The sequence below is a fragment of the Haliotis rufescens genome, unplaced genomic scaffold (genome assembly GCF_023055435.1).
Source record: "Haliotis rufescens isolate VD_foot unplaced genomic scaffold, xgHalRufe1.0.p SCAF_8, whole genome shotgun sequence".
Classification (NCBI taxonomy): Eukaryota; Metazoa; Mollusca; class Gastropoda; order Lepetellida; family Haliotidae; genus Haliotis; species Haliotis rufescens.
In genome coordinates, this window is record NW_025964372.1 from 43,507,824 (window position 1) to 43,652,002 (window position 144,179).

The following is a 144,179-nucleotide window of genomic DNA, read 5'->3' on the forward strand; positions in this document are numbered from 1 at the left end:
TATTTCATTTCTAATCTGTACTAAATTTGGCTGACTTGAAAGGGGAGGTAACTCAATGCTGATAAAAATGCTCATCATAAATTCACAAAAAAATGACATCTAATCTGCATTAAAGTTGGCTGACTTGAAAGGGGAGGTAACTCAATGCTGATAACATGCTTATCACAGATTCACTTAAATATTTCACATATATTATAAATCTGTATTAAATTTGGCTGACTTGAAAGGGGAGGTAACTCAATACTGATAACATGCTTGTCACAGATTAACTGAAACATGATCTATTTAAAAAGAATAACATGTAAGGGGAAACAAACTCTAAAATCTGTAACTCGGTATACACATTTTAACTATGTCTACAGGATTCATATTGGATCTATTGAGCAGATGATGAGAACATTGTGGACAGACTATTCCCTATCCTTTAATGGGTGGCAGCACTGGACAGACTTATCAAGGGATTCACTATCATTTACTGGGTGTAAGGCAACACTGGACAGACGTATCAAGGGATTCACTATCTTTAAGTGGGTGTAAGGCAACACTGGACAGACTTATCAAGGGATTCACTATCATTTACTGGGTGTAAGGCAACGCTTGACAGACGTATCAAGGGATTCACTATCTTTAACTGGGTGTAAGGCTACACTGGACAGACTTATCAAGGGATTCACTATCATTTACTGGGTGTAAGGCAACACTGGACAGACTTATCAAGGGATTCACTATCATTTACTGGGTGTAAGGCAACACTGGACAGACTTATTAAGGGATTCACTATCATTTACTGGGTGTAAGGCAACACTGGACAGACTTATCAAGGGATTCACTATCATTTACTGGGTGTAAGGCAACACTGGACAGACTTATCAAGGGATTCACTATCATTTACTGGGTGTAAGGCAACACTGGACAGACCTATCAAGGGATTCACTATCATTTACTGGGTGTAAGGCAACACTGGACAGACTTATCAAGGGATTCACTATCATTTACTGGGTGTAAGGCAACACTGGACAGACTTATCAAGGGATTCACTATCATTTACTGGGTGTAAGGCAACACTGGACAGACGTATCAAGGGATTCACTGTCATTTACTGGGTGTAAGGCAACACTGGACAGACTTATCAAGGGATTCACTATCATTTACTGGGTGTAAGGCAGCACTGGACAGACTTATCAAGGGATTCACTATCATTTACTGGGTGTAAGGCAACACTGGACAGACTTATCAAGGGATTCACTATCATTTACAGGGTGTAAGGCGACACTGGACAGACTTATCAAGGGATTCACTATCATTTACTGGGTGTAAGGCAACACTGGACAGACTTATGAAGGGATTCACTATCATTTACTGGGTGTAAGGCAACACTGGACAGACTTATCAAGGGATTCACTATCATTTACAGGGTGTAAGGCGACACTGGACAGACTTATCAAGGGATTCACTATCATTTACTGGGTGTAAGGCAACACTGGACAGACTTATCAAGGGATTCACTATCATTTACTGGGTGTAAGGCAACACTGGACAGACTTATCAAGGGATTCACTATCATTTACTGGGTGTAAGGCAACACTGGACAGTCTTATCAAGGGATTCAATTTCATTTACTGGGTGTAAGGCAACACTGGACAGACTTATCAAATAGTGCCAAATGACTTTCAGCCAAGTTTGACGCCATGTTTCAGTGACACATTGGAAAACCCCTGTTTAAGCATATTGGGAATGTAGGTCAATAGTTTACTGAGACAAAAGGCATTGCATTGATACATGGAGGTTGAAAGTAGCGAAGTGATGCAGGTCTCAGACGTTTACTTCGGTGAAACCCACGAGCACGGGTATGATGCTGACAAACCTAGAAACATAATCGGAGCGAACCAGGATTCGAACCCACAATCATAGGTTTCTGGCGTGTCCAGGGGACACAACTCTGCACAGCAAATCGACGCGCCTTAGACGACTGGGCCACCCGTTCCCCCTAACAGAATAATGATTTTTCCCACCTAAATTATCAAACCCAAACAATTTTACATAACAAAAAATATAGAGAGAGAAAAATGCATAAAACAAAAGTGAAATCATTCCAAAGGTTGCCTTCCCATGCGGTTAATTAATTTTCACAATGATAGAACTAATTATAGCATCTCTTTCAATAAAGTACAAATCCAATTAACAACCATCATATCACTGACACACTTTGTGCCAGAAACCATTGCCGCCTTCAGATCTGTTGCCATGACAACAGTGAGACACTAACACAATGTACAGGTGGAACATGACACAAGGAATGAATGTTTAATACTGCTCAAAGTAGGCAGACTTTAATGGTGGTAGCACTACCACTAGAGCATTTACTTGATTAATTTATAACAGCCATGATAAACAATCCGCTAATCAATGAAATCACTAGCCATGAAATCCACCATCCATTCTATTCCTTCTTAATCTTAAACTTTTTTATCTGACAATTTTTCCTTTAAAACAGCTTTATAATTTTAAAACTTTAATTCATTATTTTAGGGTGTTAATATATTTGATATCAAAAGACACGAAGGTGAGATTTTATTTATCATCCAACATCATTCTTCCAACTTTTTCAGTTTGTACACAGTAATAAGCAGTGTCTTAAGCGTGAAAAGTACTGATAACAGCTTCAGTAGCAGAGCCATCAGTGATGTCATTTGATTGTGATGTCATGGTAACCAATGACATCACAATAGTCTGCAAAGCATTGTGATGCAATTTCAATGCAGCGATATCAACAATGTAGATATCCATTGATCTCACCCAAGCAATATCTCCTGTGGGAGCCAGTTTAGGGTGATAAATCTGTTTATGGTTTTCTACATAACACTGTTTCCTTTTCCATTGGAACAAATAATTCTTTAAAAGCAAACAATGAAAACATGGCAACCATTTTATCTTTTCCTGCATAAAATAGTTACGATTTCAAAAGTAAAAAAATATTTTACAATGACTATATCTTATCACATATGATCACATATACATATATATTTTTCAAAGTTCAGCAAATGCATAAAAGGCAACAACATAATGAACAATGAAATAAAACAAAGAAAACAAAATGCCTTTAAATTGCTTCAGTGATGTGAATGTTGGAGATATGATGCCATATACAAATGGAAATATTATGCATACAAAAGCATTGATTTAGTTCATATCAGTTTGTGAATTGCTCAAACACATGACAAATAGTTTTTGCAACATAAAACAGAAACATATATATATTCATATTGACATCCATAAATAAATGTGTATCACGTCTAAATGCCTTTCAAAGACCTATATATATATATATTCGTGTTCATATTTAACCCTAAATGTATGATGATTAAGACTCATTTACTTTACTATGCATGTTTGTTTTTGTTTGTTTGTTTGTTGATTAATGCTGCACTCAGCAATATTCCAGCTTTATGATGGCAGTCTGTAAATAATCGAGTCTGGACTAGACAATCCAGTTATTGACATCATGAGCATCGATCCACGCAATTGGAATACAATAACATGCATAACCAAGTCAGCGAGCCTGACCACCTGATCCCGTTAGTCGCCTCTTACGACAAGCATGTATCTTTATAGTAATTAAGATCATATACCTCAACACAGACTATCGAATATCATAAGTAAGGACTTAGCAAGGACTTCAATCATAAGTAAATTTCTTATTGAAAGAAATATTCTTCAAATGCTTTTACGAAGACATAACATCAATGACTCCTGTGACTTAACATACACAATTGATAATTCAGACTACATACACTTATGGGGCGGTCGGGTAGCCTAGTGGTTAAAGTGTTCGCTCGTCAAGTCGAAGACCCGGGTTCGATTCCCAACATGGGTACAATGTGTGAAGCCCATTTCTGGTGTCCCCCGCCGTGATATTGCTGGAATATTGCCAAAAACGGCGTAAAATCATACTCACTCACTCACTCACAAATACACATACTAAGATAGTGTTATCATAAGTCACATAACATGGTATCACTGCAGTCTTAGCACTAAGATGGCTGTTTGTTTCGAGTTTCAATCCTGGACTAGAGACAAACAGAGTGACCTCATAGATCAGACTCCAACACAAGGAGTCACAATAAAAATTAAATTAAAAAAAATTCACATAAACTGTAACCTGAGGCAGCCATGACAACTCACGACATTGGTTGTAGAACATAAGACATAAGCAAACAAAGGGATTCTTATCCAATCTGGAAACAATTATTTTTGCCTTATTATTAACGGTGACATGTTAATAATATTTGAAGCCATGAATATCATAAAAAAGTGTTTTGGGAATTGTAACAAAACACTGCGGGAAAAAAAGCCATAAAACAAAGTAATAAAACAAGGTAATAAAACGGACACAATTGTTACAATGCATAAAATGACTGATCTGCAACATGGATGGGTCTTTATGACTTCAATATAGAAAAAGAAAAATGCTTTAAAAAAGTTAGAAATATTTGTAAAATGCTGATTCAAATGCGTTCACAGACAAAGTTGTTTTTGATTCAAGTAAGAGACAAATCTGCACAGACAGACTATTGTGCAGTTTGTGAATACAAACATTAAATATACAAGACTGAGAAAGGCTGATAACTAGGAACTATATCCACTGACTTCATACATGCAATGGATACCAAATGCTGTTTTGAAGTCAAATACCTATGAATGCCAAAATGTTAATAATATCTGTGTGTCGACATGTCTAGGGTATGTAGTGTTAAGAAGGGACAGTCAACCACTCATTTCTACTTTGGACAACAAGGAGATCAAAATGTTTTGCCACACTTGCTTATGATATTGTGATCCACAATACAGTATTTGAATTTGAAATTGCCTTCCATTGGGTTTGTGAAAGTAATGCTATTAAATAAATATTTTCTTTCGCAAGTCATCAACAACAACACAGAAGTCATGGTCTAACATAAACTTGGTACTGCTGAGGGCCAATCAGGAGCAGGAAGCTAAAATGTCATGGTAGAAGTTCTAATTAATTAAGAGCTGCCTTATAGTTCTATAATTTGACTATAAGAGGCATTCCAGCCTAATTTCAGGGCTGACAGTTGTTGTAACACAACAACAGAATACAGGGGTTATAGTTGGCCAGGCGTGATACAAGGGAGACGACAATGGCAATTGTAATGACTTCAATATCCACACGATAATTCAGGACCAACCAGACATGTTCCCACAGAAATACTTCAGCTGAAGGAAATGTTCTGCTGAGTATATTATATTGTACAATACCAGATTATAAACAAACCCTTGCTTTCTTATATAAACTCGTACATGAAACACCTGTCCATTGTTCTAATTAAACACCTGTCCATTGTTCTAATTAAACACCTGCGCACTGTTCTCGTTAAACACCTGTGCATTGTTCTAATTAAACAGCCGGGGGCAAATAACAGGAAGTATTTGCTACAGCTAGTGTCCTGCATCACATGAAGCATGCATTTGTCAAAGTATGCATCCTCAATGTATCAGTTATTCAAACGTATGCATGACTGGAAGTTTGAATTGTTGAAAGCTTGTATTATTCAAAGTATTCACTATTCAAAGTATGCATTTGAAGGATGAAATATTCAAAGAATACATTATTTAAAGTATGAAATATTCCAAGTATGCATTATTCAATGTCTGCATTACTCAAAGGATACATTGTTCAACATCTGCATTACTCAAAGTATACATTGTTCAACATCTGCATTACTCAAAGTATACATTGTTCAACATATGCATTACTCAAAGTATACATTGTACAAAGTATACACTGTTCAACATCTGCATTACTCAAAGTATACATTGTTCAACATCTGCATTACTACAAGTATACACTGTTCAACATCTGCATTGCACAAAGTATACACTGTTCAACATCTGCATTACTCAAAGTAGACACTGTTCAACAACTGCATTACTCAAAGTATACATTGTTCAACATCTGCATTGCACAAAGTATACATTGTTCAACATCTGCATTACTCAAAGTATACATTGTTCAACATATGCATTACTCAAAGTATACATTGTAAAAAGTATACACTGTTCAACATCTGCATTACTCAAAGTAGACACTGTTCAACTGCATTTCTCAAAGTATACATTGTTCATCATCTGCATTGCACGATGTATACACTGTTCAACATCTGCATTACTCAAAGTATACACTGTTCAACATCTGCATTACTCAAAGCATACATTGTTCAACATCTGCATTGCACAAAGTATACACTGTTCAACATCTGCATTACTCAAAGTATACACTGTTCAACATCTGCATTACTCAAAGTATACATTGTTCAACATCTGCATTGCACAAAGTATACAATGTTCAACATCTGCATTACTCAAAGTATACATTGTTCAACATCTGCATTGCACAAAGTATACACTGTTCAACATCTGCATTACTCAAAGTATACATTGTTCAACATCTGCATTACTCAAAGTATACATTGTTCAACATCTGCATTGCACAAAGTATACAGTGTTCAAAATCTGCATTACTCAAAGTATACACCATTCAACATCTGCATTGCACAAAGTATGCATTATTTATGCTAACACTTAAAGTGTTATAAAGACTGGTGTAGGACAGGTGTCTTTCAAGGATTACAGGATATCAATGTTTCTAATTCATGAACCAAATCTTCCACAAAGAAGTTAAACAATATCAAAGTCCATTCAGAATAACACACAGATATTCTGATGAAATTAACCAATCAATTTTAAACAACAGTTATGTATAAAAATATTCCCACAAATGAACAATCCATGATAACCACTCACAGACAGTCAGCCCAGTTATGTATGTTATGCCTCAGTCACATTTGCTCTACGGCTAGGATATGGTGGCTGTAGCCCCCCGAAATTGAGAGATACCTGTGGTGGCCTCAGGGTCACCCTAGGGTCACCTTTTACAGGCCGTAGGGGTCGCCATGGGATTATAGTGTATACTTTTTTATTTTTTAGGTTTGCCGTAGCAATTAGACACTTAGACACGCTGTAGCCATGCCGTAGAGCGGTTCCACCGTGACCATACGTTGGGCGTACGGTGACCTTGCATTTGCTTGCAGCTGCCCCGTGTTGCGGTTACTAAGCCTCAGTCTGGCAGCACGGTCGCCGTATGGTCCCCCTGCGGGCGCCTTGTGGGCGCCTTGCACCTACCTCGCATTTGCCTTTGTATTTGTCAAAAAAATTATGGCCACCGCAGGGATGCCCTCAGACGACTGTGTGTCATCACTTCATAGGCCGTACGCAGCCGCAGGTTTTCTGTCTCCACAAATTCAAAATACGCCGTGCGGCTACCCTAACATATGTGACTGCTACAGTATGTGACTGTAGGAACGCTGCGGCGGCCCTGTAATTGCTATTGGACGTAGATATTTTAAACCCCACGGCCGCGGCGGCAAATGTGACTGAGGCATTAATGACTCAGGAAGTCAAGGGTACCCACTTGGTCCACACACTTTTTACACCCAGCGTTACACAGGCAACAGGTTATACAATGGGACATCCTACACAAAAAGCCATGAAGGCATGTTTAAGACTGTTTTACGACATTCCTTGTGTGGTTAATTTCAACAGGGCAATTCCTGGATTGTTCATATCAGAAGATATATGCTTCTTCAATTATATTTCGTCCCTAAATTTTAAAACTATTGGAACACACGTTCCCAGTAATGAAAATGGGTTCCAAGTAAATGTGTGTTTTACTCCTACATTGAACTCTAAAGCATATAAATACTATTTTGGTGAAAAAAAAAGAATACTGACTTATCTGCAGACTGAACTCCTTCATGAGGTAGTTGAACACATTCAAGCCTTAACGTGGGGATTGTATTGCAAACAATGGCAACATCTGACAAATATATCTAATCATCCCATGCAATTTATCCTAGTTGGCAAGTCTAGATTACTGATGTTTCTGACTGAAAATGAAGAGTCTCTGGGCTCTTTTTTATTCTATTTCATTGAAATAACTTAACAACTGTGTTTTCTGTAAAACATTTTCATTTCAGAGACAAGATGTTAGTCTAATAATGACACTAAACTCAGTGAGTGAACAGGATTTAACACTACTGTCAGACTTTCAGTAACTAGCAATAGTTCTCTGTGGTGTCTGAAATTAATGCCCAAAGTTCCACAGATCACTTCCTTGTTTCCTACAAATGTGGACTTCTCATATGAGTGAGTGAATATGGTTTTACGTTGCATTTATCAATATTCCAGCACATTGAGGTCATATACCAGTGTAACCATGTGGAGAATCGAACCCAGGGCTTTGGTATGACAGTTAACACTTTAATCACTCTTCATATGAAATAGCTTTTTTCATAATAATTTCATGATGTGTATCTGTTTAAATTCTATTTATAGCTGATACATGTACAGGGAATGCCCTTTTCCAACACAGCTTTGTGCAGAGCAGTGTAAATTCAAAATCCCATGCCAGAGAATAATCAGTCTTGATTATACACCAATACAGACTCCATTGGGAGCAAAAAGAAAACAGTGATATAATTATACGAATGGATCACTGAAATCATTGATGCCACAAAAAAAGTTGATGTTCTGATTAATTATATAAAAACCCTATGATTTTGCACCTTCAACAAGACAGGGTACAAACTATGGTGTACTGGGGACCAATTCTATACAGAGCCATAATACAGAACCAAACTTAACAATCGTAACGAAAACCAGCATTGAAAGTGTTAATGCAGGTGTACTATGACTTGATCATTTTCACACCGATGACCCAACCTCATTCAATGATATATAACATTAGTATTTACATGAGTCAATCAGATGCTATCTGGCTCCTTGCAGAGCCTCTTCCTGAGGCTTGAACGTCCATGATTGGCTGAGTAAGACGGAGTCGGGCTCACGGATGTGTCCTGATTGGTTGAGTCGGCGGTGGGAGGAGCCCTTTGATCTGGATACTCTGAAATATAGTTCATGTGACATCCTCTACTATCCATGGTATTATATCTCCATTTTATTTTGATTAGCACCCTGGATATATTTGCCATCATTGCTTTGTTTGGATTTTTGTTTGTTGTTTAACGGCGCACAATATTCCAGCTATAAGACAGCAGGCTGTAAAATAATGAAGTCTGGACTAGATAATCCAGTGATTGACATCATGAGCATCAATCCACACAATTGGTGAGTGTGAGTGAGTTGGGTTTAACGCCGCCTTTAACAGTATTCCAGTCATATCGCGGCGTCCACGCAATTGGGATTGATGACGTGCATCAACCAAGTCAGCGAGCCTGACCACCCGATCCCATTAGTCGCCTTTTACGACAAGCATAGTCGCCTTTTACAGCAAGCATGGGTTGCTGAAGACCTATTCTACCCCGGATCGTCACGGGTTCTATTTTTGTGAAAGTCACAAGTATGGTTATAGTGTTGACTATGAAACTACCAGCATTATCAGTGTGACTCTGGGATTCGAACCCAGGACAGTAGCTATCTGGCACAACTTAGGGACACATCTCTGCACATTGAACTGTGGTTCCTTCAAGAAGTGCACCATCTGTGTTTCTATTTCACCTGTATCGGAGTGTGCTAGCTTTATGTGTAAGCTTTAACTGGCTCACATCATAGATACTATACAAACCCCACTGACACAGGTCTTGGATACTTTGCTACTTTTGTGAAACCCACAGGCACAGGTCTTGGATACTTTGCTACTTTTGTGAAACCCACTGACACAGGTCTTGGATACTTTGCTACTTTTGTGAAACCCACTGACACAGGTCTTGGATACTTTGCTACTTTTGTGAAACCCACTGACACAGGTCTTGGATACTTTGCTACTTTTGTGAAACCCACTGACACAGGTCTTGGATACTTTGCTACTTTTGTGAAACCCACTGACACAGGTCTTGGATACTTTGCTACTTTTGTGAAACCCACTGACACAGGTCTTGGATACTTTGCTACTTTTGTGAAACCCACTGACACAGGTCTTGGATACTTTGCTACTTTTGTGAAACCCACTGACACAGGTCTTGGATACTATGCTACTTTTGTGAAACCCACAGGCACAGGTCTTGGATACTTTGCTACTTTTGTGAAACCCACTGACACAGGTCTTGGATACTATGCTACTTTTGTGAAACCCACTGACACAGGTCTTGGATACTTTGCTACTTTTGTGAAACCCACAGGCACAGGTCTTGGATACTTTGCTACTTTTGTGAAACCGACAGGCACAGGTCTGGATACTATGCTACTTTGTGAAACCCACAGGCACAGGTCTTGGATACTTTGCTACTTTTGTGAAACCCACTGACACAGGTCTTGGATACTATGCTACTTTTGTGAAACCCACTGACACAGGTCTTGGATACTTTGCTACTTTTGTGAAACCCACAGGCACAGGTCTTGGATACTTTGCTACTTTTGTGAAACCGACAGGCACAGGTCTGGATACTATGCTACTTTGTGAAACCCACAGGCACAGGTCTTGGATACTATGCTACTTTTGTGAAACCCACAGGCACAGGTCTTGGATACTATGCTACTTTTGTGAAACCCACAGGCACAGGTCTTAGATACCATGTTATGCATGGTCACTGTGCTGACAACCTAAATATCATAATCAAGGCAAATCTGGGATTCAAACACTTCTTCATCGGATCCTGGCATGGCTAAGGGACTTAATACTGCCTAGCAAATACGTAGTGGTGACTTAGATGGCTAACACCCCCTAGGCCCTTAGAATAGAATAAACAAATTGTTAAGTTTTAATTTTTCAAATAAGTGCCCATCTATTATTATCAAGTTACTATATGGATGAAATATTGCAGATGTGATGTTAAATATCAACTCACTTACTCATAAATTATTGTTCCCCTGGTATATGAGAAAACATTTTCAGGGTTTTTTTCAAACAAAGACAAATTATGTGCCCCTTATCAATGTATCTCTTCCCAAATAAAAGGTCATGAGTGTGCTCTCGGCTAAAACAAGTAGATAATGTCTATGCATATTTCACTGTGCAGACATTTCCTGCCAAGTAAATATAGATAATGGTGCACAGCACTGTAGCTCACCTGGATATGCAGCCAACAATGTCGACAAAGATGGCCAATAAAAGTTAGTGTCAGCATTGATATGTTTTCGGAACCTGGATGTTCATTTTGTAAAGGTTCTCTGATTGGACAATCAATATGTGCGATAGTCCTGCCATATTTAGCAAAAGTAGGCTTGAAATGTACATTGTACAGAAAAACTAAATTTGATAACATTTTTATAACAACAGGCCATGTAGTATCCAAATATTTAAAAAAAATTGGATTTGGACTGTGTTTTGAAACAAATTTAGTTGTCATCGTTTGTGGGAACTGGCCGAAAGTTTCAGCTTTATTGGTCTGGGGTTTCTGGGGAGAAGGTGTTTGCCAATGCCAATGCTGACGTCGGAAGTAAACCTCATCAATGAAATTGATCTCAACCGAACTTACTTTTCTTTGCTGTTGGAGTGATGGCCGCTCACTCCAGCAGTGTCCATCTCACTGGCACCGCCTATCCCATGATTCTTTCCTCTCTTCACAGACATAGAAGGACCCTTGGTTTCCGTGACAACTTGGGTGTGGCTACGGGGGAGGGATTCCAGGCGGCGGGTAGGAAATCCTCCGCTCACTGAAACAATCCAATATCTGATCAAAGCCAAACCACAGGCTTACTACCTTATAGCAGGGTATGAAACTCCCAAAAATTTCAGCCAGACCACAGGACTGGCTAGCTGAAATACTTGCCAGCCCTGACCAAAACCTGCCTGCCCACTATAATCATATGTTTCTCAGGATAAGCTAACGGGGTTTCTTTTTGGTTACATTTTATCATTCATCTTTACATGTGAATTAATGATTATCATCGGGAAATATTTAGAATATTGTCACATATGAAATATAACCCGACCGTCGGGCAGGGGGATTTGAAAATCTGGCAGCCCGAGTTGAAATCAACCCGTCTCGGACAGTTGGGCAGGCAGGTATTTCGAACACTGCTTATAGGATTCACAGCAGAGTCTGTATTATTGTCTACAGTATTTGTGTTATTGTGGAGTCTAATTATTGTTGACTTTAGTTATTTACAAGAACTGACGTATTGCGTTAATTAAGGTATAAACATACAAACCAGTGCGCCCAGTGTGTAAATCCACAGAATATCACTGGTCAGTTGGATTTACCATTTCAATTGTATTTCCCTGTTCCTTTTTGTTTGTTTGTTTGTTGTTTAATGCCACACTCAGCAATATTCCAGCTATATGACAGTGGTCTGTAAATAATCGAGTCTGGACCAGACAATCCAGTGATTAACAGCATGAGCATCGATCCACGCAATCCGGATAGGATGACATATATCAACCAAGTCAGCGAGCCTGACCACCTGATCTCATTAGTCGCCTTTTACACAAACTTAGTCACCTTTTACGGCAAGCATGGGTTGCTGAAGACCTATTCTACCCCGGAATCTTCATGGGTTTCACACTATTGGGACACAGCTTCTCTTGGCCACAATAAATTATCAGATTTCATCCCCGTCCACCTCACTTCCAAACACCCACCTCACATCAATATGATGACCCTGGTACCTGCAGACGATCACTTGGTCATGTTTGTTTGTACGTTGTTTAACGGTAAACTCAGCAATATTCCAGCTATATGACGGCGGTCTGTAAATAATCAAGTCTGGACCAGACAATCCAGTGATTGACATCATGAGCATCGATCCATGCAATAGAGATGACATGCTTCAACCAAGTCAACGAGCCTGACCACCTGATCCTGTTAGTCGCCTCTTACGACAAGCATAGACCGTGTAGATCTGGGATAGAATAGGTCTTCAGCAACCCATGCTTGCTATAAAAGGCGACTATGCTTGTTGTAAGAGGGAACTAACAGGATCAGGTGGTCAAGTTCGCTGACTTGGTTGATGTTTGTCATTGTTTCCGGATTGCATGGATCTGTGCACATGACATCAATCACGGGATTGTATGTAGGAGGCTTGTCATAGGACTAACGGGATCGGGTGGTCAGGCTCGCTGACTTGGTTGATGCATGTCATCGATACCAAATGGATATCAATCACTGGATTGTCTGGTCCAGACTCGATTATTTACAGGCCGCCGTCATATAGCTGGAATATTGCTGAGTGCAGTGTGAAACAACAAACCAACCAAACCTGACACACCTGACATGTAACTGAATTACTGTTCATAATGGTGTGGAGGCATGGGTGACCCAGTCTTCTTAGGCAAGACAAATTGTGGTGCACCTGAGTTGTGTCCCTTGGGCATGCTACAAACCAATGACCGTGGGTAAGTGGTAACAGTCTGACACCTGCTTCAATTAGGGTTTCCTTGTTTAAAGTGGCGTTTAACCTCACTGGCTCGCCTGCCCGCCCGCCCACCCACCCACCCACCCACTCGGTCACACACTCACTCACTCACTCACTCACTCACTACACACGAAGGGTACCTCTAGGTTCGGCCAGCGCGGTGCTGACTCGCTGAAGTTGAGCGGGGGGCAGGTTCCCTGGCTGCGTCCTCAGCTGCATAGGGACAAACTTGTTGTGAGATTTCGCCACCTTGTTCTCAGGAATCTCCGGGGAAAATGTCACAGGTCCCGCGGCCATGGCAACATTGATTGGAAAACTCATTTTGTTTGGAAGGCGATCTAACGTTTTCTTCAAACCTGGCCTGGATAAGAAATTAGGTAATAAATTTATAGACGTTAACCATCTTTCAATAAAAAAACATAAACAACACTCAAAGAATTATTACATAAACTAAAATGATAAACTATTTGCACTCAATGAACTTAGAAAAATACAGAATATGAACTGAGCAAAATATTTAAACAAAATAATATCTTAATCAATGAATGAAAAATCACATAGACAATTACTAGAGGAATATCTCATCACCTGTCACTTTGACCTTTGACCTTTAGGGTACACCATTTAACAAAAAACAAAACATGCAGTGACTAATGGACTAGTTACCTACATAAACATTAGTGATTAAAATATTGACAGAAAAATATATTTATCGATAACAGAATTAAAACAATCTATTTTTAAAAATATAAACATATGAAAGTGACGTAAAATGCTCTTTAATCATGGTACGTAAAGGTACAAAGAGGTACATGAGGGTGCGTAAAGGTACATACAGGAAATATGCTGAAAGACAAGATGATGAAGAAGACCCAGCCGAGAGTAGCGCATCACCACACGAGTGAGAGAAGCTGTCTAACTATCAGGCAAACCAGAAGCAGCAGAGACAGTAGGGATGATACAGAGATACAATACTGTACCATGATACACAGTCAGCAGTATCATAGACTCATCTACAAGGGATTATCAGGATCAATAGAACCTGGAACGAAATGCTCCCAAACTTGCACTTTCCCTGAAGTCTTGCTAATAGGGATGGGTATTGGATGTTTAAAGTATATCACAATATTTTACAATGCACAAGGCCGTATTGCGATACGTATCACAATATATTGTATCATTCAAAATTTTGAATTCAGAAGCAATTTGAAACATCATTGTAGGAATTGAAGTTCATAAATGGAACAAAACAAGATGCTGGAACAGCATAATGTTATATTTCAATAAATATGCATGGATGCACGTTCCGGGACAGTGATGACTTGGTGTTACACCACTGCCACAGAAGAACTCCAGAATACGAACTTGCATTTTGGAATCATGGAAACGTTGCAAAGGTATTGGCAAGTGTATAACATTAAACTCTTAACAGAAATAGCTATTTGAAATCACCCGATATACTGAGCAATAAAACAGGATATTGTGATACGTATCATGGAAAGAACCTACCTCAATTTACCCATATTCTGGTATCCTTACTTGCTAACCTCAAATCAATCTGTGTCAAGTGATATGCATTATAGGACAACAGTGTCAGAATATACAGTATCCGCACCCCAGGTGCTTAGAAAAGTGACAAATTATCACAGATCAAGCAGTATAAAGCAGTGAACAAAGATTTAGTTCAAACATTAATTTAAACTGAAACTCTTTGAATAGTCACAAGGCAATCATATAACCCTTCTTCTCTGTTTTCTATACAAAATCTGTAATATACACATGAAAATACAGACTGTTATGTAAATTATGCTACTCGGGGGCATTTATAAAGATTACTCACAAAGTTGTCAGGGACGCCTTTTTGGCCTCAATAAGGCAAATCACATATCACCTCTGTTACATCCCAACAGTTGTATATCACCCAGCATGTATCTGTGTAGCATAGCCAATCACAGCAGGAACAAGTAGTATATAGACTGTAGGGCTGGGATGGGTAGACCCTATAGACCCAGGTACGAGGAACAAAGCTTACATGGCTTACAGTTACTTCCCTTTGCAAAGATCAATCATGGCAACTGTAAGGCCCAAAATAAGGGTATGGCCATATTTCGACTTAAACAAGATGTGGCTAAAAAAACAAATGCACCCTATGCCGAATTGAGTCTGTGAGGTGGAGTTTGTTTGTTGTTTAACGTCGCATGCAGCAGTATTCCAGCCATATGACGGCAGTCTGTGAATAATCAAGTCTGGACTAGACAATCCAGTAATTGATATAATGAGCATCGATCTACACAATTGGGATACGATGACATGCATCAACCAAGTCAGCAAGTCTGACCTTCTGATCCCGTTAGTCACCTCTTACGGCAAGCATGGGTGGCTGAAGACCTATTCTACCCCGCATCTTCACAGGTCCATTCGACAGTCAACGGAGTAGCCAAAGGAGTGAAGGATCCGGAGTTGAAAGTTTTATCCACACTGTTTTGACAGCTGGTACATTATTTCCCAGTCGTTAGATCATGTGGCCATGGGTCCGGACAGTTAGTTGTATAGGATGCGGGTAGTCTTCAGTCCCAGCCCTAATAGTGAGTGAGTGAGTATGGTTTTACGCAATATTCCAGCAATATCACGGCGGGGGACACTAGAAATGGGCTTCACACATTGTACCCATGTCGGGAATCGAACCCGGGTCTTCGGCGTGACGAGCGAACGCTTAAACCACTAGGCTACCCGACCGCCCCCCCCAGCCCTAATAGCAAGACCAGAGCCACTTCAGGAATGTACATGGCGATGTACTACTCAGCTTATGATAAGGATAGTCCCAAATCTCATAATACATGATCCAACATACAGGTAAATAGTATGACACATCTCAGCATTCGTAGGGTGCAGTTTAAAAGTTGGATGTCAGTTTAAATGCTTAAAGATAGTCATTGAGTCATACTATATGGCTGGAAGACCTAAAGTACCATGTGGCCAAAATATGTCACAGTGGAATTCCCTTTCTGCACATACATGTATCTACATTTCCGCTCCCAAGTATTATTTGGTCTCATTTGAAACATTCACTCTCAAAAACACAGCATGACTGATCACCAGTTTATGGTAAATAGCATATCACTGTACTGACTTAACACCAGTTTATGGGAAATAGCATATCACTTTACTGACTTAACACCAGTTTATGGGAAATAGCATATCACTGTACTGACTTAACACCAGTTTATGGGAAATAGCATATCACTGTACTGACTGATCACCAGTTTACGGAAAATAGGGCATCATTGTACTGACTGATCACCAGTTTTAGGGAAATAGCATATCATTGTACTGACTGATCACCAGTCTTGGGAAATAGCTTATCATTGTACTGACTGATCACCAGTCTTGGGAAATAGCTTATCATTGTACTGACTGATCACCAGTTTTAGGGAAATAGCTTATCATTGTACTGACTGATCACCAGTTTACGGGAAAAAGGGCATCATTGTACTGACTGATCACCAGTTTTAGGGAAATAGCATATCATTGTACTGACTGATCACCAGTTTTAGGGAAATAGCACATCATTGTACTGACTGATCACCAGTTTTAGGGAAATAGCATATCATTCTACTGACTGATCACCAGGCTTGGGAAAATAGCAAATCATTGTACTGACTGATCACCTGTTTACGGCAAATACCAGTTTTAGGAAAATAGAACACCATTGTACTGCCCGATTACCAGTTAAAGGGAGATAGCACATTTTTGTACTGACTGACCAACAGTTTTAGGGAAAATAGCATATCATTATAGTCAAAGACAGTGCATAGTTTGACAGGGTCAGTAGGAATAAAGATCCTTCAAATACAGAGTCATCTTGTAAAAGACATTACCCAACAACAAATTAAAAAGGTAATTAATCAGTTAGTGAGTTAGTTGGCGATATATATGACTACAATAATTATATATGCATATAATAAGCATCTAGTGCATACAGCGTGTGTCTAGGCCTATAGGTCATTTCCATGGTTACCTGTGACAGCTAACAAAGGTGTTAGTCCTCTGTAAGAACTCGTGGTGTGATTCTATAAAGTATGGTGCGACTGTATAGCCACTAGAGGGCAGCACCGACCCTGCGCTACTATACGCAGAGTGGTGGCTTGCTGGTCTGCAATGTCAAGGTCATGTGCGATAGTGATGGGCAGATACATCATAACATCAATTGAATTTGTTGATATCTACAGGTTTATGAATTACAGAATTTATTTTTTTCAATGAAACTGAATATAAATATATATCAATTAAAATATTGTTATTTCTAACATGACATGTTCTAGTTAATGAAATACCGAACTTAATTTTGTATTTTACGGAGCTGAATACATTATACTGCACATGTGATTATGAACAATCATTACAATCTTGAGAGTATTCATTTTCATGTTCAAGCAATTTTATAAGATGAGTGAGAGAGTTGGGTTTAATGCCACTGTGAACAGTATTCCAGTTATAATCAGGGCATGTTAGCTTCATTTTGGAGTGAGTGAGTGAGTAAGTTGGGTTTAACGCCACATTTAACAGTATTCCAGTTATATCTAGGCGTGTCAGCTTAATGTGGGAGGAAAGCCCGAAGTGATGCAGGTCTCAGACGTTTACCACTTCGGTGAAACCCACGAGCACGGGTATGGTGCTGACTAACCTAGAAACATAATCGGGGCGAACCGGGATTTGAACCCACAATCATAGGTTTCTGGCGTGCCCAAGGGATGCAACTCTGCACAGCGAATCGCGGCGCCTTAGACAACTGGGCCACCCGTGCCCCCCAGCTTCATTTTGGAAGAAATCCTGAAGTGATGCAGGTGTTAGATGTTTACCATGTGGGTAAAAGCCATGAGCAAGGGTATGGTGCTGACAAGCCTAGAAACATAATCACAGTGAACCGGGATGCGATATATATATTCTCAAAAGGAGTACTGTTAGGTGATAAGCTAACATACACTACTTGAAGACAAAGTCACAAAGAGAGTGAGTGAGGAGTGAGTGAGTGAGTATGGTTTTACGCCGCTTTTAGCAATATTCCAGCAATATCACGGCGGGGGACACCAGAAATGGGCTTCACACATTGTACCCATGTCGGGAATCGAACCCGGGTCTTCGGCGTGACAAGCGAACGCTTTAACCACTTGGCTACCCGACCGCCCCGAGTGAGTGAGGATGGTTTTATGCTGCTTTTAGCAATATTCCAACAATATCACGGCGGGGGACACCAGAAATGGGCTTTACACATTGTACCCATGTCGGGAATCGAACCCGGGTCTTCAGCGCAATGAGTGAATGCTTTAACCACAAGGCTACCCGACCGCCCCTTGTCATAAAGAAGAATCTTCAAAATGTTGAATGAATATCATGTTGAAGTTAGGTATCTTTTCTATCTAGCTATTTGTTGTTTTTGCCGCTGTCAGCAATATTATAACTATACTGAACCAAATAGTTAGGGATCATGATTATTTGGGGGGATTTTTTATGAAATTGTGTGCTCAGTGATCACTACAAAAAAATATCTCCCAAATATTTCATGATGCCTGACGTTTTTTGCTCAGTATATGTCACAGAGGCCTGTTAATAATCGAGGCTGGAAAATGCAATCCAGTGATTGAAAGCGTGAACAACGATCAACACCACCGGGGTACGTTGACAAGCAATCATCCTGGTCACTCAGTCTGACCACCGACCCAGCTCAACAAGCAGGGCAGGATGGTGACCTACCCCAGTATTCTGAACCAGGGTTCACACAGGGGTCGAGCTGCTTCTGTAGGAGTTTGAATACGAAATGTTTGTTTGTTTGTTTGTTGTTTAATGCAGCACCCAGCAATATTCCACCTATATGGCGGTGGTCAGTAAATAATCAAGTCTGGACCAGACAATCCAGTGATTGATGTCAAGTGCTTAGATCCACGCAATTGGGATCGATGACATGCTTCAACCAAGTCAGCGAGCTTGACCACCCGATCCAGTCGCCTGGATAGTCGCCTCTTACGACAAGCATAGTCACCTCTTACGGCAAGCATGGGTTGCTTAAGACCTATTCCACCCTGGATCTTCACAAAGCGAATATGAAATGGATAAGTTCTATTCTCATTTTTCCTTTTAATCTTTTACTTCATAGCCCCTACCACATTTATAGGCCCATCTTCCCGAGGCAAGGGAGTTAACTGACTTTAAAAGTCCAGTATCCACCCTTGCCCAACTAGGCTAGAATTCCTGGGCTCAATCGTAGCGCCACCAGTGGGTATTACGAGTTCTAAGCCCTTCTAAGCCTCTCCTATGGACCAATCAGATTCCACCTCTCGTTTCACTTACATTTGTTTCAGACAAAATGGTGGCACCCAGTCAAGGCGATCTGATCGATAATCAAGATCTGTATTATGATAAAACGGGTCTTACACCGCGAAGTGCATCAAATCACGTGAGCACCTTGATAAAAAACATGAAAAGACTTGGAAAATATCTGTTGACAACGAGTTGGCAGTGCACATGCTTTTCAAATCATGCAATCGACCAAAATCTGCACAATAGTTTACTAACCGGATTTCATTGTCGTTGCGCGATTTTGATTGGACTATGCATAGACTTGTTAGTCCAGCCAAAATGTAACTCCATAATACCAGCCTGGTTCGGCAAGGGTGGAAACTGGACTTTTATAGTCAGTGAACTCACTTGCCTTGGGAAGATGTTATAGGCCATGACCCCAGCTGACTGACGATGAAGAACAGTAATCACAATGGATCACAATGGATTACGATGGATCGTTCAGGGGATTGTTACATCCCAAAGATTCACTACAAGCATGATTTAAAAAAAAGCAAATATTTTGTTGATTTAACTTAGGTGTCAAGATTGAGAAAAAAGCACTACATGTAAGAAAACTATCTGTTATTATGGACCATGTAACAGATGTGTCTATGGATTATCAGCTACGGAGGTAATCACTCTTCATCTTGGACTGAAAGATGGGCTAAAGATATAACTGTTGTTTCAGCTATGCACTGTCCGCTTTTACTAGCGGACATCTACTGGTCGCTGACATGTAGCTACGACTCCTTCCACAGTACTACTGATACAGAGTTAATGTCACTGAAATCAGATCTTCACTCCGATGCTATACGTCCCTGGTCGAGATCTGATGATACTTCATAGCAAAATGAAGGATGTGTTGGTTCCTGAGCCAATCAGCTGTCAGCTTTCTAAAACCATTTTGCTTCATTTTGTAGCCACTTCAATTCAGGCATCAGACCTTTACACACCATAACCTACATAGAACAAATATTTCCTCAACGATACACCCTAAAGAGTGTAGATGACATGGCAAACAAGAACATTCACAAAACATCCACAACAAAACAATGCGATTATATTTGTTTTTGAGAAATAGAAATCAGACATGCTTGTATGGATGCTTTGCTCCTTGTATTGAGAATTAAGAAGCCTTGACATTGATTGGCTAATTAGAAAGTTCCCGCGACGATGAGGTGGCCAAGTCTGGAGAAGTCCTCAGGGCCCCGTTCCTCAAAGCGATCTTAGCGCTAAGGTGATCATAAGTCCCATACTTTAACATAGGTTTACGATCATCTTAGCGCTAAGATTGCTTTGAGGAACGGGGCCCAGGTCTTCATGCAGAGGTATTGTATCGGAGTGAAAGAGGTGATTTTAATGAGATTGCTAATAGAGTCCGATTCTGTTTTGCACCAGCCAATGCAATGCAAGCTATGTCAGAGTGAACATGAAGGACTATCGTACCTGACATGTAAAATACTTGAATTAATATATTTCCATGTATCCTGCTACAGCGGTGTACGACTGGAAAACGTGTCTGCAACAGTCATGGGTCTCTGTAATCACTACAATTCCAGCTCCCCTTATCGAAACAGTGTCGTGGTATATTGACATTGACTTAAGATATATGTAATGCACAGAGCCTTATATTAAAAAAGTTCTTGTCTGGACATATGGTGTCATTTTAATTGAAAATCAGTCACTGTTACTATGTTTAAAATTAAGCGACAATGAGAAAATTTGAAATTAAATTTTCTGGTTAGTAACTTTTAACAAGATGAATTTTCAATCATTTTGTGCAGGTCAAGCTAAAGGATTACAGTACACTACGTTTATAACGAACTGATAGATATAACGAACTGATTTTTGGTCGTTTGCATTTGGTGTATATATGCTGTAAATATGCTTTTAACTAACTAGGACCGCCTCCATGGTCTTGTGGTAGAGCGTCCGCCCGGAGAGCGGAAGGTCCGGTGTTCGATGCCTGGCCGCGTCATACCAAACCTCACCTTACCTTTAACGAACTACGGTTATAATGAACTAAAATTAGTGGTCCCCTTGAGTTCGTTATAAATGTCGTTTTCTGTATCATGGTTACGGAAGATTTTCATGATATTCTTTAATGTGCACTCTGACGGATCTTGTGAAGGCCGGTGTAAAAACATCATCAGACTCACGCGTAACTATAGGAAGAGTCGCAGCTATGTATCAACAACCAGTACATACCCAACAGTAACAGTGGAGCAGTACATAGCTACGATGTCACAGCTGGACACAATGCTACAAGATACAGCAACCGCCGTCTTGAACTACGTACTTACAGCACAGGGTATTTGGACAGTGAATAGCTCCCCCTAGAGTATCAGCACAAATACACATAAACCAGTTTTCACTTCTCATTGCAACATTATGTCCACATAGCCTTGAAAACATGCATTTTAACTGGGTGCAGAGAGTTTTCATCACTCATAACACACATTGGTACCAGTCACATGATACACGTGTATTAGGCCACAACAAATTTATGATTTGTTTTCTGTAATTAATTTTAAACATATCTAAGTACACAGGTAAAAGGGCTAAAAATGTTTGTCAAAGAGTGCATGTTGTTTAACACAGCAATATTCCAGCTAACAGCGTGCACGTAGTCAAGTCTTCAAACCAGTGTTTGATAGCGAGAACAACATGCAGTTGGGGCATGGTGTCACACACTCAACATGTGAGTGAGTATGGTTTTACGCCGCTTTTAGCAATATTCCAGCAATATCACGGGAGGGGACACCAGAAATGGGCTTCACACATTGAACCCATGCCAGGATTCGAAACCCAGGTCTACAGCATGAGTACAAACGCTTTTACCACAAGGCTACCCAACCGCCCGAATCACCATTGTGACCATCCAATCATCTTTACAGTCGACTTTTATGACAAGCATTGGGAACTAGCGGCCTGTTCTGACCCGGAATGCGACAGACACTAGGAGGTGTAAGAAATGTATGCGGCCAAATTAAACTGTCATAGCCTCATTGGTTGTGTAAAGCTTGAAATCTAAACTTTCGGATATCTTTTTAAAAAGAAAGATAGAAGCGTGGGTATCCATGCTAAATATATACAGGGTGGGAAAACAGGTGAATAGTGGTCTCAACACAACACAACAAAACAACATGCATCTGTAACCATGGCGATATAAAAACACAACATGCAGTTCTGGGACCCTCAAAAAGTCAATACCAGAAAGTATTCACACAAATCAAGACAGAACCTAACAGCCTACCTCTTCGCTTTCAGAACTTCCTGATCCAACTGGTCCATATCTATCACTTCCCGTGATACCTCATGACCTCCACGTGGACTTTGCATTGACCTTGACCCTCGATTATTCTCTGCACAGAATGTGACTGACCTCCCACCGTCCAAATACTGCTGACTTGGCACAGAAGGCTTCGGCAGTGACGATTTTCCTCCGCGGTCAACAGCCGAAGTTTTTGAACCACTATTTATAACATCCAGGGGCTCTTCAGAGAGGTCAAGGTCAGTTAATAATCCTTTATGTTTGCTTGGGTGTTTAGGTCCAATGTACGAAGTTCGAGATCGTTCCAATTTCAACCCAGAACTTTCTATTGGACCACCACGTTTCTTAATATAAAACTCAGGTGACCTATTTGGGTCAAAGGTCATATCGAAGTCATCCCCTCCGTGAATGGAAACATAACTTATCGCCACAGGGAACATTGTTTTTGGCACTGTTGGTGATTTATCAACTTTGATTGCTCGATGAGAGGACTCCCTAGCAGCGGAGGAGGATGTTGATGAGATTCTGGAAGTCCTGTCTTTCTTCAGCGACAATGGCCTAGGCTCCTTCCTAGGCTCAGTCGGAACAGGTTTAGGCACTGGTGCTGCTTTCTGAAAGGAATATGTGTGTTATAGTGGTTAAGGCTGTTCGTTTGTTGTTTAACGCCACACTCTGCAATGTTCTAGCTACATGACAGCGGCATGTAAATTATCAAGTCTAGACCAGACAATCCAGTGATTGACATCATGAGCATTGATCTATTCAATGGGGATACGATGACAAGCATCAACCAAGTCAGTGACTCTGACCACCTGATCCTGTTAGCCGCCTGTTGTGACAACCATGGGATGCTAAAGCGAAATTCTAACCCTCATGGGGGGGGGGAGGGGGGGGAGTCATGTAGTCATTATCAGAATGACACAATACTTTCAAGAGGAGCTGATGAGAAGATGAGCCGATAGTTGAATTTTACGTCATGAACAAATATTGGACCATCGAAGATATTCACATCAAACATAATACAGGCTACTTGGTCTGGTTGTTCTTGAGAAGATGGCCTCACAATATTTCTACAAACATGACCGACTGATATATACGTTTGATGTCATTTTATACACTTAAGCTTTGGTCCTGTGCTAAAATTTAAGCACTGTAAAATAAACTGTAAGTGATTTCATGGCATCTGTTAGTACAGACCAAAGAAAATTTAGGTCATGCCAGTAGCGGACTGCTGTTCCCTGATTGGCTGATAATTGGGTGGGTGGGGCTTGGGTTGCATTATTGTGCTGAACGATTTCACACTGAATTCGTATTGTTGCTTTTTGTGTTTAAGATTAAAAAAGTGAAGCTATTGTTGTTGACTTATAGATGTGTAAGAATTGACTTCAATGATTTCGCATTTATGGCAGTATAAACATTAAAAACCGGTGTCCACACTATGTAAATATGCTAAAGTAGACTACGTTTATGACAAACATGCTTAAAACAGCTGGTGCTGCTTGTTGTTTAACGCCGCACTCAGCAATATTCAAGCTAAATGATGGTGGTCTGTAAATAATCAAGTCTGGAACACACAATCCAGTGATTGACGGCATGAGCATCGTTCCACACAACTGGGATATAATGACATGCATCAACCAAGTCAGCGAGCCTGACCACCCGATCCTGTTAGCCGCCTGTTGTGACAAGCATAGTCACCTTTTACGGCAAGCAAGGGTTGCTAAAGACGTATTCTACCCCGGATCTTCACGGGTCTGCTTTAATAAAACAAACTGACCGATATAACGAACTGTTTTGTGGCCATGGCCATTTGCTGTATATATGCTGTAAATATACTATTAATGAACTACAGTTATAACAAACTAACAATTCTGGTCCCTTTGAGTTCCTTGTAACCGAAGTCTACTGTTTATGGATTTACACGTTCGTACATCGGTTTCTTATCTTTACACCTCCATAAATGCAAAGAATAATGAAGTCAATTCTGAACACAATTACCAACAATCATGAGCAGATACTGGTAGCTTTTGTTGAAATCAGATATACACAGAGAATACAATCAGCCCTATAACATCAACTTGTAACTTCTACAAATTAGACACTATCAAAACAAATCAAGTCAGAGAGTCACTTACAGTTGTGATCGGTGAGTCTTCTGTCTGGCTGGACGAGTCGGACAACACCTGGCTGCCATGACGCGGGGACATGCTGCCTGCTGAAACACAACAGCATGGTCAGATTAAAGAACACACTCGTGTACCGGTGTTGTGGCATCATGAGCATAATGTACACAACTGGGATACGATGACCATCAACCCAAGACAATCCAGTGACATTATAAGCATTGACCTTTGTGATAGGGATACGAAGACATGCATCAACCAAGTCAGTGAGTCAGACCCCCGATCCTATTCTAACACAGGAGACTCATGAACACAGAATTCATTGAACTTGGTGATACACACCTGGACCACTTTCTGTTTTTAATATCATGGACACAGGTGACACCACAATTTGCTGTGTAGAGTTGCTTCCCTTAGGTGTGCCAGAAACCTATGATCGTGGCTTCGAATTCTTTTTTTTTTAGGTTTGTCAGCACCATATCCGTGCTCGTGGGTTTCACCAAAGTGGTTTATGACTTAAACTTGCATCACTGTTTTAAAGCGGTGTCAAAGGAAACTTATTCAGTCAATATGAAGTATCAGTAAGTCTTCAAACCTGAACTTGGTCTTGGAGGTATATTCTCTGTGTTGGTTGGGGTCTTTGACCGATTCTGCAATAAACAGATCCTCATCCTTGGAAGAATACATATAAAGTCTTTTTTAACCTAAAAACAAAACAACTCTGACATTGTTTCATGAAAAACAAAAGCAGGCCCATGCACACAGCCACTTCTACTCAATGAGGGGCGGTCGGGTAGCCTAGTGGGTAAAGCTTTCACTCGTCACGCCAAAGACCCGGGTTCGATTCCCGACATCGGTACAATGTGTGAAGCTCATTTCTGGTGTCCCCCGCTGTGATATTGCTGGAATATTGCTAAAAGTGGCGTAAAACCATACTCACTCACTCACTCACTCCTACTCAATGGTTAGCTCAAACTCGGCCTTCCTCCAGTGATTACTTGGATCACACACATATTTACTTAGACCATACAGTTGTGGACAAATAGACACGGAAACATGGTAGCTACATGGTCAACAAGGCAGCAGATATGTTTCACCTAAAACCAAGAAATGATAAAAAAAATCACCTAAAAACATTCCCAGAGGTGTCATCACCCAAAGGAGTGAGACGTAACTTAGGCTAGACATGGAGGTCATACGTCTGTGCCAGTCACACACAGATTCCTGGCCTCTGACCCTAGTGTTTTCCTACAAATGACTACCGTATATCGCTGTGTATAAGGCGACCCCATGTATAAGACGACCCCCCTGTACACGCCTTCGAAATTGGAACAGTTATTTAGGACGAAATGCGAAGTTTTATTGTTAAATGCTGGGCTGGCTATCGGACGCTGGTTGACATCGCCAGTGGAAGCTGAAAGTAAAACACCTGGAAAAAAACATGAGATCTTCGACTCTGTGTATAAGACGACCCCCCTTCTTCTTAACCCCCTCATTTTAGGTACGAAAAACACAGCGATATATGGTAAATGCAACAGAAAACCTCCTGCTAAGATGTTTCTGGATAAAGGGGGGGGGGCTAGGAGTGAATTCCTTCAGTAATTTTCTCTCACTAATTAAAAATCCATGAACTGTTTGACAGGCATTTTTTAAAGTTGTTGAGTAACAGTAAAGACAAGAAATTTAATGGATGACAACTTCTTTATTCTATAAAGATGTGGAGGCGGTCGGGTAGCCTAGTGGTTAAAGCTTTCACTTGTCATAGGTACAATGTGTGAAGCCCATTTCTGGTGTCCCCCACCATGATATTGCTGGAATATTGCTAAAAGGGGCATAAAACCATATTCACTCACTACAGTGATGTGATATTTCGGAATAGATCCTAATACCATTGTCAAGCAAGAGAGTGGATATAATACAATAAAGAAGTTGTCAACAATAAAATATCTTGTCTTTACTGCAAAAATCCATGTCATAAAAGAAGGTGAAGCCTTAAAACTGGAACAAGTTCCCGTTCCAGTCAGAATTTTTTTTTTTTATTGTTAATGGAAATACAAGAGGACCTAAGTCTATTTCTAATTTTGTACAACTCATCCAAAACCCACGGCATGAAGAGTTTGACCCTTAACACCAGTTCCCATGTATCTCCTACCTTGGCACTCGGCACTCGCGTCAACTTCCCCTCCGTCAGCGACTTCCTCTTCTTCTGCAGTGATATCACTTTGGGCATCGTCTCCTCGGTAACAGATTCTCGTTTTGGTGGCTGATATAACGGAGGTCGATTTGTATCGTCTGGAAATTATGCAAAGTTTGAAACATTTTGAAATGAGCACTCCACAATGTGACATTTTCAGTTTGACATGGATTGATGCAAAAGCAGGACACAATATACAAATAATTACGAATGATTACTCTTGATGAGGTCAATATGCAAAAACACGGACCCGACCCCAAGGAGGTCAGACCGCCGAGGGAGTTTGATCGGAGTCCTTGTTTTTGCATATTTAGCTCATCAAGAGTAATCATTCGTTTTGTTATTCCGAAATTAACTTTAAAGTATTTGAAGCCTTTAAACCATCCTCTGTTTCATTATAGTAACTTAGCTGTGAACTGTGAAATGTTAGTGTACCAGACGCCATCTTGTTTTCTTGCAGACGAGTTAATATTCATCACGTGACAGGTCACTTCTGATCATGTGACAAGTCAATATTCAAGGTCAGTGTCAGTCACATGATTTTGGTCAAGTGAGTGAGTGAGTTGGGCTTAACGCCGCTTTTAACATTATTCCAGTTATATCACGGCATGTCAGCTTAATGTGGGAGGAAAGCCCGAAGTGATGCAGGTCTCAGACGTTTACCACTTCGGTGAAACCCACAAGCACGGGTATGGTGCTGACAAACCTAGGAACATAATCGGGATTCGAACCCACGATCATAGGTTTCTGGCGTGCCCAAGGGACGCAACTCTGCACAGCGAATTGCGGCGCCTTAGACGACTGGGCCACCCGTGCTCCCTGATTTTGGTCTACATTGAAATGTATTGTTTCGTCAGGTGTACAGATTAACCAATGGAATTGCAAGATTCTTAACAGAGGTATTACAATGTCACTTGGCACATGGTGTGATGTACCCCATGCTGAGAGGCTCACACACCATATACCTAAAGGCAACCTTTCACTACAAATATATCTTACCAGCATAATTTTTAATGAAAATGTTTTCAGAGGTATGGCTAGCGAACAATTTCATGGACATCTTGACAGCTAACAAATGACATAAACACATGCAGAGTTATTGCCCTTGCATTACAATAGGATATGGTGTAGTGCAGGCTACATCACACCATACATCCCGGGGGAAATTTATCTACCAGTATAATTTTTGCCCATCTATCTATAATGTCTTCATTGGTATGGCCAGCGAACTGTTTCACAGATATATTGGCAGCTAGCAGATGACGTGAACACATCAAGAGTTATCACCTTTGTTATAACAAACTCAAAGGCACCACTAATATTTGTTCGTTATAACCGTAGTTTGTAAAAGCATACCGTATTCGATGTAATAAGCGCCCAGGGCGCTCTCAAAATTAGAAATAGGGGACTCTTATTGGAATATTATTTTGGTGGAAAAAAACAGAGTTGAAAAGTACATTCCGTGGTTTATGCTGACGGCCTGAACTGTTTATATACGACAGATATATTTTTCTTGAATTTAATTGCCTATAATTAAGGGTGCATATGACACACGAGTGCGTATTATACACGAATAAATAAGTCTTGTGTACATTGATCAATTGGAAGGAGTGCTTATTGGGATCGGTCCGTCAGTTCATTATAATGGCGTTCATCATAACCATAGCTTACTGTATTTATATTGGTAAGACGTTCAGCATTTATAGGCCATGAATAAGTTGTTCACTATAGTGGCAATCGTGACCTTATTGAAAATCAGATTCAATTCTTGAACGAATTGGGCTGTCATTTTTAGTATGAAAAGCTTCAGCTAAAATGGTCTTGTTGAATCCGAAATGGCAATTACAATGCATGACGATTACAGACAACGCATGACTGATGCTGGACACTGGACAAACAGTCCATGCCATGAGATCACATGACTTTCAGCCAGGTGAGCTTATAAGGAATGTTATCCGGTTTTCCTTGTTATCTCCACAAGATTGCAGGAGATACTGCAACAACGAAATTGCATCACAATGCTTTGTAGACCATTGTGATACCACACAACGTCTCTATTGTCTCTGCCACTGAACTGGTTAGCTGTACTTTTTACACATAAAGACACAGGTTATTACTGTTTATAAATTGAAAAAAGTTTGGCATAATAATTTTGCAGATAAACAGAATCTCACCCTCATGTCTTTTATATCAAATATAACACTCGTTGATAAAGTTTTTAAAACTTTTAGCGACTAGTGTTGATATATTTGAAACCAAAAGTCTCTATTCCCTAGTTATCCAGCTTCCACTAACAAGACTGCATTGTTAAAATTGATATGTCTTGAAAGTACCGGTATACAGGGTAATGAAATGGCTACAAGGGTGAATAAAGTTGTGTTTGGAGTAGGGCTGGGACGGGTAACTCGGGTACCCGGGTCGGGTGGGTACTGAGTAGGACCCGGGTACCCACAGGACTACCCGGACCCGTGGTTGGTCATGTGATATATTGTTTAATGACAAAAATTATCTAGAACTCTATGGTTACACTACAAGTCACTTATTTCTTTCTGACTATGCACCCATTCCTTCAGATTTTTCATATGGATGAATAAAGATATAACTTAATTCAACATCAGTGTGTGAATGACCAGATAGTTTAATACACGTATCTAAATACGTTTTGCCAGGGCTATACTAAAAATGTTCCCAATCAGACATTTTGAGACATCTGAGACCTACAGTGGGTACCTGGGTAGGGTCGGGTAATAGGGGGTGGGTACCCGGGTAGTAAATTTGGACTCGTCCCAGCCCTAGTTTGGAGTATGGGGTCCTGGCTACCCTCTGGCCATGGGTTAAGTAACTATACCAACACTTACATTCATCCTTGGATGTTCTTTTCTTTGTGGCTTTACTTTCAAACTTCCCTTCATTTGTGAGTGCCACAACCTACAACATACAGTAGTCATTATTACATGAGACCCATGAAGATCTGGGGTAGAATAGGTCTTCAGCAACCCGTAAAAAGCGACTATGCTTGTCGTAAAAGGCGACTAACGGGATCGGGTGGTCAGGCTCACTGACTTGGTTGATGCATGTCATCGATCCGAATTGCGTGGATCGATGCTCATGATGTCAATCACTGGATTGTCTGGTCCAGACTCGATTATTTACAGACCGCCGTCATATAGCTGGAATATTGCTGAGTGCGGCGTTAAACAACAAACAAACAAACAAACAAATCATTGTTACATGGACAGACATGGGTCCTGTCTAGTACATACAGTAGTCATTGTTACATGGACAGACATGAGTCCTGTCTACAACATACAGTAGTCATTGTTACATGGACAGACATGAGTCCTGTCTACAACATACAGTCGTCATTGTTACATGGACAGACATGGGTCCTGTCTACAACATACAGTCGTCATTGTTACATGGACAGACAGGGGTCCTGTCTACAACATACAGTCGTCATTGTTACATGGACAGACATGGGTCCTGTCTAGTACATACAGTAGTCATTGTTACATGGACAGACATGGTCCTGTCTACAACATACAGTAGTCATTGTTACATGGACAGACATGGGTCCTGTCTACAACATACAGTAGTCATTGTTACATGGACAGACATGGGTCCTGTCTACAACATACAGTAGTCATTGTTACATGGACAGACATGGTCCTGTCTACAACATACAGTAGTCTATGTTACATGGACGGACATGGGTCCTGTCTACAACATACAGTAGTCTATGTTACATGGACGGACATGGGTTCTGTCTACAACATACAGTAGTCATTGTTACATGGACAGACATGGGTCCTGTCTACAACATACAGTAGTCATTGTTACATGGACAGACATGGTCCTGTCTACAACATACAGTAGTCATTGTTACATGGACAGACATGGGTCCTGTCTACAACATACAGTTGTCATTGTTACATGGACAGACAGGGATCCTGTCTACAACATACAGTCGTCATTGTTACATGGACAGACAGGGATCCTGTCTACAACATACAGTTGTCATTGTTACATGGACAGACATGGGTCCTGTCTACAACATACAGTTGTCATTGTTACATGGACAGACAGGGATCCTGTCTACAACATACAGTCGTCATTGTTACATGGACAGACATGAGTCTTGTCTACAACATACAGTAGTCATTGTTACATGGACAGACATGGGTCCTGTCTACAACATACAGTCGTCTATGTTACATGAACAGACATGGGTCCTGTCTACAACATACAGTAGTCATTGTTACATGGACAGACATGGGTCCTGTCTACAACATACAGTAGTCATTGTTACATGAACAGACATGAGTCTTGTCTACAACATACAGTAGTCATTGTTACATGGACAGACATGGGTCCTGTCTACAACATACAGTAGTCATTGTTACATGGACAGACATGGGTCCTGTCTACAACATACAGTCGTCATTGTTACATGGACAGACATGGTCCTGTCTACAACATACAGTTGTCATTGTTACATGGACAGACATGGGTCCTGTCTACAACATACAGTAGTCATTGTTACATGGACAGACATGGTCCTGTCTACAACATACAGTCGTCATTGTTACATGGACAGACATGGGTCCTGTCTACAACATACAGTAGTCATTGTTACATGGACAGACATGGGTCCTGTCTAGTACATACAGTAGTCATTGTTACATGGACAGACATGGGTCCTGTCTACAACATACAGTAGTCTATGTTACATGGACGGACATGGGTTCTGTCTACAACATACAGTAGTCATTGTTACATGGACAGACATGGTCCTGTCTACAACATACAGTAGTCATTGTTACATGGACAGACATGGTCCTGTCTACAACATACAGTCGTCATTGTTACATGGACAGACATGGTCCTGTCTACAACATACAGTAGTCATTGTTACATGGACAGACATGGTCCTGTCTACAACATACAGTCGTCATTGTTACATGGACAGACATGGGTCCTGTCTACAACATACAGTAGTCATTGTTACATGGACAGACATGGGTCCTGTCTACAACATACAGTAGTCATTGTTACATGGACAGACATGGGTCCTGTCTACAACATACAGTAGTCATTGTTACATGGACAGACATGGTCCTGTCTACAACATACAGTAGTCATTGTTACATGGACAGACATGGGTCCTGTCTACAACATACAGTAGTCATTGTTACATGGACAGACATGGGTCCTGTCTAGTACATACAGTAGTCATTGTTACATGGACAGACATGGGTCCTGTCTACAACATACAGTCGTCATTGTTACATGGACAGACATGGTCCTGTCTACAACATACAGTCGTCATTGTTACATGGACAGACAGGGGTCCTGTCTACAACATACAGTAGTCATTGTTACATGGACAGACATGAGTCCTGTCTACAACATACAGTCGTCATTGTTACATGGACAGACATGGGTCCTGTCTACAACATACAGTAGTCATTGTTACATGGACAGACATGGTCCTGTCTACAACATACAGTAGTCATTGTTACATGGACAGACATGGGTCCTGTCTACAACATACAGTAGTCATTGTTACATGGACAGACATGGGTCCTGTCTAGTACATACAGTAGTCATTGTTACATGGACAGACATGGGTCCTGTCTACAACATACAGTCGTCATTGTTACATGGACAGACATGGTCCTGTCTACAACATACAGTCGTCATTGTTACATGGACAGACAGGGGTCCTGTCTACAACATACAGTAGTCATTGTTACATGGACAGACATGAGTCCTGTCTACAACATACAGTCGTCATTGTTACATGGACAGACAGGGGTCCTGTCTACAACATACAGTAGTCATTGTTACATGGACAGACATGAGTCCTGTCTACAACATACAGTAGTCATTGTTACATGGACAGACATGAGTCCTGTCTACAACATACAGTAGTCATTGTTACATGGACAGACATGAGTCCTGTCTACAACATACAGTAGTCATTGTTACATGAACAGACATGGTCCTGTCTACAACATACAGTTGTCATTGTTACATGGACAGACATGGGTCCTGTCTACAACATACAGTAGTCATTGTTACATGAACAGACATGGTCCTGTCTACAACATACAGTAGTCATTGTTACATGAACAGACATGGTCCTGTCTACAACATACAGTTGTCATTGTTACATGGACAGACATGAGTCCTGTCTACAACATACAGTAGTCATTGTTACATGAACAGACATGGTCCTGTCTACAACATACAGTAGTCATTGTTACATGAACAGACATGGTCCTGTCTACAACATACAGTAGTCATTGTTACATGAACAGACATGGTCCTGTCTACAACATACAGTCGTCATTGTTACATGGACAGACATGAGTCCTGTCTACAACATACAGTAGTCATTGTTACATGAACAGACATGGTCCTGTCTACAACATACAGTTGTCATTGTTACATGGACAGACATGGGTCCTGTCTACAACATACAGTCGTCATTGTTACATGGACAGACATGGTCCTGTCTACAACATACAGTAGTCATTGTTACATGAACAGACATGGTCCTGTCTACAACATACAGTCGTCATTGTTACATGGACAGACATGAGTCCTGTCTACAACATACAGTAGTCATTGTTACATGAACAGACATGGTCCTGTCTACAACATACAGTTGTCATTGTTACATGGACAGACATGGGTCCTGTCTACAACATACAGTCGTCATTGTTACATGGACAGACATGGTCCTGTCTACAACATACAGTTGTCATTGTTACATGGACAGACATGGGTCCTGTCTACAACATACAGTAGTCATTGTTAAATGGACAGACATGGTCCTGTCTACAACATACAGTAGTCATTGTTAAATGGACAGACATGGTCCTGTCTACAACATACAGTCGTCATTGTTACATGGACAGACAGGGGTCCTGTCTACAACATACAGTCGTCATTGTTACATGGACAGACATGGTCCTGTCTACAACATACAGTAGTCATTGTTACATGGACAGACATGGTCCTGTCTACAACATACAGTCGTCATTGTTACATGGACAGACATGGTCCTGTCTACAACATACAGTAGTCATTGTTACATGGACAGACAGGGGTCCTGTCTACAACATACAGTAGTCATTGTTACATGGACAGACATGGGTCCTGTCTACAACATACAGTAGTCATTGTTACATGGACAGACATGAGCCTTGTCTACAACATACAGTTGTCATTGTTACATGGACAGACAGGGATCCTGTCTACAACATACAGTAGTCATTGTTACATGGACAGACATGGGTTCTGTCTACAACATACAGGAGTCATTGTTACATGGAGAGACATGGGTCCTGTCTACAACATACAGTAGTCATTGTTACATGGACAGACATGGGTTCTGTCTACAACATACAGTAGTCATTGTTACATGGAGAGACATGGGTCCTGTCTACAACATACAGTAGTCATTGTTACATGGACAGACATGAGTCCTGTCTACAACATACAGTAGTCATTGTTACATGGACAGACATGAGTCCTGTCTACAACATACAGTCGTCATTGTTACATGAACAGACATGGGTCCTGTCTAGTACATACAGTAGTCATTGTTACATGAACAGACATGGGTCCTGTCTACAACATACAGTCGTCATTGTTACATGGACAGACATGGTCCTGTCTACAACATACAGTAGTCATTGTTACATGGACAGACATGGGTCCTGTCTAGTACATACAGTAGTCATTGTTACATGAACAGACATGGGTCCTGTCTAGTACATACAGTAGTCATTGTTACATGGACAGACATGGGTCCTGTCTACAACATACAGTCGTCATTGTTACATGGACAGACATGGGTCCTGTCTACAACATACAGTCGTCATTGTTACATGGACAGACATGGGTCCTGTCTAGTACATACAGTAGTCATTGTTACATGGACAGACATGGTCCTGTCTACAACATACAGTGGTCATTGTTACATGGACAGACATGGGTCCTGTCTACAACATACAGCAGTCATTGTTACATGGACGGACATGGGTCTTGTCTACAACATACAGTAGTCATTGTTACATGGACAGACATGGGTCCTGTCTACAACATACAGTCGTCATTGTTACATGGACAGACATGGTCCTGTCTACAACATACAGCAGTCATTGTTACATGGACAGACATGGGTCCTGTCTACAACATACAGTAGTCATTGTTACATGGACAGACATGGGTCCTGTCTACAACATACAGTTGTCATTGTTACATGAACAGACATGGTCCTGTCTACAACATACAGTTGTCATTGTTACATGGACAGACATGGGTCCTGTCTACAACATACAGTTGTCATTGTTACATGAACAGACATGGTCCTGTCTACAACATACAGTAGTCATTGTTACATGGACAGACATGGTCCTGTCTACAACATACAGTAGTCTTTGTTACATGGACAGACATGGTCCTGTCTACAACATACAGCAGTCATTGTTACATGGACAGACATGGGTCCTGTCTACAACATACAGTAGTCATTGTTACATGGACAGACAGGGTCCTGTCTACAACATACAGTCGTCATTGTTACATGGACAGACATAGGTCCTGTCTACAACATACAGTCGTCATTGTTACATGGACAGACATGGGTCCTGTCTACAACATACAGTAGTCATTGTTACATGGACAGACATGAGTCTTGTCTACAACATACAGTAGTCATTGTTACATGGACAGACATGGGTTCTGTCTACAACATACAGTAGTCATTGTTACATGGACAGACATGGTCCTGTCTAGTACATACAGTAGTCATTGTTACATGGACAGACATGAGTCCTGTCTACAACATACAGTAGTCATTGTTACATGGACAGACATGGGTTCTGTCTACAACATACAGTAGTCATTGTTACATGGACAGACATGGTCCTGTCTAGTACATACAGTAGTCATTGTTACATGGACAGACATGAGTCCTGTCTACAACATACAGTAGTCTATGTTACATGAACAGACATGGGTCCTGTCTACAACATACAGTCGTCATTGTTACATGGACAGACATGGGTCCTGTCTACAACATACAGTAGTCTATGTTACATGGACAGACATGGTCCTGTCTAGTACATACAGTAGTCATTGTTACATGGACAGACATGGTCCTGTCTACAACATACAGCAGTCATTGTTACATGGACAGACATGGGTCCTGTCTACAACATACAGTCGTCATTGTTACATGGACAGACATGGTCCTGTCTACAACATACAGTCGTCATTGTTACATGGACAGACATGGGTCCTGTCTACAACATACAGTAGTCATTGTTACATGGACAGACATGGTCCTGTCTACAACATACAGTAGTCATTGTTACATGGACAGACATGGTCCTGTCTACAACATACAGTCGTCATTGTTACATGGACAGACATGGGTCCTGTCTACAACATACAGTAGTCATTGTTACATGGACAGACAGGGGTCCTGTCTACAACATACAGTTGTCATTGTTACATGGACAGACATGGGTCCTGTCTACAACATACAGTAGTCATTGTTACATGGACAGACACGGGTCCTGTCTACAACATACAGTAGTCATTGTTACATGGACAGACATGGGTCCTGTCTACAACATACAGTAGTCATTGTTACATGGACAGACATGAGTCTTGTCTACAACATACAGTAGTCATTGTTACATGGACAGACATGGGTCCTGTCTACAACATACAGTAGTCATTGTTACATGGACAGACATGAGTCTTGTCTACAACATACAGTAGTCATTGTTACATGGACAGAAATGAGTCTTGTCTACAACATACAGTAGTCATTGTTACATGGACAGACATGGGTCCTGTCTACAACATACAGTAGTCATTGTTACATGGACAGACATGAGTCTTGTCTACAACATACAGTCGTCATTGTTACATGGACAGACATGAGTCCTGTCTACAACATACAGTCGTCATTGTTACATGGACAGACATGGGTCCTGTCTACAACATACAGTCGTCATTGTTACATGAACAGACATGGTCCTGTCTACAACATACAGTAGTCATTGTTACATGGACAGACATGAGTCTTGTCTACAACATACAGTAGTCATTGTTACATGGACAGACATGGGTACTGTCTACAACATACAGTAGTCATTGTTACATGGACAGACATGGGTCCTGTCTACAACATACAGTAGTCATTGTTACATGGACAGACATGAGTCTTGTCTACAACATACAGTCGTCATTGTTACATGGACAGACATGAGTCCTGTCTACAACATACAGTCGTCATTGTTACATGGACAGACATGGGTTCTGTCTACAACATACAGTCGTCATTGTTACATGGACAGACATGAGTCTTGTCTACAACATACAGTCGTCATTGTTACATGGACAGACATGGGTCCTGTCTACAACAAAGATTCAACACAGTAAAGTTCAAAATCAACACAACGGGCTTTTGTAAAACTGGTTAACGATTCATCATTTTAACTCAATGTTGAGGTGGATAGTTGCAACAATCATAAAGTCATAAAGATGTGACATTTTCATCAGCAGTAGCTGAAAGTGTCATTTATGGTAGCTGTAAGTCAACGTTGAGCCATGAACCTTATGATGAGTCATAAGCCTAAAGTTTACACATATATTACTGTCCATAAAGACAATTGGATTGGGCACAAGTTGAAGTGTTGAAATGCTAGAGGTTAGAGGCATGACAGGCATCATGTGTCAGATGTTGGATAAAATAGAAGTGTATGTTGAAGTGTGATGGACATGATATAACACTTACAATATGTTACACATAAAATAGGTAACACATACAATGTGTAACACATACAATATATAACACATACAATACGTAACACATACCATACGTAACACATACAATATGTAACACATACCATACGTAACACATACTATATGTATCACATACAATACGTAACACATACAATATGTAACACATACCATACGTAACACATACTATATGTATCACATACAATATGTAACACATACAATACATTACACATACAATACGTAACACATACAATATGTAACACATACCATACGTAACACATACTATATGTATCACATACAATATGTAACACATACAATACATTACACATACAATCAAAACACATACTATACATAACATTCTATATGTATCACATACAATACGTTACACGTACAATACCTATCACATACAATACATAACACATCATACGTAACACGTACCATACATTACACATACAATACGTAAAACATACAATACGTAACACATACCATACATAACACATACCATACGTAACACATACAATATATAACACATACAATATGTAACACATACAATACATTACACATACAATCAAAACACATACTATACATAACATACTATATGTATCACATACAATATGTAACACATACAATACATTACACATACAATACGTTACACATACTATACATAACATACTATATGTATCACATACAATACGTTACACGTACAATACCTATCACATACAATACATAACACATCATACGTAACACGTACCATACATTACACATACAATACGTAAAACATACAATACGTAACACATACCATACATAACACATACCATACGTAACACATACCATACGTAACACATACCATACGTAACACATACCATACGTAACACATACCATACATAACACATACAATACGTAACACATACCATACATAACACATACCATACGTAACACATACCATACGTAACACATACCATACGTAACACATACAATATATAACACATACAATATATAACACATACAATACATTACACATACAATCAAAACACATACTATACATAACATACTATATGTATCACATACAATATGTAACACATACAATACATTACACATGCAATCAAAACACATACTATACATAACATACTATATGTATCACATACAACATGTAACACATACAATACATTACACATACAATCAAAACACATACTATACATAACATACTATATGTATCACATACAATATGTAACACATACAATACATAACATACTATATGTATCACATACAATACATAACATACTATATGTATCACATACAATACATAACATACTATATGTATCACATACAATATGTAACACATACAATACATAACACATACAATACGTTACACATACTATACATAACATACTATATGTATCACATACAATACATAACATACTATATGTATCACATACAATATGTAACACATACAATACATAACACATACAAGACGTTACACATACTATACATAACATACTATATGTATCACATACAATACGTTACACGTACAATACATAACACATACAATACGTTACACATACTATACATAACATACTATATGTAACACATACAATACGTATCACATACAATATGTATCACATACTATACATAACATACTATATGTATCACATACAATATGTAACACATACAATACATAACACATACAATACGTTACACATACTATACATAACATACTATATGTATCACATACAATACGTTACACGTACAATACCTATCACATACAATACATAACACATCATACGTAACACGTACCATACATTACACATACAATACGTAAAACATACAATACGTAACACATACCATACATAACACATACCATACGTAACACATACCATACGTAACACATACCATACATAACACATACTATATGTATCACATACAATATGTAACACATACAATACATTACACATACAATCAAAACACATACTATACATAACATACTATATGTATCACATACAATATGTAACACATACAATACATTACACATACAATCAAAACACATACTATACATAACATACTATATGTATCACATACAATATGTAACACATACAATACGTTACACATACTATACATAACATACTATATGTATCACATACAATACGTTACACGTACAATACCTATCACATACAATACATAACACATACCATTACATTACACATACCATATGTTACACTTACAATACGTAACACACATCATACGTAACACGTACCATACATTACACATACAATACGTAAGACATACAATACGTAACACATACCATACATAACACATACCATACGTAACACATACGATACATAACACATACAATACGTAACACATACCATACATTACACATACCATACGTAAAACATACAATACGTAACACATACCATACATAACACATACCATACGTAACACATACAATACGTAAAACATACAATACGTAACACATACCATACATAACACATACAATACGTAACACATACAATACGTAAAACATACAATACGTAACACATACCATACGTAACACATACCATACATAACACATACAATACGTAACACATACGATACATAACACATACCATACATAACACATACAATACGTAAAACATACAATACGTAACACATACCATACGTAACACATACCATACATAACACATACAATACGTAACACATACAATACGTAAAACATACAATACGTAACACATACCATACATAACACATCATACGTAACACATACGATACATAACACATACAATACGTAACACATACAATACGTAAAACATACAATACGTAACACATACCATACGTAACACATACCATACATAACACATACAATACGTAACACATACAATACGTAAAACATACAATACGTAACACATACCATACATAACACATACCATACATAACACATACGATACGTAACACATACCATACATAACACATACCATACGTAACACATACCATACATTACACATACCATATGTTACACTTACAATACGTAAAACATACAATACGTAACACGTACCATACATAACACATACCATACATAACACATACGATACGTAACACATACCATACATAACACATACGATACATACCACAAATGTGTACTCTGTATCAGGTGTCAGCCTGCGGGCGTTGTAGCAGAGATCAGTGCCGGAGTACACTGTCTTGCCGTTCATGATGACGTCGTAGCGGGTTATCCTGCCAAGTGGTACCTCTGGTGGACCCCAGGTCAAGTTGACCTCATTACGACCCAACACATGGACTTGAGGCCGGGACGGTGCGTGGGCTCCTGGATAAAACAGAATGAGTGAGTGAGTGAGTGTGGATTTACACCACATTAAGCAATATTCCAGCACAATCATGGCAGGGGACACCAGAAATGGGATTCATACCCATGTGAAAAGAACAGAATAGCATATGGTGTATGAACATTGATTTAGAGATCTACTACCAAGGTAATTCATTTTGGGGGTCGAGATAACACAAAGCCTGTGATTGTAGGGGTCCCCGGTCAACAAATGGGGATCCCAACCTACAAAATTGAGGTTCCGGAGAAGTGTAAAAAATTGAATAGAGTAAATGAAGGATACTGCATGCTCAGAGGTTGTTAGTTAAAAATAAATATGGACTTCCGCAACTGAAACACATCTATAGGTGCCAGCACTAGAAGATCATGATGCCAAATGGCAAAAGGCACCATTGAAGCTGATGGACAATGCATATCCCAAGTTTCGTTGAAATATGTTGAATGGTTTTCTAGTCATGGCACGGAAACAAACCCTACCCTGGCCTGAGACAAGTCAAAATTGTTTCTATGGCAACATAGGAAAATAAAAATTAGAACAATTTCAAAATAGCAAAAGGCACCATTGACGCTGATGAGCAATGCATATCCCAAGTTTCATTGATGTGTGCTGGATGGTTTTCAAGATATGATCCAGAAACGAACCCTCCCCTTGTTTGAGACTAAGTTGAAATTGTTTCCATGGAAGCATTAAAAAAAATATATTAGAAAAATTTCAATATAGCAAAAGGCACCAGTTAAGCTGATGAGCAATACATATGCCAAGTATTACCTAGCTCATGGAATACTGATTGTCTGTAGTGCTTGTATTACCAAGCTCACAGAATATTGATTGCCTGTTGTGCTTGTATGACCTCGCTCATGGAATATTGATTGTCTGTAGCGCTTATATTACCTAACTAATGGAATATTGATTGTCTGTAGTGCTTGTATTACCTCGCTCATGGAATATTGATTGTTACCAGTGCTTGTATTACCTAGCTCATCAAATATTGATTGTCAGCAGTGCTTGTATTACCTAATTCTGCCGTAGTTCCGATGACAGATGACCTTTCACCTTTGCCTTTACAAGTCGCTGCACAAACCTGAAGTGAGACATTATACAATCATAAAATCTGAAGAAGTGAGAAATTATACAATCATACGATCTGAAGAAGTGAGACTTTATACAATCATACAATCTGGAGAAATGAGACATTATACGAAATATACAATCGAAACAGGTCAGCCACTTTACGTTTCGTTTTACTTATACAATCTGAACAAGTGGGGTATCAGTAAAATGATACCATCTCACGTGATAACCGAAAGAGCTTGGTGGAATGTTGTCCTACACAGTATGCAGTGGTAGTACTTTTACAGAGGTTTATCAAGGCATTGTCAGAGGCCATTATTTGGTGCCAAGTCTGCAGCAACTGTTGGTAAAAATTCCCAAATTTGAAATAAAGACATCCCAATTCAGGGGGTGTATCTTCACTTCCTATATTGCAGCTTTGCACTTTGAACGACATGACTGCATTGAAAAAAATGTTGGAATATATCTGAAAGTCAGACCACAGGAATATTACGCCAGATTTCCAATTTAGCCCAGCAAATAATTAGTTTTCACAATGTGCCCACCACTGGCACTTCCCTTCTTGGCTATACCACAGGTCATCTTAAAGTGGGATGAGAGCCTGAATAGAAGGACATTTACAACATTTACAAACAGGGTCATTATCAGGGAGATTCTTGGATTCAAACCAGCAATCAGCGGATCCTGACACACCTCTGGGATACAACTCTGTACAGCAGCTGTGGCACTTACACCACTGCTCTTTCTTTGACCTAGTTCAACCCTTGCTGACAAGGGAAGCAATAAGTAGTTGGCTTTCACATGAAGAGATCCAGCAGCTCTAATCACATTCGGGGGACGGGTGGCCCAGTCGTTTAAAGTGCTGCAAATCTCTGTGCAGAGTTACGTCCCTTGGGCATGCCAGAAACCTATGATTGTAGGTTCAAATCCCTGTTTGCCCCAATAATGTTTCGAGGTATGTCAGAACTATACCCACCCAAAGTGGTAAACGACTTCAGGCTTTCCTCCTACATTAAGTTGACACGCCGCAATATAACTGGAATACCATTCAAATACTGGTACTATCCAAAGCTGATTAAACCCAACTCACTGTGTATAACACAATTCATACTGTTTCATCAATACTTTTTCAAGTTGATCTGTTTGGGTCTCACCTGGACTTCATAGGCGGTGTTGGCTGTGAGGCTTGTCAGGATGATGGAGACGTCTGCTGTGTGCTCCACTACGTTTCTACCTGCAAACAAACACATTTGGGCCCTGGGAGTTCATTTTTTCATGTACCACCCTGAACAAAATATATACAGTAAACTATGGTTATAACAAACTCAAAGAAACCAGTAATTATAAATCGTTATAACCCTAGTTCAATATAAACACATATACAGCAATTGGAGGGACCCCAAAACAGTTTGTTATATCCGTCAGTTCGTTATAAGGGTGTTCGTTGTAAACGTGGTTTACTGTATGGATTTTGAAACTTGAAGCTGGCTGACAACCTACTTTTAAGATCACAAATGTTTGCAAAATGTTTTCTTAGTATAAATAAGTTTGATATTATATCATTCCTTGAAAGCAGAAAGTAATCGTTTCGTGTAGTACTGAATGGGGGAGGGGTTGGAGGGGGCTTGAAAACACGGAACAGTCTCATCCAACTTGTTATTCAGATTAAAACACTGACTCACCATAAAATACGTAGTAACCCTTTAGGACCCCGTTAGGGTGCTCCGGAGGATCCCAGCCCACCTTCAGCTGCGTGATGGTGGACCCGAGGATCTTCAGGTCGACCGGAGCAGAAGGCTCTACAAACCGCAGCACACGAGAAAATTAATGTGTGGCAAATGAGAAATATGTGCCTCTTCACAAACATTACACAAATATTACAAGACAATATAATACAAACATTCACAAATATCTAAAGATAGTGAGCTTGTGTAAAGCTGTTTTCGACAGTATTCCAGTTATATAACAGCGTGTCAGCTCCATGTAAAAGGATAGATTCAGTAATGCAGGTCTTAGAACTTTAGTGAAAACGACGAGCATGGGTAGGGTGCTGACAAACGTGCTGATGGTCTCTAAATAGTCAAGTCTGGACCAAGTAAACCAGTGAGTGAAGGCAATGACCAGCCAAAGTCACAGACTCTGACCACCTGACACCCATTTTAGTCGGCTCTTATGTGAGTGAGTGAGTTGGGTTTAACGCCGCTTTTAACAGTATTACAGTTATATCGCAGCATGTCAGCTTAATGTGGGAGGAAAGCCCGAAGTGATGCAGGTGTATGAGCACGAGCATGGGTATGGTGCTGACAAACATAGAAACATAATCGGGATAGGGATTCGAACCCACAATCATAGGTTTCTGGCGTGCCCAAGGTACACAACTCTGCACAGAGGATTGCGGCGCCTAGGCGACTGGGACACCTGTGCCCCCAGTCAGCTCTTATGTCAACCACGAGGCACTTAGGACCTCATAGGGCCTGGACTCCCACAATATTCCACAATATTAAAAAAACATCAATACCAGAGAACAACAGTCTTGATTATCCATTGAAACAGATTCCTTTGGGCATAAAAGGCGAAACAGTGTAAAACTTAAATGAATGGATCACTGAAAATCAGTAAAGACACCAGATGTTTCGCAAAAACGGTGAGCATGCCCCGCTCTACTGACAGCACCCGCCACTCAATACTATAACACATGTTATGTGAAAATTTTTAAAGATTGTTTGCATCCTTTGCTTTTCAAAGGGAGACAACTCACCAGCCTCCTCAGTCATAACCTGCACAGTGTCGCTGTGCTGGCTCTCATCCCCCTCGGTGTAGGCTCGCAGTCGCAGACTGTACTGGGTGTAAGGAGCCAGGTCGTCCACCTCGTAGCTGCACTCACGGCCGTTGTACACACAACGCACACCTGGGATCAAACACAACATTGTATGTCTTGGTTGTCTTATTGTTCTACACTATTATTCCAGCTGTATGACAATGGCCTCTAACTAATTCAGCCTGCACCACACAATCGTGTGTCATTCTGAGAGCGCCATGTTTGTAAGTCTACTCTGATGTAAAGAGTGATCAGTTATGAGATGTCTTCGTCCTGGATCGGAACGTTACACATAGGATCCTGGCACACCCAAGGGGCACAACTCTGCATGTTAAATTGCAGCTCCTTAGACAACTGGGTCACCCGTAACTAGGAAACCTAACTTCACCTTGACATTGTTCACCTATTGTCATCCAAGTTGTTTTAGTCCAACACCCTGCACCCACCTTCAAACAGCTGGTAGCGGACATCAAAGCCGCTCTTAGTGGTGATCTTGTCCCAGCGGGCCAGTACTGAGTAGGGCCCAGTAACTGTAAAACAATGTTGTAAGTTGACACACACGACTTCAAAGTATCCTGAAGATTGCACCAGGCAATTTATTTCCTTATACAAAGGACAAATTTACCCTTAATTTGGCAAAATTGTAAGGATAAACAATAGCTTCCCTACAGATAAACAATAGCTTCACTGTGGATAAACAATAGCTTCAATATGGATAAACAATAGCTTCCCTACAGATAAACAATAGCTTCACTGTGGATAAACAATAGCTTCCCTACAGATAAACAATACCTTCCCTACAGATAAACAATAGCTTCACTGTGGATAAACAATAGCTTCAATATGGATAAACAATAGCTTCAACATGGATAAACAATAGCTTTCCTACAGATAACCAATAGCTTCACTGTGGATAAACAATAGCTTCATTATGGATAAACAATAGCTTCCCTACAGATCAACAATAGCTTCAATATGGATAAACAATAGCTTCAATATGGATAAACAATAGCTTCCCTATCTTAACTTGAAACAAGGATTAGAATGTGTTTCTTCAAACGAAATACAGAGAAAGTTAGTCGGGAGTCTGGGAGACTTGGGTCTGGGTTTGGGGGCCACTGGGGGATCTGTAACCGGGGGTCTGGGGGATCTGTAACCAGGGGTTTGGGGGACCTGTAACCAGGGGTCTGGGGGACCTGTAACCGGGGGTCTGGGGGATCTGTAACCAGGGGTTTGGGGGACCTGTAACCAGGGGTCTGGGGGACCTGTAACTGGGGGTTTGGGGGACCTGTAACCGGGGGTCTGGGGGACCTGTAACCAGGGGTCTGGGGGACCTGGAACCGGGGATCTGGGGGACCTGTAACCGGGGGTCTTGGGGACCTGTAACCAGGGGTCTAGGGGACCTGTAACCGGGACGTCTGGGGGACCTGAAACTGGGGGTTTGGGGGACCTGTAACCAGGGGTCTGGGGGACCTGTAACCGGGTGTCTTGGAGACCTGTAACCAGGGGTCTGGGAGACCTGTAAACGGGGTTTGGGGAACCTGTAACCCAGGCCTACCTTCCACGTGGGGTGGTGCAGGCTTCTCCAGACGTTTCAGGATCTCTAGTGTGATGATGACCTCCTCTTTCAGGTCAGAATTCATGTCACTCCTCACCTCCATTGCCTGAAACACAAGTTACCATGGTTACGCCACAGGAGGGGAGGTGCATACAACACAACTCACTCACTCAATCATCAAACAGGTGGGAATGAATGAGAGTCTGGGGCCCATTTCACAAAGCTGTCGTAGCGCTGAGATGATCGTAACTCCCCTACTTACGGCTTATGAGGTGAGGTGAAATTGGGTTTAACGTCGCGTCCAAGATTGTTGCACTTATATAGCGACGTGCATGCATGTGTGAGTGTGTGGCTGCTTGTACTAGTCCGGACTGAAGCCAATTTATAGTGCTAGCTCACTGGGATACCATGCCGCAGTTTAACATGAATACCCCACTCAGACACAGTATACTGACTCCGAGCCGACCAGTCCTTGTTTTAGGCCCTTAATGCCGAGTGCCAGACAGGGTAACAACAAGTACCATCTTTAAGCGTCTTTTGGTATGACGCGGCCAGGGATCGAACACCGGACCTTCCGCTCTCCGGGCAGACGCTCTACCACTAGACCACGGAGGCGGTCTACAGCTTATGAAACTGCGCTACAATTGCTTTGTGCAACAGGGTCCTGGAACACAAGTGCCCAGTTACAGTTACAGAGTGAGTGAGTGAGTGAGTGAGTGAGTGAGTGAGTGAGTGAGTGAGTGAGTGTGAGGCAGTGAGTGAATGTTGTTTTATGCAGCAATCACCAATATTCTAGCTATAGTGATACAAATGTAGCAGACTCTTGTTCCTGAAAGTCAGCGTAACAAGAGAGTCTACTTGTTGCCAATACTCTGCCCGCACTGCCGAGTAACTGCCAGGAGCAGCATCATTACAAACGCCTTGGTATATTTCAGTTCGTAAAATGGTACTGCGTGAAAGGGAATTGGCTTGTCAATCAGAGAGATTAGCACAGCTATGCCTAGACACTCGGTGGTAGATCTTACCTTCAGTGCCAAGTGAACTGTGTGGTTTTCTCGTAGTTTTAAGCACCCTTTGGGTTGACTGGCTAGGGTTCTGAGAGTCCTGGAAACATGTAACCATGGTAACACATGACATGGTTCATACAGATCCTTGAGGTCAAAATTCAAGTTATTTCCAAGCAGTTTTCAAAGAGAAATACCTGTTTTCAGAGCACTTCTTTAATAAATTTATTCATCCGAAAATAAGTTCAGGCAAAACACTTTAAAGTTTAACATAAGGAATTCAATATTTTTTCAGCTTGAAGGGACTGGTCATTTAGTTTAGGGGTGGTGGGTAAGGGGGAATCAGGGGAGGGTCACAAAATATCTCGCAAGTCTCTTGGGGAAGGTCATAAAAAATAATACACATATTGGGGAAGGAACATAAAAAAATGGACAGAATATTATAATATAATATAAAGTGCTTTTGCATTGTGTGTTTTCAGGAAAGACAATGACAAAATCGTATAAGGACATGCATGGGGACATGACCTTTAGCAAACTTTGATCAACCACTGAAATGACTGACAGGAAGCAGACATTGCTTTGAAAAATATTCTTGAATTATAAAATTATAAAGAAAAGAAAGCAAATTCTGGAAAGTCTAATATATGGTTGAGGTTGTTTGGCAGTATTTCTCACAGGTTAAGGAAAGTCGGCCCCGTTTAAATGTTTATGCCATTGAAGTGAGAGATAGACGATGTCTAGCTTTCGGGATCTGTCGTACAGACCGTAACTGTCATTCAGAATGCCCGTTCTAACATTTTGGTCTTTTGGTAATTTCAAAATAACATCCAGTGCCCCCCCGCCCCCGCTAACCTCCCTCTACCTACATTGCAGCGAACCAGCCCGTCTCGCTGTCCTCTGCACTCAGCAGCTCCGACAACGTCCGCAACACCTCATCCACATACGCATTGTTCAGGAGACGGGAGTGACCCTCCGAGTTGGTTGCCAGGCAACTCAAGGCGAAACATGCATTTTTACTGGCTCCCGTGTCCTCGCAGCTCAACATCTTCGCTAGGGATGAGATCTGTAATCATGATGTACATCCAAACTTTGCTGAAGGAGTCCAAAAATTTATTGCAGGATACAAACTTAATTGTTAAGTTGTGAGACCATAAAAATAATATGTGTTGAGCTGCAATTTATTGACTTGAACTGTTAATTCACTGAAAAGTTTAATATTAGATACTGTTATTATTCTTTCATCATGTATATTTTGAAAACATATTTAACAAAAAAATAAATGTTTGTTGATCATGCTACTAATTTGAGAATCATCAAATATAGAAACAAACTTACATCAGAGCTCCAGATAAGCTTTTGGTGTTGTGGGTATTTTACCCATGCATTTTAAATAAATGGGTATCAGTAATGCTATCTGCGTATTCAAATTTCTGTTACCCACTAGTTTTTACACATGTGGGTATTTAAGTTAAATATTTAAAAACACTATTCATCTAGTCCCTGCAAACTGGTGTCGTGTGGGTTTGAGAGCTTTATAGGACTCAAAAATACCACGATACTTCCACACGAAAGTGTGATGGCAAATGATCATGATGTGACTGTCATCGTGGAGTTTGGCAAGGTTGACGGAATGCCCGTTTATAATTTCAAAATAAGTTGCTGATTTGCTAATCGAATACGCAGGGTTACTTCACAATATTTTGATGATACGCACAAATTTTATTTTTGTAGCGTATCTGTAATGTTCGTTGCGTTTTTGATACGCTTGGATTATATTTTACTGCGTATTTCTGCATTTCTGATGCGTATTTCACGCAGATACGCGGCTTATCTGGAGCTCTGTACATAATGCTCTCAATGCTTCTGTCAAAGGTTAGGTCTACTAATGCCTACAGTGACAAATGCCTACAGTGACTAATGCCTACAGTGACAAATGCCTACAGTGACAAATGCCTACAGTGACAAATGCCTACAGTGACTAATGCCTACAAAAGATGTTGTTTTACTGTACACACTGTTTCACGCACCCCTGCACTCAAGTGGTCTACTCTACTTAGTGTTCACTAATGCCTACACTGTAAACACAGACTAATTAATGCCTTAGAAATGTTACTGGGATTGTGAAAATAATTGACCTTTGTATTAATTTATTTTCTTAGATGGTATTGTACTTTGATAACTGGAGCAGGAAATATGGATTTTCTGTAAAATGAGAGTAGAAGAATAATGTTTTAAAGTAATTGATGATAAACTTTGAGAAGGAAATTTGGACAGTGCTCTAGAGATCCCACAAGCAGTGCAGTTCCATGACTACATGACCAACACCTGGATTGATAACCATGCTCAGTTTTGGTTGGGATTGTGGAATCATCACGACAACATTGGCCCCAGAACCAACAATCATCTAGAAGGGTGGCATTGTCATCTTAACAAGGTCGTCCAGAGAGCCCATCCGAACATTTTTGCCTTCATCAAAGTGATCCAGCTTGATGCAGCTGGATGTGTTGTAAAACTGGGCTAACAAAGCAACTAGTTTGTGCAACTCTGTGACACATGAAATATGATAAATGAAAATGAATGATACATATGGATGATGTATGAGATGATATATGATGAATGTAAGTCTGATATGTATATAATGTACATGAAATATAAATGAAACTGAATGAAATGTATATATGGATAATGTAAGATGTGTGATAAAATGGAAGTGTGAATGTGATGTTTGAATCATAATGTACAATTAAAATATGATAAATGAAACTGAATGAAATGTATATATGGATAATGTAAGATGTGTGATAAAATGGGAGTGTGAAGTGATGTTTGAATCATAATGTACATGAAATATGATAAATGAAACTATGTATGATGTATGAAATATCAGAAGAAATGTATGAATAAAGAAAAACCACTAAACATCATTCGCTAGTGTTTGTCATTTGTCACTGTAGGCAATAGTACACTAAAATGGGCCAGTTCAACTCTGCAGAGAGGCAGCAGGGTGTCACATGTAAAACCACTGAAGCATATAAATGTTTGTTTTAGACTGTAGGCATTTGTCACTGTAGGCATCAGTGGACTCCTTCCTGTCGAACCCATTCAACAGGGTGTGTCACTAGCCATGTAGCTACTGTCGAACTCATAACGACACCCCAAAATAAAACTCGCACTAACTATTTTCCAAGTAGGTTTTACGTGTCATCTAAATTACGTTTGGTGTGGATATATGCTCAGTTTGCAAAATAAAAAAACTTTCAGTTGTTTATTTACCTAAAAAAAAAGACGATGCGAGTTAAGAAATGCGTAATTTTCTATCAGGTATTAATGTGCAAAATATTGGTTCAAATTTCCCTTGTTTAATGAAGCACCGACCGTTTGAAATCACCAATCCACTTTACTGCACCTTACGCTATAATTAATCCAGCAGGCAGGGGTAAGAAGTGAGAAAACAATTCAGCAGGCTGAAGGTTAAGTAAATGTTTTTAATTTCTCAAATAACAAGAGCAGTTCTTACCATTCTCTCTGACTCGTGTAATGAGAGCAGTCGTTTCCTCCCGACATCCATGTCACACAGCCGACCAATGGCGAACGCCGCATTCATTCCCCGCCCTGACAATATACACATACATTTGTGGTGTTTGATCATAAAACTTACACATTTTCCAATAGTCTTCAATAGTTTGACAGGACCACCTCAGAGGTTGGGTCAGACCTGAATTGGGGTCAGTATGTACTTCTGTCAAATAACTATAGAATGGGAATTACCCAGAAGTGGTATTCCCCAAACCTAAGCCAATCAGATGTCTCAATTTGTTTAAACATTTTTCTCTTTAAATTAAAGACTATATATGAGGTCTATACCTGTATTTATGGACCCCCCAGCCCCCAATCAATATCGACCCTGCTGCATGGGTGTGAGGTTGATATTGCTCTTTTCAGGACCATAACAGATAAAAAACCGCCTATGCAGTCTACAATTGTATACTGTCTCTAGTTCTCTACTCAATTCAAACTAGGGCATAGACTTTGAAGGTACATGCTTGAAAACTAAGATGTCTAAGAAATGGCGGGGACTAAAAAATAAGTTTGTTATATTGGTCAGTTCGTTATAAGCGTGTCCGTTATAAACGCAGTTTACAATATTTTCCTAACTTCATATTCAGTGGAACAACATGGTTCTGACACCAGTTCCACTTGTATTGCTGATATGGGAATTACACATAGTAGAGATATTTGGACTGTCCCATAGTAGAGATACTTGGACTGTCCCATAGTAGAGATACTTGGACTGTCCCATAATAGAGATACTTGGACTGTCCCATAGTAGAGATACTTGGACTGTCCCATAGTAGAGATACTTGGACTGTCCCATAATAGAGATACTTGGACTGTCCCATAGTAGAGATACTTGGACTGTCCAATAGTAGAGATACTTGGACTGTCCCATAGTAGAGATACTTGGACTGTCCAATAGTAGAGATACTTGGACTGTCCAATAGTAGAAAAACATGGACTGTCCCATAGTGGAAATACATGGACTGTCCCATAGTAGAAAAACAAGGGCTGTCCCATAGTAGAGATACATGGACTGTCCCATAGTAGAGATACATGGACTGTCCCATAGTAGAGATACTTGGACTGTCCAATAGTAGAGATACTTGGACTGTCCAATAGTAGAGATAAAACGACTGTCCCATAGTAGAGATACACTGGACTGTCCCATAGCAGAGATACATGGACTGTCCCATAGTAGAGATACAAGGACTGTCCCATAGTAGATATACTTGGACTGTCCAATAGTAGAGATACAAGGACTGTCCCATAGCAGAGATACTTGGACTGTCCCATAGTAGAGATACTTGGACTATCTTATAGTAGAGATACATGGACATCAAACCAAGCTACATCTGTAACATTGTATATCAGCATCACCAAACACGCCACCACACAAATACATGAACATGTATTGTATTGTTACATCGCATACCGTATTTCCTCTATTAGAAGCTGTCTATTAGAGGTTAGACAACTATTAATGCTAGCACAGTGGCAACTCACAACCCTACTGAATCTCAAATTCTAGCATCTAATTAAGGAAATATGGTATTGATAAAGCAGATTCATGGATATACAAATTGGGCATCTTCTATTGTAAATAAAGAGAATGGTAAATAAAAATCCATACCAGACTTCTCGTGCCATTATTGTTTGTTGCGTATTTCCTTTTGATGACAGCTCAGATTTTCTATGTGTCAAGTTTTAAATATCATATGATGTATTGTTACAATCGAGATTTGTATTATACCTCAACAAAGAGTATCATTACTATGGTTACAGACTTAAAAAATACTGAATTTGAGTATATGAATACTGCAACATCTTTAGCAGACTACAACAGTCAGTGGTTTCAAAAGTTGCCGTCACATGACACAATGACAACTGGCGTCACATGACATGGTGACAACTGTCATCACATGACATGATGACAACTGCTGTCACATGACACAATGACAACTGCCGTCACATGACATGATGACAACTACCGTCATATGACACAAAGACAACTCATCACAGACACGATGACAACTGCCGTCACAGGACATGGTGACAACTGCCATCACATGACACAATGACAACTGCCGTCACATGACACAAAGACAACTGTCATCAGACACAATGACAACTGCCATGACAACGATGACAACTGCTGTCACATGACACAATGACAACTGCCGTCACATGACATCGTGACAACTGCCATCACATGACACAATGACAACTGCCGTCACATGACACAATGACAACTGTCATCAGACACAATGACAACTGTCATCAGACACAATGACAACTGTAATCCGACACAATGACAACTGCCGTCACATGACACAATGACAACTGTCATCAGACACAATGACAACTGCCTTCACATGACACAATGACTAAAAGACAACTGTCATCACAGACACAATGCCAACTGCCATCACATGACACAAAGACAACTGCCGTCAGACACAATGACAACTGTCATCAGACACAATGACAACTGTCATCCGACACAATGACAACTGCCATCACATGACATGATGGCAGCTGTCATTGTGTCTGATGGCACAATGGCAACGGTCATCGGCCACAATGACAACTGCCGTCACATGACACAAGGACAACTGTCATCACAAACACAATGACAACTGCCATCACAGACACAATGACAACTGCCATCACATGACACAAAGACAACTGTCATCAGACACAATGACAACTGCCATCACATGACATGATGGAAATTGTCATCAGACACAATGACAACTGCCGTCATATGACACTATGACAACTGCCATCACATGACACAAAGACAACTGTCTACAGACACAATGACAACTGCCATCACATGACACAATGACAACTGCCATCACATGACACAAAGACAACTGTCATCACATGACACAATGACAACTGCCGTCACATGACACAATGTCAACTGCCATCACATGACATGATGGCAACTGTCATCAGACACAATGACAACTGCCATCACATGACACAATGACAACTGCCATCACATGACACAATGACAACTGTCATCAGACACAATGACAACTGCCATCACATGACACGATGACAGCTGCCGTCACATGACACGATGACAAATGCCGTCACATGACACAATGGCAACTGTCATCAGACACAATGACAACTGTCAGACACAATGACACCTACAGTTAAAACAAGGAAACCACAGATTGTATAAAACAACTCACAGATATAACACAATATATTCACATCAAATTCTATTCAGCTAATAAACTGGCTCTATCAAACGCAGCACTCAACTCACGTGATCTGAGCATGTGCTCAACTGGGCATGCAAACAAGACATTGTCTACCAGGGCCCAGTTCTGTCCTCGTGCTACACAACACACACAAGTACAACAAACACAATACAGTGTCACTTCTAAGGACAGTGGCTGTAAGATAAAGAATTAAAAGAAAGTCTAGGAATTTTGTATCAAAACGAAACAAAAACATATTTCCTAGCAATAAGTCAATAAGATAAGTTGGGCTTAAAGCATCTTTGAGCTTTCTCAATCACCAGTGTATCTTGGAGATGAAGTGAGTGAGTTTGGTTTTACGCCGCTTTTAGCAATATTCCAGCAAAATCACAGCGGGGGACACCAGAAATGGGCTTCATACATTGTACCCATGTCGGGAATCGAAACGGGTCTTCGGCGTGACGAGCGAACGCTTTAACCACTAGGCTACTCGACCGCCCCTCTTGGAGATGGAAATATCAGACCTTTTCATTTTTTCAGCCATAATTATGTACTTAAAGATGCCACATGTTAAAAATATCTTTTCAAGTGTTAGAAAGAAAATGGCTTGCCAACCATTTAAACATGTCTGATAATGTTCAAATATATTTTACAAAATTTTCCAAATGTTTACAATTTGACATTGCCAGTGGGCTGAAAAAGGCCCTAATTCTCTACCCCCTCCAAATTGGATTGGATGGCTGTTATTAGAGTCATGTCATATGAACCAGACTGAATACCAAGCTATTCCAACAGATGGGCCAAGGATACATGTCATTATAGACGTGATATATAAAACACGAGATAATCGAGGATGGGTTTTGAGCAATATTTCAGTAATGGCAGTTCAATATACAGTATGTGAGCAATATTTCAATATATCATCTCAATATGCAATGTATGAACAATATTTCAGTATATCAACTCAATATATAACATGAGCAATATTTCATCTAGCATGGCAATGTGTAAACAATCACATCCCAAATGATGAAAACATGTTCACAATTTTTTTTCTGAAAACAAAGTACATTGTATATCCTTTGGTGACTGCTTTTCACAAAACATAATATAGCTACAAAATGCAAATTGTTTTGCAAGTTATATGCACCTAATTAGCATATTGCATGTCAAAAACACTCCCATGCCTCATTAAATACGACAACAATTATTTGCGCCTCAGATTTCAAAGCTAAAAGTTGGGAACTAATTAACATATTTAATTTTTAAAAAATCCCTTTATGAGCTGACTGCAGCATTAAAGAACAAACAAACATCTTTCCCATTTAAACTGGACCCATGAAGATGAGGGCTAGAATAGGTCTTCAGCAACCCATGTTTGCCATAAAAGGCGACTATGCTTGTCGTAAGAGGTGACTAACGGAAGCGGGTGGTCAGGTTCGCTGACTTGGTTGATGCATGTCATCGATCCCAATCACGTGGATCGATGCTCATGATGTCAATCACTGGATTGTCTGGTCCAGACTTGATTGTTTACAAACAAACAAACATCTTTCCCATTTATACAGGACCCGTGAAGATGAGGGCTAGAATAGGTCTTCAGCAACCCATGTTTGCCATAAAAGGCGACTATGCTTGTGGTAATTTAAGAGGTGACTAACGGGATCGGGTGGTCAGCTTCGCTGACTTGGTTGATCCCAATTGCGTGGATCAATGCTCATGATGTCAATCACTAGATTGTCTGGTCCAGACTTGATTGTTTACAAACATACAAACATCTTTCCGATTTATACTGGCTCACATGGCTGGTGTGACAAAGAAAGGATTTTGAAGAGATGCCATCATCAAACTGAGGCAATGAGTGAGTATGTAGGGAACCTGAACTTGGCATCTAAAACATGTTACCGTATTCGACATAATAAGCACCCAGGGCATTCTCAAAATTAGAAATAGGGGGCTCTTATTAGAATATTATTTTGGTGAAAAACAACAGAGTTGAAAGATCTTACATTTCGTGGTTTATGCTGACAGCCTGAAATGTTTATATACGACAGATATATTTTTCCAGAATTTAATTTCCCATAAGTAAGGGTACATCTAACATACGTATTATACAAGAATAAATATGTCTTGTGTACATTGATCAATCGGAAGGGGTGCTAATTGGGATTGTTCACTAGCCAATATATTAGCAAGTATCGCCATGGGTGCTTATTAGAGCGAGGCGCTTATAACGTCGAATACGGTAAATCAGCAATTTTCAAACCAATTATTATTTGCATGTCAGACTGTATGGGTTTGATGAAAATATCAGCTTTTGCAATAAATTGTTCCGAGTTTCACTACTACCCAAACTCCTCAAAATGTATAAACTTTCACAACACAAGCTAAAACAAGTTATTTTTTATATTTTTTATTATTTAATTATTAATTTGTTGTACATGTGACAATGTAGTAAAGTCAACATCTAGATAACAGGCAATATTTTCTTTATTTTATTCACTCTGTAACCATGGTAACATATTTTATATTGTGTTGGGGGAATTTGGTTCAAAATATCGTAATAAAGTGTAATGTCGAAAATGGTGTCAAGGCAACATCTCTGCAAACTGCCATGATGGACTCTATAAAAGTCAAGCACCAAGCATTAACAGCTTTATTTTGGAAGAAAAACTTTTTTTTGCAAGAAGGTAATGAATATCATAACATTTCATAAATACTCAAAACAATTTAAGAATAAATATGTTCTTAGTTACTGTTTGTATAAGCTGTACAACGGCAAAAAAACATTTGAGATGTATTGCTTCACACACAAGGAGCCATCAGTTATAAACACACACTGCATCGGAGTCCAGCTGAGTTTGTGTGACTGTGATGCAGTGTGACATCACAGTACAACTAATTGAGGACAGTACGGCCCAGACTGGCTATGTCTGTTATAGCCTGACAATCACCTTCACAGCCCTGATAGTTAATCTTCAGACATGACTCCGTGTGGCTCGCATTACTGGGGGCCATCTCAAAGGTTCAAATTCACCAAAAAGAAATTGACATATTCTTGGCAAAGACCATGTTTGAATTCATCTCATGAGAAATGTTAATATTTTGAATAACTTTTCTCGATAACTGTAATTAACATGAATCACCCATGCATGGCTGGTGGGACCAGTAGCTCTTTATAATAATGAGTGAGTGGGTGGGTTGGGTTTAACGCCACTTTTAACAGTATTCCAGTTATATCACGGCGTGTCAGCTTAATGTGGGAGGAAAGCCCGAAGTGATGCAGGTCTCAGACTTTTACCACTTCGGTGAAACCCACGAGCGCGGTATGGTGCTGACAAACCTAGAAACATAATCGTAGTGAACCGGGATTCGAACCCACAATCATAGGTTTCAGGTGTGCCCAAGGGACACGAATCTGCACAACAAATCGCGGCGCCTTAGACGACTGTGCCACCCGTGTCCCCTTTATCATAATGAGCCAAATGACAATTGAATAGAACTTCCAGAATAATCCCTTATCTTGGGGTTCACACTCCCCAACCTTGAACTATTTAACAGAGGGTATTCTGAATGACAGCTATGGGTTTTATGATTATATGTAGATGGTCAATCTAGGCCATCTTTAAGCCATTCCAGAATGTTCCTTTTATCAGTTTTCATTTTTTTATCGAGAATACGTCAAAATATGTTTCGAAGCATAGTCACCAGTTTGAAACTAGTGTTGTAAAGCTCGAGAAAGCTGCCTTCTGATTTGCTAATGTCGGTTTCTTGTCATTCATTGGTTGGTCAAAGTTTGCAAAAGGTCGTTGTGATATGACCCGTAATGGGATGTCCTCGGATCTTAGTTTAGCGGTAGCTAAAACTAATCTGATTTTAATGAGATTGGTTTCTTTAAAATTAAGGTTTTATAATGTTTTATTTTGGTATGTACACTAAAATATCAACAAGCAGAAATATGAGTAGATTTTGCACATGAAAACAATGTACCGTATTCGACGTAATAAGCGCCCAGGGCGCTCTCAAAATTAGAAATAGGGGGCTCTTATTAGAATATTAATTTGGTGAAAAAAACAGAGTTGAAAGATGAATTTCGTGGTTTATGCTGACAGCCTGAAATGTTTATGTACCCATAATTAAGGGTGCGTATAACACACGAGTGTGTATTATACGCGAATAAATAAGTCTTCTGTACATTGATCAATCGGAAGGGGTGCTAATTTGGATTGTTCACCAGCCAATATATCAGCAAATATCGCCGTGGGCGCTTATTAGAGCGGGGCGCTTATTACGTCGAATACGGTATTCAGAAAATGATGATATGCAATCCAGCTGGTCATTTTCTGAATAAGCTTCTCATATTTCTGCCAGTCTATATTCCAGTGTGCAAAACAGACAAATAGCATGCACATTTCAACGTTTTGAACACAGGTTAGTTTGTTTCTTTAGTTGGACTGAATGTTTGTCAAGAGGAGTTGTTCAGCTGTCAAATGAAATAAGATCGTGTAAATTTTCATTTCTGTTTGACAAAATGACAAACAGTGCAGCACAGACCGACCGGTTGATGTGGAGATAATCGCAGATACACACATCCCTTGTGCTTCTCCAGACTACACATAAATAAGCCACATGGCAGGCTGTGCAGTAGCCTTGCTCCAAGGCTGTACTGAAAGAAAAGTCCATGGATGATATTAACTCTATCCTCCTAATAAGCGAGTCTATACATGTGGACAGTACAGCCTCGTGAAGGATGCCAGTCTCTTACCTGTTCTTATTACTTACATAATCTAGAAATGATGATTTAAACTAATAATTATTGCCTTAGAGACTTGTGCAAGTCTAACTGTGGAGACTTGGTTTGAGTTTATATGGTGCAATGACCGCAATTGAGAGGGGAGACACTCCAATCCTTCAGTGGAAAACAGGCTCTGTCCGCAATGTGACTGCAATTCCGTGGAAGATAAGGAACACTTCCTGCTCTGGTCAACTGTATGCAGACATCAGGAACAACCCGATGGCATTGCTAGAAATAGGTGACCCAGGTCAGTTTGACAAAACCAACATCTTAAAGCAAATTATGACCCTCTTAAAGAATGTTCAAGTTTTGCTGCCAGAACTGTTTTCCACATGTTTCAGCTGAGACTGTAGTCTGTCTTACAGACCCTGATACAAATATATCAAATACAGCCCATGCAAGTCTATAATTTTTGGCAAGTCTAGATTTCTGCAGTATCAGGAATGAAGAGAGACTCTGGGCTCCTTTTTATTAATTTAACAAAAAATAATTTAACAACTTTATTTTTCGGCACGATATGTTCATTTCAGAGACTAGAAGTTAGTCAACTGAGACTGAAGTAGTAGCCAAAATAGGATAATTCTGTTTCAGTTATTAACATGTAACAATTACAGTATTACAGTCAGATTGTCAGTGATTATCTTGGAAAAAAATACATTGATGTACGTGATGTACATTGCAAATACCTCTAAAATCTGTAGTGAGTGAGTGAGTGAGTATGGTTTTACGCCGCTTTTAGCAATATTCCAGCAATATCACGGAGGGGGACACCAGAAATGGGCTTCACACATTGTACCCATGTCAGGAATCGAACCCGGGTCTTCGGCGTGATGAGCGAACGCTTTATCCACAAGGCTACCCGACCGCCCCTCTAAAATCTGTAAAGTAGGGTGTATGGAATGGGTTTTCTTTGTCGCGTGAATTTTCATTTTCATCATTTTTTTATGCATTTATGTTTGCCATGTTCCCATCACTTCTATTTTGTACCAACCCCCAAGTGCGTATGTACAATAAAATTCTTGATTCTTGATATCAAACACTGAAACATGTCAAACAGTCTGTGCCAAACACCTTCAAGTCTACCAGGATACTCCAACCTTGTCACTTGCCACCATTAGAGATTAGTGTTAATATATGGGTTTTAAAATGAGCTTTCTTCACCGGTAGAGATCATACTAGACTCAGGCTTTAGACTAGTGGCTTAAGTTTGCAAATTGCTTAAATCATGATTGAGTGAGTTGGGCTAAACATGGTGTTTAGCAATATTCCAGCCACGTGACAGAGACCAAGAAGACATTACCTTCTTTGCTGGGTTTATGAATCCGACAATCTCCAAAACAAAAACTCAAAAAGACAATAATCAGAATTATTTTTGTTTTATCTCGATGACGGTCAAGATTGCTTACCACTAGAACATATTTTTTTCAGTGATAAATCCTCATTACAAGTCAGATTTTTAGATTCGTAATATTTATAAGAACCCAAACCAGGCAATATTGTCTTTTTATTACCTACCTGTCCAAATCAATCTTTAAGATGATTAAACAAATACTGCACAATGCATTTTATTTATCTATTTATCAACCTACTGACCAATTTTTTAAATATCAAAATCTGTTAAGATAAAACAGTCTGGCCAAACAGGCTTCATACATTATGCTCATGAGGGAAGTGGAACACTTTAAGAGGCTATCAAATCACCCATTAACACTTACATGTGTACATACATGTCTTTCAGTAAATCCTTATTCACTTCATCAAAATGTTGTTATGTTTAAAACCTTATCCTTATCTTGACAAGAGTTCCTGAATATTGTCCTAAATACTTTTGACACAACCCCTTATCACTGTTGTTGCAATCTCCATTGAATCGATAATCTGTACAGTCATATAGCATGCTCCCTGCATGCTGCTATTCCCATTGTATACAGGCTTATTATAACCTGGGTGTTTAGAGAAGGCAAGGATGTAACAGTGGTCCAGCATACATCGTTATTCCACCCAGGTAGGTGTGTTATCACTTGAAGACGTTGCACTGTAGCTTTTGTACGGAGCAGACAATGTCAACGCGCTTCATGGGTCATGGCTCTCGCAGCAGTGTCCAGGGGCGAGTCACTGAGCGTTCAAGGGTACACTCGAAGGTTTTAGGTCCAAGCAAATATTGTTGTGTCACCAGACATGGGCTTATACCCTCTGGCTGTTTTTTTCACATTGTTAGAACTTGTATTTATTATCCTTGACCTTGTGAATATTTAATTCAAAATGGAAGCATGTTTTCATTGTGTCTGTTTGGGAATCATTTTTGATGAATTGGTTAAAATATGTTGAAAATTGGCTGTGTAAAATAACACGTATCATGAATGTAGATGGATATTTTTTCTTAATTATTATATCAGAAACACAGATAAAGTATCATTATAATATTTTAAAAACTACTTTGGTCATTGCATATTTATAACACAATGAAAGACATCTTTCATGATTACATTATGAATACACAATTCTGTGGTCAACCAAAATGTCAAATTTCACAAAAACTGAAAAAGGTAAGATTTTAGGATAGCATTTGTTTGTTTATTTGTCGTTTAACACAGTACTCAGCAATATTCCAGCTACATGATGGCGGTCTGTAAATAATTGAGTCTGGACCAGACAACCCAGATGGGGTACGATGACATTTTAAAAAATCAAGTTGCTGAGCAGGAAATGAATTACATGCTTTATTTGTCAACACTGAATTTTATTGTAGGATTTTGTTTGACAGAATTATCCCTGGTACTCCATGATCAAAAATGGGGTTTAAATTGTTCAGCAGTGTTTAGATTAGTGGACACCCTCGCCAGTGTGTCTGACCCTGAGTGCTAACCTATCCACAGTGCATTATAGTGTTATATTACACATGTGTTATTGATGTTTTTGATATTTGCACATGCAGTTTAGCTGATTGGTCAGTTGAAGATATATGATGTCACACTGCTTCATTGTTGCCAACAATAGGATATGATGTCATCCATTGTTTGAGACATCATAAATAGGCTCTCAACAGTGAAGTTTCTGTTTCATTACCGGTATCATGTTACATGTATATGTTTTTCTTCATTTTGTTCTGAAAATGACAATAAGTAAAATGTAGAGTAGACAGGATGAATGTCTGATAGTCTGTCCTAAGGATCTGATCATTTGATTTTCTGAGGTGCCCTGCCTTGGATTGTTTTTAAAAATAATCTGTTCCCATAAATGCTGGAAAAATGCTGTTTTACACACAAAAATATTGTGAAGATTCTGGATGTTTTGAAAATAATGTGCTGTTGGTTCCCCCAAATTGTTTGTCTTCTTTCCCCCAAAATTGTTTTGTTTTTAAGCAAGGACTGAAGAAATATTCTGTCAACAAACTTCCTGTTGCCCCCTTCCCCTGAGAATGTCTCAGTGATGATCCCTAGGTGAATGAATGGCATAAACCTCTACCCTTGGCTGAACTGAATGATTATCCTGTCCTCAAATGCCATTCTTTGGGTGTCGTCTCAGCTGCTTATCAAATTATCCTACCCATGCCCAAGGGTTCAAAATAGCAGGACTCAATGGAGACTGTTTTCATGATAACCCCACCAATAGTGTAAATTTGACCTCCCAAAATACCTGTTTGATTGGCATTGGCAAATAAGTAAGAAAAACGTTGAACTTTATCATGTTAATTGATAATAACTTTTGGTTTATTGTCTTTAGCCTGAAAACGGTGTAAGAATCTACATCGAAATGTTGCTATATGCAATAAACCAGAAGTTGTTATCCATAAAGTTGTACATTTTCTTTCCCAAATACCTGTCCATTCTATTTACGATCCTACCCCAAATAGCTTATTCTTTACTATTCCCTATCGCTTGACGAAAACCCTTAAAGTAAATTACCTTTCTCTCTTCAGAAGATACAACATTAACAATGGCTACCCGCTCAGTCCAACAGGACAGTCAGAGACTGGATATGTCCAACATGACGCTAGAGGATGACGACAAGAACCTTCTGTTCTGGGCCGCAGCAGCAGGAGACACACCCAGGGTGCAAGACTGTCTCTCAAAGAAGAAATGTAACATTGATAGACGTGTGCTCAAAGGAAGAACAGCCGTGATGGAGGCAGCTGTTCGAGGCAAGCAGACGACATTTGAGCTGTTGGTGACAGCAGGCGCAGATTTAACCTTGGTTGATGATGAGGGTGATTCTTGTTTAATTTTGGCTGCTGAGGGTAAAAACAGATCCATAGTTCAAAACTTGCTGAAACAAGATAAGGTGAATGTTAACAGCAGAGGTTCTGAAAACAGAACTGCAGTGATGGAGGCGGCCATAGTTGGTGACTTTGAGATTTATGATGATTTGGTTTCTGCAGGAGCAGACATTTTGCTCTGTGACAGCAATGGCAACATGTGTCTACATCTGGCAGCCCAAAGTGGGAGTGCAAAAATAGTTGAAAATTCACTCCAGAAAAAAATTGACATTAATAAACGGGGTCAAGTTGGGCAGACGCCAGTAATGATGGCTACCTTTGCAGCAAAGAAGAATGTGTTCGACTTGTTGGTTACCAAGGGAGCAGATGTATCACTCGTGGATGCGAACAACAATGGCTGCCTCATGATGGCAGTATTTTCTGGAGATGCAGCAATGTTGAAAAGGGTTTTAGGGATGGGGAAGTTTGAGATAAACAAAGCCGGAGAGAAGAGGATGACTCCTGCCATGATGGCAGCATTGCTTGGCAACAAAGAATCTTTTGATCTGTTGTTAGCTGCTGGAGCAGATCTAAAACTACAGAATGAATTCGGGAATGATTTCTTATTCTGGGGAGCCAGCGGTGGCAATTCGAAAATTGTCAAATATTTGTTATCACTGAAACTGTTTGATGTAAACCGGCAACAGGAACATGGATTATCTCCCTTACATATAGCAATCACTAAAGGTCACAAAGAAGTGTTTGACATTTTGGTGTCTGAAAAAGGGGATGTTAACAGTCGTAACGACCAACTTTACAACAGTCTGATGATAGCCTCCGATACTGGACATGCCAATATTGTAAGAAAACTGATCTCAATGAACAAGATCAGTCTGAATGATCGGGAAGAGAACGGATGGACAGCTGTAATGATTGCAGCCAAATGTGGCCATATTGAAGTCTTTGATGTCCTAGTATCATCTGGAGCCGATGCCTCTCTCGTGGACAAGGACAGTAATGACTGCCTGATGCTGGCGTGTATCTACGGTCAAGCGGTGATGGTGAGGCATCTGTTGTCCATGACCATGTACAACATCAACCGCAGAGGAATCTACGGCTGGACTCCTGTCATGGCAGCCATCAACGAGGGTCATCCAGACGTGTTTGAGGTGCTGGTGGAGTCTGGGGCAGACATGACCCTCCTGGACGAGAGAGGCAGCAATTGCCTCATCCTGGCCTGTATGGGAGGGAATGTAACCATCGTACAGCAACTGTTGTCCATGAAGGTGTTTGACTTGGAGTATAAAGGTCTTGACGACAGCGCTGTTACTGCAGCTGCGCGGGAGGGGCAGACGGACGTTGTTCAGCTGCTCATCGACGAAGGGGTCACGATAGACTTGTGATCAGTGAATAGAGCCATGGTTAAAGTCCAGTTGAAAATGCTGGCTGATACAAGAAGTTGAGAAGACTCAGGCCCATCTGACTGAAGTCAGTTTGTCTCTCATGTGAAGCAGTGGTCTAACTTTATGATGCCGCACCTTGCTGTGCAGAGTTGCTTCCCTTAGTTGCTAGGATTCACTTGCCAGGATTCACTTTCCATGGGTTCAAGACCCAAATTTACCTGATAACTGGTCTATCACCAGACCCGTCTGTTTCAGGGTAGCAGAAATGCTGAGCGGGGATTCGACAGTTCAGATAAGACCCTGCTCAGCTATAGGAGAGGAGGATTTTGTATCGCACAGTCACTATATTTGGAGGTGAATAGCTTGGATGCAGTGATTGAATTTATTAGCATCAAGAGCTTCACTGAGTACAATGGACAGCACCATCTTGGATACAGCATTACATGCAAGTAATGTTAGCGACTGATCACCTCGATATCTGTAATGTGATAAACGTTCTTGAACTGCATCACTTCGGGCTTTTCTCCCCAAACAAACTGATACACTGTTTAAAGTGTTCAACCACAACACACTCACTCATTCTTGAAAACCACAGTTGATGAAACGCACTTTGATGATATAGCCTTAAAGAAGAACAAAATCAACAAAGTAACTATTTGGGAATCAACACATTCTTCAGAACTCTGGAGACAAAAGTAGCAATGGAAATTACGCTACAAAATGTTCTTGTCTTCAAAGGTTCCATGCAGAAACCTGGTTTCTATGGAAGACGTTGGATGATCTCGTTGGATGGTGCATTAATTGGTGCAGTATATCAGCCAAATACTCATGAAACAAGACATTCTGTTTTGTTGTAGAATATATGTTTAGATATATTTATGCTCATATTAGACTGTTTTGTTGCAACTTTGTAAAGTGCTTACATATAGTATATCTAGTCATCCTTATTATAGTTTACCCCTCAACAAGGGAGGTTACTCTTGACTACTGATTGAACATTGTCTCTGAACATACAGGGAATTCCAAAAATAGTGAATTCCAAAAGAATATTATAAGATCAGTTTCTTACCCAATATCAATTCTTTCAATTAACAGAAACAACTCAATCATTTGAGGATTAAATTTAAAGTTGCTGCAGACAGTTCCACTGTTACCATGGTTACATCCAACAATCACTGGAGGTAAAGATGACCACAAATACAAACATTACCGCAGTCGACAAGAAACAAGATGGATGGATGTGACGCTTAATTTAATTTTTTCTCCTATCAAGCAATACAATTTCAAATATAACCCATTCAGCATTAGTTAGGTGACCTGCATCTGTAATTATTCAGGTTATTCTGCACACATTCAAACTTTTTTACTGAGCATTACTCATACAATCTGAGCGTATTCATAAATATTCTGTGGGCATTTTACATATCTTTTAGAATAAATAGCTTGGCTTGACTAGGTAGACAGCAAGTATAATTTACACGACATTTGAAAAATATTCATGTTCAAGCTAAAATCAAAAGCAAACATCCGATATTTGCAGGAGGACAAAAAAACATGGATGTGCACGGATCATTTGTAGTCAGACCCCAGACATTGGTGAAGGGCTTGACTCTGTGACTGCAACATATCTCAATTCACTTGATTAACACAAATCCCAAACCAAATATAATGCACTCACCTGCTTCATCGACTCCGAGCGACACAACCAGCTTGGACAGGATGTGTTGGGAGCTGGGATTGTTGAGTATTTTACTGCAGCCATCTTCAGCTATGCACAATCTGTAGGGAGACACAACAACACAATCTGTAGGGAGACACAACAACACAATCTGTAGGGAGACACAACACAATCCATTTCATAAATCTTTTAACTAAAAGCCTAGGCAAGTCTAGATCAAACCAAGTCCAGTTTCCTTGATACATGAAAACATCAGAAGAGGAAATGTTCTTTTTAAAAAAACCAAAACAATTATTTTCAAGAAATGTTTTCATAGACTAAGTGTAAGTCTAGGAGACACAACAACAGTCTATCGGGAAACACCAGGGATTTTATCTAGGATTCCAAATTGGCAGTCATATTAGCATGATTAGGAAAATCAAACAATAGTTATCATTGTTAATAAATCTAAGAATACTACCTCTATTACATCATTGCCAAATTCCTGTATTTTGCCTGCAATCACACTAAACTAAAATTTCAGAATTTCAACAGAAGTCCTCTTCACTCTAAATTATACAACAATCAGTTGTTCCTGCAATAGCACTCATTTAGACCATAGTGCTCTTGTGCGTGAAGGCAGGGGGGGAAAACTCACTTCTTACCAAACATCAATCAGAAAGAGACAGATTATTGAGGAGGTGGGAGGGAGTACTTCTCATGTAATAGAGGTAGTATTCTTAGAATTATTAACAAATAAAATGTATTTCTTGAATTAACACTGATTTGTTCAAAATTGGGACTATTTTCAAGTTATTTTTTCTTGATATTCACAAGTATTTTAATACTGCAAGCAAATCATTCCTGTACAATAACATTAAGGCCCCCTCCTGTCAACAGTGAAATACAAGTCACCTCGTAAACACAATACTGTAAATCTGGAAAGTTTTGAGAGAAGGACAGTGCCACACACACGCATAGTTTCATGATGGAGTTGTTTTTGTAGACTAACAACAAGCATAGACGTAAGGAGGCATGTTTCATTTATTCACTTCCACACATTTAATTGTTTGATAGGCATTACTTAGAAGTTGACAGAGGTTATTGTGGAGACAATTTATGTATAACAACTTTTTAGGTATAGATCCTTATACCATTGTCAAGCAAGGCTAAACAACTTCCACACATTGTCAACCAGTCAGTTGCATGATTAAATATATAATCCCTCACTTCTTAGTTCTTTAATTACACATTGTCACTCAGTGTAAAGAGACGAATCAGGAAAGTCCACGAACCTGCCACATCTCGTTAAGTTGCTAACATAACACTGAATAGTCCAGATATACGCCAGCCAGTCTATACTGTTAGATAAACACACTACTCCAACCTCCCTGTCAACTACAACAACTCATGCGTTGTTTATAGTACATAAACCAATGACTAACGCAGAGTTCATCCCCCCCACCTCCGGCAAAATTCCAACTTCTTCAAACTCTGTAGATGCAACCCTAATACTCCCTTGGGCTGCTTCTTTTTTCCGGACAAACCCCTTCTTCCATTTTGGCAGAACACACTAAATGGCCTGATGAGCCCCTGTGCGAAATATGCATGTCGGAAAGCGCACGTAAAATCTCCAAATCACCAAATCACCATCACCATCACCAGAGTTACCATTTCACCACAACGCCATATAAAATCTATATTTGATCTTTGGTAATCTCATCCACAGTGTGTCACAAAATTTTCCAAACGCAGGTAAGGCTTTTTATTAGCCACTTGCAATAATTTCATGGCCCAAAACTTTCCAGATTTAGTACAACTGTATTAATATGAAATGGGATATATTTTCTTCCAATTTGGGAATTGTTACTGACATTTGCTGTGGATTTGCTAGATAAACCCTGAACACATCCACATGCTCAGTCACGACTTGTGAAATAATGGAAAAATGTCAATCTCGTTAAAATCAGATCTACCACTAAACAAAGATCTGAAGACATCCCATTACGGGTCATGTCAGAACGATCTTTCATCTGACCAATCAGAGTGTTGATTACCAGTATGGGAAAGTGACAGTCGGAATGTGTTTTCTAATTACACAACCGCGAAAAGGTTAATATGGGGTATTGCTAACGACTGATTCTGTCAAAATCATTGTCTATATTTCGCTTCAGTTTGATAAACATTTAAATCTGAAGAGACTTTCCATAGCCCGTGAAAAGTACTGCCATACAATCGTTGCCATCTACGAGACAGTTCAGAATTTTCTTTCATTCAGTTTTCAAATTTTGAATCAAGTTCTTAAATCGTAGTCTGAAATGGAAGTTGCCAGTTTAAAACTAGTGCAGATTTGCTCTAGAAAGCTGACTTATGTCCAGTTCTTGTTAGTCATTTCATTGGTCAGTTAAAATTTGCAAAATGTTGTTCTGACGTAGCTAGTAATGGGATTATGGGATGTCCTCATGTCGTTGTTTAGCGGTAGCGGTTATTAATCAGACTAGGATAATCTTTGCTTTATCTGCCATTTAGACAGATTCTATTATAGGTTTAATTCTAATCACAGGATGAAATGTCTTTCTGAAAAGGATTTTTATCAATTATGATAATCATTGTATCACTAAGCCTTATTCATGTTATTTGCTGCAGGTCAATATATTATGTTTTTCAATGACCATGAATTTTGTTGTTTGTTCAAGAATGAGACATATCTTTGTTTTATTAACAGGATTGACGGACTGATCATTTAACATGGTTGGAAAGGCCGATAAATTCATGGATTGTTCAAGGGAAGTTTCGTTAAATGATGTATAGTGTCAGCCATCTTGTTCATAACCAATTCAATTGTACGACATTAGCTTTCCTCAATCAGGCCATTGTTTATATCTTATGGATTAGGGAGACGGGTGGCCCAGTCGTCTAAGGCACCGCAATTCACTGCAGAGTTGCATCCCTTGAGCATGCCAGAAACCTATGATTGTGGGTTCAAATCTGGTTCACCACGATTATGTTTCTAGGGTTGTCAGCACCATACCCATGCAATTTGATGTGCAGAGTTGCATCCCTTGGGCACACCAAAGACCTATGACCATGGGTTCGAATCTCGGTTTGCCCTGACTAAGTGTTAAATGTTGAAAGTTAGTTCATAAATATAATGAGATCTTGCGAAAACGAGAGCAAGACTCCATTCAAGATGGCGGCTCCCAGCGAGTGATCACATTCAATGTTGCCAGGGTAACATGTAACTGGTAAGTGATGTTCTATGTGATAGTAACGGATATTCTATGTGAAGTAAGGGTTGGTTGGTTGGTTTGGTTTGTTGTTTAACGCCGCACTCAGCAATATTCCAGCTATATGACGTCGGTCTGTAATTATTCGAGTCTGGACCAGACAATCCAGTGATTAATATCATGAGCATCGATCCACACAATTGGGATCGATGACATGCATCAACCAAGTCATAGAGCCTGACCACCCAATCCTGTTAGTCGCCTTTTACGACAAGCATAGTCACCTTTTACAGGTGAAGTAAGGGAGGTAGGTTGCAGAGAACAGTTAGACATTAGTCTCTGGTTGAGGGTGCTGCTATGTGCGCACGTTCATGTCTTGTTATCAAATATATAACCGAATAAAACACCCTTGACTCAAGGTATCATCGTTGTGTCACCTGGGCCATATTCTGATCTAACACTGGTTCCAGGTTTGTCAGCACCATACCCGTGGATGTCGGAGACATGCATCACACAGTACCATGCTATAAATGGAATGCTGTATGGAGCTGCATTAAAAACCCATCTCAGACAATGAGTGAGTGAGTGAGTGAGTGAGTGAGTGAGTGAGTGAGTGAGTGAGTGAGTGAGTGAGTGAGTGAGTGAGTGAGTGAGTGAGTGAGTGAGTGAGTGAGTGAGTGAGTGAGGTTCAATGTCGCTTTTAACATTATTCCAGTTCTATCGCGTTGTGTCAGCTGAATGTGGGAGGAAAGGCTGAAGTGATGCAGGTCTCAGACGTTTACCACTTCGGTGAAACCCACGAGCACGGGTATGGTGCTGACAAACCTTGAAACATAATCAGGGCGAACCGGGATTCGAACCCATCAGACAATGAAGATGGTTTCAACCGTATTTCAACAACACATCATCAATACTACATTCTACCATCACCATGACAACACTGAGCTGGTATGCAGTGTTGTGGTCACGTGTCATGTTTTCAGTCGATCAATGAAACGAGGCAGTGTTCTACTAGCAGAAATCAAATGAGCTGACACTTTTCATCTCACTCCACTGGATCAACCAGTAATGACAACGCCAGGACATTCGAAATGTTTCTCTGTTCACCCAGCAGTGAATGGGTACCCGGTAGGATGTGATGGTAATGTGGCTGTTAGCCTTCTAGCGCCTCACAGGGAGATCAGAAAGATATCGAGTGCACACTGATCTATTAACCATAAATAATCGTGTAGCGTTATGAGCATCCACTTGGTAAATGGAATTTGGCACATTATAAATGCACATATCATCATCATCATCATCATCATCATCATCATCATCATTATTATTAATAATCTTTAATTCATCATCATCATCATCATCATTATTATTAATAATCTTTAATTCGTCATTTGTCTGTACCTAGCAATGACTAGAGCAGCGTTGCTGGCTGTCCACAAGTTGTCCGTGTGGAGCAATGCTGTCACATTGTCCAACATGGCGTCCACACAATCAGCACTCAGAATCCAGTTACGACCTTCGTTACTTTCAGCCTGAAAATAACAAGAATACAAAATCACAATAATGTGTACTAATATTGTGCTAGCCTCCATACAATCATTGCTTGCTCAAAACACATACATTTTCAGAAATCTTCCAAGAACAACATTAATCATCTTCCTGAGGCAAGGGAGTTAACTGACTTCAAAAGTCCAGTTTCCACCCTTGCCGAACTAGGCTGGAATTCCTGGGCTCGATTTTAGCGCCACCAGTGGCTGTTACAAATTAAGTCCCTTCTATGCCTCTCCTATGGCACAATCAGATTCCACCTCTCGTATCACTTGCATTGGCTTCAAACAAAATGGCGGCACCCAGTCACGACGATTTGATCAATAATCAAGACCTATATTGTGAGTAAACGGGTTTTACATCACGAAGTTCATCAAATCATGTGATTAAAAAATTGAAAAGATTTGGAAAATATCTGTTGACGAGTTGGTGGTGCACATGCTGTGCAAATCCTGCAATCGACCGAAATCTGCACGACAGTTTACGAACTGGATTTCGATGCGCGATTTTGATTGGACTATATATAGACTTGTTAGTCCAGCCAAAATCTAACTCTGTAATACCAGCCTAGTTCGGTAAGGGTGGAAACTGGACTTTTATTGTCAGTTAACTCTCTTGCCTCAGGAAGATGAACACTTATAGACTAGTAGACACTCCAAGATGGTGGTTTAGTGGCTCAAAACATCAAGAATTTCATTTATTCCATGGATTATGAGTTCCCTCACCTACAATTGTGGATTAAATTAAAACTGTAACAAATAATAATGTAAAAAACAACATGATCAAGCCTGCAAACTAAATTCAATAAGAAATTAAACTCCAAGACAGAATAATACGGGAAAGGAAGTAACTCTTAATTTCATCCAAAGAAATATTTGTTTAGCATCATGTGTCGTTATTTATTTTACATAAATTTCTCTGTAAAAAACATATTTTAACGAAATCTTTTAAATAAAATTTGAAAAATTGTATTTTGCAACTTATTTCAGTTATTTGAACCAATTATATAGAATGCCTCAACAGATATGACATTTTTATCCTCATACAGCTCTTTTGAATCCCATGTCATCCACTTTCTTTTCAATTCCTTTCAGACATATTATTGTGTTTAGGGAGTACAGTTCCGGACGCATTATTGTGTTTAGGGAGTACAGTTCCGGACACACTATTGTGTTTAGGGAGTACAGTTCCTGACACATTATTGTGTTTAGGGTTACAGTTACTGACACATTATTGTATTTAGGGAGTACGGTTCTCTCAGTCCTTACCAGGGTCCCCATAGTTCCTGCAGCATTCATCACGCTCTCCGGGTCTTCAAAGGTCAACATGCGTGTCAGGTCCTTCAGTATTCGGCCACTGTTAGAGTTACTGCCCTTGGCCAGGGCCAGGACTCGGTAACATCCTATGTCAGACTCTGCCAAGGTGCCAATAATGTAGGCCGAATTCCCTGCAACTCTGGCAAAAGAAAAATGTATTATTAAACATGTTAAATACATATTAAGTAATCATATCCTTTGTACATCCATATGATCCATAATGAAAATAATCAAAAGATCTTGTGTTGTAAACATGGTAAAAGTTACACTTCATATCATCCTACTGTTTTACCAAGACTTCCGTTTTGTAGTGTTGACTGCTTGTATACTTGTAAACATGATAAACAATGGTAAAAGCATGATAAACATGATAAACAATGGTAAAAGCATGATAAACATGATAAACAATGGTAAAAGCATGATAAACATGATAAACAATGGTAAAAGCACCGTTACTCTTTCCTACATCTACAAGACTTGTGTTTTAGAAATTCTGATCCCATTCAATTTATTTACAAGTGTGAAAAAAATAGTTATTATGTTCACCGATCTGTAGCTGAAATATGTACACTTGTAAACATGGTAAACCAACTGCACTCTGCTAGTTCAAACTTATAAACAAATGATTATCTTTATATTTTATTTCACATGTTTCACAGTGTTGCAGAATATTTGCAGAAATTGCATTTCCCTGATTTACAATTTCCTGTATTCCAGCAAAGTAGAGACAATTTATGGATAACAACTTCTTTATTTTCTGTAAAGAAGACGTTTTGGTATAGATCCTTACAAGTTACACTGTTGTCAAGCAAGGCTGAATCAACGGTATAAGGATCTGTACCAAAACCTCACCTTTACAGTAAATAAAGAAGTTGTTATGTTATCCATAAATTGTCTCTACTTTGTATTTGTTAACTTCTAAGTAATGCCTATCAAAAATATATTCTTGCACACAGACTATTCCTGAGTGAACTCATTACAAATTACAGACTACAATTATTTCTTGTGTTTATTTACATGACAGTTTTCACCAAGTACACAAATTAACCTAGCTCTTCAAGTGCCACTGTGACCAGATGGTAACCATGATAGCCCACAACCTCGGAAATCATATGAGATTTCTATTGCTGTATGGAACCAATATAATAAAGCAATATCTCCCTTGACAAATTACCACAGGTCAACAGGCCACTAACCTATTCCATTATTTCCATATTGTGCCAAGTTCCATTCCTGGCAATTCAATAAGCAACACAAAGGGGTATTTTGAGACACATGTATATTTCTAGACCCAGCAACAAAAGCAAAAGTCCCCTACAAAGTGTGAACAAGGAATATGACATTTATATATATGCCGGCAGGGTATATCCCACAATAACCCACACTGATATATATGATATACGCCATGGACCTGGGGCACAATAACTCAACGGGTGATATACAGGAATTATTCCCTATACAATAACTGTATGGCTGAGGGCAAGCTAGGAGAAAAACACATGTAAACAAAGATCAAACTGGTTGTCTAGCTTATTACATTTTATTGCATTCCTGCCATGGTGAAGGCATTGTTTGTGTAGTGTTGATTGCCATAAAACACACTCACGGCCACGGCCTTATGGCGGTGCAAGTATGTCAATATTACTGTAAGCTTTGCATTTTAAATATCAGATTTCTAAATTGCCTGGCATTGTAGCAGTGTGAGCATTCAAATATTCAGTAGGGTTAATGAGGGCAGGATAAGCATGATTAAATTGAGTTTAGTAACACATCATTGTTTGTCTGTTATTTGTTTGTTTAACGCTGCACTTGGCAATATTCCAGCTGTATAACGCCAGTCGGTAAATAATTGTGTCTGGACCAGACAATCCAGTGATTGACACCGTGTGCATAGATGTTCACAATTGGGATACAGTGACATGCATCAACCAAGTCACCGAGTCTGAGCACCTGATCCCGTAAGTCGCCTCTTACGACAAGCATGGGTTGCTGAGGACCTATTCTACCCCAGGTCTTCACGGGTATGGTAAAAGTGGTAGTCTTCAAAGAACTGTTTTTCCTGGATTTTATGTCAGACTAGCAGACTTATGTTATGTTCCAACCCTGTCTCAAACAATTATTTGAATGGTTTATAGAATTCTCCTGACCAATAAAACAATGATAAAACAGCTGGCTTTAGCTGGAAAAAAAAATCATAAAAAATTTAACATTTTTAAAAAAAACACGAGCATGGTTAAGGAGGAGACAGTAAATCAGAATTTAGAGTAAGGTCAAAGGATTGTCACAAAGCTACAGAACCACCCAAACTAGATCCATTTACTAGACTCTTATGACCAGCATAGATTGATGGCAGCCTAACATGTCTCTACCATGTTGTGTAATTAGCACAAAACATTATATGGTCTCAGACACCACAATTCCCAGTGTAGAGTTGTGTCCCCTTATCATGCCAGGACATGCTGATCACTGGTTCAAATCCAACATAAATACTCGTATGACCTGTGTTATGTCATCACCATACTCATGCATACTGGGCCATTGAAATAACTGTGGGCTAACATCAACCACTGAGCAGAGACTGGCATTAAACATCAGACTCACTCACTCAACAATATTGTGCCATACCAATCAATTCCAGTGAGTGAGTTAATTTTACACCGCTTTTAGCAATATTCCAACAATATTCCAGCGGAGGTGACACCAGAAATGGGCTTCGCACATTGTAACCATGAGGGGAATCGATCCCAGGCCTTCAGCATGATGAGCGAATGCTTTAAGTTTAACCACTAGGCTACCCCACGTCCCCCCAATAAATTCCAACCTGCTTGACATTTTAAACATTTTTCACATATTTCTCCTTAAACATGTCAACAGTGTTAACAGCTGGATCTCGGGTCACAGGTGTGAAACAATACCATACTCAAACATGCCAACAGGCAGGCGTCAGAACAGGATTTTTTATGGGGTTATCTGGCCTCAATTTCCCCAAAGAAAATGTCTTGAAATAAAAGATTCAACAAGAAAACACATGATACAAACAAAAGCATGTTAAGGAGAAGCATAATTTCAATTAATATTGTCATGATTGTATTTTTGCAAAATTTAGAAGAGAATGAACATGATAAATTGATCTGGACGGAATATGAAAAGCTGTGGACATAATAAAATGTCAATATTTTCAGAAACACTACAGACCTTGACAAGATATAAGCTTATAAGCTTAATCACTGAAGAAGCAGAAGTCATAACATTCCTTATCAATACACTATTATGGTGGGGCAGGGTAGGTGGGGGCGAGATGTGCAGTGGATGGGTGGGGGTGGGGGTAGGGGTGTATGGTGGTGGTGTTGGATGGGTGGGGTAGGGGGGTGTGGTGGTGGTGTTGGATGGGTGGTGGTAGGGGTGCATGGTGGTGGTGTTGGATGGGTGGGGGTAGGGGTGTGTGGTAGTGGTGTTGGATGGGTAGGGTTAGGGGTGTGTGGTGGTGGTGTTGGATGGGTGGGGGTAGGAGTGTATGGTGGTGGTGTTGGATGGGTGGGGGTAGGGGTGTATGGTGGGGGTGTTGGATGGGTGGGGGTAGGAGTGTATGGTGGTGGTGTTGGATGGGTGGGGGTGAAGGTAGGGGTGTATGGTGGTGGTGGTGGATTGGTGGGGGTAGGGGTGTATGGTGGTGGTGTTGGATGCGGGGTGGTAGGGGTGTGTGGTGGGGGTGGTGGATGGGTGGGGGTAGGGGTGTATGGTGTTGGTGTTGGATGGGTGGGGGTAGGTGTGTGGTGGGGGTGGTGGATGGGTGGTGGTAGGGGTGTATGGTGGTGGTGTTGGATGGGTGGGGGTAGGGGTGTGTGGTGGGGGTGTTGGATGGGTGGTGGTAGGAGTGTATGGTGGTGGTGGTGGATGGGTGGGGGTAGGGGTGTATGGTGTTGGTGTTGGATGGGTGGGGGTAGGGGTGTGTGGTGGGGGTGGTGGATGGGTGGTGGTAGGGGTGTATGGTGGTGGTGTTGGATGGGTGGTGGTAGGGGTGTGTGGTGGGGGTGGTGGATGGGTGGTGGTAGGGGTGTATGGTGGTGGTGTTGGATGGGTGGGGGTAGGGGTGTGTGGTGGTGGTGTTGGATGGGTGGGGGTAGGGGTGTATGGTGGTGGTGTTGGATGGGTGGGGGTAGGGGTGTATGGTGTTGGTGTTGGATGGGTGGGGGAAGGGGTGTATGGTGGTGGTGTTGGATGGGTGGTGGTAGGGGTGTGTGGTGGGGGTGGTGGATGGGTGGTGGCAGGGGTGTATGGTGGTGGTGTTGGATGGGTGGGGGTAGGGGTGTGTGGTGGTGGTGTTGGATGGGTGGGGGTGGAGGTAGGGGTGTATGGTGGTGTTGGATGGGTGGGGGTAGGGGTGTGTGGTAGTGGTGTTGGATGGGTGGGGGTAGGGGTGTATGGTGGTGGTGTTGGATGGGTGGGGGTAGGAGTGTATGGTGGTGGTGTTGGATGGGGGGTGGTAGGGGTGTGTGGTGGGGGTGGTGGATGGGTGGGGGTAGGAGTGTATGGTGGTGGTGTTGGATGGGGGGTGGTAGGGGTGTGTGGTGGGGGTGGTGGATGGGTGGGGGTAGGGGTGAATGGGGGTGGTGTTGGATGGGTGGGGGTAGGGGTGTGTGGTGGGGGTGGTGGATGGGTGGGGGTAGGGGTGTATGGTGTTGGTGTTGGATGGGTGGTGGTAGGGTCGTGTGGTGGGGGTGTTGGATGGGTGGGGTAGGGGGGTGTGGTGGTGGTGTTGGATGGGTGGGGCTAGGGGTGTATGGTGGTGGTGTTGGATGGGTGGGGGTAGGGGGTGTGGTGGTGGTGTTGGATGGGTGGGGGTAGGGGTGTGTGGTGGTGGTGTTGGATGGGTGGGGGTAGGGGTGTATGGTGGTGGTGTTGGATGGGTGGTGGTAGGGGTGTGTGGTGGGGGTGGTGGATGGGTGGTGGTAGGGGTGTATGGTGGTGGTGTTGGATGGGTGGGGGTAGGAGTTTATGGTGGTGGTGTTGGATGGGTGGGGGTAGGGGTGTGTGGTGGTGGTGTTGGATGGGTGGGGGTAGGGGTGTGTGGTGGTGGTGTTGGATGGGTGGTGGTAGGGGTGTATGGTGGTGGATGGGTGGTGGTAGGGATGTGTGGTGTTGGTGTTGGATGGGTGGTGGTAGGGGTGTGTGGTAGTGGTGTTGGATGGGTGGTGGTAGGGGTGTATGGTGGTGGTGGTGGATGGGTGGTGGTAGGGGTGTATGGTGGTGGTGTTGGATGGGTGGTGGTAGGGGGTGTGGTGGTGGTGTTGGATGGGTGGTGGTAGGGGTGTATGGTGGTGGTGGTGGATGGGTGGAGGTAGGGGTGTGTGGTGTTGGTGTTGGATGGGTGGGGGTAGGGGTGTGTGGTGTTGGATGGGTGGGGGTGGGGTAGGGGTGTATGGTGTTTGATGGGTGGGGGTAGGGGTGTATGGTGGTGGTGTTGGATGGGTGGTGGTAGGGGTGTATGGTGGTGGTGTTGGATGGGTGATGGTAGGGTGTATGGTGGTGGTGTTGGATGGGTCGGGGTGGAGGTAGGGGTGTATGGTGGTGGTGTTGGAAGGGTGGGGGTGGAGGTAGGGGTGTATGGTGGTGGTGTTGGATGGGTGGGAGTGGAGGTAGGGGTGTATGGTGGTGGTGTTGGATGGGTGGGGGTGGAGGTAGGGGTGTATGGTGGTGGTGGATGGGTGGGGGTAGGGGTGTGTGGTGGTGGTGTTGGATGGGTGGTGGTAGGGGTGTATGGTGGTGGTGTTGGATGGGTGGGGGTGGAGGTAGGGGTGTATGGTGGTGGTGTTGGATGGGTGGGGTAGGGGGTGTGGTGGTGGTGTTGGATGGGTGGGGGTGGGGGTAGGGGGTAGGGGTGTATGGTGTTGGATGGGTGGGGTAGGGGGTGTGGTGGTGGTGTTGGATGGGTGGGGGTAGGGGTGTATGGTGGTGGTGTTGGATGGGTGGTGGTAGGGGTGTGTGGTGGTGGTGTTGGATGGGTGGTGGTAGGGGTGTGTGGTGGTGGTGTTGGATTGGTGGGGTAGGGGTGTGTGGTGGTGGTGTTGGATGGGTGGTGGTAGGGGTGTGTGGTGGTGGTGTTGGATTGGTGGGGTAGGGGTGTGTGGTGGTGGTGTTGGATGGGTGGTGGTAGGGGTGTGTGGTGGTGGTGGTGGATGGGTGGGGGTAGGGGTGTATGGTGTTGGTGGTGGATGGGTGGGGGTAGGGGTGTATGGTGTTGGTGTTGGATGGGTGGGGGTAGGGGTGTATGGTGTTGGATGGGTGGGGGTAGGGGTGTATGGTGGTGGTGGATGGGTGGGGGTAGGGGTGTATGGTGTTGGATGGGTGGTGGTAGGGGTGTATGGTGTTGGATGGGTGGGGGTAGGGGTGTATGGTGTTGGATGGGTGGGGGTAGGGGTGTATGGTGGTGGTGGATGGGTGGGGGTAGGGGTGTATGGTGGTGGTGGATGGGTGGGGGTAGGGGTGTATGGTGTTGGATGGGTGGGGGTAGGGGTGTATGGTGTTGGATGGGTGGGGGTAGGGGTGTATGGTGTTGGATGGGTGGGGGTAGGGGTGTATGGTGGTGGTGTTGGATGGGTGGGGTAGGGGGTGTGGTGGTGGTGTTGGATGGGTGGGGGTAGGGGTGTATGGTGGTGGTGTTGGATGGGTGGTGTTAGGGGTGTATGGTGGTGGTGTTGGATGGGTGGGGTAGGGGGTGTGGTGGTGGTGTTGGATGGGTGGGGGTAGGTGTATGGTGGTGGTGTTGGATGGGTGGGGGTAGGGGTGTATGGTGGTGGTGTTGGATGGGTGGGGGTAGGGGTGTATGGTGGTGGTGTTGGATGGGTGGGGGTAGGGGTGTGTGGTGGTGGTGTTGGATGGGTGGGGGTAGGGGTGTGTGGTGGTGGTGTTGGATGGGTGGGGGTAGGGGTGTGTGGTGGTGGTGTTGGATGGGTAGGGTAGGGGTGTATGGTGGTGGTGTTGGATGGGTAGGGTAGGGGTGTGTGGTGGTGGTGTTGGATGGGTGGGGGTAGGGGTGTGTGGTGGTGGTGTTGGATGGGTGGGGGTGGAGGTAGGGGTGTATGGTGGTGGTGGATGGGTGGGGGTAGGTGTGAATGGTGGTGGTGTTGAAGGGGTATTTGAAAATGACACAGCAAAAGAAGGGGGATGGATTGGGGCTAGGCCAAAATTTTAATAAGAATGTTATAAATTTGAACATTATTTAGGGACTGGTCATTTATTATTATATGGAGGGGGTGTCATGAAAAAAATGCTTCATATATTTGGGGTGGAGGCTATGAAAAAATGTTAATGGAGCATAAAATGGGGGGGAGGGGATCAGCGAAATATGATACAGTCCTAAGATCAATCTCTCAACCCCCACCCCAACCTCCCCAACACTGAGTTGACAGCTGACAGAGAGCTAGCTGCAGTATGGATTAACCTGGCTTGAAAAGGTGTACTTATGTGTAGCCTTCCCCTGTCATAGTCAACCAGGGATCTCAATAAATATGGCCGACCTTTTCACACCTCAGGTTATTGCGAGGACTGAAGTGTCACTGAGCATGCCATCAAGAATGCCTCCATTCAATGGCTAACAAAATGCTGGCACACTGTTAATGCTTGTGTGCTTGTGGAAGCTTCAATGGCTGGGTTGTTAGATCGAAGACTGTGTGTGCTGGCGATTAGGTGCCTTACTCTGGCAGTGTGAGTTCGAGTCTGTTTTGACCCGTGAAGATTCCGGGGTAGAATAGGTCTTCAGCAACCCATACCTGCCGTAAAAGGCGACTATGCTTGTCGCAAAAGGCAACTAACGGGATCGGGTGGTCAGGCTCGCTGACTTGGTTGATACATGTCAGCGTATCCCAGTTGCGTGGATTGATGCTCATGATGTCAATCACTGGATTGTCTGGTCCAGATTCGATTATTTACAGACCGCAGTCATATATCTGGAATATTGCTGAGTGCGGTGTTAAACAACAAACCAACAAACCAAATCCAGTCCGTATTTGTGTGCTTGTGGATTAGGTGCCTTACTCTGGCAGTGTGAGTTCGAGTCTGTTTTGACCCGTGAAGATTCCGGGGTAGAATAGGTCTTCAGCAACCCATACCTGCCGTAAAAGGTGACTATGCTTGTCATAAAAGGCAACTAACGGGATCGGGTGGTCAGGCTCGCTGACTTGGTTGATACATGTCAGCGTATCCCGGTTGCTTGGATTGATGCTCATGATGTCAATCACTGGATTGTCTGGTCCAGACTCGATTATTTACAGACCGCAGTCATATATCTGGAATATTGCTGAGTGCGGCGTTAAACAACAAACCAACCAACCAAATCGAGTCCGTATTTGTGTGCTTGTGGAAGCCTCAATGGCTGAGTGGTTAGATCGAAGACTGTGTATGGCGGTGATTAGGTGCCTCATTCTGGCAGTGTGGGTCCCGGATGGGACTCAACCACCAAAATGTACTAGAATCTGTACTTAAATAAGATAGTGTTATCTCAAACATACATTTGTTATAAATATTTCAGCTGTATGACTGTTGTCTGTAAATAATCGAATCTGGACAATCCAGGTATCGATATTATGAGCAATGATCCATGAAACTGGATACAATGATCCATTTAACCAGGTACAATGATCCATGTAACTGGGTACAATGATCCATGTAACTGGGTACTATGATCCATGTAACTGGGTACAATGATCCATGTTACCGGGTACAATGATCCATGTAACCGGGTACAATGATCCATGTAAATGGGTACTATGATCCATGTAACTGGGTACAATGATCCATGTAACTGGGTACAATGATCCATGTAACCGGGTACAATGATCCATGTAACCAGGTACAATGATCCATGTAACCGGGTACAATGATCCATGTAACTGGGTACAATACTCCATGTAACTGGGTACAATACTCCATGTAACCGGGTACAATGATCCATGTAACTGGGTACAATGATCCATGTAACTGGGTACAATACTCCATGTAACCGGGTACAATGATCCATGTAACTGGGTACAATGATCCATGTAACTGGGTACAATGATCCATGTAACTGGGTACAATGATCCATGTAGCTGGGTACAATGATCCATGTAACTGGGTACAATGATCCATGTAACCGGGTACAATGATCCATGTAACTGGGTACAATGATCCATGTAACTGGGTACAATGATCCATGTAACTGGGTACTATGATCCATGTAACTGGGTACAATGATCCATGTAACTGGGTACAATGATCCATGTAACCGGGTACAATGATCCATGTAACCGGGTACAATGATCCATGTAACTGGGTACAATGATACACAATCATGAGTCTGAACATGCTGACCATCCATTAACATGATCAGGTCATCTCCTACAACCAGTATAGGTCGCTGGGGACTTATTCTAACCCGGCATCCCCAGGGCAGTGTCATACTACAAGCATGATAACAATATTAATATGTGAGGACTGAATGAGCGATGATGTGGTTCAAACTACAAGGGTTGCAAGTCAGACAAGAAATACACCTAGGCTGTGAATCGCTTCACTCATACAAGCCCTGAACAAAAATGTCTGTACGGGTAATCTACAACTCCTTGGCTTCATTTCTACAGATTAAGGATCTCTGAAATCAAGCTATACTCTGGTCTCCTTTCCTATTTCAGACAAGAAAAGAAAAAATGTTCATTATCGTGATCACAGACAGTGAACGTTAGTCCATCATTGTCCATGAGCATTGATAACACCAGGTGCTGTGTGATACCACATACCTTTTAACACAATGCACTGAACATGTTGAAAGTTTTATTTGTTGTTTTAAGGGACATAACTATGAACTAACCAGCTAACCGCGATCTTCACAAGAAAAAAATACTTTGCATTTTGGAATTACAGGTACCTTATGAAGGTATTTGGCAAGTTTATAACAAAACACATTATCCAAAATTTATATTTGAAATCGTCTGATATACAGAATATATAAAAAATAATATTGTGTCCGTATCCTTGTAAGAAAGAAAAGTGATTTACCAGTAAACAGTTTTACTGTGCACGCGTAATATACATGACTCAGGCCACACAGTTTTTATTTTTGTTTCACAGGCCTGCCACTCCTACTGAAAAGCAGCCAATCCAAAAACTAAATTAAACATAAAGATATCTATATTTATTATGTCGCCCTCTAGTAATACAGACCCTCTATAAATGAATTCCATCTCTACATGACTATCAGTGATTCAAGAAGCCAGCGGCAGTTTTAACTCCACAGCATAATGACTTTCATATAAATAAATAAATCAATGATTGACATAGCTATTAATTTTTATTTAATCCGAACTTCTGTCGATGAGCTGTAATAAATCTCAAATATGAAATAAAAAAAAGAGTGATCTTAAGAGTCCCCCATGATACTAGTTGTTTATGTTCATTCTTCAAATAGTCAACATTGTTGTTGTTGACTAACAAGACAAAACAGTCCCAATACCTTATTTACATGCCCAATTATCAATATTGCAGACAGTCACATGTGAACGGTATACATCATAACAAAAGTTAATTTGGGTTGAACAGATACAAGACTTATCTCCCCTCTAATAGAATTAAAAACAAAATATTTTACTCCAACAAACATGACATGTCATATGCACTTAAGCATATTAAGATCAACTTGTTTTATATAGCCGTAGGCATTTGTGTGATAGCTGCAAAGTTTTCTTGACAGCAATCTAGACAAACTCTGAAGAACAAAAACATTCAACATGTTCAGTGTTGATGCCTCAAACAATGTAACATTATGTTATACACAGGATATAGCCATAAGGCCACACCTTTATAATTTCCTATTTCACAGGTTTATTTATAACATAAAATTATTTATTATTTAAGAGGGTCTATATTACCATGATTACTAGCGGGAGACATAATAAAAATAGATATTTGTATGTTTGATATATTTCTTGGACCAGCTGCTTTTCAGATGGGGCTGTGAGCCTGTGAAACAAAACATAAAAATTGTGTGGCCTAAAGGAGAACAGCAGACAATGCCTGACCATGATAAAACCCCATGTTTTCACAAGAACAATACCGTATTTGACGTAATAAGCGCCCAGGGCGCTCTCAAAACTAGAAATAGGGGGCTCTTATTAGAATATTATTTTGGTGAAAAAAACAAAGTTGAAAGATAAATTTCATGGTTTATGCTGACAGCCTGTAATGTTTATATACGACAGATATATTTTTCAAGAATTTAATCGCCCATAATTAAGGGTGCATATAACACATGAGTGTGTATTATATATGCGAGTAAATAAGTCTTGTGTACATTGATCAATCAGAAGGGGTGCTAATTGGGATTGTTCACTAGCCAATATATCAGCAAATATCGCCATGGGGGCTTATTAGAGGGGGGCACTTATTACGTCGAATACAGTATTTGTTTTCCTTTCATTAACAGTGAAGGACATGATGGAGAAAGTGACGGTCAAGAGACCCTGACCTGATGCTGACAGCAATATAAAAAGAAAATAACTGACCATGTTAATATTTTTTATAATGTTATCTGACATTTGCCATGTTTGCAAAACTGACTGAGCATTAAAAATGTTGTATTTTTGGCAGTAACAATTCTTTTGCAATAACAGGTATTATATTATATACCATGCTGATAAGTTTATCACCGCTATAAGTTTATCACTGCAATGGCAGAAATTTTAATAATCATGAAAAATGTTGCAAGTACAACACGTTTTTGTTACAGTGAAACATGAAATTTTAAATTGTATATTTATGCCAAACTAGATCTATATTTTTCAAGCAATAGTTACATACAATCAACATTTTATCAATTGTACACTATTGAAATAAGTAAAGAATATCACTAAGTACTTTAAAGCAATGGTTACCTTGTGTTAATTATTTAGTTATATCTCCATGGCATATTATTTTAACAAAGGGTAAATTTTATTATATCTACCAGATTTTTACATATAGATCTAATTTAAGATTTATATGTTTACACAGATTTTGTCAATACATTTGCATACCACCATGAGAAAACATATTTCTGTCACTACTGTCAGATTGTCATGAAACCTCACCTGGGAATGTCACTTCCTAAGAGTCTGACCAAACCCCACAGGAAGTCTTCCGATCCAGAGTGACAGAGGAAACGACCTATTGTACTTTCTTTTGAAGTGTGCAGATCATCCACCAGCATTTCCAGTGCCGAGTGTGATTTCTTATCACCACCGATCAAATGCGAAAAATATTCCTCTGTCAGCCAGTTGCACGACATTTTCGTCATTTGATTTATTCTATCAGGGTACATCCATGTTATCAGTCAATTAAGAAATTATTTTCGAGCACAACATCCACACGTATCGCCTTAGCGTCATGTTGTCATCGTATCCAATGTATGCCGTGAAGTCTCGTTTGGTCTCGCAGGTGCGCGCCGACCCGTGAGATTCAAGATGTCTGCGCCCATGGTGTAAAACTTTCGGATGACTTTCCTGTCAAAAATACTCGATGTGTCATTACTGTAGAAGTTTGCTGTTTCATTCTGATGTCCACAGAGAATGCAAGGTACAGTTCGATGACGCCATATAGAAATGAAATATAAACATAAATATTGTCCTTCAGTTTGTAATTTTACAACTTTTCTTACGTTACAATGTCAAAATCATTTCTCGTGCCAATGTTGACACACCCATAACCTAGAGTAGATATAGTGCACGCTCTTTAATATCAATTTAAATCACATGATTCTGACTACTAACCTTAGAAAACAAAAACATTATTAACTAAGCTCTAACTCTAAGATGATAGGCATTGTTAATTATTTTCTCACACACACACACACACACACACACACACACACACACACAAAGAGGAAAAGACTTACGCCCTTATCCCCCACTCCAGACGTTAAATATGTATGCATTGCTGATCAATCCTTTTAGTAATATATTGTTTTGGGGGTGATGATACTGGCATGTTTTTGAGCCTCACCTCTTTTCGAGACCCTAAACGGTGCGATTATAGAATCTGTTCGCCACCCAATAGTTTAATAAAAACTTGATACATCTAAAGAATAAATATCAAGAATCGCAAAATACTTATAATGCGTGCCTTCACAACTCTATCCTTAGCCTTTGGATTAGACTGAAAAAAACAGTTGTGAAATTATAGTTATAAAATATAATAAAAAGGAGCCCAGAGACTTTCTTCATTTTCAGATACTGCAGTAATCTAGACTTGCCAAACATTATAGACTTGCATGGGCTGTAATGGATATATTTGTTTCAGGGTCTGTATAACAGACTACCCTTGCATCACTGAATAACAATAGTGGCGAACATATTCTATATCTGCTCCCCCTTAACAATATGTGACCACACGCTTAATGGCGTAATCAATCTAGACGCTTCAAAGCCGACTGAAGACATGAAACTGTTAGCCACTTGCCACTGAAGTTATGTTGCAAATTTTGCTACACATGGTAAGATATTCAATAAATAATGAAAAAATACCACAAAACTTACTTTTTCACAAATGCGCATTTTAAACAAACTTAGTCTGATGATAACTTTGTTTGCAAGTTTGTTTCAAAGCACTCAAAACCACCTTGTGTAAATATAATAAAAAAAGCTGAAAGGCTTGATATAATGACCAGTGTTCATTTCTCAACTGATTGTGTGAGGTGTTTCAGACAGGTGTTAAGTCTGATTGGAATGTGACAATTTGCTATTTGCAGTATGTCCATGCTTGTTCAACAAATCCATTGAGTTAAACTTCACATTAATGATCTATCAATCAAAATATTGTCAACTATTCTCTTCAACACTGTTTTTTCAACATGCATAGGCACTTGAGGCCCAAACAGCATGTATAAACACTTACTAACACTTGACACATCCACAGAGTATTATATGTTTTGGGGCAAAGTTACTTTTCGGGACATCAAAATTATCTTTCCTTGTATATAAGTTCAAAAAGTGTTACCATAAATGGATGACATACATCAAACAAACTTTTGATGAATTTGGACTTAGTTACCATGGTTACATCTGGTTATCACAAAATTTCAACAATCCTAATTATCTAAAACATTTAGTCCCTGAAAAATTAAATGCCATTAACCTATGGTTTTGGAAAGTGCAAAAGATAAGTCTTCAAAAGGCACAGTGTGTCGTATAAAAACCATGATTGTCTAACTGTTGAATATTACTTGAATGTACTGACGGAAAACATTTGGGAATACCTACTTAAGTTTAGAACTTGTAACCAAACGTTACCTATAGAAACTTGGAAATGGAAAAAGTAGCTTTGATGAAAAGAAAATGTCCACTTTGTAAACTATCTTACACATGTGATGAATTCCACTATTTGTTTATTTGTCAATCTTTTGAAAATGAAAGAAAACAATTTTTACATAGATTTTACTACATTAGACCCAATATGTATAAAATGAAATTACTTTTAAAAAATCAGCGACCAGGAACATTGCAAAAGTTGTTCAAATTTTGTAAGACCATCATAGACTTGTGATTCCTGTACAATTTATGTATAGAATCTTTCATGTCTATAACATAAAAATAGTTAAGTTTAACCTTCAACTCCATCTTTGTTGGATTTTCTCATTATCATCTATAGGAAAGATCAGTTGAGTTCACTCAACCATAAATTTGGAGCAGATTGCACTATTTGATATAAACTGTATGGTTCGTTCAGTCAAGTGTTTGTTGTGGCCTGTACTGCTGAAATGTACAAGTTTCACAAGGCACGAGAGCTCCACACCTTTATGAACTGTGTACTTGACAGTACTTTATCAGCAGGTAAATGTACTCAATGTTACCAAGGGGGCAGGGGTGGCCCAGTCGTCAATTTGCTGTGCAGAGTTGCATCCCTTGAGCATGCCAGAAACCTATGATTGTGGGTTCAAATCCTGGTTACCCCTGATTTTGTCAACAGCATATCTGTGCTCGCAGGTCCCAACTCTTACAAGGAGCCACACACAGACGTGCATACACATCAATATGTTAATGAAATGATCTTGAATGTGAAGTTAAACCCTATTTATCATCCAAAACTGGCTCCCACAGGAGATATTGCTTGGGTGAGATCAAGCGATATCTACACTGTAGATGTCGCTGCAATGAAATTGCATCACAATGCTTTGCAGGCCATTATGACGTCATTGGTTACCATGACGTCACAATCAAATGACATCACTAATGGCTCTGCTACTGAAGCTGTTTTTACATTTAAGACACTGCTTATTACTGTCTACAACATGTACAAACTGACAAAGTTGGAAGAATGATGTTGGATGATAAATAAAATCTCACCCGAGTGTCTTTTGATATCAAATATATCAACACTTGTTGATAAAAGTGGAAAAAATCCTCGGCAAGCCTCAGAGTTTTCCAACTTTTATAAACTCGTGTTGATATATTTGATATCAAAAGACACTCGGGTGAGATTCTCTATTTCCCCTCACCTCACTCACTCATCATGTTATTTCCCTTGTCAGGTACACGGCTGATGAAGACCGGGAGTTGTGGATGCCTCCCCTGATGCAGCAGTGACTGGACTATGGGCAACTACAAGTCAAGGCCAACCATATCATGTTCAGGTGTGTTCATTGGAAGAGGGGGGCGGTCGGGTAGCCTAGTGGTTAAAGCGTTTGCTCGTCATGCCGAAAACCTGGGTTCGATTCTCATCATGGGTACAATGTGTGAAGCCCATTTCTGGTGTCCCCCGTCGTGATATTGCTGGAATATTACTAAAAGTGGCGTAAAACCATACTCACTCACTCACTCATTGGAAGAGAGGTAGCCTAGTGGTTAAAGTGTTTGCTTATCACACCAAAGACCCGGGTTCGATTCCTCACATGGTTACTATGCCTAAAGCTCATTTCCGGTTTCTCCTGCTGTGATATTACTGAAAGCAGCGTAAAACTATACTCATTCACTCACTACTCATAGAAGGAGGAGTGTGGGTAGCCGAGTGGATAAAGCGTTTGCTTGTCACACTGAAGATCAGGTTTGATTCCCCACATGGTTACAATGCGGGACTCACTCACTCACTCACTCACTCACTCACTCACTCACTCACTCACTCACTCACTCACTCACTCACCCACCCACCCACCCACCCACTCACTCACTCACTCACTCACTCCGCATGAAGAAAGTAATAATGTTCTGAAATTTATTTGCGACTTTGGCTCCTGGCCCTAAGCCAGTGTCTAGTAAATCTCCTTTCTGTCAAGTAAGTTCAGCTCATAACTGTCCAAATATTAACATTAAACTCTGCTGAAAATGACATGTGATCGCCTCTGTGGTCTAGTGGTAGAGCATGGCATCGGCACAAAGGGCCTAAAACAAGGACTCGTTGGGTCGGAGTCAGTATACAGTGTCTGAGTGGGGTATTCATGTTAAACTGCAGCATGGTATCTCAGTAGGCTTGCACTCTAAAATCGACACTAGTCCGGACTAGTACAAGCAGCCACACACACACACATGCATGCCTGTCGCTATATAAGTGCAATAATCTCGAACACGTTGTTTAACCCAATTTCATCTCACCCATGATACATGTGAGTTTGTTTCAGATGAGCTGAAAAAGAAGATCAGTGAGAGCTATGCCCTGTTCAGGTCCAAGGCCATCGAGGACCTGCGCCCTAAGGAGACGGAGTGGTCAGAGATTCAGGTTGCGTGCAGGTCAGATGTAACAGTTTTATTTATTGGACAATCTGAACACATTATTTGGATCAGGGAATCCAGGTGGCCCAGTCTCTTAGGTGCTGCAATTGTGCAGAGTTGCTTCCCTTGGTTAAGCCAGAAAAGATCCCGGTTCGCCTGATTATGGTTGTAGGTCTGTCAGCACCATACCCATGCTCGTGGGTACCAATGCTGTAAACATCTACGACTTGCATCACTTCGGGCTTTCCTCCTACACTCACAAACTCACAATTACTTGGATCATGGATCCACATTCTACAAGTTTTAAATAAAATGTTTGTAAATGTTTCGGTTCCTGTGACCATAAACATGCAATAATATGACTACTGGTCACCTTGGTAACAGTTATTTTTCTTGTTCCTAATGCTTAAAAATAGCAGCAAAACTGAATTTACATGCACTTGATTTAACATCATTAAAACTCAAAATTTGATGTCAGTTTCTTTCATGAGTCTTTGGGGGCGGTCGGGTAGTCTAGTGGTTAAAGCGTTCGCTCGTCACGCCGAAGACCAAGGTTCGATTCCCAACATCTGTACAATGTGTGAAGCCCATTTCTGGTGTCCCCCGCCATGATATTGCTGGACTATTGCTAAAAGCGGCGTAAAACCATACTCACTCACTCACTCATGAGTCTTTTTTTTAAGTTCAGTGAACATGAGGAATGGCAGCACTGACTTCATTACTTACTCATGTCTATGACCCAGTAACCTGGGTGGCTGGAATTATTCCGATTGTTCGTGTAGAATTTATCCAGTGCAACAGGAGTAAAATCTCTTTAAATCCCTGAAATATTTAATTGAGTAAAAATGGTTGGTGCAAAACTATAGTGAACAAAAAGGGATCTTCAAGATTTTTGAGGATTTTTTTATTAAATTGTGTGCTCAGTCTTCCCTACAAAAAATATCTCCCAACATATTCATGATCCATCAACTTGTTTTGTTCAGTAAAGTTGTTCTTCACACAAAAACTATAGTTGATTTCCAATGTTGGTACACTGATTGAAGCCTATTCTTGGTGTCGAACAAGGCATGATACTACTTGCCTTTGATGAGTGAGTGAGTTGGGTTTAACACCGCTTTTAACAGTATTCCAGTTATATCACGGCGTGTCAGCTTAATGTGGGAGGAAAGCCCGAAGTGAAGCAAGTCTTAGACCTTTACCACTTCAGTGAAACCCACGAGCACGGGTATGGTGCTGACAAAGCTAGAAACATAATTAGGGCGAACAGGGATTTGAACCCACAATCATAGTTTTCTGGCGTGCCCAAGGGACGCAACTCTGCACCGCCAATCGCGGCGCCTTAGACGACTGGGCCATCCGTGCCCCCTCTTGCCTTTGATACTACATGTAGTGACAAAAACATGACTGCCTTCACTGACTCTGAGTCTTGTGTGCAGCCACTGTGATACCCAGCGAGTCCAGGAGTTGCTCACGGATGATGCTGTGCACGACAAGACGGACTCCGGCCTCACTCTCCTCCACATCTGTTGTCTCTCTGGAGGTGAGTTGAGATTAGAGATGACTGATGTCTCCACTTACCCATGTTTGTCTGACTGTGGGAACTCAAGGGTAAAATAGGTCCCCAGTGCCCAATGTTTGTCTGACTGTGGCAATTCAAGGGTAGAATAGGTTCCCAGTACCCAATGTTTGTGTGACTGTGGTACTTCAAGTGTAGAATAGGTTCCCAGTACCCAATGTTTGTCTGACTGGCAATTCCAGCGTAGAATAGGTCCCCAGTTCCCAATGTTTGTCCCCCAGCTATGATATGATATGGTCTTTGGGCATGGTGATGTTAACAATGTTATCATATATATGTTATTCCATCAGCATTATTCACGTCTCTCCTTCCTCCTGGCTTCTCGCAGCTGGCCGAGATCTGATAAAACTGCTGCTGGATCGAGGAAGTGATATTGACAAGCTGTCAAAAAACCAGTTCTCTCCATTGCATCTTGCCAGTTACAAGGTAATAGTGAGTGAGTGAGTGAGTGAGTCAGCCAGCCAGCAGATGAGTGATAGGTGGGTGGATGAGTGACTGAGTGAAAAGGTGAGTGAGAAGGTGAGTGAGTGACTAGGGTGTGTGTGCGTGAGTGAGAGTTCAGTGTGTGGTGTGTGGTGTGTGTGAGTGAGAGAGTTTGTGTGAGTGGATGAGTGAGTGAGAGTGTTGGAGTGAGATATTTGTGTGTGTGTGGGTGAGTGAGTGAGAGTGTGGGAGTGAGGTGTGTGTGTGTGGGGGGGGGGGGGGGGGGGAGTGTGAGTGTGTGGCAGAGAGAAAGAGTGAGTGAGTGAGTGTGGGTGTATAAGCTTAACTTCATTTACAAATGAAACCTTTAAACTCCAAGGGGACCTGAGAGCTATTTGCTAGCTATTGTGTTGCATGTCGATATCTCATTCCATGACAGCAACTCGGTTATCGTGTTGATTAACCATATCTGTACAGACGCATGTTGGTAAGACATTCTACATTCAGTAACAAGCCTTCTAAACTTGCAGACCGCCTCCGTGGTCAAGTGGTAGAGCGTCTGCCCGGAGAGCGGTAGGTCCGGGGTTCGAACCCCGTCCGCATCATACCAAAAGACGTTAAGAGATGGTGCTTGTTGTTACCCTGTCTGGCGCTCGGCATTAAAGGGCTAAAACAAGGACTGTGTCTGAGTGGGGTATCCATGTTAAACTGCGGCATGATATCTCAGTGTGTTAGCACTATAAATCGGCATCAGTCCGGACTAGTACAAGCAGCCACACACAGACGTGCATGCACGTCGCTATATAAGCGCAATAATCTTGGACGCGATGTTAAACCCAATTTCACCTCACCTCTAAACTTGCATGGATGTGTGGACAGGGAGATGTGGACTTGGTGGAGTGTCTGGCCGAAGCAGGGACAGACGTGAATCAGTTCGGCAACAGTGACGTCACGGCGCTGCACATCGCAGCCATGTGCGGGCATCATGAGGTGAGGCTCCAGTGGGGTGAGGGAGCAGATCCAAACTTGGACGTTTGATAAAATAATTAGTCCATTAAGTTTTGAGACATACCCCTACACACATGAAAACTTTACTGTGAAAATGTTGACATCCCAAAGATATTTTGAGAAAACAAAACACAACTCATATACAGTGAGTGTGAGTGAGTTGGGTTTAACGCCGCTTTTAACATTATTCCAGTTATATCACGGCGTGTCAGCTTAATGTGGGAGGAAAGCCCGAAGTGATGCAGGTCTCAGACGTTTACCACTTCAGTGAAACCGACGAGCACAGGTATGGTGCTGACAAACCTAGAAACATAATCGGGGCGAACCAGGATTCCTACCCACAATCATAGGTTTCTGGCGTGCCCAAGGGATGCAGCTCAGCGCAGCGATCATATACAGAACCATTATATACGTATATAAAGTTTATCAAAACATATACTACCCAAATATTTTTTAGAACCACCCAATACTTTCTTATTGCTATAGTTAATGTATCTGCTTGACACATTAACCGTAATAATATTTAATGATTGGGTGATCCCTAACTTTTTTGAGTAGTATAGCACAACAGAAGTTAAGGAGCATCAGAGGCACTAACACACCAAGGAGCAGTGGTTGCATTAAGGGCCTGCCTTTAGGGTTCAATCAACCCGGGAAAGGCCTCCCTACATAAATGTATTCCTTGACAAGTAAAGTACTAGAATGCTGTATTTGACTACCGTTGGACTTAGAATCTTTAAGGATTTTTTTTTCTTTTTAAAATGGAAATAAAACCGAAACATGCAGTGAACGTGATGATGATGTGGGCAGTGCCTGAGAACAAGACTATTATTTTATTTTATGGTCTGCAATCAGTGCAGTCTCGATTTATCTGTCACAATAAGCTACAGAGGGGGCACGGGTGGCCCAGTCGTCTAAGGTGCCGTGATTCGCTGTGCAGAGTTGCGTCCCTTGGGCACGCCAGAAACCTATGATTGTGGGTTTCGAATCCCGGTTCGCCCGATTATGTTTCTAGGTTGGTCAGCACCATACCCATGTTCGTGGGTTTCACCGAAGTGGTAAACTTCTGAGACCTGCATCACTTCGGGCTTTCCTCCCACATTAAGCTGACACGCCGTGATATAACTGGAATACTGTTTAAGCGGCGTTAAACCCAACTCACTCACTCACTCACATTAAGCTACAGGCTTTTTTTTTCAAATGAGGTCCTGAAGTGTTTAGTCAGGACCTGCAGCTTCTAAAGTCTGTGGGTCCTGATGGCAGCCTGGTATTTTGTTTTATTTCGAACACTGCCAAGGAAGTTTTTGAACTGGTATCCAGTTACTTGTATTCACCTTATTTTGTCAATCATAGTAATTCTGTTCATTTTTAAAGCAAAACTATGTGGATAAGAGCTAATATTGTTTACTTTAAGTCCTCTGAAAAATAAATTATGTTGGATAGAAATTTTTGAGACCTGTTGACCCCCACTCCTCGACTTAAGGTATTAAAACTGCTTTTTGTCATAATATTTTTTGTAATTGACTAAAATTGTTTTGTTTTTGACGTGTTTGTCTCTGATTTGCAGATAGCAAGAGTGTTGTTTGAACATGGTGCCACAGTTGATGTAGAAGATGCTGTCCGATTCTCCCCTCTCCATGTAGCATCCTATTTCGGCCATGAAAAGGTAACATGACGAACAAATTATTCCATTGCCATGGTTACCTTGAGTTATCTCCCTTTTGAATAGCCATTTCTTTGTGTCTTTTGTCACTTTATCAGTTGTCTTTGGTTTTGATTATTTCTTAATGGATTTAAGTGTTTGTTCTTCCAGATGGTTGAACTGTTGATATCACAAGGTGCGGACATCAACGTGAGTGGGGGTGTGGGTGATCGCCCTCTACACCTGGCCTGTGCTAAAGGTTACCTGAAAATCACTCAGCTTCTGGTGGAGGGGACATCTCAGCAGAAGGCAGACGGTAAGATGTGTGATGTCACAGAGGCAGACGGTAAGCTGTGTGATGTCACAGAGGCATACTGTAACCTATGTGATGTCACAGAGGCAGACAGTAAGCTGTGTGATGTCACAGAGGCAGACAGTAAGCTGTGTGATGTCTCAGAGGCAGACAGTAAGATGTGTGATGTCACAGAGGCAGACGGTAAGCTGTGTGATGTCACAGAGGCAGACGGTAAGCTGTGTGATGTCACAGAGGCAGACTGTCAGCTGTGTGATGTCACAGAGGCAGACAGTAAGCTGTGTGATGTCACAGAGGCAGACAGTAAGCTGTGTGATGTCACAGAGGCAGAAGGTAAGCTGTGTGATGTCACAGAGGCAGACTGTAAGCTGTGTGATGTCATAGAGTCAGACTGTAAGCTATGTTATGTCACAGAGGCAGACGGTAAGCTGTGTGATTTCACAGAGGCAGACAGTATGCTGTGTGATGTCACACAGGCAGACAGAAAGCTGTGTGATGGCACAGGGGCAGACTAAGCTGTGAGATGTCACAGAGGCAGACGGTAAGTCGTGTGATGTCACAGAGGCAGACAGTAAGCTGTGTGATGTCACAGAGGCAGATGGTAAGCTGTGTGATGTCACAGAGGCAGACGGTAAGCTGTGTGATGTCACAGAGGCAGACAGTAAGCTCTGTGATGTCACAGAGGCAGACAGTAAGCTGTGTGATGTCACAGAGGCAGACAGTAAGCTGTGTGACTATGTCACTCTTGAACAATCTATTTCATAACATCACTAAGATGAACATCTTGGATGGAAGTTGTCATGGTGATTGTTCTCTTCTCAGTGAATGTGAAGGATGATGAAGAACATCGCCCGGTTCACTTCTGCTGCAAGAGCGGCCATCTTGTTATTCTGCACTACCTCCTGGACCACAAGGCTGATCCCCATGCCACCAACATCTACGGCGACACTCCACTGCATCTGTAAGTGGAGTCCTACGGTTCAGCATGGTTTCTTAGGGCATGATGAATCCAAAGGGAGATAACTCCATGCATTGCCTACTATATGTCAGTATGACTTTATAGTTCATAGATTTGTTCAATAAGAGAAGGATTGATGCATATATAGCTTCCTAATCTACGTAAGCCTGGGTGTGAGTTACATAATAGAAGAAGTTTTTGTTTAAAAAATGTACTATAATTATTGTTTAAATCTGAGATATTTTTTCTTTCTTGTTGCGATGGTTCCAAATACATTGAAATTGCCATGAAATACATGTGTGTATGTCCTTGGAACTTCTATACTTTGGGTACAGAGGAGAATAAGATGAAATAGCAGGTGAGCTACAGGGGCTGTGGCACTATCTGACAATAATCATGGCCTGAGGACCAAGTGTATTATATACTTGTCTAAGATGCAAGTGATTGTTTATTTCAGAGCATGTTACAATGCCAAGGTAGAGGTTGCTAAGCAACTGATCAACCTGACAGAGTCTGAGAGTCTGCTGACAGAGAACATCTTCAGTGAGACGCCATTGCACAGGTGAGTGAGCGCCAAACAGACCCAGAAATCAAAAGTACTGCATCGTGAATGTTATGTAAATAACAATTATATAATGAGAAATAAGAATGAGTGAGTGAGTGAGTTGTGATTAATGCCACTTTTAACAGTATTCCAGTTATACCGTGGCGTGTCAGCTTAATGTGGGAGGAAATCCTGAAGTGATGCAGGTCTAAGATGTTTACCACTTCGGCAAAACCGACTAGCATGGGTATGGTGCTAACAAACCTAGAAACATAATCGGGGCGAACCGGGATTCAAACCCACAATCATAGGTTTCAAGGGACACAACTCTGCACAGCGAATAGCAGCGCCTTAGACGACTGGCCACCCATGCCCCATGAGAAATAAGAACAGAAGTATGTGTCATATGCACACTTATATTTCTATATGCATTCCTCTCTGACCCCAGTGCCTGTACAAATGGTCGGAACCTGGAGCTGGTCAAGTTCTTGCTGGAGCAGCCAGTTGTCAACATCAACTACCAGGGCAACGACGGACACACAGGTAACCAGGGCAACATGGTGGTGCCATGGTAACATGGCTCATGGGACAGAGTGAACATTTCACTGGGCGGGGCGAATCTAAAGTTTTTTGCAAAGTAGATGCACGCTATACATGTTATACCCAGTCAATAAGTGAAGATAAACACATTATAGGTTGAAACCTAAGGTGTCAGCAAACACGGGGGTGCACACATGCCTGTGTTTCATGATTTACTAAATAGCAAAGGGAGATAACTTTAAAGGATGTCATCATACCTTCGCTGCAGACCAGTAATCAATTATCATCAAAATTTTGGACAATCTTTTCACTGAGCATTTTGGGACAAATTTCAAGATTAAAGAAAAATTGAAATGTGACAACTTCTCTTTCACGATGAACATTTTCCCAAATGTAAGACAGAGTTTCTGAATAAACAGGATCTGGACTAACAAGCTTTCACTGTACTTTTACTGTACTTCTTGTAATTTTGTTGCCTGTATTTGTGCAAGTAATTGTGTGCATGTTACCATGGTTACAGCACTGCACAGTGCTTCCTACCACGGCCACATCCGGCTTGTTCAGTTCCTGCTGGAGAGTGGGGCAGACATGAACCTTGTTGCGGCCGTTAGTGACCAAAATGGCGGCAGTGAGAAGAAAGAGGAGCAGACGGCTCTGATGTGGGCCTACGAGAGAGGTGAAGTGGATGGCCTCAAGGTCACACGAGCTTGAACAATATTGTTGAACTATGAATTTGTACTCCTTTTATAGAATTATTGTAAAAATAATATAAGTTGGTACTGCAAACTGATTGAAATTTTAAATGGGATTGGATCCCAGAAATGTTTTAGACATTTTCTGAATATGAATGTTTTATTTTTTCTCACTCCTAAGAGATGTTCATTCCACATAAAATTTCCAGTCATTCAATACTCAATAACACCACGACATTTCTGGCAACACACCACTAAATCTATGTGTGCCGTCCTACAATTAACTTTTCGGAGGGATTCTGAAGGCACTGTGGCTGTCCACAGAGAGATAACTTTGATTAATGAGCTGTATATTTTTACTGATCTGCAGGTCATGACCAGATTGTGACGCTAATCAAACATCACAAACGACCCCAGGATGAATCGGCCTGTGGTGACTACTCACAGCCTGGGGGGGACGGGTCCTATGTGTCCGTCCCCTCCCCCCTGGGGAAGCTCCGAAGCATGACCAGAGGTAGGTGCCACACTACACAATGGGACAGATGCTGTACCACACAGTGTAGACAGGTCTTTGTGTGTCTCCATTATAGTGTTGTGTCATTTGATTGTATGGCTGCTCATAGTGTTGTGACATTTGATTAGATGGCTACTCATAGTGCTGTGACATTTGATTGTATGGCTGCTCATAGTGTTGTGTCATTTGATTGGATGGCTGCTTATAGTGTTGTGACATTCGATTAGATGGCTACTCATAGTGTTGTGTCATTTGGTTGTATGGCTACTCATAGTGTTGTGTCATTTGATTGTATGGCTACTCATAGTGCTGTGACATTTGATTGGATGGCTACTCATAGTGTTGTGTCATTTGATTGTATGGCTACTCATAGTGTTGTGTCATTTGATTGTATGGCTACTCATAGTGCTGTGTCATTTGATTGTATGGCTACTCATAGTGTTGTGACATTTGATTGTATGGCTACTCATAGTGTTGTGTCATTTGATTGTATGGCTACTCATAGTGTTGTGTCATTTGATTGTATGGCTACTCATAGTGCTGTGACATTTGATTGGATGGCTACTCATAGTGTTCTGTCATTTGATTGGATGGCTACTCATAGTGTTGTGTCATTTGATTGTATGGCTACTCATAGTGCTGTGTCATTTGATTGTATGGCTTCTCATAGTGTTGTGTCATTTGATTGTATTGCAACTCATAGTATTGTGTCATTCGATTGTATGGCTACACAAAGTGCTGTGACATTTGATTGGATGGCTATTCATAGTGGTGTGTCATTTGATTGTATGGCTACTCATAGTGCTGTGACATTTGATTAGATGGCTTCTCATAGTGCTTTGACATTTGATTGTATGTCTACTCATAGTGCTGTGTCATTTGATAGTATGGCTACTCATAGTGTTGTGGCATTTGATTGTATGGCTACTCAAAGTGCTGTGACATTTGATTGGATGGCTATTCATAGTGTTGTGTCTTTTGATTGTATAGCTACTCATAGTGTTGGGTCATTTGATCGGATGGCTATTTATAGTGTTGTGTCATTTGATTGTATGGCTTCTCATAGTGCTTTGACATTTGATTGTATGGCTACTCATAATGTTTTGTCATTTGATTATATAGCTACTCATAGTGTTGTGTCATTTAATTGTATTGCTACTCAAAGTGCTGTGACATTTGATTGTATGGCTACTCATAATGTTTTGTCATTTGATTGTATTGCTATTCAAAGAGCTGTGACATTTGATTGTATGGCTACTCATAGTGTTGGGTCATTTGCTTGGATGGCTATTTATAGTGTTGTGTCATTTTATTGTATGGCTACTCATAGTGCTGTGACATTTGATTGGATGGCTTCTCATAGTGCTTTGACATTTGATTGTATGGCTACTCATAGTGCTGTGTCATTTGATAGTATGGCTACTCATAGTGTTGTGGCATTTGATTGTATGACTACTCATAGTGCTGTGACATTTGATTGGATGGCTATTCATAGTGTTGTGTCTTTTGATTGTATAGCTACTCATAGTGTTGTGGCATTTGATTGTATTGCTACTCATAGTGCTGTGTCATTTGATAGTATGGCTACTCATAGTGTTGTGGCATTTGATTGTATGGCTACTCATAGTGTTGTGTCATTTGATTGGATGGCTACTCATAGTGTTGTTTCATTTGATTGTATGGCTACTCATAGTGCTGTGTCATTTGATTGTATGGCTACTCATAGTGTTGGGTCATTTGATTGTATTGCAACTCATAGTATTGTGACATTTGTTTGTATGGCTACTCAAAGTGCTGTGACATTTGATTGTATGGCTACTCATAGTGTTGTGTCATTTGATTGTATGGCTACTCATAGTGCTGTGACATTTGATTGTATGGCTACTCTTAGTGTTGTGTCATTTGATTGTATGGCTACTCATATGAATAGCCATCCAATCAAATGTCACAGCACTGTGAGTAACCATACAATCAAATGACCCAACACTATGAGTAGCCATACAATCAATAGACACAACACTATTTGTAGCCATACAATCAATAGACACAACACTATGAGTAGCCATACAATCAATAGACACAACACTATGAGTAGCCATACAATCAAATGACACAGCACTATGAGTAGCCATCCAATCAAATGTCACAGCACTATGAGTAGCCATCCAATCAAATGACACAACACTATGAGTAGCCATCCAATCAAATCTCACAGCACTATGAGTAGCCATACAATCAAATGACACAACACTATGAGTAGCCATCTAATCAAATGACACAACACTATGAGTAGCCATCCAATCAAATGACACAACACTTTGAGTAGCCATCCAATCAAATATCACAACACTATGAGTAGCCATACAATCAAATGACACAGCACTATGAGTAGCCATCCAATCAAATGACACAACACTATGAATAGCCATCCAATCGAATGACACAACACTAGAGTAGCCACACAATCAAATGTCACAGCACTATGAGTAGCCATCCAATCAAATGACACAACACTATGAGTAGCCATACAATCAAATGACACAACACTATGAGTAGCCATACAATCAAATGACACAGCACTATGAGTAGCCATCCAATCAAATGACACAACACTAGAGTAGCCACACAATCAAATGTCACAGCACTATGAGTAGCCATGATACAATCAAATGACACAACACTATGAATAGCCATCCAATCGAATGTCACAGCACTTTGAGTAGCCATACAATCAAATAACAAAACATTATAAGTAGCCATACAATGAAATGTCACAGCACTATGAGTAGCTATCCAATCAAATGACACAACATTATGAGTAGCCATACAATGACATGTGACATTTGATTTGATGGCTACTCATAGTGCTGTGACATTTGATTGTATGGCTACTCATAGTGCTGTGACATTTGATTGGATGGCTACTCATAGTGCTGTGACATTTCATTGGATGGCTACTCATAGTGCTGTGACATTTCATTGGACATTTATTCATTGCACTGCTATTTGAATCGGGCTGCAAGGAAAGCTTTGGGAGGTGAATGTGTTCAGTGCCTTTATCATCATAGAAAGGGGAGGTAAGTAAGAGTGAGTGAGTGAGTAGGGTAAACCGCCCCATGTAAGTAAGAAGTGCTCAAGGCTGAATGTCCCTCCTACTGACTGTTTCCCCTGCTGTGTGTGACAGAGAAGATCGATGTGCTGCAGCTGCGAGCCACCCTTCCCTCCCGCTTCCATCTGCAGATCACAGACATCGAGTTCCAGGAAACCATCGGCAGCGGCTCCTTCGGGAAGGTCTACAAGGGAAAGTGCAAGGGAAAGACAGTAGCCATTAAAAGGTACAGTCAATGCTAACCCCAATTTGTTCAAGAGGAAATGATAAAAAATTTATAAATGGAAGATTTCATGTGGAATTTTTATTCTTCGTGCTGAACACACTAACTGTATAAATTACTGACTGCCATTTTCGTTTGTCTGATTTGGTTTGCCTTTATCACAGACTTGCATGTTAATCTAAATTTCCAAATACTTGCACCTTTGATGTTATAATTAGCAGGGGAGGTGGGGTAGCCTACTGGTTAAAGCGTTCGCTCATCACACTGAAGACCCGGGTGTGATTCCCACATGGGTACAATGTGTGAAGTCCATTTCTGGTGTCCACTGCCGTGATATTGCTGGAATATTGCTACAAGCAGCATAAAACCATACTCACTCACTATAATAAGCACTTGTACAAATGACTAAAATAACTCTACTGATAATTGAAGACGTAGGTTTACTGTGTTTACAAATAAATTGAAAATTCCTGGCCAACCTTTGACTTACTTCGTCAATCCGGACTCAAGCATACAGTATATTGCACATATTTTCACTTGTTAAATAACTGTGATCATATCCATTGGAATTCAATTTAGAAATCATGCTTGTTCCAGTCACCATTATGAGATTGTTAGTTCCCCTTGATGGCTCCTCACAGTGATACCTGTACTGATACTAATGTCTAGTGAAGGTAGCATGCACTGCAAGTGACCTTGACAGTGTCAGGAAGAAGGTCAAGGTTGTTCAGATGGGGAAAGACACATTTAGTAGCTTTGACCTTTTTAAGAATTTTTTAAGCATTACTGAAATATGATCAATTAATTGTTAATACATATTATATGACCTCAATTTAATGAAGGTCCCTGACATTTTAGTAAAGGAGAAACTTACAGCCCTCTCAGTATGTTAGGAAACCATGCTTGTCGTAAAAGGCGACTAACAGGATCAGGTGGTCAGGCTCGCTGACTTGGTTGATGCATGGCATCGATCCCAATTGCGTTGATCGATGCTCATGATATCAATCACTGGATTGTCTGGTCCAGACTCGATTATTTACAGACCGACGTCATATATCTGGAATATTGCTGAGTGCGGCGTTAAACAACCAACCAACTCAGTATGTTCTTCCCTGTCAGGGTTTACAGTCCCAAGTAATCACTGGGAAAAGTGGTTTGTCCAACTTATAAAGTGACTCAGATAATAAGAAAACATTGAGGTACTTTATGTGAAACAGTAGTGTGTGTCGCGTTATAAAAGTAATTTGATCCAAGCATGCGAGAGAAAAACCATGTGCAGCATGGACCAACTGGATTCCTGACATGTAAAATTGAACAACTTTTCATCACCTGCCCTGGTGGCTCAGTGCGAAGACAGTGGGTTACAAAAGTAAACACGATATGTGAGGTCCCAGGTTCGATTCCTGTCATCCAAAATGAAAACTTTCATTTCTTGTCTTCGATTTTAGAACATTGGACGTTTGAAACACCAGTTACAATATTTTAAGTATAAAAGTGTTGAACACACAATGCCATTTAGAAAGTGGTCAAATGTAACAAATGTTATATTTGGGATAACACTTTCTTTGTAAAGTACAGATTTTCGTACATTTTTAAGTTGAGTCCCATCTGGGATTTGAACCCATACTTCCAGACCTAATGACCAGCTCACAAAGACAGCGATCTAACCCACTCAGCCACCGAGGCTCCACAAAAATGAAAGTCCGACAATCTGTACTTTACAAAGAAAGTGTTATCCCAAATATAACATTTGTTATAAAAGTGTTAGTAGCTCCTCATAGGAGTGTTCACAATGATTTTACCCTTATAGGAGGGTTTACAATCAATCATTGTGAGCTCTCATGTGAGGTTTTACAATCATAATAAACCAAACTGCAAGGGATTACATTTAAACTGGGAATTCAACCATTTAAAAAAACCCTCACTGGGTTACACAAACGCATCAGAGGTTTATAAGTGAAAGGTATCCCTGTATGAGACAGTGGACGGCATATATCCTTCTGTCGCTCATGTTGGTCTTTGGTTCCAGATACAGGGCGAATTCCTTCGGTGCCAAGTCCGACGTGGACATGTTTTGTCGGGAGGTTGCCATCTTGGCCAAGTTGAAGAGCTCTTATGTCATCAACTTCGTCGGAGCTTGTTTGGATGACCCTAGTGTAAGTAGATTCAGTGACATTGATACCATAGTGTCTTTTAGGTGTCTGATATGTTATGAATCCCCAGGTCTGTCACTTGTCTTCAAGGAAATAGTATGACACTCGCTCTTTCTCTTCTGTAGTTAAAAATATTTATTGTTCACACAAAGGAAGGGAGGTTTTAAAAAAATCCAATCAGAATGATCTCAGTAACACATTCTGTTATTTCTGAAAGTGTCATTGTTTTCTATTGGGGATAGAATATATTTTTATGTCTGGCCATTCCAAATTTTGTGTTTGTCTTACAATTTAATTTGAATTGATAAGAAAATTTATAGGCTGTTGAAAAAAATTATTTTCCTTTAGAATATGTTCATTGGTGGGGATGTGATTAAATAGAATAAATAAATTGCAAGTGATTCTGTGGCATTTGATTGGCTGACAAAGCAACATAATCAGTTTGGGAATATATTTAATTTATGAGAATTTACTTCAATATGTTTTTGCATTTATGAAGTAATTGATGTAAAAAGCAGTCTGGACCAGACAATCCAGTGATTGATATCATGAGCTTTGATCCACACGATTTGGATACGATGCATCAACCAGGTCAGCGAGTCTGACCACTCGATCCCGTTAGTCGCTTCTTACAACAAGCATAGTCGCCTGTTACGGCAAGCATGTGTTGCTCAAGACCTATTCTACACCGGATCTTCACGAGTTAACTCTTCAATGCACATTTACACACGTTTTATGTTTTTACCTCCATGAACAAAAAAAAATTTGAAATATTTTTTTCTTTGCTTTGACTTTTCTTATTAAACTTATCCAAGTTAGCGCAGTGGTTAAGAAAATATGTAGTACATATACCCTATGTTCTAGAAGTTAAATTGGTCTTGATTCATATTTTATATGTTTGATTTCCAGCAATTTGCCATCGTGACTCAGTACGTGTCTGGTGGCTCCCTCTTTAGCCTGCTCCATGAACAGAAGAGGTGAGTCCCGTACAAAACACAAACTTACGCATGAATTATCTGAACTTTCATCTTGTCAGTGTGCACAGTAGGCATTCATGTTGATGACATCATGTGACAACAGCTTAGTCCATAACTTGATTCATGGAATTACTGAGACACTGGTGTGTGGATTGATGGACCGTATTCGACGTAATAAGCGCCCAGCTCTAATAAGCGCCCATGGCGATATTTGCTAATATATTGGCCAGTGAACAATCCCAATTAGCACCCCTTCCGATTGATCAATGTACACAAGACTTATTGATTCGTGTATAATACTCACTCGTGTGTCATATGCACCCTTAATTGTGGCAATTAAATTCTCGAAAAATATATCTGTCGTATATAAACATTTCAGGCTGTCAGCATAAACCACGAAATTTATCTTTCAATTCTGTTTTTTTCCACCAAAATAATATTCTAATAAGAGCCCCCTATTTGTAATTTTGAGATCGCCCTGGGCGCTTATTTAGTCAAATACGGTAGTGTGAATTTGGATGTACAAATAGACCCATTCTGACAATGATAATATAATGTAAGATGTCCTCAGAAACCAGTTGAAAGCACACATGGGTCTTACTATTAGTTTGAAAATGTAATCATTGCCTTGAAGAGACCTCAAAAAGTGCCTCAGATATAGTGGCTCTAATTTCGTATATGAACCGTGGACCAGGTAATTCATGTCATTGGTTTGTCTGGTCAAGGATGCCTTCATATTGTTTGAATATTGCTGCGTACAATAATAAACAGCAAAGAAGACACAATTTATGGATAACAACTTCTTTATTTACTGTAAAGGCGATGTTTCAGCATAGATCCTTTTTCCAGTGTCAAGCAAGGCTGAATCAAGGGTATAAGGATCTATACCGAAACGTCGCCTTTACAGTAAATAAAGAAGTTATTATCCTTAAATTGTCTCTACTTTGTCATTCGTCAACTTCTAAGTAATGCCTTTCAAACAAATCATTGGCTAACAAACAAACAAACAAACAAACAATAATTGGAGGAGGTTTAATTTCAGGTTGATAGACATCCAGTCCAAACTGACGATAGTTATCGACGTAGCGAAAGGCATGGAGTACCTCCACAATCTCCCTCAGCCAATCATCCATCGGGACCTCAACAGCCACAACATCCTGTTGGACGAGAACGGACATGCCTTGGTCGCCGACTTCGGAGGTAGGTGTCAGAAAATGGCAGACAACGATTTTATCGTGTTTACACTAGCGGGGGATATGGGATTTTCTAGCAGAATGGGCCAGTACACCACATCTGAGTGAATGTTCAGTTCATAAAATCTTATACACCCTACTTGTGACACATGTCATAAATTTGTCCTTGCATGTTCACAAGTACAGACTTATCTTCAGTTAAATATGTTTGTGTGATAATATCAGATCTGCCATATGACCGCCAGTTGGTTCAGTTGAGTAACTCAAAATCCCACATTGTGACCAGGGTCAGGCAATGACATCATTACAAACACTATGCTGTCTAGCTTGTATGGGTTTTTACAGGAGTGAGTGAGTGAGTATGGTTTTACGCCGCTTTTAGCAATATTCCAGCAATATCACAGCGGGGGACACCAGAAATGGGCTTCACACATTGTACCCATGTCGGGAATCGAACCCGGGTCTTCGGCGTGATGAGCGAACTCTTTAACCACTAGGCTACCCGACCGCCCCCGTTTTTACAGGAAGGCAAATAGACAATAAGATAGCTGGGTTGATAAAAAGTAGTACCAGGCCTGAATATTTACTTTGTGTTAAACTACCAAACTGGATTTCTCTTTACCTGGGCAATATCTAACTGCAGTGTTATCAAAATTAGTAAAGTATTGCAAATTGAGATCGCAACCATTGCTGTTAAATTTGAAGGATTTTCCTAACAAAATAAAACTATTGTATGAATTGGCAACCAAATTAACTTTTGTTTTACTGGAGTGAGTGAGTATGGTTTTACGCCGCTTTTAGTAATATTCCAGCAATATCACGGCGGGGACACCAGAAATGGGCTTCACACATTGTACCCATGTCGGGAATCGAACCCGGGTCTTCGGCGTGACGAGCAAACGCTTTAACCACTAGGCTACCCGACCGCCCTGTTTGACTGGACATAAGGTGTGCTATCTTTGTTTCCAGAGTCCAGGTTCCTGAGATCGACAGAAGAGGACAACATGACGAAACAGCCAGGGGTAGGAACAGTCGTCATACACCTGTACTCAGGGAGCCTTGTTCAAGCCTTGGGGTTTTAATCGTTTGGTTTACAGATTATTTGTTTTACTCCTGTTGGGCCAGAAGTCAAAATAAATATATAATTCAGAAAGTTGTGAATCAGGTGAAATTAAAAGGAAAAGAAATAAAGTAAAGGGGTTGTCTGACCAACTTTGAACTTGTGAACACTTTGAATGAAGAACAGAAGACATTACTAAAGGTTTTGATAGTATGAAATAAACATTCACACACTCTTTGTGAGTGTGTGAATGTTTCCATCAAATCGTTAAAAGTTTTATATATTTCTATTATGATACAACGAAGCCAATCCCAAACTGATTTTTAGAAAATATTAAAAAGTTAATCCTACCAACCTTACTAGTTACTCAGGTAAAGGTACAAGATTACTCAGTACTCGAAACACAATTGATACTAAATTACTTCATGTCAGAATCTGCGTTGGATGGCGCCGGAGATCTTCACTCAGTGCACCAAGTACAGCATCAAGGCAGATGTCTTCAGTTTCTCCCTGTGTCTCTGGGAGCTGCTGGCCGGGGAACTGCCCTTCGCCCACCTGAAGCCAGGTACACTCTACCCCTGCCCTTAGCACACCTCAAACCAGGTATACTCTACTCCTGTCCCCCTCAAGACAGGTACACTCTACCCCTGCCCTTAGCCCACCTGAAGCCAGGTACACTCTACCCCTGGCCACCTGACGTCAGATACACTCTACCCCTGCCCACCTCAAGCCAGGTACACTTTACCCCTGCCCACCTCAAGCCAGGTACGCTCTACTCCTGCCCACCCCAAGCCAGGTACACTCTACTCCTGTCTCCCTCAAGCCAGGTACATTCTACTCCTGCCCACCTGAAGCCAGTTACACTCTACCCCTGCCCACCTGAAGCCAGGTACTCTCTACTCCTGCCCACCTGAAGCAAGGTACACTCTACCCCTGCCTACCTAAAGCCAGGTACACTCTACCCCTGCCCACCTGAAGCCAGGTAGATTCTACCCCTGCCCACCTGAAGCCAGGTACGCTCTTCCCCTGCCCACCTGAAGCCAGGTACACTCTACCCCTGCCCACCTCAAGCCAGGTACACTTTACCCCTGCCCACCCCAAGCCAGGTACACTCTACTCCTGTCTCCCTCAAGCCAGGTACATTCTACTCCTGCCCACCTGAAGCCAGGTAGATTCTACCCCTGCCCACCTGAAGCCAGGTACGCTCTTCCCCTGCCCACCTGAAGCCAGGTACACTCTACCCCTGCCCACCTCAAGCCAGGTACACTCTACCCTTGCCCACCTCAAGCCAGGTACACTCTACCCCTGCCCACCTCAAGCCAGGTACACTCTACCCCTGCCCACCTGAAGCCAGGTACGCTCTACCCCTGCCCTTTGTCCACATACTACTTGTCTTCTCGTTAAGGTAAACCGGAGCACAGTCAGGTTAATTAATTGAGTTAAAGTACTTCAGCTGAAGTTATAATCGGTGACTCTTTTATACACGAGGTGTCAAGAAGTCCATGTGTGTCATAATAAAAGTTCATGTATCCTGACGCCACATGCTTTCGAGCCTTACCTCTTTTCAACCCCTTATGAAGATGTGACCATGCACTTCATGATGTATTCAAGATTGACGCTTCAAAGTCCATTGAAGACATCAAAGTGTTCGCCACTTGCCGCAGAAGTTATGTTACGAATAAAGTTACTTCGGGTATGATTTTCAACACGTAATGAAAACATACTTTAAAACTTACTTTTTCACTCATGTACATTTTCATCAAACTTGATCTGATGATAATTTTAGCATCAAAACAATCGTATGCACCGATGATGTTTCAGCTGGTGTTTTTAAACTTCCTGTCTGTTATGTCATGTGACTGATCATGTTGTGCATTTATTTATAACTTGACTGTGATAGAGGGGCTCAAAATAATGTGACAGTAACAAGATGGCGTCTGATCAACTCGTCTCGCTAAGTGAGACATTATCATTATTGAGTTAAGATATGGTCAATTGACCATCCAAGTGTAAACAGAAATAAATGATCTCAAAGATGAGACTTAATTTTAGTGTATTGGCATTGTTATTAGACACGTAATCAGGAGAAAACTTCTCAGCAGCCCGAAACACAGTCCTCAAGGATATGTCATGGCAGAGGTTAAGGAGTGACAAGAAGTTAGTAAGAATCAGTCTGAGAACTGAGATTCACTGTCACTTTTTAATGTGCTTGTACAAAGGCTTGATGTTTTGACAGTTTGTGCAACAATGTTACGATATTTGGTACACATTAGGTAGAAGAGGTGATATATCTGTTAGCTCCCACAGCCATCACTACATCTCAATATGGGGTCCTGGGACCCGTTCCAGACAGTGATTTTAACGCTACAATAGTCGTATGTCTATGTTGACTTAGCTACGATTGCATGGTGGAACGAACCCCTGGACATGTTCAATCGTTTGTTTCCTGATTGTCATTGCGTCTGTCACGTCCACTTGTTCCAGCGGCTGCAGCGGCAGAGATGGCGTACCACAACACCCGTCCTCCAATCGCCATCACCTTCCCCAAGCCCATCGTGGCCATCCTGCAGCGGGGCTGGCATGCTAATGCTGATGTAGGTATTGGTGGGAGACAGTTCACTTGTTTTTATTCTTTGTTTGTTCTTGTTTAACACAGGACTCAGCAAAATTGCAGCAATATGTGAGCCAATCTCATTAAAATCAGACCTTAGTTCTCAGTACCGCTAAACAAAGATCTGAAGACATCCCATTCGGGGTCATGTCAGAACGACCTTTCATCCGACCAATCAGTGCGTCGCTTACCAGATTATGAGAGTGACAGTCGGAATGTGATTTCTAATCATGCAATCTCGAAAACCTTAACACGGGGTATTCCGAACAATAGTTATGGGTTTAACGACTGAATCCATACAATCTAGACCATCTATTAGCCATTCCAGAATGTTTTTTTGTTCAGGTTTCAAATTTGTAATCGAGAATTTGTCAAAATATGTTTCGACGCGTAGTCGCCAATTTGAAATTTGTGCCGTAAAGCACGAGAAAGCTGCCTTCTGCCTTCTGGTCGGTCAAAGTTCGTGCAAGGTCGGTCTGACGTGACCCGTAATGGGATGTCCTCAGATCTTTGTTTAGCGGTAGCGAGAACAAAGATCTGATTTTAATGAGATTGTATGTGAGTGATTTGTAAATAAGCAAGCATTGATTCCGGGTTCTGATGGGTCCAGCAATCATGCTTGTCGTAAGAGGCGACTTTATGAGTTGGTCATGTTTGGTGTAGTGTTTGCAATAAGCGCCTGCCCACAGACCCATGGCAGGGAGATCTTGTATTGGGCCCGTAGTTTCAAATTTGTATGGGTCCTTATGGCCTGAAGTAAATTTATGTGTATCACAAAAAGTTGGTGGGTTTTAAATGAGGGCCTGAAGAGTTTAGTCAGGGTGTGGGTCCTGATGGCAGTCTGGCAATATTTTTTTTTATTTCAAACCGTGGTTGGGTGACTTGGTTGATAGCTTGCCATTATTCCCCGATGGCATGGATGGCTGCTTATATCAATCACTGGTTTGTCTGGTCCAGATTATTTACAGGCATCCATCATATAGCTGGAATATTGCTGACAGCAGCATTAAACAACATACAACAGTAGTATTATCATTTGCTTCCCATCTAATGGGGGGCACAGGTGACCTAGTCGTATAGGGTGCCCCAATTTGCTTTGCAGAGTTGCATCCCTTGGGCATGCCAGAAGCGTTTCAGATCCTGATTCGCCCTGATTATGTTTCTAGGTTTGTCAGCACCATACTTGGCTCATGTGCTTCACCAAACTGGTAAATGTATAAGACCTGCATCACTTCAGGCTTTCCTCCCACATTGAGATGACATGCTGTGGTATAACTGGAATACTGTTAAAAGTGGCGTTTAACCCTACTCACTCAGTCACTCTATCTAATGTATGACTATGCATTTATTCAAGGTTAGTACTTCTCATAGGCAAATGCTTATTTATTTTGGTTAACCCAACGTTTACTCAGGTAGCCCAACGTTTACTCAGGTAGCCCAACATTTACTCAGGTAGCCCAACGTTTACTCAGGTAGCCCAACATTTACTCAGGTAAGCCAACGTTTACTCAGGTAGCCCAACATTTACTCAGGTAGACCAACGTTTACTCAGGTAGCCCAACGTTTACTCAGGTAGCCCAACGTTTACTCAGGTAGCCCAACGTTTACTCAGGTAGCCGAATGTTTACTCAGGTAGCCCAACGTTTATTCAGGTACCCCAGTGTTTACTCAGGTAGCCGTACGTTTACTCAGGTACCCCAGTGTTTACTCAGGTAGCCCAACGTTTATTCAGGTACCCCAGTGTTTACTCAGGTACCCCAGTGTTTACTCAGGTAGCCCAATGTTTACTCAGGTACCCCAGTGTTTACTCAGGTAGCCCAACGTTTATTCAGGTACCCCAGTGTTTACTCAGGTAGCCCAACGTTTACTCATGTTCCCCAACGTTTATTCAGGAATCCAGTGTTCATTCAGGTTCTCCAAGGTTTACTCAGGTAACCCAATGTTTATTCAGGAACCACACGTTCATTCAGGTAAGCCAACATTTACTCAGGTAGCCCAACGTTTACTCACGTAACCCAATGTTTATTCAGGAACCCAACGTTTACTCAGGTAAGCCAACGTCTACTCAGGTAAGCCAACGTTTACTCAGGTAGCCCAACGTCTACTCAGGTAAGCCAACGTCTAATCAGGATGTATGTTCTGTTACAGGAACTCACGTAACCCAATGTTTATTCAGGAACCCAACGTTTACTCAGGTAAGCCAACGTCTACTCAGGTAAGCCACCGTCTATTCAGGATGTATTCTGTTACAGGAGAGACCCGAGTTCCGTGAATTCCTGCCCGTCATGGAGGAGTGCAAACAGTCGCAGGCGGTTGCCATGCTTAGTAATGCAGATTCCGGGGCCACATTATCCTTTCCCACTTCGTTGCCAATGGTAACGGACACGGACTCGGACCAGGAAGGTCGGTCGACCCCACCACTAACGGGACACGTGTCGGCCATGAGGAGCCACTGGGAGCAGGAGGCATCACGCAACAGGTAGTCGCAGACGGATCACAATGTCCATGTTAAAAGTCAAGTCTTTTCAAGGTTGACATAAATAATCAAGGCTTTTCAAGGTTGACATAAATAATCAAGTCTTTTCAAGGTTGACATAAATAATCAAGGCTTTTCAAGGTTGACATAAATAATCAAGTCTTTTCAAGGTTGACATAAATAATCAAGTCTTTTCAAGGTTGACATAAATAATCAAGTCTGTTCAAGGTTGACATAAATAATCAAGTCTTTACAAGGTTGACATAAATAATCAAGGCTTTTCAAGGTTGACATAAATAATCAAGGCTTTTCAAGGTTGACATTATAATTGGAGGCCTAAAACATATCACCAAAATTCCTTGAAAAGCCTTGAATCTGTACAAAATGACATATACTCGTTAATAAGAGTATCAAAATTCATCACACACTTAATATATGTTGGTTGTGAAAATAATCTAGGATTAGTGTGGTGAAAGTTTCTGTTTTTCTGTTTGATATTTTTAATATTTCGGTTCAGGTTTTATGATCCTAGTAGTCTTTCTGTATTAGATGTGGGGTAGGTCAGTGTTCGGTCAGTACCGGGTACAATGTGTCTCGACCCGTGAAGATCCGGGGTACAATAGGTCTTCAGCAACCCATGCTTGCCGTAATAGGTGACTATGCTTGTCGTAAGAGGCCACTGACGGGATCGAGTGGTCAGACTCGCTGACTTGGTTGATGCATGTCATCCTATCCCAGTTGCGTGGATCGATATTCATGATGTAAATCTGGATTGTCGGGTCTAGACTGGATTATTTACAGACCGCTGTCATGTAGCTGGAATATAGCTCAGTGTGGCGTTAAACAACATACAAACAAACAAAACAACGTGTCTCTGTATCTGTGCAAGATCCTGTGGTGAGACCGGGTTAGATTGTTTGTTTGTTGTTTATTTGTTGATAAACGTCGCACTCAACAATATTCCAACTGTTTGGCAGCATCGGTAAATAATCAAATCTAGACCAGACAATCCAGTTATTAACATCATGATCATCGATCTACGCCATTAGGGTATGATTAGATGCATCAACCAAGTCAGCAAACCTGACCACCCGATCCTGTTAGTCGCCTCCTACGACAAGCATAGTTGCCTCTTATGACAACCATAGTTGTTTTTTACAACAAGCATGGATGGGTTGCGGAAGACCAGTTCTAACCTTGACCTTCACGGGTATAGGTTTAGACTAGCTCCCCAGTTAGAATTGGACCCCAGAAGCCCATGCTTGTCGTAAGAGACGACCAAATAGATCAAGTGGTCAGGCTCGCTGACTTGGTTGAATGCAGAGGCCCTGCATTATCAATGGATCAGTGTGCTCTCAGATTTCGTTCTCAGCTCCCTGGGAGTATACAAAGTAAGGTTGAAGTTATGTTGTAATTAAGTGTACCCAGAACAACAGAATATATACTGACACCCTTCTGTTCAATCATACAGTAATTGGTATCATCTCTATTTTAGAAACAATGTGTCAGAAAAAGTTATGTTTTCTTTATCCAGACCAGCATACCTCCTGATGTTGTTGGGGCGGTCGGGTAGCCTAGTGGTTAAAGCGTTCGCTTGTCACGCCGAAGACCCGGGTTCGATTCCCGACATGGGTACAATGTGTGAAGCCCATTTCTGGTGTCCCCCGCTGTGATATTGCTGGAATATTGCTAAAAGCGGCGTAAAACCATACTCACTCACTCACTCACTCACTCACTCACTCCTGATGTTGTGGATGTGTGAGACTGGGTTGGTTCCTACTTTTTTTTTAAATCGTGTTCCATGTTTCAGTGTTCCCCCAGGAGAAGAACAAAGAAGACGACTTCCATTCCCACAACTTGACAAAAATGGTGAGAACTGGTTGATTTTTCTACAAACGCTTTATGATAAGTACAGCTGCTATTGCTGAATCTTGTCCTCCTTGTGCGGAATCAGAGGTCTCAGGACCAATTGCACGTCTTCAAGAGGATTAGGGGCGGTCGGGTAGCCCAGTGGTTAAAGCGTTCGCTTGCCATGCCGAAGACCCGGGTTCGATACCCGACATGGGTACAATGTGTGAAGCCCATTTCTGGTGTCCCCCGCCATGATATTGCTGGAATATTGCTAAAAGCTGCAAAAAAAACCCACTCACTCAAGAGGATTAAAAAATAATATTGAAAAATCTACATTATTCATATTAGATTTATTTGGTTGTTGTTTCACAGTTAAGTCACAACATCGCGTTTGTTTGTTTAATTGTTTGTTTAAAGCCAAACTCAACAGTATACAAGCTCCATCGTGACTGTCATATGAGTCTGCACTAGACTGTGAAGCCCATTTCTGGTGTCCCCCCGACCTGATATTGCTGGAATATTGCTAAAAGCGGCGTAAAACCATACTCACTCACTCACTCACTGCACTAGACAATCCAGTGTTTTAGGTTTATAGAAACATAAACTAGAACCGTTTAGCCAATCAAATGCCACAGAATCACTTGAATTTGTTTTAACGTGAATTTGCAATATAAACTTTGGCATCACTCACTCACTCACTATGCAGAAAGTCTGTATTCCCCCTGTCAGACCCATTACGTTTAATTCTCGGAACAGTCCATAATCATGTGAAAACTGTTTTTCTGTCTTTTCAGGTTACGTGTCGGACCCACTGAGCACACTCCGAATACCGATCAATTTACCACGACAATCTCCGCCCATCTGTACACGCAACATGTCCGAAAGCCCGCCCATAGATCACTCATGACAGCATGTTACCATGGTTACATCACAGTCAGCTGACACTATCCACTGTCTTAGCCACACATATAACATCATTTTTCTAGCAGTACAAACCTGTATAAGTAATATCTTTTAGAGTTGTTTGTAATTTTAAAATATCTAATTTTAGTAAATGTTAAGACTTAAATCTTTGTACAGAATAGCCTATTCAGGTGATATGATCATGTTTCTTAAAATCATGTTTCTGTACTTTCTATGTCCGTGTTTACAGCATGCACTGGGGCACGGGTGGCACAGTTGTCTTAGGGGCCGCAGTCTGTAGAGCAGAGTTGCCTCCCTTAGGCATACCAGAAACCTGTGACCATGGGTTGGATCCCACTTTGTCTCAAAATACAATACCGTATTCGACGTAATAAGCACATCGGGCTCTCTCAAAATTAGAAATAGGGGGCTCTTATTAGAATATTATTTTGGTGAAAAAAGCAGAGTTGAAAGATAAATTTCGTGGTTTATGCTGACAGCCTGAAATGTTTATGTATGACAGATATATTTTCCACAATTTAATTGCCCATAATTAAGGGTGCATGTAACACACGAGTGCGTATTATACGCGAATATATATAAGTCTTGTGTAAATTGATCAATTGGAAGGGGTGCTGATTGGGATTGTTCACTAGCCAATATATTAGCAAATATCGCCATGGGCGCTTATTAGAGCGGGGCGTTTTTTACGTCGAATATGGTATCTCAATGTTATATTGACGGGCCCCAGAACTTTGAGTTTACTTCAGTGATTTAAGGATGAACCTAACAAAAAGGAAAGTAAATTTAATCTCACCACAGCATCATGTCGAAGTAACATCGACATCATCCATCTTTCTTATCTCCACCTTAGCACAGGGTTTCTGTCGTTCCTGAACTGCCTCCATGGTCTAGTGGATAGAGTGTCTGCCCGGAGAGTGGAAGGTCTGGGGTTAGATACCCAGGGTGTCATACCAAAAGACATTGTTACCCTGCCTGGCACTTGGCATTAACAGGGAGACTGAGTGTCTAAGTGGGATATGCATGTTAAATCACAGCATGGTATCTCAGTGGGCTAGAGCTATAAAACCGAATACCTCTCTTGAAGATAACAACACAAACTTGCCAAATTAGTTAGAATGTGTTTCATGTGAAAGGTGTTTTCAGTTTTCGTACTCAGTAGGTGGGTCAGTCGGTGACTTGGTTATATTGTGTCTCATCATGCCCGTCAGCATGGATTGTTGCTCATGACGTCAATCACTGGTTTGTTAGGTCCAGACTTTATTATTCCTGGAATATCTGCTGACTGTGGTGCTTAGCTTTGGAATATTTACTGTTAAAAAATACTTTCACTGTCTATAAGTCAGTCCTATGTTGAAGATACTTGTAGTCACGGTAAATCCTGTATGGCCCTGTATGTATTTTGTCAGTGACAATCAGCTCACAAGCCTGAGTGAGTACCTTCCTGATGGAGACACCTGCATAGGTAAGGGGGCACTGCCTGAAGAAGAGATACCCGTTCATTGAAAGGGCACTGCAGCATTAAAGGTGGCACTTCTTGGTTGAAAGGGCACTTTCTGGAGAAGGGGCACCTGTTCATTGAGAGGACACTTCCATATAGAAGGCAGCACCTCCTTGAGAAGGGGCACCTGTACATTGAAAGGGAACCGCCCAGAGAAGGGGCACCTGTTCATTGAAAGGACACTGCCTGGAGAAGGAGCACCTGCTTTGTTGAAAGGACACTGCCTTGAGCTGGGGCACCTGCTTTGTTGAAAGGACACTGCCTGGAGACGGGGCACTTGCTTTGTTGAAAGGACACTGCCTGGAGAAGGGGCACCTGCTTTGTTGAAAGGACACTGCCTGGAGAAGGGGCACCTGCTTTGTTGAAAGGACACTGCCAGGAGAAGGGGCACCTGCTTTGTTGAAAGGACACTGCCTGGAGACGGGGCACCTGCTTTGTTGAAAGGACACTGCCTGGAGACGGGGCACTTGCTTTGTTGAAAGGACACAGCCTGGAGAAGGGGCACCTGCTTTGTTGAAAGGACACTGCCTGGAGAAGGGGCACCTGCTTTGTTGAAAGGACACTGCCTGGAGACGGGGCACCTGCTTTGTTGAAAGGACACTGCCTGGAGACGGGGCACCTGCTTTGTTGAAAGGGAGTTCCGCCTTGAAACACTGCACCTGATTAGAAGAAAGAGCACTGCGTGGTAGAAGGGGGCATTGCCTGGAGAAGGATAGTGTAGCAATACACTGATAGTATTGTCTGTTTGTCAGAGGAAGAATGGCCAGTGTTTCAAATAATACTGTAGAAGGAATAACTTGTATTGATGGATGTGGGGCTAAACAATCTCTTTCTGATTCTCATATTTCTGTTTAGTGTTTACTGAGAATAATGACATTGATATGCTAAAAGTATTTCTACATTGTATGTGACACTATCAATCTTTCATTTGTACCTGATATTATGTTTGTTCCTGTCATGACAAGGAGGTAGCCTAGTGGGTAATGCTTGGCTTGTCCCGCCACACACAAGGCAACACTGTAAACACAGATGTTGTATGCCTGGAAAATTGCTGAAACAGCTTAAAAACCATACGAGTGTATGTCTGATGTTATTTATGCTGCATGTTTTTTGTGCAATATTCTTATCATTTGTAAATGTTCATTATTGTTTGTTTGTTAGTGATGCTTGAGTTCCTATTTCGTGCAGTGCTAGATAGCTTACTTTGACATCATTCACTTTGACAATATCATCGTGTGCGTATATCATAGTCTATTGGTTATGACCTTTGCTGATTCTAAGTTATAGGCGCGAAAGCGAATTTGCTTTTGGTTTCTATGGCTTATGCCCTGCTTATAATGTGCAAGAAGTATTTCATTTACAAACCTGATATTTGAGCAACCACAAAATATATTTAATTGAACCTAACACATCCTCCCTCATAAGTGAAGCACCACTCAGAGTGTTTCTGTTAACAAGTCAATGAATTACAGTCATATTTTCACATATCCAAACAATTTGGGTTGTCTCTCATACAGACACTGGAACAGAAATAATGGAGACACCCAAGCAAATCTAGGATACTTTGGCATGAATAGATTTCTACAGTTTCAACATTGGTTCAAATTGACTGAATTCACACGTAAGTTTTGAAAATGAAGAGAATCTCTGGGCTTATTTCCATGAAATATTAATAGACAATGTAAATAAATTTTGAACAATTTTCATTTCAGAGGAGGACAAAATATTAGTCAACACTTTGGCAGATGTATATTAAGCAGCCCCATGCTTTGAGTTTGTTTCAGAATTTGAACGCTGATGTTGCTCTTTTGTTTTTTTTAAACAATGCTGGGCTTGGACGTCCCAGGGACGTGTATATCTCTTCCATGTCAGTGGTCAAGGCCTTCCAAGGTTATATGCGGAAGAAAGGTTCATGTAGACAATAATTTAAGAAGCATTTACTGTACGAAGGTCGCTAGATATTCTGTTTTAAACATGTCTTGTTTTCCTTAACCATAAGTGTTGTCATTAAAATGGATTTGCTCATAACTTGGTTTAAGGTAGATATTACGACAGGACTTTCTGTTTCAAAGATGTAATGCCTTGGGCACATGTCTTCCCAAACTTGAAGTAATGTAACTGACCTGGAAGTGTCGATAAGTAGAGAGAGCCACAGTTTTGAAGCATCCAGGAAAATGTAGGGATGGGTCTGCTACTGATTTTGCATGGAATACAAACACCTTTGTTATTACCTAAGTGAGTTATCAGACTTGGCATGGATTTTTTCTTCTTAAATTTGAAGTTTTTTCTCCTAATTGGTAAAATGTTGCTTACATGTCTGTTAACAAAGTAGTAATTAAGAAATCTTGATGTGTTTTAAATAAGACACCGGTTACATGGAGGAAGACTTAAAGAAGACGCCATTCACAGAAACAGATGCTGTCTTAACATGCAGTACAGAATGTAACAAATCAGTAGTGCTCAACATTGAAGGTGAGCTTCAGTGCCTAATGTCTGGCAGGTCCAAAAGCATTACTATCTTGTAAAGTTCATACTGAGAGTATGAGATATTTGGACCTCCAAAACAGTAATAATTAAACCAAAACTTGAAGGAACAAATACATGTATGGTTTTTTTCATCGTATGTAAATTGTATTTTAATAAATACAACTTTTTTATTAAAATTATATGAAACAATAGTTTTGTGTGTTATTTGTACTCAGTTCATTAGCTGGAAGAAATAGCCATCTACATAATCATGAGTAATTTTTAACAACATAAGTGTGATTTGTGTCACTCATGGCAAGACATTTGCAAGTGGTTTTAGGAGGGTCCTGATGGGTTTTAATGCTTAAACACCCTTCAAACACTATCGTAAACATAAAATTCATCTTTTTTTATCGTAAATGCTTAACGGAAAAATACCCATAAATAACTGCTTAACGTAAATAAATAATTTACTGCTTATCGTAAAATGATTAAAATGGTCAAAAACAGTCTGTCTTCATGACCCAAATGCTTCGCCACAGAAAGCAGGCTGTGCAACTGACGCAGGGGACCAGTCTAGAATGTATAGCGATTTGAGATTTTACCCGGTATTAAAAATATGAATTGTCAGGATGAAACGAAAGGTAAAATAACCTGGTGATAATATTATAATATTTGTTGAAAAATTCATTTGGCATTTTTGTGAAACAAATATGCAACCCTAAAAATATTTTGTGACAATTTTATTGAAAAAGAAGAAAAATTACTGCTTAATGAAAAAGTACCCTAAATTTTACTGCTTACTGCTTATGGGATCCCCCCATCAGGACCCTCTTTAAGACTGTCTTCATGTTCTAACTGTCAGACACTGTTTTGGCACATTCCTATCCGGGGCATGGTGCTCCAGGGATCCAAAGCACCATATTTCTCTGTGAAGAGTTATGCCCCTTAGTTATGCAAGTATCCTGTGGTTGTTCAAATGACATCACAATCTCCATGGTAAATATCTAGTACCTGCATCACATCAGGCTTCATGCTCACAGGTCCTGATATAATTGGAATACTGCTGGAAGCAATGGCCAACCATGTTCATTCACTCTGATGTGTTCAGAATACTGCCCTGCATAGAATCACATTTGCTCATCCAGGGTAGAATAGGTCTTCAGCAACCTATTCTTGTCGTAAAAGGTCATGAACGCATTGGGTGGTCAGGCTCGCTGTCTTGGTTGATGCATGTCATTGTAATCCAATTACATTGATAGATGCTCATGATGTCAATCACAGGATTGTCTGGTCCAGACTTGATTATTTACAGACCACCGTCATAAAGCAGGAATATTGCTGAGTGGTGCTAAACAACAAAGAACAAAGAAACAAACAGACATCCACTCACTCACCCATCACCTTCGCTGTCCCTATCCTTCTTCAGCCCATCATGATGATGCGTCTAGGTTGTGGGTATGTAATGCTTGGTGTTCCCGGGTGACCCAACTTGCGTCCCTTGGACACACCAGAAACCAATGATTGTGGGGTCGAATCCCCCTTCGCCCTGAGTTTGTTCCTAGTGATTGTCAGCACCATACCCCTGCTGTTGGTTTTACCAAAGTGGTAAACATCTAAGACCTGCATCACTTTGGCTTTCCTCCCAACAGCTAACAGTGTCCTCGGGAAGGTCATAATGGGTTCCAAGGTGACAATGGGTTCCAAACTTGGATTATACTGGCTGTAAAACACTGTTCTCTTGTCCTAATTTAACTATTTACAGGTTGACATTCACTCACTCACCCCAAAAAATAAGAAACAACATGTCATTGTATATTTCAAATATTTACCACCGAGTGGATCGAATGTCTGGTCGCAGGGCTGAAGGGTGGTGGTTCCATGTCACACCAAAAGACGTTAAAAGAGGGTATTTCTAGTTACCCTGCCTGACGCTCGGCATTGAAGGGATGAACATGCACTGGTCAGCTCAGAGTTAGTATGCTGTGTCTGTGTGGGGTATCCAAGTTAAACTGCGGCATGGTATCTCTGTTGGCTTGCACTATATAATCGGCATCAGTCCCTACTAGTACAGGCAGACATACTCACACACGCGCGCGCGTACATTCGCGTGAATTTACGTGGCTATATAAGTGCAATAATCTTGATCGCAAAGTGAGCAAGCTTTATAAAAACAGCATAAGTTGGACCACTTCAAGCAGACCCACAAACGCGCGCGCTCGTGTGCATATGTAAGCAAGGATTATATCCTACCTAAATATTATCCCGGGGGGGGGGGGGGGGGGGGGCTGGGAGTTTTACTCTAGAGTATAGTATAGGATAGTATTAAACACACTGGGTTTCATCCTGACCCTAGAGAATTTCATCCCCGGGATAAAAAAAATTGGGTAGGATAATATTCACTCACTCTTACACATACAGGTCAACACGATGTGAAACCCAATTTCACCTCACCTCCAAATATAGTTACTCTTTGTCTCATAAAATTATGCCTCATTTTACATGAAGAAATGCCAAATGGCATTTTCAAAATGTCTGTTATTTTCTAATGTCGATTCCATAGCCTCATTTTTTTAATCCTGACAGGTTTGATTAAATTTAAAGATTATATTCAAAATGCAAGACTTACTACACAGAAGAAATAACAAAATGGTCAATAATACACTGGATAATCGAAGTCAGCCTGATCGATTATCTATCGATAACATTTCCTTATTAACATCATTACTTCAGCTACATACGTACGTTTATAATACCAAGACCAACTAAGTGGGACTGTAAGAAGCATCGTAAATTATCGGAACTGTCCTCCCCAGAGAGTAGAGAGTACATCACCTGTTGAAAGAATTTAGAAATCGTGACCAAACCTTCAAAGATGATAGAACCCTCTCACATCTATAGTGGGAATCGTGACTGCAGTTTCGTTATGTCGCCGAGGTTAGGGGGCAGTTCAAAAGTTAAAAATACATTTCTGTGACATTCCCAAGCATCTCCCCCAAACTTAAATATGCTAGTCTTCTGTTTAACGCCGCGCTCAGCCATATGACGGCGGTCTGTAAATAATCGTTCCTGACCAGACAATCCAGTGTTTAATATCATGAGCATCGATCCACGCTATTGGGATCGATGACATGCATCAACCAAATCAGCGAGCCTGACCACCCGACCACCCGATCCCGTTAGTACGACAAGCATAGTCGCCTCGACTTCTCGAAACAGACGTTAATCTCGAAAAAGACGTTAATGAGATTGCATTTTTCCATTGCATTACTTTTGTATGTAGTGAGTAAGTAAAACATTAACCTCGCATCGGCATTATTTTATCGATATAGAATCGATTGTATATAATCAATATTTGAAGAGTACCTCTAGTGTGGCGACCTGAGTGTAGATTAAGTTCAGTTCAGTTCACTTCAATCGGAGATTTATGTCTGAAGTTGCCAGTAAAGCGATCATGCATTTGATCTGTAATAACCAATTGCAAAAGTACGCATTGTTATGCTGCATTTGGCACATCTCACACATGAAATAGAGCGGACGGGCAAATAAAAATTAACTTGCATCAAACATAACATGTCCTACTTTCAAAAGCCGCCTCCCAACAACTATGTTTATGAAATGTTATAAAATAAACAGTTTACTGTTATATTTTCGGGGAGCCTTATATAGACTCCTTGATGTGTTTTAGTCATTCTGTTTTCGTCATGCTTCTGACAATATTTTGTCCCTTTGGAATTTGTACAGTTACACAACGTATCTGCCCTTGTGTCGGTGTAAGGCGAGATCTTTATGTAATGTTACATATATTTGCATCCAGAAACCTATGATCCTGGGTTCGAATCCTGGTTCGCCCCGATTGTGATTCTAGGTTTGTCAGCACCATACCCGTGCTCGTGGGTTTCACCAAAGTGGTAAACGTCTGAGACCTGCATCACTTCGGGCTTCAACAAATAACGTGTGTACTTACACTGCGTTAGCCTCCATACACTCAGTGCTTGCTCAAAGCGCTAACATTATTGAACCCGGTCAATGTATTAGTGTGTACTCGTTTTTCTACCCGTGAAGGTACAGGTTAGAATTGGTCTTCAGCCACCCATGCTTGCCGTAATTGGCGACTATGCTTGTCGTAAGAGACTAACGGGATCGGTTGGCCAGGCTCGCTGACTTGGTTGATGCATGTCATCGTATCCCAATTGCGTGGATCGATGCTCATGATATCAATCACTGGATTGTCTGGTTTATTGGATTATTTACAAACTGCCGTCATATAGCTGGAGCATTGCTGAGTGCGGCGTTAAACAATAACAAACACACAAACAAAACACTCTATTTTCATTCTCAGTTCCTGGGGGAGTATACAAACACACATCCGCCCGCTGTTAACAACTGGAATGCTATTCAAAGCGGCATCGAACCAAACTCGCTCACATTTTTTATAGAATTATGCCTGCGAAGACTAGGTTATGATTCAAGGTTTTACATTTTGTAGATTTGTTAAATATGGTTTTACGACGCTTCTAATAATATTCCAGTCACTTCATAGCTTCACTCATTGTACCTTTCGCTTAGTGCCGTAGATGTAATAATAAAAGCCTCACAATGTCGTACACTTCACATTTCCTTACATTACCTTTTATTAAAAAAGACAAACTCCCTCAACAAGAAAAGAGACCAATGTTCAGCAACTGTTCAGCAATGGTCTACCATCAAGCGTCGATTCAACTTATCGTCACAGCCGTTAGCACAAGGTGCCCTGCACGTGCTGACCATGCGGCGAACAGGGGCTCTTCAGCCAATCAGATATCGTGTTACAAACGGTGTCAGTTTCATGTCATTCGAAGCGAGTCAACTCTGAAGGAACGTAAGCAGACGAGAATGCCAGACGGTGTTTTAGGATGTCAAAGAAAGCTAGAAATCTGTGATATTTAAAAACTAAGTCGGCAAGTATGTGTATCAACAGGTAGTCAAACTGATTCTATTAAGTGAAAGCAACCATAAAAAAATGCGCTATTGCCGTCTGTTTGGTGAATGGTAAAAAAACAACTGATAATGTATTGAGTAAGTTTGTTCTCTTGAAAGTAAACAATATTAGATCGAAGAGTGTGTTATAGTACTGGACAGTACAAGACAGATGGGTCACATTTTTAAAAGTATAGTAAAGTTAATAAATTGATTTTGGTGATGGTCCTTCTAGTTCTTTGAAAATGTATAAGAATTGGATCACTTCAATGGACGGATCTAGCATTGATAAAATATCAAAATCCTCTCTCAGTACCCCCCTCTGGATCCACCTCGGGTTTTTCTCCCTCATCAAACTGAAAGACTGCAAAATCCAACTCATTCACTCACTCCACTACCAGGGCCCACTTACACAAAATGATCTTAGCGCTAAGATGATCGTAACTCCCATTCTTTAACATAGGCTTACGATAGTCGTAGCGCTAAAAGTCTTGTCATATGGCATTTCAAACAAGGCTTGTGGAAGTATATTGCTTATAGAAATGCCAAGAGAGTTTCATCTAGAAACAGAATAAGTTCTGATCGGTTATAACAAGAATCCGCGTAAAGACATAGTAAAAGGGACACATCCCAGGTACAGCCAGCAGCTAGTCAATACAACAAGGACAATGGTTTGTTTTATCTGGGGGACCCAGGGAACCCCTGATAATTAATTTCAAGGATTCCTACAGGAAAAACGAGGGTCTTGGAAATTTAATGAAATGAGGTGTACAGTACTGTAAGATGTGATAATTATTTTAATTACAGGGCCATCATGTTTCTTCAAGAATTTGATATGATGACTTCCTTTTTTTTGTCTGCGGCCATTCTATACACAAATTATCAATGACTTAACAATTAATTAAGTTTTTACTGTTTGTACAATGACAAATATATATCTAATATATATATATACTGTCTCCAAGGTGACCAGTCCTTGTTTCATCCTCTTAAAGCCGAGTGCCAGGCAGTGTAATAACCTTTGAACGCAAATTCCAGGCAGATGCTCTATCCACTAGTCCATGTAGGTGGTCAAACTGACCAAGAAAATCTCTAAAGCAAATATAAACTTAAACATTCTCGAATAAAGAAGACAGTTCCAGCATGAGTCTACTTACATAATCTTTTTTACCCAATATTGATGTGATGCACAACAGGAAGTAGTTGCACGAAATAGGTGTGATCTTTACAACAAATGGTGTCCAGACATGAAATAGTTTGTGGAACATTCTGTTCTTCCTTAAATATGTTCTGATCTTATTCTATATGTACAAAGGGGCACGGGTGGCCTAGTCATCTAAGGCGCCACAAATCACTGTGCAGAGTTGCATCCCTTGGCCATGCCAGAAACCTATTATTGTGGGTTTGAATCCCGGTTTCTAGGTTTGTCAGCACCACACCCGTGCTCGTGGGTTTCACTGAAGTGGTAAACGTCTGAGGCGTCCCTTGGGGCTTTCACCCTGCATTAAGCTGACATGCCGTTATATATCAAGCAACGTTAAACCCAACTCACTCACCCACTATATGTACAAAGCAATCCTGGACCTTCATCCCACAAATGATAGTAGTGCTCAGAGCTCCAGATAAGCTGCGTATCTGCGTGAAATACGCATCAGAAATGCAGAAATACACAGTAAAATATAATCTAAGCGTATCAAATACGCAACGAACATTACAGATACGCTACAAAAATCAAACTTGTGCGTATCATCAAAATATTGTGAAGTAACCCTGCGTATTCGATTAGCAAATCAGCAACTTATTTGAAATTATAACGGGCATTCCGTCAACCTTGCCAAACTCCACGATGACAGTTACATCATGATCATTTGCCATCACACTTTCCTGTGGAAGTATCGTGGTATTTTTTAGTCCTATAAAGCTCTCGAACCCACACGACACCAGTTTGTAGGGACAAGATGAATAGTGTTTTTAAATATTTAACTTAAATACCCACATGTGTAAAAACTAGTGGGTAACAGAAATTTGAATACGCAGATAGAATTACTGATACCCAATGATTTTAAGATGCATGGGTAAAATACCCACAACACCAAAAGCTTATCTGGAGCTCTGGACAATTCACTGTGCAGAGTTGCATCCCTTGGCAATATCAGAAACCTATTATTGTGGGTTTGAATCCCGGTTTCTAGGTTTGTCAGCACCACACCTGTGCTCGTGGGTTTCACTGAAGTGGTAAACGTCTGAGACGTCCCTTGGGGCCTCCTGCATTAAGCTGACATGCCGTTATATATCAAGCAACGTTAAACCCAACTCACTCACTCACTATATGTACAAAGCAATCCTGGACCTTCATCCCACAAATAATAGTAGTGCTATGATTGTTGTAAATAAAAAACATCAATGCTAGAGAATAACCAGTCTCAATTATCTGCCAAAACAGATTCCATTGGGCATCAAAAGCTAAATAGTGGCAAAAACTTTATGAATGGACCGCTGGAAATCAGCAACGACACCAGGTGTTCATGAAAAGGAAAGCGTGTCCTGCCCTTCGGGTAGCCACTCACACTGTTTGCAAAATACTCGGCGTGTGTTTGTTACGTGACATCGCTCAACAATCAAAACAGATAAACCAAACAATACTTTTAATTAAACACTGGGAAAAGGCCTCCCCGCATAAATGTATTCCTTGATGAGTAAAATACTGGAAAACAGTTTTTGACTACTGTTGGACTCGGAATATTTAGGGATTTTTAAAAAAAAAATTTAAGTGGAAAAAATAATGAAACCTGCAGCGAAATTTGTGATGATGTGGGCGGTGCCTGAGAACCAAGAATATTTTTTTTTAGCCTAGTGCACAGCATGTTTGCTATACGAAATGATGGCCACCCTAAATAGATTCCACAACGGACACATTAGTGTATTATTTCTGTTATCAAGGTTATAAAATGTCATTCATATACTTTATGTATAATGTCTTAGCTGTTTGTACCTATCCTCCAGTGGGTGTATATATACTATAACAATTATATCTTATTATCTTATGCTCATCCTCAAATCAAATGAATTAAGCTGTTTGTACCTAGCCTCCAGTGGGTGTATATATACTATTACAATTATATCTTATTATCTTTTGCTCATCCTCAAATCAAATGAATTAAGCTGTTTGTACCTAGCCTCCAGTGGGTGTATATACACTATAACAATTATATCTTATTATCTTATGCTCATCCTCAAATCAAATGCCTTAGCTGTTTGTACCTAGCCTCAAGTGGGTGTATATATACTATAACAATTATATCTTATTATCTTATGCTCATCCTCAAATCAAATGAATTAAGCTGTTTGTACCTCGCCTCCAGTGGGTGTATATATACTATAACAATTATATCTTATTATCTTATGCTCATCCTCAAATCAAATGAATTAAGCTGTTTGTACCTCGCCTCCAGTGGGTGTATATACACTATAACAATTATTTCATTATCGCATCCCCAACCCCACAGTAATATTGTAATGTTTGGACTCCAAGTGGGAGTTTCATACAATATATCTTCTTCTACAAGTTGTTCCAATACCAGAACATTGGTATTTGGATAAAAATCGTCCAGGAGACCTGCCCAAGAACTGCCCAAGGAACAATGGAAATACATTGACAAACAAGATATTTCCTCTGCACCGTTGTGATTTTATATTTGTCACATGTGCCAATTTTTTAATAAGAAATTGTAACAGATTGCCCCCACCCCTGGTAACCCTCACTGACCCAGCAGGGGATGGGCATGGCAAGCCATGCATGAGTGGTGGGGAGGACTGAGAGATCAAATTTCTTTTGCAGAAACTGAAACAAGATCACCATCCTTACATTTAACAAGTGTTCTAAATTTAACTTTGGTTGGTGGGAAAGTAGTATATTGTCCCCTGTCAGCTCCATATGGGAGCGATATATAAGATCGTAGCAACCGGCACCACGACAGACTCCAAGACAGGCCTTTGTGAAAGGAATTTTGGTTTTCAGTTTTGGAGCCTAAACTAGCCTGAAGGTTATTTATGGGAGACAGCTTTCTGAGCATGGCCTTTTTTGTTAGAAGTGATGAAAAGTTCAAGCTTACAACCAAAATGTTATTTCATATTGGAGACAGAGTTGATCTGCTAGTGGAACCTTACAAATGGAACGTATGACTTTTGATTGCAGACAGATTTTGTACAAACCCATGTTACATGAAGTTAAATGTGCCTACCAACACGTGTTAATAGGACCTGAAAAGCCAACATTATGTTTATTTAAGATGTAAGGGACTGGTGGGGGAATGGGTGGGTGGGTGTAAAAGAACACCCCCATTTTATGTAACATTTCTTCTTGAAATACATGTAACATTTTTTCATGCCCCCCCCGTTCCTTTTCATAAATAGTGGGTCTGTAATTAATGTTCAAATTTATTACTTTTTTATTTGACAAAATAGAACCTTGTCATTTTTTTTATGATAAGGTCTGATGAAATACTTGTTCTTGATTAAACAGCTGAGTTCCACATAAGATAATATGGTCCAAATTAGCAGGCTATTGGGAATCAGGGTTATCTCAGCTGTGATACGGTGATAAAACCAGTAGGTCAAACGTCAGTGTGAAGAAGAAGAAATTTATTGCCCGAAGTGCCCTCTTGGGACCGAGTACAAACATGACATATGCATATAATATCCTGATGAATGTATAATCTGTCAATTGTAAAACTACTGTAAATTCTGCACAGCAAGTTGCAGCGCCCATGGCCTTGATTTTGAAATATAAAGTTTAGATATGTGTATATATTTAGAAAAAATACAGTAACAATGATCTCGAGTAGATTCTTTTTTGTGGCAGCATTGTAAATATAACCATCAAACAGGTAGACACATTCCTAAAAATTGGAATATTTGCTACAATATGAGAACTTATAACACTCATACAGTGTATCTGTGGTTGAACTTTACCCAAACAAAGTAAAAGGATTTTGCAGTACACACACATATACACACATATGCATTGCATGCATGTCATTATACAGGTGTAATAATCTAGAACATGTTGTTTAACCCTATTTCACCTCATCTCACCGTGACCCGTGAAGATCCGGTGTAAAATAGGTCTTCAGCAACCCAAATTTCCCAAATTGTCCAAAGACTTGAGCAAGTATCAGTAACAATTCCCAATTATTATAAAAAACAACCATATCAACCATATTTTAACCTCCAGTTGCTCGGAAATTAGTTGCTTATTCAACCTTTCATAAAAAACTACTTCCCACCGAACTATTCCAATACTTCCACAATTTGTATAGACAAAAAATAGAGTTCCTGAAACACAATTCCCCTTATAACGCCCTAAGCATACGCAGACAACCTGTCTTTCAACGATGTGAAAGAATTTTCCTGTAAATGTGTTTTTCATTATGTACAATTAAAGTTTAGTTCATTATAAATGCATTGAACATAATCTTGTACAGGTTAGACTGACATTCATACAGAGCGGAAAAGTTCTTCGTAAAGACAAATACTATACGCTGTGCATATGAGACTTGCATAAGGGTTGCCACTTTAATTACTGCACCCATAACACATGTAATCCTTAAAGGGTTATAAATGCATCTGAGAAGTTTAGAATGTTTGTACAATGGGTCTGTAGGGCCCTCACCAAGCCATGCTTGTCATACATTGAGGATCAGGTGTCATCATACTCAGATGGCCAGGATTCTTATGACAGCCATCAACCAATGACTAGACTTGAATATTCACAGGCCACTGTGATAAAGATGGAATAATGCTGAAATATTGCTGACTGTGGTATAAATAAACTTGATTATTCACAGACCACTGTGATAAAGATGGAATAATGCTGAAATATTGCTGACTGTGGCATAAATAAACTTGATTATTCACAGGACACTGTGATAAAGATGGAATAATGCTGACTGTGGCATAAATAAACTTGATTATTCACATACCACTGTGATAAAGATTGAATAATGCTGACTGTGGCATAAATAAACTTGATTATTCACAGGCCACTGTGATAAAGATGGAATAATGCTGAAATATTGCTGACTGTGGCATAAATAAACTTGATTATTCACAGGACACTGTGATAAAGATGGAATAATGCTGACTGTGGCATAAATAAACTTGATTATTCACATACCACTGTGATAAAGATGGAATAATGCTGAAATATTGCTGACTGTGGCATAAATAAACTTGATTATTCACAGGACACTGTGATAAAGATGGAATAATGCTGACTGTGGCATAAATAAACTTGATTATTCACATACCACTGTGATAAAGATTGAATAATGCTGACTGTGGCATAAATAAACTTGATTATTCACATACCACTGTGATAAAGATGGAATAATGCTGACTGTGGCATAAATAAACTTGATTATTCACAGACCACTGTCATAAAGATGGAATAATGCTGACTGTGGCATAAATAAACTTGATTATTCACAGGCCACTGTGATAAAGATGGAATAATGCTGAAATAATGCTGACTGTGGCATAAATAAACTTGATTATTCACAGACCACTGTCATAAAGATGGAATAATGCTGACTGTGGCATAAATAAACTTGATTATTCACAGGCCACTGTGATAAAGATGGAATAATGCCGAAATAATGCTGACTGTGGCATAAATAAACTTGATTATTCACAGACCACTGTCATAAAGATGGAATAATGCTGACTGTGAAATAAATAAACAGTATTTATTCACTTATATTTTGGGCCAAAGGGTAGCCTAGTGGTTATGGTGTTTGCTTGTTGCATCAATACCTTGGATTTGGACCTGTGTTTGTTCATTTGAAATCATTAGTTATTCAGTGATTAAGATCCTTTTGAATGGTTGAAAGGTGGTTTGTGAGTGAGTGAGATATTTTTGTGGGACATTACTCAATAATGCACCAATATGGTGTGAAAAACAAAGGCTGCAACATTCATGCTGTTGAATCTCAGGTTGAAATACAAGCTTCAAAATTAGTATTCAAAAAGTAGACACTTTTCATCTGTAAAAGAAACTTTTATCATGAAAAGCTTTGTTATGTTTATTTGTTGACTCAGCACTATTCTCCCAGTTTGACAGAGGCCTGTAAATAATCAAGTCTGGACCATACAAACCAGTGATTGTCAATATGACAATGACCCGTGAAGATCCTGGGTAGAATAGGTCTTCAGCAACCCATGCTTCCAATAAAAGCCACTATGCTTGTCGTAAAAAGTGACGAACCGGATTGGGTGGTCAGGCTTGCTGACTGGGTTGATGCAGGTCATCCATCCCAATTACGTGGATCGATGCTCATGATATCAACCACTGGATTGTCTGGTCCAGACTTGATTATTTTACAGACCGCTGTCATATAGCTTGAATATTGCTGAGTGCGGCGTAAAACAACAAACCAAAACCAAACCAATATGACAATGATCCATGCCATTGATACACAAGCAAGTCCCCTGGCTTGACCTTCCAATCCATAATGGGGCGGTCGGGTAGCCAAGTGGTTAAAGCGTTCGCTCGTCACGCCGAAGACCCGGGTTCGAATCCCGACATGGGTACAGTGTGTGAAGCCCATTTCTGGTGTCCCCTGCCGTGATATTGCTGGAATATTGCTAAAAGCGGCGTAAAACCATACTCACTCACTCACTCAATCCATAATGGTAACCGCTTAAAAACAGCACAAGTTGCTGAAAATTCCAAAATTTCATGTTCATATAGCTATAACTTATGTAATCTTACTTATTTAAGTGTTTAATCTTTACACTATTGTCCTCTGCCTGTTTACATGTTTATGGAAAAAGTGTGCTATGTTGGACAACTTTGTCTTATCCATTTGACCGTTTATGTCACTAATATGTGTACAAGACATAACTAATTTTATGGCTTTGTAGAAGTAACTTTAGTCTTGCTCCAAGGCTGTACTGAAAGAAAAGTCCATGGATGTGTAGTACCCCCTGGATTTCTTTCTTCCTAACAGGCAAGTCTAGACTCTAAGGACTCCAGTTTTTATAGGGACAACTTGTTCATATTATTTACATAATCTAGAAATTATGATTTAAACCAATAGTTATTACCATATATACTTCTGCAAGTTTAAAGTATCTTGTATATCACTGATAACAGACTTTAATGCTTACATTTGCGTACATTATTGCACTGAATGCAACGTTAAAATACCTCTGAATTTAAGAAAGTAATGTAACAATTTTTCCTAAGCCAAGAGCGCTTAGTTTGGAATGCTAGATAACTCCCTACTTTGTTTTTGATAAGGAATTCTACCAGTACTTTGATACATAGGTTGCAGCAAGATATACCATTCTGGAAAATGCTGACATGTGATAATTCCTATATTTCCATGCCTGGTTTATTCCAAATGATATTGTCTAAGTAACTAATAAGTTCATTTTAATAAATATCTAGTTCGACTTGATTTGTGGGAAGTGTAACCTGATGACGGCGTAGCAGTTATGCAATGGAATTACAGATAATAGTTTCCAAATGGTAGATATGATCAGAGGCCATATATGATACAAGCACAGACCTGTTGCTTACTGACATGGGGAAAAATTTACCCTCTTGACTTTTCTGCAAGTCATTAGGAGTGGTTTTCTGTGAATGTCTTAATGTTCTTCCACGTGGCAGCCCCACAGAAACTGTTTCCGAGGAGGACATACCACGAAGCAATGGTGGGGGAGGAGGAGGACACCTAGGGACTTGTTTGTTTCTCAGTGGCCAGACAGACACAAATGGGAGAGTTGCTTGTGACAATTCTTGGGTGTGTTTCTTTCTTAATATCCAGATTTTGTTTGTTGTGTAACGCTGCCTTGATTGGTTGGTTGGTTTGTTGTTTAACGCCGCACTCAGCAATATTCCAGCTATATGACGGCGGTCTGTAAATAATCGAGTCTGGACCAGGCAATCCAGTGATTGATATCATGAGCATCGATCCACGCAATTGGGACCGATGACATGTATCAACCAAGTCAGCGAGCCTGACCACCCGATCCCGTTAGTCGCCTTTTACGACAAGCATAGTCGCCTTTTACGGCAAGCATGGGTTGCTGCCTTGAGCAATATTCCAACTATATGACAGCAGTCTGTAAGAAATCAAATCTGAACCAGAGAATCCAGTGACTGAAATCATGAGCATCGATCAAGGCAATTGGGATATGAAGAAGATGACATCAACCTAGTCAGCAGCATATGGTGCCCCCATGGAGATGGTATTTTTTGGGTTGGAGAGGGGGAGCTCATGCAAACTGTTGTGCTGAGCCATGCCAGGATCTATTGTACATGGGTTTGAATCCCAGTTTCCCTCTGATTAGGTTCCTTTGTCCAGAGCTAGCTGTGCTGTTAGATGGACCAGTTCTAATGAATTGAACCATATCTCAATGGTGTGCCTCCCCATGGAATGGCTTGACACTGTGGAGCCCTGATGCTTTTGTGGACAGGGCGGTGACTTCGTGGAACTGTTTGTTTCTGATAACTCTATACTGGTGTGGCCTTACAAGGAATATATAACGGTCACTGCTGCATTCTGAGGTCAAAAAGTAAAAAATTTGCAGTCAATTTTTGTAAAGTGTGCAACCTTATTTGGATAAATCTGCACATAATTCTGCAAAGTTTTCATGAATTTTGTAGTATTGCACCTGATTTTTATGATACAGTTATCCATTGCTAGAATAGCTTATTGAAGTGATTCTGGAAATCACTTGTGTCAACATGCATTTTCAGTTAAGCAATTATACAAAAGTAAAGTTCACTCCAAAACAACATAAATATCTGTTTACACTTTTAAAACCAGCTTTCAACTCACATGTTTTTTAAAAGTTTGGGCAGATAAATGCAAAATTCAGTACAAGTTCTGCACAAAATGTGATTTTCTGCAAGATAGGTACATCACGGAATATAGCGGGGACTGGTATAACTGCAGTTTACATAGCTTGAGACATTTCCTGATATAGTGTATGTATGTGTTTGTATGTACTGGTAATATATGTTGGTGATATTTAAAAGAAACTATCAGTTTCAGAAGGTTGATCAACCCAACAGATGAACCACAAAGTTAAACAAAAGTTTGTTAAGGAAATGTTTGTTTCTCAGCAATCTTAATTTTGTTTCAATGAATGGAATGTTTCAAGTTTATTTCAAAATAAAAGTTTTATAGATTAATAATCTAAATCTCAAATTGTTTATACTATTAGATGCACCGTGATTGATCTATGTGCATTGTTTAGATGTAAATGATTAAAGAGCTGTTGTAGACAATGTTCTCACCTGATTTCTTAACCATCCCAGCCCCTCCGACCAAATACCACCTGAGTTAAATGACACTTTTCCCTTAAGTAAACCTGAAAAATGCCATAAATTATTTCCAATTATCAATAGAAAAGTTTCAGTTTGAAAGGGCCTCCGGTGGAAATTTCGAGTTAAAATAGGTCCCCAGCAGGCTATGCTGGCTGTAAGAGGCGACCAAATAGATGGGAGGGACAAACTCGTAACTTGGTAGCATGGATTGTTGCTCACAATGTCAGTCACTGGATTGTCTGGCCCAGACTCAATTATTCACAGGCCACCATCTTAGGGCTGGGATATTGTTGAGTAACGTTTAGCAACAACACGTAGGGAGACTAGGTTTCATGGACCCGTGAAGATTCCGGGGTAGAATAGGTCTTCAGCAACCCATGCTTGCCGTGAAAGGTGACTATGCTTGTCGTAAAAGGCGACTAACCGGATCGGGTGGTCAGGCTCGCTGACTTGGTTGATACATGTCATCGATCCCAATTGCGTGGTTCGATGCTCATGATGTCAATCACTGGATTGTCTGGTCCAGACTCGGATTATTTTACAGACTGCCGTCATATAGCTGCAATATTGCTGAGTGCGGCGTTAAACAACAAACGAACAAACTATGTTTCATGGTCTGGTACATGTTTCCAGTCGAGGGGTAGACATTATAATTAGTGACTTATAACTAAAACATTCTTTGTTAATTAATAATTAACTAGATCATCATCATATTTGGATCTGCACACAAACTGAGAGCATTGTGAATGAATTGAGACAAACTGGTTAGGCTATCGATTTATCTGAACCTAGTTCCTCTTTAACTTGGGAGGGGGATGAATCTCGAATGGCTCTTTGTGTTCTCATTTTACCCCTGTGTTATGACATCTGCAAAAGACTCCCTCGGGGTCAGGTTGAAACAGTTAGATGGATTGAACTGACCAGCTGAACCTGGTCATTGGGTTGGGAAGGAGTCATGTTCAGTATAGGGGGCGTCCATTTAATGGAGTCGGGGGGGGGGGGGGGGGGGGGCCTGGGTGTTTTTGAAGGGGAAAAAATATTTTTGCCTCAGTTTAAATAAAAATGTTAGCTGGCTATGAGGGGTGTGCTGAACATAATTGGTTGGTGGATGGGGGTGAACAGGTTAGGTTCCTCATTTCAAAGTAAAAAACTTGTGTGTTTTGAGGTAGTGACTGAAAAAACATTCTATCTAAAAAAAACAAAAAAACCAACCTTCCACATATTTAATTTTACTCACTACCTTTTGTTACTGGGTATTATATTTTTGTTTTCATTTATTGATAAAAGCTTTGGCTTCTTTAATTCATATATTTAAAAAAAATGTGAAATTTTCAAAGAAATTTTACTGAAGAAATGTTCAAGAAACTTTTTAGGAAAACTTCAAAATACTCCATCTTATGCAAGAAAATATTTCTTCTACAACTTTCGCTAATGACCAAGTGCAAAATTTCATAACCAATGTGTAATCCCAACTGTGAACTGTTACTTTCCACTGAGCCAATAGTCCTAATAGATCACAGATGGTGTAACACAAATTAGCCTATGGCCAGCCAAAGGTCAGTTAAATCTTGACCATGTCAGCAAGGTAACGTATTCCCTCCCCCAGCCCCGTATCCCCTAGTCAGGCAATAAAGAGCTATATAGCCCAGTGTGATGGTACCAGTGCTGAGGGCATGGCTAACACGTCAGCAGTTTCTCTGTGAACCAGCGTCCCTTCTCTGTGCTGTACTGGTCTTGGAGCAGCACTACCGCTGCAGGAGGCACAAGGCACGCTTGAGGTCTCTTAACACTCCTTAGCTCTACATCAGGCCTAGCAGCTCGTGAAACAGCTCACGAGGGCAAGGACTAATTTCAGTAAACCTGTCCATGTAATGGCTCCCTAGGATAGACAGAAGAAGACAAAGATAAAGAGAGCAAAGAAACAAGGAAAAGGTTTAGGGAGGAATGCAAGGATGGGGACAGGAACTGTGCTAGGAATAGGGGCCCAAGTGTCTTTCAACTTGCTCAGCCAAGGAATAAGATGTGTTAAGCTGACACCAATGTTTGTGATATTAGCAATTGTAGTATTGACTGTGTCTCCAGTGACAGAATCGGCCAATGTGAAATTACCATCAGGTGAGTGAAGCATGTTTTCCACAAATTGAACTTGAAACAAAAGAACTGTGATCTGTTACTCTATTATCAGTCACTGACCTCATTCCTAGTCCACTGATAAAATAACCCCCTATCTGTACTAGGGTATCCATAGCCAGCTCTCACACTGAAATTCAATACCCCTGTCAAAGCTGCAGAAATTGTAATCATTCAACCAAGGGTTTGAAAGAATGTCTTGGAGGGCGACAATGCTTCCAGCATGTGCACACACAACTGTTGGTCATCATGTGCACTGTAGTTGCAACACTGTCTTGCCACCTTGCATAGGAATCTTGAAAGTGATGACTTGGCTGGAATTGTTATCGTGGACACCTAACACCCTCTGATAACACACATTTGTCAGTGTCACATGGTAGGACGTTGTACACTTTCAGGAAGAAAGGTTTTGACTAAAGACTTTATTCTCCAGGGCTTGGAACCAGCATCCATTACTGATCAGAATGTTCCTTTGTCTGCGTTAGGCTTAATAAGAGAACATGTATGTGTATACTACTCAAAAAAAGTTTAGAAACGACTGATTGTTTCCCCAAACTCTAGTTACACTGTCATGCCATGGCAGATTGATTATAGTAATATGAAAGAATGGGAGGTTCTTTAACTTCTTTCCAGTAGTATATGTTTATGTATATGGTTCCTAGTTTCATAGATTTGGTATTGTTTCTCATGAAAGGTTGGTTGTCTACTTGTTGTTGCAGTGTCCTCAAATGTTTCTTTGTTTAATACTTGCTTAAAACAGATCTTCTTTTTTTTTTACCAAGGTTACAAGATTTATTTGATGGCCACATCATATTGTCAGTGTCAGAGATGGTATCATTCATTTTCTTCCTTGTTTCCATATTTAAGATATTTAATCAGGCAAGTAGTAAGATCTTGAATAGATTGAAGGAATGAATGGATGGAGTCTCCTCTGTATTACTGTACCAGTTCTGTGTAAAAGATTCTGACGGAGCGTTGTTGAATGAATTAAGGAGTGGAGCATTTTTGAATGAGTTGGAAAAGGAGAGGAGCCTCTTTGAATGATTTAAGAAGGAGTGGAGCATTTTTGAATGATTTAAAAAGGAATGGAGTGTTGTTGAATGAATTGAGGAGTGGAGCATTTTTGAATGAGTTGAAAAAGGAGAGGAGCATCTTTGAATGATTTAAGAAGGAGTGGAGCATTTTTTAATGATTTAAAAGGAGTGGAGCAATTTTGAATGTGTTAAATAGGAGTGGAGCATCTTTGATTGACTTAGAAATAAGTGGAGCATCTTTGAATGAGTTAAAAGGAGTGGAGCATCTTTGAATGATTTAAGAAGGAGTGGAGCATTTTTGAATGATTTAAAAAGGAATGGAGTGTTGTTGAATGAATTGAGGAGTGGAGCATTTTTGAATGAGTTGAAAAAGGAGAGGAGCATCTTTGAATGATTTAAGAAGGAGTGGAGCATTGTTTAATGATTTAAAAAGGAGTGGAGCATCTTTGAATGATTTAAGAAGGAGTGGAGCATTTTTGAATGATTTAAAAAGGAGTGGAGCATTTTTGAATGATTTAAAAAGGAATGAAGTGTTGTTGAATGAATTAAGGAGTGGAGCATTTTTGAATGAGTTGAAAAAGGAGAGGAGCCTCTTTGAATGATTTAAGAAGGAGTGGAGCATTTTTTAATGATTTAAAAAGGAGTGGAGCATCTTTGAATAATTTAAGAAGGAGTGGAGCATTTTTGAATGATTTAAAAAGGAGTGGAGCATTTTTGAATGATTTAAAAAAGAGTGGAGCATCTTTGAATGAGTCAAAAAGGATTGGAGCATCTTTGAATAATTTAAAAAAGAGTGGAGCATCTTTGAATGAGTTAAAAGGAGTGGAGCATTTTTGAATGAGTTAAAAGAAGTGGAACATCTTTGAATGATTTAAAAGGAGTGGAGCATTTTTGAATGAGTTAAACAGGAGTGGAGCATCTTTGAATAATTTAAATAATTTAAAAAAGAGTGGAGCATCTTTGAATGAGTTAAAAGGAGTGGAGCAATTTTGAATGTGTTAAAAAGGAGTGGAGCATCTTTGATTGAGTTAGAAATAAGTGGAGCATCTTTGAATGAGTTAAAAGGAGTGGAACATCTTTGAATGATTTAAAAAAGAGTGGAGCATCTTTGAACGATTTAAAAAAGAGTGGAGCATCTTTGAATGAGTTAAAAGGAGTGGAGCATCTTTGAATGGGTTAAAAGGAGTTGAGCATCGTTTGAATGATTTAAGGAGTGGAGCATCTTTGAATGATTTAAGGACTCAGGACAGATTTGTTAAATAGTTTTGTGTCAGTGTTTGAAACTATGCATAGTCAAGTGTTAATGAGGACATGACCACTGAGAACACAGAAAATGTTGAAGGACTCAATCTGGTTATGTTATGTAAACCAAGGTGTCTGACCATGCACAAAATGAGATGTCTATCTAATAGCTGTAGTTGATAGAGACTTCGAAACTAGGATCATTAAGAGTGATAATAGATTTCAACACTTTTGTATTATATAAAAAACATGAAAGACAAACAGTGCATTAAGTGAACTTGTCGATTGTCAATCAATGTGACATTTTGTAAGGTCATGAGCAAATTTTGCTGAATCAGCACTTGAAGTCTCTCAAATCCTTGCAAAAACAAGAAGGTCAGATCAATTTCTGATAAATGGATCACCAGTTTGCTACCAGTGATGACTTGCCAACAGCTACCATGGATTGAAACCATCTTTCCCCCATGCCAGATACATTCAGTTACTCTCAGACACATTCAAGAGCTTTATTTTGAAGCTTATGACTGAAATATGGACTAGCCATAGCAAGGCTTTGACTAGATAAAAGGTGTTACTCGTATTTTGTCATTTTATTGGGACTGTCATACATTATTCAATAGACCATCTGCCAATTTTCATTGCTGGAATATTGCTAAAAGCGGCGTAAAACCATACTCACTCACTCACTCTAGTCCTAGGGGGCGGTGAGGTAGCCTAGTGGTTAAAGCGTTAGCTTGTCACGCCCAAGACCCTGGTTCGATTCCCCACATGGGTACAATGTGTGAAGCCCATTAAACCATACTCAAGTATTAAGGAGCCTTCTAGTCCTAGGGGGTGGTCGGGTAGCCTAGGGGTTAAAGTGTTTGCTCGTAATGCCGAAGACCCGGGTTCGATTCCCGACATGGGTACAATGTGGAAAGCCCATTTCTGGTGTCCCCCCGCCATGATATTGCTGGAATATTGCTTAAAGCGGCGTTAAACCATACTCACTCACTCACTCACTCACTCACTCACTCACTCACTCACTCACTCACTCACTCACTCACACTCACTCACTCTAGTCCTAGCTGATAAAGGGATGAGTACAGGCTGCTAATACTGAGAAGGAGATGAGAATAAAATGAGCACGATTGTTAAAGAATGTATGCTCTGGGTCTGTCTGAGGCACTATCACCAACTATTGCCAACTGACATTATGGATTGTACCCATGAAGGACTTGAACCTGGGTTTTAGGTTTGATGAGCAAGTGCTTTGTCCACTGGACTACTCCACCAGCACACATTGGTAAAACTGGGACAAAACACACCACGGAGACAAGGTTCTCAATAATCTTCATGACTGTTTGCTGTTCAGCAAATCTGACAGGCCTCCAGTACACAGAGACCCAATTCTGACCAGAATGTCCATACAGAAATGATTGTCTTGCATTGTGTTGGTGGTGGTGAAGGTTGCCGTGGAAGAATTGGGCGGAGCTTGCCATCCTAGCTGTAAGACAGGAACAATTCTGCTGGTATGCAGCGCACATGTTCCAGTCTGCCATTACAGCTAAGTCTCTTCACATGCTGTGGTATTGTCATAGTGCCCTACTTAGCTGGGAGACATTTGCATCAAGTACCTGCATGTGGTACACTCCCTTGGTGATACCACCACCTTTCAAGTCTGGAGGAGCAGACGGCACACAACCGACATCCAGTTGGAGACACAAGCATATGTCAGACAATCAATTGGCAGAAAAGCAAAGAAAGACTAGGAGATAAAAAGAAGAAAAAACAACAAGCCGTTGGAGACACAAGCATATGTCAGACAATCAGTTGGCAGAAAAGCAGAGACTAGGAGATGAAAGAAAAACGACAAGCAGAAGAAAGGTAAGTGGACAAGCACAAACTCAGATGACAGACAAGGAGTTGGCGAGAAGCAGATGACAGAGAAGCAGTTGGCAGACAAACAGACAAGCTGATGTGGCAGACAAACACATGTCGGAAAAATCAGCCTGCAAAAAAGCAGAAGAAAGACACGCAGTTGGCTGACAAACAGACAACAGACAAGCTGATGAGGCAGACAAACACGTCGGAAAAATCAGCTGGCAAAAAAGCAGAAGAAAGACAAGCAGATGACGGAAAGCAGTTGGCAGACAAACAGACAACAGACAAGCTGATGTGGCAGACAAACACGTCAGAAAAAGCAGCCGCAAAAAAGCAGAAGAAAGACAAGCAGTTGGCTGACAAACAGACAACAGACAAGCTGATGTGGCAGACAAACACGTCAGAAAAAGCAGCCAGCCAAAAAGCAGAAGAAAGACAAGCAGATGACAGAAAATCTACAAGCAGACTGCAGACAATGGAGTGAGATATGCGGAGAGCATAGGGCTGACAAGTAGACATCATCAAGTAACAAGCTTTTGCCAGTTTGAGCCAGGTGTCCGACAGGATGACATGCAACGTGTCTGTTTGTCAGATGTCCCCAAGATGCTGCTTGTGGTGCCCTTGTGTGATTCGAGTGAAGTATTGGTTCTGGTGCCCAACAGTGTTGTGAATTTTCTTATAAACTGGACACACGTTGCAGAAGGTACAGCCTGTATCATACCAGTGCCCTTCAAGTCACGACTGAGAATCTGAGCTACTGCACGACATGATAACTGAAAGTTGCTTGAACCTCACTGACTCAACTTTCAAGTTGTTTTAATCAGTTGTAGCTGAAGAGAAGGTCAAGTTTTGAGATGAGATGAGGGGAGACAATCTCAGTTAAGATGCTACTTTAAGTTTCGTCAATTAGTAATTAATTGAGCCTGACACAAGGCCTTTAGGCTCCCCTGATTTTTTAAAGTCGTTTACTCAGAACTGATTTCGAGTTCTTAACTCCAGTGTTGAATAGGGACACTGATGAATTGTCTTACCGCAGTGATACACGTCATTCTTTGCTTCATGTCTTGGAGAGTCCATGTGATCTCAATGGGGGGGATGGACGGGGGGATACAGTCCAAGATCTGCTGCTGACCATTTGCATTGCTCAATTTGAAATTTTGAAACTGAAATATTGTAGGAAGGGACAGTTGACTTGTGGATTCCAACTTTATTCAGGAATAAAGAAGTTGAAATGCAGCCAACTCTTGTCTTCCATTGCAATAGACATTGCTATGACTATGATTGCCATATTATTTTGCACTGTGAAATGTTTATGCCTGACAGAAATAATTTCTTGTCATGCCTAATTGATAAACTTGATGTAGATGTATACGTGAAAATAGATATGTTTGACGATGATGATATGCTTTCTTTCTTTCTCGGTGCAGATGTCCATGACTTGACAAACGAACTTGATTACGATACTTGGCAAAGCATCATACTGTCTTTCTGCCACTTCATATGGAATTTAAAGAAATACCTTATGTATATCTACTAGATACCTTACTGCTCTCAAAATGTACATTGTAAATTGTTTATTCATAGTAGTGTATAACATGATTTCTTTGTATATAATCAAGTAATTTCATTGATGTATTGTAAATAATGTACTTGTCCATGTAAAATCTTCGGATTCAACTCTGGAGGAAATAAAGAAATTCATTCATTCATTCATTCTAAGATAAGAAGTTGATATATGTCTACCTCTTGATACCACAGCTTCTCAAATGCCACTTAAAGATATTGAAATATCATACATACCATATGAGGAATGAAACAAAGTCCATTAAGAAGTAGGAAGACACAAAGTGCTTAAGTTGATATTTGCCGTTATGGCTTGATGGTTGTCATGTGTTATAGGTTTACCAGTTTCATAAGCAACTTCCTTTCCCAAAGCATGCTGGGACTTTGTTTGACCTCTCCCCATCACACGAGGTGATTGCATTTGAATCTGTTTCTAATTTTAACTGTCAACCAATCTACCCAATGGTTTCTAGTGACAGAAAGCAGTATGGACTTATGAAAAATACATTTACACGCCAAGAACATTCTCTCCATAAATCAACCCTGTTCTTGTAATGAAAGCCAGTTTAACCCCAGTGGAGGGTTGGGACACTGTTTGTAGGCTGTCAAAGAGAGGTCTCCCACCATGTGGTAGAAGCATCACCTTCCATTGCCCATGTTGTTACTTTGGGGGGAGGGTCCGATTTCAGGAGGCTAATCTCCCTTGTAGAGACATTTATGCCAGCTAAGCATTTTAGGCTTCATTGAACTCTCAATGCTGATTGGTCAATGACTGAAGCTCCTTATATTTGAAAGTGGATGTTTGTAATTTGTCAGAGAAGTTTTAGGTTGATAATAAAAATTGGAATAATGCATTTATTCAGCATCAAAATGCTATCACTTTTAAAGAACACAAGTCCTGATTGTCTATTTGCTTTGTCAGTGCCTTTGTTGATTAAGTAAGGTTGTAGTAATGATTTTGGATGATTTTGATTCTGTGGTCCTTATTGAAAAGTCTGTGGTTGAGAAGACTGTCATCCATAGATTTTAGTGTGTTCTCATTGCTCCACAGAATGTATTGAACGAATGTCTTTGACACTGACGAGTCTGTTTAGGCTTGAAATAAGTGATAATAATGATGAATATTAATTGAGTCCATTAATCTTTACATGCTGACACACATTACACTTTTTGACTCGAAAATAACATTCAAACACTAAAAAACCCTAAAAATATTTTTTTGTTCGAAACACATGGTAGACGATTAAAAATATTCTGACATGTATGTGATGAGAGGCATTAGATAAATGTCTTGAACAAGTACACACTGCACAAGATGGTTGCATTGTCTGCCTTCTGGGTTGTCAAGTGACCCACTTTGCTCATGTTCGAGTTGACCTACATTGGTTTAAAATAGATCTCTTCACTACAAAGCTTCAAAATAACAGTGGTAATGTTATTTTTTTGTTGTTTTTTAGGAAAATATTAGTTTTGAGGAAAATGTTACAATTTAGGTATCAAGACAAAGTTACAAGTATCAGTGAACACAGATTTCATTTCATTTCTCCGTCAATGAACTTTTGCATTTAGTTTTTTGTCAGTTGTGTGGAGGCCGGAAATGGTACAAGAAACTTGTATGTGATGTAGAGTTGTATTTCTGGCAGATGAATGCCTGATATTTGCTAATGCTGAGGATTTTTTGTCATTTAGAACAGCTTTGGAGTCCTTATCATATTTTCAAAGATTTGTGGCTCTCCCTGGTTCATTTTATGCATGCAGTGTATGCACCATACAAAGTTGAAAGGTGTGTTTGATCTAAAATATATGGTTTCCAAAAAGAATATTTTGTTGGAACTTTATAGTTAAGAATCCCAAGTCAATTCTGACCACATCTCTGTATGCATATATTTTATTTTACCCCTTCATTATTTTGTCCAAAGGAAATCCACAAAACAAGGATAAACATTTGTTGATTATATTATGAAGATTACACAAATATGAACGTTTCAACTTAAAATAGGGAATATTCAATGTTCAATGATCTGGTGTCTAGGTTGTGAGAAACTCATGTATAAATTCTCCAAATGATTAAGGTAATTAGCTGCTAAAGTGGGATATGAAAATTGACAGAGAAAGGTTCTGAATTGTTCCAAGCCTGGATATGAAAATTGACAGAGAAAGGTTCTGAATTGTTCCAAGCCTGGATATGAAAATTGACAGAGAAAGGTTCTGAATTGTTACAAGTCTGGATATGAAAATTGACAGAGAAAGGTTCTGAATTGTTCCAAGCCTGCAATTAAATTGAGCCCGGTTCGTCTTCTGATATTTCATGGGAAACTGGGTTGTATAGAATGGTCAGTAGTGTTGTTGAGCCATATATCACTGTTTGGGTACATCACTAAGTGAATGACTGATGGTTTGCTTGTGCCAAACTGACTTAAGTAAGGCTAGCTAAGGTAGTGCCTCAATCAAGAGACAGATTTTAATTATCCCTTGAAATCAAATGTTCTTATGTATGTGAAAAGTTATTAAGAGAATATATGTTCCTCTTTGATGCCAAATCAGTTAGATAAAATAGCACATTTATGAAACAAATGTAGGAAGTGTAGAAATTCCCTCCAGAGAGTTTTTATGTCATCAAATGACTAGTGTCTGAAAGGATATTGCATGGTCAAATAATTTAATGTTTACACCATGTCAGTTTTCTTTTGCAATAGTGTACGATTGTCCTTTTTCTTCCCCAAAATGTTGGAAA

General features: G+C 40.5%; 4 protein-coding genes across 5 annotated transcripts in view; 3 read left to right on the forward strand and 1 right to left on the reverse strand.

The window, feature by feature from the left end:
• Nucleotides 1-2,632: 2,632 nt before the first annotated feature.
• LOC124151915 lies at nt 2,633-85,274 on the reverse strand. The gene is made up of 23 exons (XM_048388930.1): nt 84,954-85,274; nt 72,808-72,994; nt 71,393-71,523; nt 66,786-66,886; nt 51,456-51,550; nt 48,805-49,001; nt 47,957-48,035; nt 46,932-47,037; nt 45,820-45,903; nt 45,314-45,463; nt 44,238-44,354; nt 43,710-43,789; nt 42,499-42,565; nt 41,269-41,465; nt 30,175-30,244; nt 27,275-27,414; nt 25,718-25,772; nt 25,135-25,214; nt 22,982-23,610; nt 17,408-17,542; nt 13,530-13,750; nt 11,511-11,688; nt 2,633-8,980 (listed from the first exon to the last, which is right to left on the reverse strand). The coding sequence occupies exons 1-23, from the start codon at nt 85,181-85,183 to the stop codon at nt 8,848-8,850; spliced, it is 3,462 nt and encodes a 1,153-aa protein (XP_048244887.1). The 5' UTR covers nt 85,184-85,274; the 3' UTR covers nt 2,633-8,847.
• On the forward strand, nt 61,354-69,435 carry LOC124151946 (ankyrin repeat domain-containing protein 50-like). The gene is made up of 2 exons (XM_046524651.2): nt 61,354-61,514; nt 63,429-69,435. Exon 2 carries the CDS (start codon nt 63,446-63,448, stop codon nt 65,105-65,107), a length of 1,662 nt encoding a protein of 553 aa, XP_046380607.2. The 5' UTR covers nt 61,354-61,514; nt 63,429-63,445; the 3' UTR covers nt 65,108-69,435.
• Nucleotides 85,275-85,313: 39 nt separating the features above from the next.
• Nucleotides 85,314-114,817, forward strand: LOC124151947 (serine/threonine-protein kinase TNNI3K-like). Its single transcript, XM_046524652.2, has 23 exons — nt 85,314-85,437; nt 88,388-88,489; nt 89,471-89,579; nt 90,998-91,101; nt 91,466-91,563; nt 92,440-92,550; nt 94,136-94,234; nt 94,382-94,526; nt 95,346-95,484; nt 95,939-96,043; nt 96,474-96,568; nt 97,086-97,241; nt 97,628-97,771; nt 100,956-101,106; nt 103,133-103,259; nt 104,166-104,233; nt 105,276-105,433; nt 106,396-106,448; nt 106,919-107,051; nt 108,971-109,080; nt 111,350-111,576; nt 113,384-113,442; nt 114,219-114,817. Exons 2-23 carry the CDS (start codon nt 88,450-88,452, stop codon nt 114,329-114,331), a joined length of 2,544 nt encoding a protein of 847 aa, XP_046380608.1. The 5' UTR covers nt 85,314-85,437; nt 88,388-88,449; the 3' UTR covers nt 114,332-114,817.
• A 20,503-nt stretch (nt 114,818-135,320) lies between these two features.
• Nucleotides 135,321-144,179, forward strand: part of LOC124151948 (collagen alpha-1(I) chain-like) — a 108,185-nt gene continuing 99,326 nt past the window's right edge. The window contains exon 1 of one of the 2 annotated variants that reach the window (XM_046524653.2): nt 135,321-135,728. In XM_046524653.2, coding sequence (XP_046380609.2) covers nt 135,566-135,728 — 163 coding nt within the window. In that variant the 5' untranslated portion in view covers nt 135,321-135,565. The remainder of the gene's footprint in view (nt 135,729-144,179) is intronic. The other variant, XM_046524654.2, reaches the window with a different exon arrangement.

Coding starts and splice junctions, on each gene's coding strand:
- LOC124151915 (XM_048388930.1), bottom strand. CDS start 85,183: ATGTACCCTGATAGAATAAATCAAATGACGAAAATGTCGTGCAACTGG. Junction 49,002..51,455: donor TACACGAGTCAGAGAGAATG/GTAAGAACTGCT, acceptor TCATGATTACAG/ATCTCATCCCTAGCGAAGAT. Junction 25,773..27,274: donor CGCGAGTGCCGAGTGCCAAG/GTAGGAGATACA, acceptor TGTTTATTGCAG/AATCGGTCAAAGACCCCAAC.
- LOC124151946 (XM_046524651.2), top strand. CDS start 63,446: ATGGCTACCCGCTCAGTCCAACAGGACAGTCAGAGACTGGATATGTCC.
- LOC124151947 (XM_046524652.2), top strand. CDS start 88,450: ATGGGCAACTACAAGTCAAGGCCAACCATATCATGTTCAG. Junction 88,490..89,470: donor GCCAACCATATCATGTTCAG/GTGTGTTCATTG, acceptor AGTTTGTTTCAG/ATGAGCTGAAAAAGAAGATC. Junction 106,449..106,918: donor ACATGACGAAACAGCCAGGG/GTAGGAACAGTC, acceptor ACTTCATGTCAG/AATCTGCGTTGGATGGCGCC.